Raw genomic sequence first — 144,179 nt, forward strand, 5'->3', positions numbered from 1 at the left:
CAAAACAGTATGTTACACATCTGAAACTAATATAGTATTGTATGTTATCTATACTTTAATTAAAAAGAGAAAAAAAGAAAGAAAAGAAGAAAAAAGAAAGAAAGAAAAAAGAAAGAAGGGAGGAAGGATCTTGCTTTGGCCCTAACTAGACTCCCTCAGGTCTTTTTCCCTGAGGTCTCTGTTTCCTCGTCTGCAAAATGAGAAGGTAGGAAAGACCAGGGATCATGTTGTGGTGCGATCAATTCTATGGAGCCAATTGAGATGAATTTTGAGCCTTTATTAGCCGGCCAGCGACTAACTCTCCACTACGCAGGGTCAGAGAATCACCCTTGAGCTCCCAAAAGAGGCAGCTTATAAAACCTAAAACCACATCAAACAAGCAAGCAGATTACAGAAGCGGAAGTTGGCCCTTAGCATATCTTTGCACAATATGACCCTTAGACTATACCCTGGTTAATATTAAATTGGCTTACTTGAAAATTTTCCACCCTTAACACGTCCCACTGGTTCTTAGGGGAATTCAAACCATTGATTCGTCAACCTGAAGCGGTGGGTAGTGAGTTCTGAGAACGAGTTTTACTGCCTGCACCCTTTTTTTGACATACGTAGTTAACCAATTAATTATACAAGGTCCAAATAATAACCTTAGAAATGCTAATATTAGGGGTCTTGTGATAGAGGAAAGCAGAGTAGTTAACCATGGGGACCAGCTAAACCTGTTCTCATACCAAGATCCTGTCCCCCGGCAGCATTCTTCTCTGTCGCTGAGCTGTTGTCTGACTAAAGCTAGACTATCTCTAATAATGCCTGAATGGTTAGCATAAAAACAGCAGGTTTCACCTAAAGCCATACAAAGACCACCTTGCTTTAGGAGCAGTAAGTCTAATCCTCTCCTATTCTGTAAGACAACTTCAGCTAATGAGTTTACAGAAGTTTCTAAGTGAGACATTGAAGTTTCAAGATCCTGTAAGTCTTTGTCTACTTGTTCACTGAGTGTCTGGTAGTTGGAATCTCCAGTGACTGGAGCTGTGGTCCCTACTGCAGTGGCAACTGCAGTGTCTATACCTACTATTAAGGGGACTAGTATGGGAGCTCTCTTAGCTCAGTGATCCATATACTGGAAATGTTCACGACTCCCTTCCCCAGAGTAGAAATATTCTTGGAGAACAACATGGACTAATACACAAAACCTCCAGTATCCTGAGACCAGTAGTTTGAGTTGATACAAGGGGTGAGTCCGGTGTTGCAGGCAAATCAAGTCCCCTGTGAGGCTACTAGGTAGTAATGGAAAGGAGTAGCTATGAGGGTAGTGAGAAGCAGGCCCCTGTTCCCATACCGCCGAACGTGCCCCCTCCTACAATGTTTGGTCCCCCCTTTGGGGAGAACTGTCCCTTGTATGGGTAGTTCTAATACTGCCCAAGGATGTCACATAAGTCTAGGTGATATGTTGGCTGTCCTGTAGTATTGATGATGGAAATGGGGACACCAGTTTCTGACCTAGTAAGCTCCCAGTTAACTGGCACAGGCTGATGAGGGTTACTGGGGTTACAATCAGAGGAGTGGAAGAGGAGAGATAGAATTAAGGGGGCCCAGACTAGACCCGTAATAGTCTTATCTTCAATGAGTCCTCCGTCTGGCGCAGGGTCCATTGTTTTGATGCCCGAGGAGGATGGGCCACCTTAATCCTAGTGTGGTGAATCCAGTGGCAGCGTCCTGCTACCTTAACAGAGGTGAAGGTGGCCAAGATGACAGAAAAAAGGTCTGTCCCAGCAAGACTCAAGTGAGGCAGGTTGTATTTTCTTCACACATATCCAGTCTCCCGGAGAGTAGTTGTGTGCCTGGACTAGGGGCTGAGCCGGGGCTCTGGTTGCAGAAACTAACTGGTGGGTCTTTTGCCACACCAGGTGGAGAGCCCGTAAGGACTTAAAAAGGGAGAAGTTACGGATTTCTGTAAGCCTATCTTTCCCTAACTTGGGGAGAAGTGGAGGGGGTCTTCCAAACATGATTTTATAGGGTGTCATTCCCTTACAGTAGGGGATGTACCGTGCCCTTAATAGGGGAAAGGGAAGGAGGCTTACCCAGTTTTCATCAGTTTCCAGCTTAAACTTAGTCAAAGTTTCTTTTAGGGTCCTATTCACCCTCTCTACCTGTCCTGAGCTCTGAGATCTATAGCTTCCAATTAATTCCTAGAACCTTGGCTAAAGATTGGCTGGTCTGGGTGATAAACGCTGGGTCATTGTCAGACCCCAGTGCTGTGGGCAGGCCAAATCAAGGTACTATCTCTGAGACTAACTTCTTTGTTACCACCTGAGCTGTCTCCTGTTTTGTAGGGAAGGCTTCAGTCCATCCTGAATAGGTGTCTATAAACACAAGTAGATACTCGAACCCATAGGCTTCCGGACTGACTTTAGTAAAATCTAACTCTCAAAGTTCTCCTGGTGCCTGTCCACAAAGCCTTACACTTTGTTGGATTTCCTTTGGTGGTCCTTGGTTGAACTGTGTGCAGGTATGGCACTGTGACAAAACCCGTTTGGCAGTCTGCTGTAATTTAGGGATGTAGTAGTCCCTTTTCAGGAGTTCAATTAACTTTGTTCCCCCTAAATGAGTACCTTAATGTATCTGTACAATGAGGTCCCGGCCTAGGGCCTCTGGAATGAAGATACGGCCATCCGGGAGCTCTATCCATCTGGAGGATCTCTCCTCATCCCCGAGCTTGCTGTAAAGTTCAACTTCTTCTTGGGTGTATACAGGAGAGTCCCTCAACACCCTTGGTGGTGGGGCGGCAAGACATTAATAGGCCCCACTTGTTTTCTGGCAGCCTTCTTGGCTGTTTGGTCTGTGAAGGCATTGCCCCTGGATACTTCGGAGCCCAAGGTTTGGTTGCCTGGGGCAGTGGATAATTGCTACCTTCTTTGGTAGCCAAATTGTTTTAAGAAGGGCCAGAATTTTCTCCCTGTTCTTAATTTCTTTTCCCCCGAAGTCAATGGTCCCCATTCCTTGTATAGGGCCCATGCATATGAGCCGTAGCAAAAGCATAACTGCTATCTGTGTATATATTCACAGTCTTCTCCTTACCCCACCGTAGAGCCTGAATCACTGCTATTAATTCAGCTCATTGGGCCAAAGTCCCGTGACTTAAAGCCTGTGCCCAAATGATAGTCTCAGTAGTTACTACAGCAGCCCCAGCATACCTGACTCCTTCTGAAATAAAACTGCTTCCATCTGTAAACAGAGTAGCATCTGGATTTGCCCAGGGGTTGTCTGTCAAGTCCAGTTGGGTGCAGGTGACATTCTGCAAAACCTCGAGACAGTCATATAAGGACGGGAGGGGGGATCTTCAGGTAGCAGGGTGGCCAGGTTGAGGAGCTGAATTTTCAAAAGATGAATGTAAAGCAGGTTTAAGGAGCAAGACCTGGTACTGAGTGATCCGCACGTTGGAGATCCAGCGATCTGGTGGGCTGCGGAGCAGTGATTCTACAGCATGCGGGGCAACAATCTGGAGGGTCTGTCCTAGCGTTAGCTTCACAGCTTCCCTAGTGAGGACTGCAGTGGCAGCGATTGCCCTCAAACAGTTGGGCCATCCTGCTGTCATATAGTCCAATCTTTTGGAGAGGTATGCAACTGATTGCTTCTAGGGTCCTAGGGTCTGTGTCAGGACCCCTTTCGTGATTCCCCACACCTAGGTAACAAAAAGCTGGAATGGCTTTTCCAGGTTGGGCTGGCTAATGCAGGGGCTGTGGTTAGGGCTGCCTTCAGGGCTTCAAATGCCTTCCTTTCTTCTTTTCCCCTCCTTTCTCTCTGGTATTAGTGTATAGAGGCTTAGCTATTTCTGCGAACCCTGGAACCCAAAGCCTGCAGTAACCTACTGCTCCCAGGAACTCTCGAACCTGTTGCTTGGTGTGCAGCTGGGGTATCCTTAGAATAGCCTCTATCCGACTAGAGGACAGGGTCCTTTTCCCTTTCTGTAGATTGTATCCTAGGTACGTTGCTTGGGGAGTGCAAAGTTGAGCCTTCTTAGCAAACACCTGATACCCATTCTTATCTAGCTCTAGGAGCAAATCCTCAGTTGCCTTCAAACCCTTTTATCTTTTGTAGCTTCCTTCTAATATCCGGGGCCAACTGACTAACAAAAGCAAGATTAAATGCTTGCCTATTGTTTGGGTCCTCTGGATCAATGGGGGTATACAACTGGTATGACTCTAAGAGCTGTTCCAAAAACACCACCAGTGACTCATCCTTGGTTTGGATGACTTAGCTTACCTTAGAGAGATTAGTAGATCTGGCAGCAGACTGGAAGCCCTGGAGCAGAAACTGGCGATACTGTTTGAGAGTCTCCTTACCTTGTTCGGTGTTGGAGTCCCAGGGTGGACGAGTATTCGGGAGGACATTATGGACATGGGTAGGATCAGTGCTGGGCTGCCTGTTAGGTTTGAACACAGCTTTGGCAGTTTCTCAGAGGATCCGCTCTCGTTCCTCTGAGGTAAAAAGGACCTGGAGGAGCTGCTGGCAGTCGTCCCAGGTTGACTGATGAGTAAAGAAGATAATCTCCAGGAGAGAGGTTAGTCTGAGAAAGAAGGGTTCTGATGTCTCCAGTTATACAGAACACTAGTAGGGAAAGGAACATAGACTACGAAAGATCTCTGAGGTTCAGCTCCTGCAGCGGGGTAGGATGATTTGGGGGAAGAAGCCTGACCCATGTTAGTAAACACAGGCAAGAAAAGAGAGAATCCCCACAAAAGCCAAATAAGCCAGGGCTAGGATCAGCCTCTGACCCAGAGTCTAGTCAAATGGGGCCACGAAGGCCAGACCTAAGGAAAGAATCAAAATAAGTAAACTTATGAAGACCAAGGCAATAGGATGGTAACAGAACATTTGACCAGTCCAGACAGACAGACAGACACAATACAGACAGATACGACAAACTACAGGTAACACAAAACGCTAGTGTACCCAAAAACCTGAATACCTGAAGTCAAGTCTGACATCTCAGACCTTGACTGAACTAGGGAAGTATTGCTGCGTCCAGCCTTCCACTAGTTTTCTTTAGGGCCCACCGACAGACAGATCCAAGTGCAGTCTGACTCACCAATGAAGCTGCTACAGATGGCTCGTGCCCAATTGTTACTGAATTGAACCTTTTGTCTACCTGCCCTCCTGGGAAAGCCTGCTTGGCATCCAGGGCTGAGGAACGTCTCTCAGCGGCTGTCCCCTGGATGGAGCAGGTCCTTGCCCAAGGTGGCCGGGGTCGCGGGTCTTAAGAGATCTCCCCCGCTGGAGAGATCTTGCTGGGGCCTCCAAATGTTGTGGCCCAATCAATTCTAAAACCCACGGAGCCAATTGAGATGAATTATGAGCCTTTATTAGTCGGCTGGCGACTGACTCTCCACCATGCAGGGTCAGAGAATCAGCCCTGAGCTCCCAAAAGAGGCAGCTTATAAAACCTAAAACCACATCAAATAAGCAAGCAGATTACAGAAGCAGAAGTTGGCCCTTAGCACATCTTTGCACAATATATCTCCTAGAAGCATACCCTGGTTAACATTAAACAAGCAAGCAGATTACAGAAGCAGAAGTTGGCTCACTTGAAAAATTTCCACCCTTAACAAGCAGTCACCCCTAGCTCCATGCTCCTGGCTCTGGTTCCACCCTGCCTTTATATCTGTACCTCCTACACAAGCAGGACTGGCTGCATAAATTGTGGGGCCAAAAGCAAAAGGAAAATGTAGGGCCTCTTATTCAAAAATAATTAAGAATTTCAAGATGGTGACAACAGGGCACTCAACCAAGAACAGGCGCTCCTGAGCATGGGCCCTTGTGACTACATGGTTCTTATTCCCATGAAGCTGGCCCTGGTTCAATGAAATCAGACAGAATTTGGCCACCCTAGTGAAGAGCCAGATGTCACCCATCAATGTCCTCAGTGTGGGGGCTTAATGCCTCATGCTCTAAGGAGTGTTGGAAGACACAAGAAGCTTTCTCTGTCTATAGGGGCCTGTGGCCAACACAGAGAGCAGCCAAGTCAAGAGCCATTCCTTGCTCCATACTTGCTAACAGGTGCCCAGACCCAGGAAAAGAATCAAAATTAGCCTGAGCCAATCATGAGACTCCCATTCCAGCCTCCTTTAAACTAGAGGAGGCCCTGTGTTCTGCTGGGTTTCATGGGAGAGATTTCACCTTCCCAAGCCTTGTACCCCTCTTAATACCACTGCAGGTTTCTCTGGTGTCTTCTGCTTTGCTCTATGTGAGATCTGGTGGCCCCTCCCTTCTCTAAACTGACACTGTGCTTGAGCAGTCAGCAAATCTTATGATCTGAAGACATTTTTAATTGAGGAAAGGGCAAGTTTAAAATTGATGTTAGAAAATGTCTGCATCGCTTACTAAAATATTTACACTTGACACCATGTACACAGTCCAACTTTGTGGAGGGTGTCACGCTGTGAGGAAGCCCAAGCTCACCCACCTGGCAGACCCTACAAGAGGCTGTGAAAGAACACGAGGAGAGAGAGTTGCCTGGCCACTCCCGCTCATACAACCATCTGACTGCAACCATATGAATGTCATCCAGCCAGAAACATCCAAGTTCCTGACCAAAGACCAAAATAAATTGAATGTTAGACCTTGAAGCCTCTTATGCCAGGCTAGGCACTCCCTGAGGAACCCCCGATGGCTGGATGTGGCAGGTTTTGTGAACTTAAACAATTTGGAGGGGGTTCTTTAAAGCAGAAGATATACAATGATTCGTCCAATATTAGGTTCGAATGTTAATATCTATCTAGAAGAGACTCATGCAAGTGAGAGGCCTTAAAGCATAAGCTTCACAGGCTTCCTTGTAAATATATCTCTGCTATCGGTCACACCATTTTAGATACAAGTGGCCATCTTGCAATTGCAGCATTTTGGTCCCTCAGAGGCAGAATGTGAGCTAGAGCAGGAGGGGTCAGGGAGTGACCCTTGGCTGAGAGAGCTAGGTCACCAGCACACAAGCAGCCACAGGGGTGGGAGGCTGGTCCTTGGCCTGGATTTGGGACACATTGCCACAGGAACATGGCACTTCAAAGACAGAGCAGGACCAGAAGCCAGGCTGCCTAGAGAGGAGTTTCCCTCTATCTCCTTGACAAGAAGTGGACATGACGCATGATTCTGGGTTTGGTCCTATGATGGGAGTAGTATGGGCCTAGCTTTGAAGATTAAAGGTCTTTGCAGACCAGCAGGCCAGCCAGCCATTGCAGGATCCCCTTCCTCACTTTCCCCGATCCCTTGCCCTTTCCTGATGTTTCTCTGATACTCTCCCTTGACTACCGCCCTCATATTGGAAGAGAAATGAACATACTTTCTGTCTGCAATAATTGTTTAGAATTTGAAGCATAAGCCCTTAAACTGAGCTTTAATGTTTAATGTATCTAGACTCCCCTGGAAGAATACATTAAAGAGGGTGACCAGTGCACTTGTGTCTCACTCTAACTAGAAGGTACCCAGGTCTCTTGAGAGTCTGGGTTCTGCTTTTCAAAAGAGGTAAATAATGGCTATTCTCGAGTTGCTCAAATCTTCCCAGCTCCCTAAAACCTCCCAAAAGAATTCTCCTAGGCCGAGTTTTCTCTTAGGCAGAAGGTTGTTTTAACATATTTTTTTGGGTTTGAGGGAATGCTCAGGAAGCAGTTCGAAGGCAGATGCTGCAGCCACTGGAGCCATAGGGAAGATTCTTCGAATATGGTACAATTCAGTACTGTGGCTGACCTAAAATGGAGCATGCCTGGAAAGACAGATGGACTCTTCTGAGAATCTTAAAGGATACTAAATAATTCCCTATCCCACGAAGAACTCATGGAGCACACTTCCAATCCTTTGGTCCCAAAATGTTCTGTTGACATAATAGAAAACTTCAATAAAGGCTTAATGCAATGTTTTGATTGAAAGTTCTTATCAGAGAATGGCGATTAGTTCCTGTCCAGAATCAGTGTGTTAACATGGTATTTGAGAGTAGTAAGAGAGGGCACAGTGTACATATATAATGCTCAGGACTGTCCTATTTGGATTATGCCCCCACCTCTCTGACTCACCACTTTGTCATCCTGGGATATGTGCCCGTTGCCATGGCCAGTGGGTGCATGCAATTCTGAGATTGTGGCTCCATTGGGATGGAGTGTCAAGGGCAATGGGAGAGGGCCAACCTCACCACAGAGAACTGGGCAGTGTTTTCAGGGGTATGTGTTAATGGGAGGCATGCTTTGGTAGGGGTATAAAACATTAATCCTTTGACTGTAATCCCAGGCAAATGCCAGCAGAGGGAGATGTTGTGATTTGCTGGGGTTTGTGGGTCCCTCAGACCATAGACAAGATTTGAGAAGCCAAATTGAATCCCAGATGGGACAGTTCTGTCGGTAGTGACCTAGAGTAGGCAGCAAGGGAGGGAAGAGACACAGAATGCTTCCTCTTTTGCTTCAAGCATAGTGCAGCCCAGTCAGCCTGCTTAAGGGGTATGGAGCAGGGAAGTCTGAGAGCCACAGATCCACAGGTATCCTATCCAGTCCAGTCTTTACTTACGTTTTCCCCAGAAGGAGGCATTTTCTGGTTCTCTGCTCACCACCTAAACAGCTGGGCATACAGGATAATCTATAGAAAATATCCGCAGTACATTTGTGAGACTCTTTAAAAACACAAGCCTTTACAGAGCACCCAGGATGTGAGCAGTTAGTCCAGGGTGTGGAGGTCATGCTGAGGTTCAGAGTGCTGGCCCTGAAGAAAGGCCTGGATTTGAACCCCTGAACTGCCATCACAGACAGTGTGTGCCTGGGTCAACAGTCTAACCTCTCTGTGTTTCTGTTTCTTTTCTCTAAATTGGAGTTAATAGTACCTGCCTAAAAAGGTTGATGTGAGAAATAAATGAAACAATACATTCTAGCATGCTTGGCATGGTATCTAGTACATAATACATGCTCAATAAATATTATTGTATTATTATGCTCCCTGTTAAAATAAAAGAAACAGCCAAAATGGAGTCACTTTTGCTAAGCCACGTCACCAAACCAAAATCTAATAACTAACCTAATATCAGTTTCAGCCTCTTCCAGGAGATGAAATTTAAATCAATCAGTCTGGAATTCCCTCGTCAGCACCAGTAAGTTAATCTGCCTGATAAGACCCTGAATTGCCCTAAAGGAAGGTGACCTTGCCTGAAATAGTCTATTCTTTTTACTTTCTCATTCTACCCTCTTTCTGCCTATAAAAATCTTATATTTTCTTTCTGCCTATAAAAACCCCTAGAGTGCTCCTCTAGTTGCTAAATGGGATGCTGCCCAATTAATGAATTGCTAAACAAAGCCAATTAAATCTTCCAATTTACTCTGTTGAATTTTGTTCTTTAACACCCCTAATGCAAACCCACACATTAATACCCTATTTATCTGACTGGACATAAACCAGTCTTTCAAATATTTGCGGTCGGCCCCTTCAGGCAGCAACACTCTATCAGTAGTGGTTAGAAACCTTTTAAGAGCCTTATGGGCTCCCTGTCTTAAGTGTGAGCAAACTTTTCTTATTGACCCGAGGTCATGGGAACATCAACCAGTGTAATAAGTTAATCCAATGACTTCAGGGACTCTGTTGAGGAACTTCTGGAGGACTCACTTCTTGGTTCTCACTTATGTTTGAGACATTTGAAATTGCCAAGTAAATGACCTGTGGATAAGCAAGTGTCAACTAATGAAACATCCAAAACTAGAAAATTTTAAGAGTTTTTGTGAGTCAAACAGATACACTTGGAAGATCAACAGACTGAGAAAATTCTTTCAAGAAATGACAGTTTGTAGCTTCTTTTATGCATTTGAAATTAAGGAGGGAACCTAAGGAAGATGACATGAAGCAGGGAGAAAGCAAGGTGGAGACTGGAGTACAGGACAGTTAACCAGATTCCTTGCTCTCTTCAGGGTGGTTTCACTTGAGGAGTCTGAAAAGAGGCATTTCAAAGGTGTGTGTTAGCCTAGATGCACAAAACAACCAACAGGGCTTGCTTAGGGCAAAGATAAGTCTTTTAGTCATGAAGTTATATGCTGGGGCGTGACTATCCACCATGACCCGCCCAATTAGGAATTTATGATCAGATCACCCTGTGAGGTTAATTCCCCTAGAACCCGTTTTTGATCCACAGGAGCAACCCCCACCCTCCACTTCTGAATCCACATTGCTCTCCCTGTGAGCAGTTGTAAGCAAACAAACAAAACTTCAAGGTCAAAACATCTGTGGGCCTAGAAGAGGGCAGGACAAAAAACTAAGGGAAGCAGAAAGCCTTTAGAGATTTTCAACCTCAACTGCTCTCTAAAATCACCTAGAGAGCTTTAAAAATGAACATTCATGGCTGTCCCACAGAGACAGCAAGTTCATTGGTCTGGTGTGGGGGGTGGGCCTTGATTGTTGTCTTAAAACCTTCCCAGGTGATTGTAATTAGGGTTGGCAATCCTGGCTTAGGGTCTGGTTTCAGCCTAAAACTGTTATGTTACTGTGCTTTTTCACAACTGCCAGATTGTCTTCAAATTAAAGATCTGTAACCGAAACTGTTATGGGTGCTTCAGTGTCTACAGTCCTTGGATACCCCCAGAAAGATTTGCGTGGAGGTCCTATGCACAAAGACAGAATGAACAAAACATAGAAAACAGCAATTTTATTAAGGTAGGCAGAGTAAAACACACTTGGCAGAAAGCCCAAGCAGGCGGTTTGATAAAAATCGAATGCTCTGAGAAATTGGGGTTTTGAGTTTTATGGGCCATAATTTCTCTGTTCTCCTTTTGTCACTTCTACCTCGAATGGTGGGCATCTCAGCATCTCCCTCTGAACCTCTTACTTCTGGCCCGGGCATGTGCAATGTGTTCCAGTAGATGGGAAGTCACGCGCCTGCTCCGTGGGAACTTTGAGGGTGGGAGGCATGCTTAGTTAACTAATCTCGCCCATACTATTTGAATGCTCCCCAGAGTAAGGTTATATAATGTCAGACTCCATCTGCAGTTAACTTACTACGGCTGGGGGTCGGGGGCAAGGAAGGTCCCAGGTGCCCCAGGTACCTGCCTGTCCATCTAATTTGGATGTATGTTTAATTATGGTATCCTGTTCTGTACATTCTTCTGCTGCGAGGTCTTGGGGCCTCCTTAACCCTTCATTGTCCTTCTCTCTCAGGCTCATATCTACATAATTACCTATCCTGTCAAAACCAGTATGTCTGTTAAAAGATTACTTCCTTGAGGGAAGTAGATTGACCATTTGCTGCTTAATGTTAACTAGTTCCTCACACCCAAGTGAGTGCCAAGTAAATGAAGGAAGGGAAGTTGGAGAAAGAGAAGTTGGAGAATTTGGGGGGAAGGTACCTGAGCTGGTCGTGCCCCAGTCACAACTCTAGAGTCTAGGATAGTGTTGTCAGCTGGCCAGCCTAGACCATTAAATCTGAACTTCCATTCGTTGAGCAGACAAGGTTGGGAACCACTGCTCTAGGGGGAGAAATCAGCATGGAGCAGATTTTACAAGAAGGTGGGAAAATATTGTTGGGGAGGAAAAACATTTTTCTACCCTCTAAGAGAGGGGTCCCCAACCATCAAGCCACAGACCAGTACCGGTCAGAGGCCTGTTAGGAACCAGGCTGCACAGCAGGAGGTGAGCAGTGGGCCAGTGAGTGAAGCTTCATCTGTATTTGCAGCTGCTCCCCAGTACTAGCATCACGGCCTCAGCTCCACCTCAATCATCAGGCATTAGATTCTCTTAGGAACAACGGGTCTCTGGTGCCAAAAAGATACGGGACAGCTGCTCTAAGATTAAGTGCTGGAGGGCTGCAAATTAAACCTACAAAAGACTGATTAGCAAGAGAAAAGACAGATTTTAATCCTGTACAAACAGAAGTTAAAAGAAAAATGAAACCCAAGGAAGTGGTTTAAATGGGGAGCTTATATCCTATCTTAATAGAGGAAGGAGTGGGGAAAAGGGTACTAACTAATGACTTTTTCGAAAAATAAGTCGGCTCTTAGAAGAGATGAGAGATAAGATAGTCCGTGTGGCAATCTGTGTTTAGGTGTAATACCATGGGGACTACTAGTCTCTGGTAATAGTCCATCTTTCCTGGTTGCTGCTGGGGAAGAGATTTATGACAACTGAGTTTGAAGTATAACAGAATACACCAAGCCCAAAATATGCCACTTTGTCATAAGGGTTATTTTGAGCTGAAGGCAAATGAAAAGATGCAGATCCAAGAAAAGCTTTCTGTCCTCTCCTTATTTCACCCAACAATAAGATATATATTTGTAAAGGTGTCCCTCTTCCCCTCTCTTCCAGGAAGGACAAAGATTAATCACCTGAGACAACTCTAGACCCCTATCAGCCCAGAGGAGGCACCTGAAGAATCTACTTAACAAACATGACTCACTAGCCCTCACCTTCCATTAGTTTCCCCCATATATTTATCTTCCCACAGTTTGCCACCCTAGGAATTCAGTCTTCTTCTTTTGTCTTATCACTTTTCTAAAAATGTATTGTTCTTTTGTTAAGATGCTATATAAGGCCAAGTTTTAACTATTCCTTTGAGTTACTAATCACTGTGTGATCCCTTATACGTGTGTGATGCACATGATAATAAACTTCTGTTTGTATCTTGTTAATTTATCTTCTATCAGTCTAATTTACAGGGCCCCAGCCAATGAACCAAAGATGGACAGATTTTCCTCCCCTACAAGTTCTTTTGGTAGGCTCTGAATTTAAGTAGACAAGAAAATTTAAAAAAAAAATCTATTCTCAAATGCCTTCCCCTCAAAATAACTTCTATGTTCCAGTGGTATATTCTGGGTCCCTTCAATGTGAACCCCTCACTTGTTTAAGACCTGAGCCCATGCACAAGGAAAATTATGGAAACTTTCTTCTTCACCTCATATACCACAGAATCCTCCAGGTCGGCAGCCCTGGGACTATAATACAGCTGTAGTGGGCCAAGCCTGTTTGCTTTGCCACCATGAATAACTGACTTCTTCTAACTTTCTTTCGAAGAAAGTTAAAAAAAAATTGGAACAACCTACACCCATGATTAGGCAAGACCACTTTGTACCTACATATAAAAATGTAAATGTATAATATACACATACATCATACTTTATAGTCGGAGTTCGGAAGCTGGAGTTTGGGGGCTCTCAGCCCCTACCATGTATATGTCACCTCACACCCTGCAGAGTGTAAGGTAAATGCGTGACACGCCGAGAGAAGTTTTAAAAGCAAGCCTTTATTGGGAGAGGGCTCCTGGGCAAGGTTCACGCCCTGGGAGAGGGGCAAGAGAACTCACGCCCTGGGATGGGAGAGCGTAGTTTTTATAGGGTTATGTGGGGGTAGGGTATAGAATGGGGAGTGTCCGTTGAGCATCTGGGTTGGGGTAGTGGCGCCAGGGCTTTAGGGTGGGCCCTTATAAGTTGGGTGTCCGGATTTCGATGTCAGGCTGGGAGGTCTCCAGGTAGGTCTCTGGCTGGCCCTCCCCCACCAACCTAACAAGAGTCAGTAGGTTAGACCTGTGGTTCCCAGTGTACGAACAGCAGAACTGGAGGAGTATTTTGCACAGAGTCTAGGAATCCACATAAAACATGTATTTTTCTCAATCAAGAAACTATGTATGATTCTGGAATTTTTTCAAATTTTAAAATGTCGTGTTTTAATCTGTTAAAAAACAAAATTTAACCTAGTAAATTGAAGCTCTGATTGGCTTTATGACGTGACTCATGAATTGGGCAGCATCCCATCTAGCAACTAGAAGGGCCCTCTGAGGGGTTGTACGAATGAAAGATTTTTATAGGAAAAAGGGTGGAACAAGAAAGCCATTAACAAAAGAAAAGAAAGGATTATTCTTGGGCCCTAGACCCTTTTTTTGGGGGGGGGGGAGGGCAGATAAGAACAGAAGGGGAAGGGTTTTTATTATGTAGATTGGTTCCTCTTCCTTTGGAAGGTTGGGGTGGGGCATGTGACACATTACCTTTCCAGTACTTGACCAGAAAATTTCATACTGGTTGATGAAGATTATGTTTCTGAGACTAAAACTTTAAATATCATTGACTGCCACCTGGAGATTTTGTTTATTGGAAAGGACATCAAATAAAAGACACTTTCCAATCTCACTGGAAAGGAACTTATCAGGCCTCCAACCACAAATGGACATCTACCCCTGTCTCTCACACCTGTCCTGTGACTCCCCACCTACAATGCACATCAAATACTCCCCAAAGATGAGAAACTGCTGACACCAGAGGTAGACAGCTATCCCAAAACATCGACAAGGCTTGTATACCTATGGATCGATATTGAATTCAGACTCTACTTTGATTGTCTTTACCTGTGTGCTGATGACATAAGTCATATGATAGTTATACTTGTTCTTCGAGTTTTTCTATATAGTCCAACTGTTTATGATTACTGAATGTGTATAAGAAAACTGTTAATACTCTTTATGACTGATATAAATGTTATATTAGATACCAAATACAGAAAAATGAGGCAGAAAGCAAAACTTGGAGCATGATAATTCACAGGATAGAAATGCTCCAGCTTTTTCTTTCTTTTCTTTCCTTTTTTTCCTTTTTTTTTTTTTTTTTTTTTTTGCAATAAAAGCCATAAGACCTGATGGCTTTGATGGCTTTCAATTTACATGCCCTTCCTTATTTGGAAAAAATTTAGCCTCAATTCAGATCACATGGTTATGGTACTGCCCCATGCCCAACAGTCAACAAGATGATGTTGATACTGAGACTTCCTAGGAATGAGCCTTCTTAGCACTGTGAGACCACACTATCTGACCAAAATGTTGGTCATCAATGCACACTTCAGACTGATTTATAGCCAGAAGGGGAAACTGTGGACAAAAAGGGGTTTATGGAAAGTAATCTCACAGGATGATCTGATTATAATTCCTAACTGGGCAGGTCATAGTGGGTAGTCATGCCTCAAGCATATAACTTTTTTAGTCTATCTTTGCCTTAAGCAAGCCCTGTCCATTGTTTCTGTGCATCTAGGTTAACACACCTTTGAAATAAACTTTACCCACCTTCAAAAGAGTACACAGTTTTGTTAACTATTCTGGTATCTGATCCCGGCCCTGCTTTCTCCCACCTGCACGTAAGCTTCTTTATAATCCCTCCTTAATTTCAGATACATAAAATAAACCGCAAAGTAGTTATTCTCCAAAGCATTTGAGATCTTGCTCCCTGGCACATGTCGTCAGTTTGTCTCAAATAAACTCTTATAAAAATTCTCAAAGAAAAATTATGTTTCTGGGAGAGGTTGAAACTGCAATTAGATTTGGTACAATAGGCTTTTAGCATGTGTGATGCCATTTTGGGTCTGTAGGTTTTTTTCTTTAACAATATACATCAAAATAGCAAATGTTAGCAAGGAGGATAAAATTAAATTTTGGCAAGGATTTTACGTGGAGACAGAAACTCTGATACTACTACTGGTGCTAGTATTTGCTGAGGAGTCATTTAGAGGAGCATAATGAATTCAAGTATATGCACAAGCCTCATGACCCAGCATCTTGGGAACAGGTACTGTGCATTTACTAGGTTGTTTGAGAACATTCAGTTCTGACAGACAAAAGGAAAGGGTGAAGGAGTGAAAGATATGTGAAGTATAGATAGAAAAGACAACATGCTGTGCGAATAAAGCTAGAAAGGGGTAGAAAGGCTGAAGATACTAACTATTCCTGATCCACTTAATTTTCATGAGGGAAAGATTATTTATAAAACACTACATATACGCAAAGCACACAACACACCTAATATTCATGATCTCAATGCAACTATCCATTGATGATACCTATTCTGCCCCAGAGGTGTTCTGCCAGATCAAGTCCAGAATTGTTCATCAGATTAATTGGTGAGTTATAGCTGTAACCAGGCCTACTAGTGCTTTTGTGCTGGGTGGGAAAATTATTGCTTGGCTATCGCCATGGGAACATAGGCTATTACCTATGGGAACATAACATTCTAACAATAAGCTTTCTGCTTCTGTACTCCCACTTGCACACCCAACAGGTAATGAATAGAAGAAAAATAGACTTTTATGTTTAGACAGAATGAAGAATGGGATTTGGGGCTTAAAAACCCTGTACCTCTACATTTCAGGGTTGCTTAATTTGGGGTCTGCATATCCCTGGCAGACCCAGCTGGCTGAATAAAGAGTGTGTTCCCTATAACTCACTGAGTTCTGGTGGTTCATGTGTCTTTTGGGGGCTGGCGGCTACAACATTTGGAGGCCTCAGTGAGATCTCAGGGAGTGGCCCTGAGATCTAAGACCGGACCAGCCTTCAAAGTGGTTGCTATCCCTGTTATAGATTCAAAGGGGTGGCCAACCTGAGATGTCCCAGGGACCTTGACTGCCATGACAATGTTAATGCAATTGTCGAGGACGCAACTTTCAGGACATGCTCTTTGTTCCTGGTCCCAACGGGAATTTGGAATCTCCTAGGCCTCAGCATCTGGATGAAAGGTACCTTTCTCTTCCTGTTGACCGATCATTGAGGGTTCATGGAGAAACTGGATGCAGTCATATCTCCTGGACTGTGGCCAGGCTGCAGGACACCACCTCCTGTGCCCTGTTGTCTGGTTCTGTTTATTGTCTCTGGTCCTGTCTAGGTTGTGGGTGGCAGACTTCTCTGAGTCCACCTACACACCAGTAATTGTTCTTGTCTGAGTGTCTGTTTTGTGTTTTCTGTGCAAGCGATGGGGGGAAGCCCGAGTTCACAGAAGATACCCTTAGGGTGTCTCCTGAAACATTTCAAAGAAGAGTTTGTAGAGGAAGCTAACTATGGCATAAAGTTTTCTCCAGGTAGACTAAGGATGTTGTGTGAAGTTGAGTGGCCATCTTTTGATGTAAACTGGCCTCTGGAGGGTTCTTTTGACAGGGGTTTAGTGAGGAATGTTTGGGACATCCTGATCAGTTTTCCTACATTGATCAATGGTTAAACCTTGTTCAGAACCCCCCTCCTTGGCTCCGCCAGTGCCCTTTCTCTAGGGGTGCAAGTCTTAGTTGTGGGCACCCTGAAACATACACCAACTGAATCTCCAAGACAGCCCAGTCTCTCAGTCCTCCAATCTCCACCAGAGGACAGTGACCTTCCCCCACCCTATAATCCAGGACAACAGAGGCCAAATAGCACCACCTCACCTCCTCAAAGGGCCAGAAAGTAATCTCTATGGGCCTCCTGCTCCCACTCCAGGAAGGGCACCAGCTGATATCACCACCCCGGCCATCCTCCCTTTGCGAGAAGCACCACCCCAGGGACAACACACAAACAGGCCCTTTATGGTTTATGTGCCTTTCTCGACTAATGACCTGTACAACTGGAAGGTACAAAATCCGCCTTTCTCTGAGAAACCCCAGGCATTAATGGGACTCTTAGAAAGTGTCTTTCAGACTCACTGCTCCACCTGGGACAATTGCCAACAGCTTTCAATTACCCCCCAAGAAACCAGATGCATTTGGACTGAAACACAAAAGATAGCTGCGGGAGGAAGGAGAGTTGAGGAAGCACGGGAACAGATTGAGGAGGAATTTCCCTTACTCATCCAGACTGGGACACAATTCTCAGGCAGGGAGAATGGCATTGGGTCAGTACCACCAGATTCTAATTGAGGGGATTAGGATGGCTGCTCGTCAGCCAATTAACCTTTCTAAGGTAATTGAAGTTATACAGGGAGGAACCCCAGGAATCCCCTGGAGTGTTTCTTGAACGAGATGTACCGGGTATACACCCCCACTGATCCTGAGGCCCCTGAGAACCAGTAGGAAATTAAAATAGCCTTTGCTACTCAGGCAGCCCCTGATATCTGGGAGAAATTGCAAAAATTAGAAGGTTTTGCAGGGATGAACCTGTCTCAACTTGAGATATCCTAGAAAGTGTTCAACAACAAGGAAGCACTGGATGACCCCAAACATATGGCTAAAATCCAAAGCTACTGTCATCGACCCAGCCAATCTGTTGCCAGACTCAGACCCCGAGACCTCCTCCATTCATGACTACACAGATTTCACTAATGCTGTCTGTTCCTTGCAGCCAGACCTCAAAGACTTCTCTCTGCCTGAGGCCGATGAAATTCTATTCACAGATGGGAGCAGCTTCATGCAGGAAGGAAGGAGGTATGCTGGGGCAGCGGTCAGTCGTCAGTCGTAACTCTAATTGGCACCATCTGGTCACAAGCTCTTTCCCATAGGATTTCAGCTCAAAAGGCTGAAGTCATCACCCTCACTGAGGCACTAAGATGGGGAAAGGTAAAAGGCAGTCACAACATACACTGACGCCTTTGCTGCTGCACATGTACATGGAGCCATCTACAAGGAAAGAGAGCTTTTGACTTCAGCTGGGAAGAACATTAAGAACAAGGAGGATATCTTAGCCTTACTTGAAGCCATATGGATGCCTAAGGCTCTCGCTATTGTTCTTTGTAAAGAGTATCAAAAAGGGAATAGTCCTGAGGCTGAGGGAAACCAACGAACCGATGCAGAGGCAAGAACAGTGGCCACAAGGCCAGTGGGGCCCCCACCACATCTACTGACTGTTGCTCCTTACCCAGAACTGCCTCCGTCTCTGACCTATATGGCAGAAGAGAACATATATTTTCAAGACAAGGGAGCCACTAGGAACCAACAGGGGTGGTGGACAATCCCAGATGGAAAAATTGGTCTCTCATGGGCCGTTAGAAGGACTCTCCTCCACCAACTACACCAGACCATACACCTAGGGTGAACTAAGATGCTCCAAACTTTAGACCTCTACTTTCACTTGTTAGAAGGGGGAAGAACTGCAGAGGAGATTGCCTCATGATGCCCAGCTTGTGCCCAAGTTAATCCAAAAAAGGGGAAAATAGAATAACCTAAGCATAGGGAAAGAGGAACTTATCTGAGGGACCACTGGGAAGTCGATTTCACTGAGGTAACCCTGACTGTGGGGGGCTACAAACGTTTACTTGTTTTTATAGACACCTTTTCAGGATAGGTAGAGGCCTTCCCCACCAGGAAAGAAACTGCCTTAGCAGTTACTAAAAAACTACTACAAGAAATCCTCCCTTGATTTGGTCTCCCTGGAACTTTAGGGTTGGATAACGGGCCAGCCTTCATAGCAAAGGTATCACAGCAATTGGCTAGCTACCTAAATTTGCGATGGAAACTTCACTGCGCCTACCAGTCCCAGAGTTCAAGCCAAGTAGAGTGAATGAATCAAACCCTAAAAGAGATATTAGTCAAGTCTAGATTAGAAACTGGTGGGACCTGGGTAGAACTTCTCCCTTTGCTCTTCTCCGAGCCAGGTGCACTTCATATATTAATGGATTCACCCCATTTGAAATTTTCTTTGGAAAACTCCCACCTTTAGTACCTAGAATAGAAGATGAGAAAAAGGCAGAAATGTGTAACCTTGTCTTACTTAAGTTTTTACAGGCCCTTCAAAGTGTACAGAAGGTTTGTGCTGTTCACTCAGCCCCAGGGGACAGATTTCCCCATCAGTTTCAGCCTGGGGACTCTGTGTGGATCTGGAAGTTCACTTCCAAAGGACTAGAACCCAAATGGAAAGGACCCTTCACTGTCTACCTGGTAACGCCCACTGCAGTTAGAGTAGATGGCATCCCATCATGGATTTATCACTCCTACATTAAGGCAACACGAAAGTGGACAGCTCAGGAAGACGGGCCCTTAAGACTAAGACTCAAGTGTACATAAGTATAACCCTCTGTTTCTTCCTTTTTTCCTCTTTAGCCCAGGCATTCAACCAACCACAACCAGAACCAGAAGGAACATTAATAACTTTGCTAACGACAATACACAAGGTCTTAAATAAGACCACCCAGACATAGGACAAGATTGCTTGTTGTGCCTAAACCCAAAACCCCCTTACTATGTCAGGGTAGGAACTTCCCTAAATTTAACTGAGCTCAGCAGGCTAACTTCAAGTCAATTTACTAGCAGAAGTAGTCCTTCAGAACAGAAGAGGTTTAAATTTATTATTCTTAGAACAAGATGGATTATGTACAGCTCCAGATGAAATCTGTTGCTTTTATGCCAATAACTCTGGAATAATTAGAGAAAGCTTCCGACTAGTACGGATAAGTTAGATGTCAGGGAAAGACAGAGACTAGAATCAAATAACTGGTTTCATAGGATGTTCAGTTGGTCACCATGGCTAACAATCTTTCTATTTTCTGTAGCTGGACCTTTAATCCTCCTCTTCCTCTTGTAACTTTTGGCCCATATTTTCTTAATTTCTTGTTTGCATATATAAGGAAGAGAATTAATTCTATTAGACTTTTAGTATTATGAAATAGAGGCTATGAGCAAATTCCGCATGAAGAATCAAAGGGTTTGATTTTCTGCTAAGGTCAGTGGGGAATGTGCTGGCTGGGAACATGATTGCTTGACTATCATCATGGGAACATAGGCTATTACCTATGGGAACATAACATTCTAACAATAAGCTTTCTGCTTCTGTACTCCCACTTGCACACCCAACCTGTGGGTTGACAGGTAATGAATAGAAGAAAAATAGAGCTTTGTGTTTAGACAGAATGAAGAATGAGATATGGGGCTTAAAAACCCTGTACCTCTACATTTCAGGGTTGCTTAATTTGGGGTCTGAATACCCCTGGCAGACCCAGCTGGCTGAATAAAGAGTGTGTTCCCTATAACTCACTGAGTTCTGGTGGTCCATGTGTCTTTCAGGGGCTAGCGGCTACAAAACTTTGACACTTGAAGTGTGTGTGTTTGCACTGGGGCACCTCTGTCAGTTGGGCCCCTTACTCAGACCTCATCTGGAGCCTTTACAACTTAGCTTCAGTGTAAAAAGCTAATTTCAGAGGGAGAGCAAAAGAGAGAGAGAAACAGATAGGACATGTGAGCATTGCATACCCAGTTACGCAGGACTCAGGTGATACATGCCTTCTAACCCTCTTGCACCCTATCCTAGGTATATGAATCCGCTCAGTCTCTCCCCTGTCTTCTCATTGTGTGCTTTAAATTGACGTAATAATTCATGTGTTTTGGCATCTCGAGTTGGTCTATGAGCCTGGATCAGCCTGCTTGGTAGTATATAGCACAAAAGTAATTCCCCACAGGGCAGGACATGGACCAAGATATTCATCAGTGTGGTGGTGAGGCTCTGAAGTGACCGATTGTTCATTACTAAGATGAACAAATTAAATGCGTGGATGAATAAGCAGAGCCATCAAAGAATGAACCAGACTCTCAAACTTGTCTTACTGGGACTCACAACAAGAAGAAATACTTTCACATTACAACCTGCATCCATACGTCTTCTACTTTTGAAAACAAATTTACGAAATGATATATACCCTGATTAGGTTTAAGGCACTCTGATCTTTTCTATTCCATCCAATTCATCTTTTATAAATTCTGCCTTTACCCTACCAAATTGGTTTCACTAGCCACTATTGGGACCTAACCTATTGTCAATATAAGAATGTCCAAACCTGTAGAGAATTTTTATGAGTTTATTTGAGCCAAACTGATGACACGTGCTTGGAAGCAAGATCTCAAATGCTCTGGAAAATAATAATTTCGTAGTTTCTTTTATGCTTTTGAAATTAAGGAGGGAACATATATGCAGGTGGGAGAAAGCAGGACAGGCATTGGATTCCAGGATAGTTAACAAGATTATGTGCTCTCCTGAGGGTGGTTAAAGATTATTTCAAAAGTGTGTTAACCTAGATGCACAGAAACAATGGGCAGGGCTTGCTTAAGGCAAAGATAAGCCTTTTACTAAAGAAGTTATAGGCCTGAGGCAAGACTACTACCATGACCTGCCTAGTTAGGAGTTAATGATCAGATCACCCTATGAGGTTACTTTCCACAGAACTCCCCCCCCCCGTGCCCCCCCCCCCCCCCGCTTTTAATCCACACTGTCATTTGTAAAACGCTAAATTAGGTGTATACATACATCAACAAGGATGGTCTTAAATTATTCTGTTGGGTAAGAAAAGTAGAAAATAGAACAAGATTTATAGCACAATGCCACTTAGGAAAGCAAACACACACACAGATACACACATAGTTAAGAATATATATCAAACACATAAGAAGGGATACCAATGGGGAAATGAACAAAAGAAAATAAACCCCAGGAGGATCTGGAGTACAAGGATCATGCCCACGTGCCAGGCTTAGAGAAGAATGGTTAACAGGGCCCTGAACCCACTAAACAAAAAGATGGGGCAGGGGTAGATCTCTTACTGGAAAAGTTTGAGAATCACATAAATATCTAAAAAATATGCAGAAGCTGGAGAATGGCACATTTAGAATTCTTGATATGTACTAATAGAATCAGTTCACGAGGATCTGAAGAGAGGAGGAAGGGTCCCCTCCTTGTCAGCAAGGTGATGCCAGCTAATAAGCGGGTGGTTGGCTTGGTAGCTTGAAAGAAGTTATGGAGTCATGGTTGTTCAGTACATTCTGTCATGCTTCAGGGCAAGAGGCTCAAGATTAGGGCCACCACGGCCCAAGAGAGGGGCTCTCTGTTGGGTGCATAGCCCCTGTCTCATTGCCATCTCTTTCTTGCCCATAGCATCTGTTGCCCAGGAGGCCATGTTTTATACTACATGACCCTGCCCCCAGCCCTTCGTCACCCCTTATCTGGATCCGGTTGGATCCACAGTCCCAAAGTAACCAGCATTCAGTCCATCTGGTCACCTTTAAATTAAGCGGCCTGGCTCATTTGATTCACTCTGGGGAAACTGAACCCAGAAGTGAGAGAGCATTGCCATATGGGTGAGGGCTGCAGCAGAACTGGCATGAGTCTGGGCAGGAGAGGCTGGGGTGGGTCTCCAGCAGGCCAGAGTTACACAGAACAAAAACTGGGCCAGGCTAAGGATGGTCACGGTGGTACAGTGAAAATATGCAGACACTGCAAGCATGGCTAGCTTCCTTTACTGGCACAATGCAGAGCTGGGCTTCCAAACTGAAATCCTTTTGAGGACCAGGAGGCAACACAGAGGTGTGCACAGAGCCAGGGTAAGACAGGGGGTCCCCGCAGAACACAGCATGTCCATGGGGCAGCCAGCCAAACAGGAAACAGGACCTTCTGAGTTCCTCAGTGTCTCATTTTCAGGAGAATCCAGAAATTCAGAATTTAGTATATAACCTCCTTACTTTTAAATGGACATTTCTTTCTTTTGATTAAAAACAATTTGTGGACAAAACAAAACATGTCTACAGACTGAGTGTGATAAGCAGCCAGTGCGCAAACTCCCAAACCCCACTGACTGAAAATGAAGGCCTGGAGGCTGCCCCATCCTCCTGGGGAGATCATTCTCCCATCAGTGACTCCCCCAGAGCAGTGGTCCACAACCTGTGTTCCTGTGAGAATCTAATGCCTAATGATCTGAGGTGGAGCTGAGGCAGTGATGCTAGCGCTAGAGAGCTGCTGCTGCAAAGACAGATGAAGCTTTGCTCACTTGCCTGCCGTTCATCTGCTGCTGTATGGCCGGGCTCCCAACAGGTCACAGACCAGTATGGTAGTGGTCCACAGCCCAGGGGTTTGGAACCCCTGCCCTAGAGATCTTCTCTTCCTTACCACTCCTCCAGATCTTTGGACATCAAATCTAATCATGTTGATGGTGGATTATTTCCTGGCTTTCCCAGAGCTGAGGCAAAGCCCTGTCTAAATTATTTAATTGCCCTTGTCATCATTCTATGCTCCACACTAATTCCTGGTGCCTGATTTTGTTTCCTGGGCCCTTTGATCCCAGTGAGGTGACCTGTTTAGGGAAGAGCAGAGACTTATTGGGGGTTAGGGTGGGGATGGGCTACTGGTCTACTCATCCTGGATGTGTTTGGTTAAGAAGGAATCATTCCCAAGAGACTGGGTGTCTCAGAGTATGCCAACAAATCCAGTACCATGCCTACAAAGAAGAAGGTGCTAGGAGTCTTCCTCATGCAATTTTAAGGTCTACCTGGAATCCCTCGGGTCCTGATGCCTTGGAGGGCTACTATCTCAAGGACCAAAGACTAGAAATTGGAGATCCCACTGAAAGGACACCCTCAGAAGTTTCATCTGCATCACTACCCATCACTTTCAAAAAATTTTGAGGGGAGTTTTGATATTTAGAGACATCCAGGAAAGGTAACTAGTTCCCACTCCATTCATTCATTGCTCCAACTGCAGCCAGTTCCCCTCCTTACCTCCCTCATCAGAAGCTGGTGCCTTGGGCTGGCTGAGGCAGATGTAGGGTAAACATTACACCTGAGACCTACTCAGAGGGAAGGCAGACAGAGGCAAGCCACAGAGTAGGGCAGGGAAAGCCCCTTGAGGGCCCCCACTCCCCAGTCCCACTAGAATGTGATAAACAAGATCTGTGTTGCAACACGGTGCCTCTGCGTAGAGGTTGGAATGCAGGGCTGGTGCTCAAGGCAGAAGGCAAAGGGCAGGAGACCTGGTGTGGAAGGGAATGGAACTGGCCTGTAATCACAAAATCATGAGGAGGGGGCTGGGAGAAGAGATAGAACCAGTGTGTGAAGGCAGAGCATCAGGCAGAAGAGGGGAGAGAGGGAGGAAGAGGCCACGGGGCTGGTGCTGCTCCCTCTCCAAGACCACAGAGGAGGCAGCAGTTGGAGAGATTGAAAAGCTGGCAAGGGGGCGGGCATGGTTAGTCAGCAGCACTGAGACTGTGCAGTGAACTTGGGGCGGGCTCCCAACACACTCCCTTGTTATTACCTCTGCATTTCCAGAGTGTGCCTGCCCCACCTTGCCCCTTAGACTAGGAGTCCCTGCCCTGTAACCTGCTCAAAGGAGAAAACTCCAGGGCAAGAATCTGCCTCTTTAGACTGAAGCTCCGTAACAGCAGAGATGGAGCCAGCCTCTTCCATCTAAGGTTTCCTGGGGTCAGGGACACTGGATGGTCAAGATCATAAGTTATTGAGCACTTATCACTCACTGCCTCATGGGAACCTTACAATACCAAGAGAAATATGTTTCCCCACCTGACAGAAAACCAAGGCTCACGGAAGGGAAGTAATTGTCCCGAATGCATTTGAAGCCTGGTTGGTTACTTAACAAACTATTGACCAGTCCCCATTCTTGGAACTGGGAGAGGGGAAGGGGGAGAGAGAGAGAGAGAGAGAGAGAGAGAGAGAGAGAGAGAGAGAGAGAGAGACACCTAGAGTATAGCATTTTAGAGAGGAAAACAGAAAATTCAGGAAACAGACAAATAGAGAAATTCAGCTAATGATCAAGAAAATACAAAGGTAATAGGGGCGAGTGCATGTGGGTGATACTCTGGCTGGGAAAGTCAAAGGAGGCTCCTGAAGAGGCAATAGCAGACCCCAGGGGAAGGCCTGCCACACAGAGAGAACACTGAGAACAGAAGTCCTAAGATTAGTTGGAACTTCCAGCCCAGGACCTAAGCTGAAAAGTGTGACTGGAGCTGAGGGTGTGAGAGGTGGTAGGGGCCAGATAACTCTATCCTCCTAAGCCTTGGGAAAGAAGGGATGGGAAGCTATGCAGGGATAGAAGGGGTGAGATGGAGGCAGGGAGGCCAGGCAGGAGGCTTTAGAGATGGGCATCCACTTTAGAGATGATGCAGCTAGAGTCATGGAGATGAGAATGCAGTGGACAAGGTGTATGAGGAAATAGAGAGATAGAAGATGTGGGCCTGAACTGGGCAGGTCAAGGAGGGAGCAGAAATAAAGTGGAGGAAGATTTTGACCCTAAAACTCAAGCTCTTTACCACTGACAGATATTTTGCCTTTATCTTCTTCATCTCTTATTGCCCAGGACAGTAGTAGATACCCCTTAGGTATGATGCAGGAAAGGGCAAATTCTCTGAAGTAGCCCTGCACCTAGCGGGTTCTTGATGAAACACAACAAAGAATTCAAATGCATACACGTTAGAATCAAAAGGAAATTTTATTAGAGAAGGAGTAATGCTCCATAGACAAAACATGGTCTCCTCTCAGAGCTAAGCAAGAACCTGCAAGAGACTCAGAGGGACAGAGAAAATATAGAGACGATGACGATGAGAGAGACAGAGGAAAAGACACTGAGAAGGACCCCAGAAGTTTGTGGAATTAGTTTATATATCATTCTTAGTTGATGAATTATAATTTAAAGACTTTGTTAACCCATTTTCCTTTGATGGTATGGGCATACAATGTGAAAAAATAAGAGTATGTAGCATGAAAAGGTAAGAATATGCAGTGTGAAAGGCATGCTGGCAGTTCCCAGACTTTGAGTCATAGGTTTTCTATGGTTTTAGCCATAGGGAATGAATGACTTTACTTTGCGTGGGGCACAACTTAAAGACTCTGTTTTCCTATTTTCCTTTCATGGTATGGGTAAATAGTTTGTTAGCAATCCCAGCAGAAATCTTCCTTTGTTCTGCAGGTTTCTTCCTGATCTGGACATAGGCCCAATTAGCATATTGCAGTCTCCGAATGTAGGTAGCTTTGTGTTCGGTTGCTCACAGGCGCCATTATGCTAGCAGGAAGGTGGCTCAATACCTAAGATGGCCAACGGCTCATGATCAAAGTTACAGCAGAGACTTCCCGGGCAGCAAGATCAGCCAAATAGAAAAGTCCCTGCCCTGTAACCCCACCGACATCCTGGGCCAAAATCTTTAAAAACCGCGCCTATACCCCAGGCACGCGGGACTTCTCTGGCCCCTTTCCTCAGGACCAGTGAACTTCGCCCGCGGACCCTAATAAAGCCTGTTTTATACTTCGCTTCGGCTCAATCTCACCCTCAGTTTCGTCTCCTCTGGCCGATCACTTTGATTTAACATTTTGATTTAACATTTTACTTCCCTTGTCTCCTCCTACATTAGGTATTCAATCAACTGATTCGTGCACTAGGGACATACCAGAGAACATCACAAAGTCCTTGGCCTCTTGAAACTTACACTATAGAGGGAAAGGGGATGTATGTGTGTGTGTGTGCGTGTGCACGTGTGCACGTGTGTGTGTGTGTGTGTGGTGATAAGGGGGGAAGGGAAAAGGAAAGGGTTATTTGAGATGTATATGGTGGTCATGGTAGGCCTTTCTGATAAGGTGACATCTGAGCCCAGACCTCAAAATAGTGAGGTGGTGAGTCTTAGATGTGAATGTCTTGAAGGAATACATTTCAGGCAGAGGAAGGAGCAAGTACAAAGGCCCAGAGGTAGGAGAGTGCTTGTTGACCAACCAATACATCTAGTCCTTATTGATTCATTTATCAGTACCTGTGTCTCTCTGCCTTGGAACTCTCTAAAAGCAATAAGTAGGTCCTTCTCATCAGACAAGAGTGTTCGGAGGTGTGGAGTGGGGGCTATATCCTTCTTTTCTTTATGCTATTCCTTGTTCCCCAACTTTGGCCAGGCCTAGAGATAGGGATGGGAGATGTACAGGTATTGAATCTGTCTCACTGTCTGGAGAAAAGGCAGAGAATGTCGGGAAAAAGGGCAGGTTTTGTGCTGTCCCAGGAGCCACCACTTACCCCATGCTATTTCTGGTTTTAACTCCAAGGGGTCCTTGTGGAGAGCTGATTGCAAGCTGACAAGGTCCTTGCAATCTGTGAGGTCAACCAAAGGTTGCCTCATCTCTATGAACCCTCCTAAGAATGGGGATAATCTATGGAAATGCAAACGATTATAGCAGAGTGTGTAAGTTGGGTGGGGACAATTTTATGTTAGTTAGCAATTGTATGCTCTTGTATAAAAAAAAGCAGCTTGCAAAAATAAAACTGGGTCAATACGCCAACATCAGTGGATAGTGCATCTGCTGATCCCAGCTTTGTCTTCTTTCTTTTCTTAATCTCCCACCGTTCCCACTCAGGTACATTCTCCAGAGCCATGCTGGATGTGACAGGATGTACCACTTGCTGCATACGGCAGGTCCTATCTATCATTCCATTACCACCTCTGCCCCTGCTGGATCCTCATGGCACTGGGGATCCCCCTCCCTTCCAGACAATCACTCTTGCTGAGTTATCTGCCTCTCTCACTATCTTACCAGCGGCTGGGAATATACTAAGGTAGTGCTTTGGAAGCTGCCACAGCCCACTGAGCCCCAAGCCCTGGGCACTGTGGTGATATGTAGGAGACTCTGGGATCCTACAATGGAGAGGGCCAGCCCTAGTGACCAACTCATAGGCGTGATGACTGGTCCTCAGCACATATTCCACCCAGATTCCCAGCTGTGTCCTTGGCCTTTTAATGACCATAAAATGCTTAGAACTGGACAGTCACTTCCTCATTATTCCTAAGTCATTTCTGCCTCTTCAGCTATCTTGCTGACAAGACATGTTGCTCTAAATTCTACTGATTCAAGACTTTCTATTCTTACCAGAAAAGCAATCATGCCTGACACAGAAATCTTAGAAGGCACAGGATGGGCATGGATTACCCAACTCGACAGTTCTGATTTTAATTCCAGGCACTTCCCTCCTAGTCACATAAAATTCTGCGGTCTCCAGTAACTGAAAAGTTCCCTCCCAAAGAGCAATCTAGACTCTGTAAAGGGTCCCCCAATAGGGCGAGGTTCTCCAATAGGACCAGGTCCTCCATTCCTGTGTCAGGCCCTTCTCCAGAGCCCAAGGCTGTGAAGGGAGGAGAACCTGGCTTCTGGGGCCCTTGTTTGGGGAGAAGGCAGGTGGAGGTCATGGAGGAAAGGCCCCCAGAAGAGAGGGGCTGAACTGGCTGGGCCTGGTTAGCTCCCCTTTGTCTTAGCTCAGTGATTCTCAAAGCAGGGCCCCTAGACCCACAGCAGTAGCAACACATTGTTAGAAATACACAAGACCCACTAGGTCAGAAATTCTGGGGTAGGGCCCTACAGTCTGTGTTTTAACAAGCCCTCCAGGTGATTTTGATGCAGGATTCTGGCAAGAACTCAGACCCAGACTTGTTCTGCCAGTTAAATCTAGCCCTGGTTTCCCATTGGTTGGAATGATGAGGGCATGGCCCTCAGGTGCCTGGGCCCTGAGGACTGGGTTTAAGGATTTTTTTCTCTGGAAGCGGAGGAAATCAGATAAACATCTAACTGGGAGATGCACAGACAACTGTAACTTTCCCCTCTTCTCACAGGGCTCTTGGGGGAAAAGAAGTAAGTGTAGTTGTTTTGAATGTTCTTGGGTAATGTCAGAGGTAGCTGCCTGCCTGCCTGCCTTGAATGAGCCAAATAATTTTACATTTAGTTAGGGAGAAAGGGGATCTTGCTTTACCTTAAGCAGGATCCCCGCTCCTTACCAACACACTTCCCTATAAGTGAGATGGGAAAGGTGGGTCTTAAGTGGAAACTTCTGCCCTTGAACCCTCAGCCTCGTCCCATCCCATTTTGGTGAGAACTCAGGCCCCATCAAAACTCCAGGAGGGATAATGACGTTTGTTTGGTCACATTTGCCTTTTTGATGGTCGCTGAGGAAGCTAGGAGGGCGACAGGTTTGTACATTCCCTTTTGAGGGAGAGAGAACTGATGAAAGGTGGATTGTCCCAGATAGTACCACTCCGTTTATTCTAACCGCGGCTTAGAAACATTAACCAAGCAGCCCAGGGTCACACAGCGCTGGCGATGAAAGCAGCAGAGCCCGGGTGTGAACCTCCTCTTTCACTACCCGACGGACGCTCGACTTAGCAAGCTTGGGCTGGAACCGAATTCTTGGGCCCTTCCGCCGGCGCCGTCCGGCCCTCGAGGAATCTGCGCCCCAGGCCAAGTAGTCTCCAAGGTTTGGGAACAAAGGAGTGAGTCCGAGCCTGACGTCGGCTGGGGCAGCCCCTCCCCTCGTGCCCCATCCTTCTCCCTCGGACTCGGGGAATCCTACCCCTGCGAGCCGGGTGCTCCCCGCCGTGTCCGCCCTACCCCCCTTCCTCCGCCCAACCGCCCCGCTGACTCAGCGAAAACCGAGCCGCAGAGGGCAGCGGGGCCGGCCGAGCCCGCCCCGGGGTTAATTGCTCCGCTTTGAACGCTGCCTCCCTCCCCGCCCTCCGCCCGCCCAGCAGCCGCCCCGCTCCGCCCCGCCCCCCAGGAGAGGTTCCAAGACGGGAGCCGGCGGCAGCAGCCCGGCGGCGGGAGGGAACGAGGCGGGAGTGCGGCAGGTCCCCGGTGCAGCATGACGGCCATCGCCGTGCAGGTAGTCCCAAGGCCCTCAGCCATCAGGGTCTGCCCCACCGTGGGGGAGGGACGAGGCTTCACACCCAGAGCGATCGCCGGCGGCGGGCCGTGGGTGGTGGGGTGGTGGACGAGAGTGCGTCGCCGTGCCCGCCCCCTGCTGCAAGCCTGCGGGGCTCGGAGGAAGGTGGGCGGGAAGCAACCTGGCGGCGCCCGCGCCCAAGTGTGCTCCTGCGGCGCCGACTGCTCCCGCCTCCGCTCGCGACCCTGCAAGCCCCCGAGGCTTCTAAACTTTTTCTGTTTCTCTTTGGGGTTACCAGTGCCAGTCGGTTAGGTTCACCAGAACGGCCTCTCCTTTTTAAAAAGGAGGTGCGTCTGGGGTGGAGGATGAGCAGAATCCACTTGCACAGTGAGTGGGGCTTGCCTTATGTAACCTGAAGATGCGTCTATGGAGAAGCTAGAACTTTACAGGTTGGGGACAAGAAAGACTCTCCCCTCCTCATAACTCCGTTTGAGGTGTTTGGACTCCCTAGTACTCACGGACGCCTCAGAGAAAAGGCTTCACTGAGGGGAGCGGCCGCATCCTCCAAGTTTTGCTTTTTCTTTGGGGTGGTGCAGGATGTTTGTGTTGGCCGAGAACTCACCCATTCCTACCCCCTCCCCTCGGGCGTGCTGCTCTCCCTGGTGAAGTTAGTGGCGGGACCGCTAAACTGCGGGCGAGCTTCCTTTACGCGCAGGCATCCCACCAGCTCTACGCCCCCAGACTCTGCCGACTAGATTGTCCTGACGATTAGATAGGCTTGCAAGTGCTCAGACCTCCGTAACACTGACTCCGGTAGATACTGCTTCGCCCATTTTATAGAGGTGATAATGAGTTCGGAGGTGAACGAACCTGTCCGCGGCAGCTCGCTAAGCTGTAGAATCGAGATTCAAAGCCAGGACTTCTTGCCTCCAAATCTCACTCTTTTTGCCTTTCCCAAACAGTAAGAACCCCACCCACAGGGCACCCCCACCCCAAAACCCCTTCTAGCCAGCCAGTACACAGCTGGGGTGGGCTGGGTGGGGGGCAGGGAAAGGGAGGCAGCAAGTTCCTCTTTGTTCTGGGGCAGAATCTTGAGTCATGACCGGCAGCCTCCTGAGACAGGCCTTGGGAAGACCAGGACAGGCAGTGTGGAGACTGGGACTGGGTCTGGTCTCTCCTCTGGAGGGGCTGACTGTCCAGTTGGGGAGAGGGACTTGTAAACAAGAATTTAGAAGAGGTAAGGGGAAGTGAGTGCCGAATTAAGAGGTGCAAAAAGGGCAGGCAAGATTGGGGGGGTTGCGGCCTTTGAGTTGGGCTAGGAGGAGCAGGTAGCAGGGAAGACCAATTTTTAGTGGAGGAAGGAGGAGGAGGCCCATGGGGGAGATGAAGTAAAGCCCAGTAGCTCTATGCTGAGGTGGGACAGCACAGGCTGCTGCCCTGTGAGGGAAGGTGCTATGCTTGCATGACAATAGTCACTGCTGCTTAGGAACGCTTAACTGAGGTGAGAGGGATTGTACTAAGCACTTGGGGTAATAACTTATTTCAGCTCCACAGCAACTACAGGAGGGTGGGTACTGTTATCTCCATTGAGAGGTGAGGAAAGGAGAGACAGAAAGAATAACTTACCAGAGGTCAAACAGTTAAAAAGCAGATTGGCTGGCTCCTGGGACTTTATAACCAGTGTGCTGGGGTCATGCAGGCAGGCCAGGCCACTCTCACAGGATAATGGCAGGCCAACTCTTTAGGAAGCTACTGAAGAAATTTCCTGCTAATTATAAGAGCCTGACTTGGGCCTGGGCAGAGCGGGCAGTGAGTGGAGATTCAGATCTTGGGACTGTGTTGGAAATGTGGAGAATAAATAGTGATCCACCAAAGTGCCTACTTAGGTGTTGATGGCAGCAGATGGGGTTCTGGGTTACAGAAGAAGATAAGACCTTGGCATGGACTCAGTGGCCCAGGAGTGTCAAGTGACACTGTTCCAGGGGTCACTAGAAATCATCTGGCTTACAGATGAAGAAAGGAAAACGTTTGCCCTTTTTTTAGTGGAGGCAGTTAAGGCCCTAAGAGATTAAAGTGACTTGCTCAAGATCACACAGCTCTGGGCTGGCAGGTTAGGGGCAAGACTCAACTGCCCTCATCCCCTCTTGTCCACTGGCCCTTCATTAACCACGCTGCTTCCTAGCTGCCCCTCCAGGAGAAGATTTCAGGCTCTGGATTGCTGAAAACTAGTGGAAGTACAGAAGCTGGGGTGTGGTGCCGGGTGGCTGGAAATAAAGATACCAATATACATTATCGAAGGTGCTAGTATTATTAATAACTCCAGGGAAGTGGGAGCTGCTCATGTGCTAAGCACTTGGGAGTTTTATTGGCAGTCAGAGAGTTTAAACGAAGTTTTGTTTTACAGTGGGAGGGGGAAGAAATGAACTGATATCAGGTGTCTTCTCTTTCTGATCCTGGTGTGATATTTGATGGCCTGGAGAGTAAAGTCCAGTCTGTGTTCAGGACAGTGAGGCTCAGGGAGGGACAGGACATACTTTGTTCTCCAGACAGTGATCTCTTGGGTCAGAAGGTTTCTGGTTCCTGTGCTCTTGTGACTTGCCCTCTGCATCTGGGGCTCTCCCATCCTAGGACCTTATCAACCTCTAAGGATGGTGTAACTCACCAGGTGCCTTTATGACTACGGCTTTCCTGCAGGAGTCACCAACTTTATTTTATAGGTGAGAAAACAAAGGCTAAAGAGGTTCAGAAACCACCCAAGGACAAAGACCTTCAATAGTTTGTAGACATAGGTTTGAAAGTTTCCTTGGTTTGTTTCTTAGCAGTAGAGCTATATTTTTCTAATGCTTTCTGTTGCGGACTCCTAAGAGTCCCACTGTCTCCAGCAGATAACAGGGATCTGCTGTAGTTGGAGTGAGGAAAGGACCCAGAGCTGGCCTGCTCAGTTTCCCTACTCCCCTGCTTCAGCAGCTGGAAGCTCCTCTGGGAAGCAAGGGGACGCAGTTTGAGAACCACCTCCCAGACTTCTGCCTGGGTGCTCTTTACAGTGCCTCAGTCTGCCTTTGTCTCCAGTTCTGAGTCAGGGTCTTGACCCCTTGGATATCCTGTGCTCTCTAATCCTTTTCTTCATCAGTAATATTGAGCCCCTAACACCAAGGCTCTGTACTTGGAAGGCTCCAGTTGGTGCTTATTGGCTGAATGCATTCCATGCTCTGTAATTATACGGTTGTCCTGGCAGCTGTAACAGGCTTTATTGTGATTTAGGTGAGTGATCTTGGGCGAGTCACCTGATCTCTGCATAACAGTTTGCCTCTTAGCATACCCCAACAGACTTTCCTACTCTGCCAACCTCACAGGTTTAAGAGTAAAGTAGGACCCTACCTATGCAGAAGTGCCAAAAGTAAATGAGATTCTTATTCATGTATCCCTGGCACTGAAATGAGCAGTAGCTTCTGCTCAGGTGGGCAGATTAGCAGCCATCCTGATGATCTTGCTAGGGCTATAACCACAGCACTCAACAAGGAGCGTGGCTTTGTTTTGTGTTCCTCACAAAAAGATGTGGCATGGACTTGTCTCTGGAATCCTCTATTTGCACATGGTATAGGGTGCACTCCATAGTCCCTGTTAAGTTTCACAGCATTGACTGCTACACATGAGCTGTCTTGGTTTGCTTGCCTTCCTAGATGGGGTGTAACCTAGGCTGCTTCTACACATACTATAAAGTGTGTGATTTAATTTATGACTGGGAGGGAGACCTGGTTTAAAGGAAGCTTCAGATGGAAATGACAGTAGTTGCAAACTTGACCGTTTATTTATACCATGGCTCTTCTTGAGTACGCATTGAATGCCCAGGTTAAGCACTATGCCACGTACTGAGGACACATCAAAGTCTAAATGGAAGGCCCTGTCCTCTTGGAAAGCACAGTTTCCAAGCGAGATAGACAATATATAACTATAAATTAGAAGGGAATGGTTATCTTGTGGTCAAAATGGTGAAGAGAACAAACAGGTGCCTGACGGAAAATGACAGGGAAGGACCCAGTTTGGGTTGGATAGGCAGAAAGATGGCTCTGAGGAGGTGACATTTCAGCTGATATGTGAAGAATGGAGAAAAGGAGGCACTGGGGAAGTCTTTTGGTTAAGAGGGGGCCAGTAGGTCTGAGGGAAGACAATTCTAGGCTTGTCCTAGGCTTGGAAAGAGGGCTGCTGTGCTTGAGTGAGGTGCCGAGGGGGATGCGCTTGGGGGTGAAGAGGGAGGCAGGGCAGATCTGCAGTGCTTTGGGGTTGGGCAAGGGGTTTTTACTCTGAATTGTTTCTTTTGCTTTCTGGGTTGGTGGTTGGGAATAGCGCCAGGGTAGTGTTCCAGTGCTGTGAGATAAGGGACAACTCACTGGACTCCTGGCTCAACTTGCCAGAAGAAAGGAGGGGGATTCCAGTGCTGAAAGCAGAGGCTGAAGGAGAACCTCAGTGGCCCTGTGCCAGCGCTCCCCCACCCCCACCCCCACCCCAAGCCCAAGAAGCTGCTAGGACAGGCAGTCTGGTTAGCAAGTTCTGGGATGGGCTAAGCAAGACTGAAGGGCAAGGTGCAAACATCACTATCAGTACCGAGGAAAACAAGTTAATAAAACAGAGGCCTGGACAGAATGTAGAATGTGCAGAACCAGCTGGGCAGGGATTAGAGAAAACTGGACATGTACTGGGTAAGTCCTAGGGAGAGAGGGAAACTTAACCGTCTATTATGTTCTGGTAATTTTTACAACCCTCATGGCCTTCCAGGCAGTTTTCTTGTTCTGCTTACAAAGAAACCCAGGCAAGCTGCAAGCTCAAGGTCACACTAGCGAGGCCAAACAGGTTTCTGAATTCAGAAGGGACTAGGATTTGCCAGTCATTAGAATTTGGATTTCACTCATTGTGAAGATCATTAAAGAAAGGTTAGGGAACTGTTCAGGCCTGGTGAATAACTGGACAGTCAACGCTTATAGGTCTTGAATGGAAGACGACAGGGAACAGGTAGAATGGGGGAAGGGTTCCCCAGATAAGGTGGGTCTGCTGAAAGGTAAGGAAGAGCTGGGGAGGAAGCTATGAGTGAAGGTGGCATGCCAGGTGTCACTGAAGACCAGAGTAGAGAGGAAGGCTGTGGGAAAGTGGAAGGCATGCTCAGGGCCTTTCTTAAAGAGGTTGGAACGGGTGTGGCAGGGCCCTCTCTGACAGGCTTCCTCTGTGATATTTTCCAGGCCCAGAGGCTACTGGGCCAAAAGAGGCCCCACTGGTACTTCTTTGAATCCTTCATCCGAACCCTCATCATCCTGTGTGCCGCCCTGGCTGTGGTACTCTCCTCTGTCTCCATCTGTGATGGCCACTGGCTCCTGGCTGAAGACCGCCTCTTTGGGCTGTGGCACTTCTGTACCACCGCCAACCAGACTGGGCCACACTGCCTCAGAGACCTGAGTCAGTCCCACGTGCCAGGGCTGGCTGTGGGCATGGGCCTGGCTCGCAGCGTGAGCACCTTGGCCGTTGTGGCTGCCATTTTTGGCCTGGAGCTCCTCATGGTATCCCAGGTGTGTGACGACCTCCACTCACGGCGCAAGTGGGCCCTGGGCTCTGTCCTTCTCCTCATCTCATTTGTCCTCTCGTCTGGTGGGCTCCTGAGCTTTGTGATCCTCCTCAGGAACCAGGTCACACTCATCGGCTTCACCCTGATGTTCTGGTGCCAGTTTACAGCCTCCTTCCTCTTCTTCTTGAATGCCATCAGCGGCCTGCACATCAACAGCATCACCCATCCCTGGGGCCAACTAAGGAAATTTTAGCCTTCCCCACCACTCCGAGGATGTCTGATTCTATAACAAAGTGTGCTCAAGATGGGACTTTTCCAACGTGTGACCTCTGGTGGGATAAAGGTGGGACAATAACCTTGAAACTGCTGCCTCTTGGCCAGTGACTTTTGGATGGTTAGACAGAAATGGCCCAGGGACCTTTGCAGTTGGTCTGCAGGGCCAGAAGCCAGGAGGGTGCCTTAGTGCCACCAGCTGCACAGGGTTAGCCATGTTATTAGAATGTAGATTTTAGAAGAACACATTTTAAAACCCTTTTCTTGAATCCTTCCTGGGACAGGTATAGATTTGGAAGCAGCTCTGGTAACTGGTGCCTGGGCTGGCTACACATTTTATGGCTCTGTACTGGGATATAAGCTATAGGATTCCTAGGGCCTCCCGGGATTGCTAAGAATGGGTCATTTTTGCCAGATAAGGGTGTTTAGTCAGTGCCTAGGACTTTTCTTTCACCAGGTCAAAGGTCCTTTGTATGCATTTCCCTGCCTTAGCTTTGGTCATGCTGGGGAGGCAGAGTTCAGGATTCCCTCAGAGTTTCTTGCACATGGTAGGTTTTCAAACTGTTTGACTTGATTTGATCCCTGCTCCTTGGGGAACCCAATAATTTCTGGATAATCCCAGCTTGCGCCAGCTGGCTGTCCCACTTTGAGAAAAATTCTGAGCAAGACCTCCAGGAAGGTCCACCTGATTTCTAATGCACAGCCGTTCCTGAGGTGAGTGTGTGTGTATATCTTTGCTGGGCACCAGACAGCCTCAGGGTGCCATATTTGATCCTAGAACATAACTCAAAGAACACGTGTCTGGACCTTGGGTCATAGTTAATAACCGTTCTAGGGATGAATGCAGGTGAAGGGGACCAGGAACCAGTGGAGATTTCCATCCCTGCCAGCAGCTCAGTGTTCGTGTGCCCTAACTTGCCCCCTTTCCAGTGTCTTTTGCCCTTGGCCCATTCCATTCTACACTATTCCCTTCCCGCTCCCCCACCTGATGAATTCTGGTCTACCCTGGTTCATTCTGGCCGCCACCACTAATCCCATAAGGTTTTGGTTTCTGCCCTGCCCTTGTCACAGCTGGTCCCTTTCCTAGGCTGGCCTGGGCACCTATACCTACCTCTTGTGATTTTTTAAAAAACTTTTATTCCAAAAAGTATATAGTCTGTGAAGATGCCTCAAGAAAGGTGTTGTGGAACAATTGGTATTTTGGAAAACAGAGCTCATCACTGTATAGGCTGAGTTTTTAGTCCTGGAAGTAGGCATCTGGCTTTCTTCCCAGAAGCAGTCTACAAGAATCAAAGGGTGACCACCTTGTCTCTGCAGGGGAGAGGTGTGGAGGTGGAGAGCCAGAGCAAGAGAAGAATAGCACCCATCCACGGTCATCCAAAGCCAGGCCTAGAGCTGGGCCCACCCACCAGCAAGATGCTCTTTACGCTAGGGGAAGAGTTCTCCACTCTGTCCAGAATGTGTTCCCCTGAGCACACATAGGTTTTATTTTGTAAAAGGGTTCAAATATAAAGTCATCTTTAATCCTCACAAGGCTGGCAGGGAGGGGAGGGAGTATTGACATTCGAGGGAACTGATACCCAGAGAGGAAAGGATAAGACTAAAATTGCCATTGGGGCAGGGAAACAAGCCGTGTAGAACACACAACTTTGGAGCAAGAGGATTTGAGACCAAAAACCTTGGACTGGACTTCTGCCACTCCCTTGCCCATAGCTTGGGAAAATTGTAGGCCCATGGTAAACCTGTTTCTGTTTCGTCAAGTGCGATCATGTCCATCTCTGGTACCTGCATGGGAGGGCTGTGAATAACTGACCGAAAGAGTAAGAATAGAGGGATACCCCTTATCATGCTAGGGTTACTAAAAGGGAGCTGGGGGTCTTGGGGCTCTCCCAGTCTCCACTGGGACTTGATCATATTAATTCAACTATTGTATTGAGGCTCTAGGATGAAAGCTGCTGGACAGGTGAGGGTCTTGTGAGGGTCCACCTAGGGCCAGGGGCCTCAATTGCTCATGTTTCCTGGGTTTCTAAGCTTGTCCCTGAAAACTAGAGCATGGATCAGGGAAGCCCCATTTTCTAGGAAGGGGTAGGGGCGTTGGCCAGAGCATCCTCCCTCACCTGTGTCTCAAAAGCAAAAAGATGGACAAATACAGACCAAATCTTGCCCCAGTAACCATTTATTTATTTTCCTGCTCCCTTCTGGGACCCCTGAACTACTGCTTCCAGAAGAACACAACAGACCCAAATCCCAGGCCCTCTCTCCCCACCCCCACTCCATGGTGATCTAAGCTCCATCAGTTCAGTTCTAAGGAATTCTCACTGTACCCACCATCCCCACACCAAGGCCTGGAGGAGACTGTTAGTAGTCACAGAAGAAAGCACACGACGTCTGCCAGGAAAACGGACTGTCCTGTAGCAGTGTCCTGCCCTCTTAGGCTCCAGCTTGCCCTCTGTCCATGGGTGGCCGGCCCTGTTCCATCCTCTCAGGTGCTGGTCCTGCAGGTGCACTGGCTAGGCCCTGAGAGGCTGCCCTTGGTGCTGTTTGTAAGGCTGCTGGTGCCATTGTTAAAGGAGGAGCTGAGGGCCACAGGACGCAGTGGGATCTCATGGAGGTGCCACTGCCGCCACTTCTTCTGTACCTCCAGCTGCACCTGGCCCCAGAAATCAGCCATTAGCCCAGGAGGGGAGAATGAAAAGGACCCGGTACCCAGAGTTCTGCTCACCCTGCTGGGGCCTCTGCACAGTCCTTGCCACTCTTGCCTAGTGGTCATACCTTGCCCTCTCTTGCAGGCCAGATTGACCAGTACCAGCCTGGATGTCACGGTATTGAGAGCTTCCTCTGGGCATAAATCAGCTGTAGTCTCACTACTGTGCTGGGAAGAAGGGGCTTATGGTTTCACAAATTCCAAAATGTCAACATCCACATCACCTGTGATAATTGGACACATTCCCATGAAGCCACCCTAGCTTAGAACTTATCTAGGGGCCAGGGAGCTGCTCTTCATAAATTTCCTTCACGATCTTCAGCCATAACAACAAAACCTTTTGAGGCTAGGCTTAATACCTGGTTTTTCTAAAATCGAGGCTATTCCCATTCACCATTCAAGTGCGGTGAACCAGATAGATGGTCAACAGTCACAGAAAGGCTGTGCTTATGTGCAATGCTATGTTCAACTAATGACTGCACAGCTTCTGTGTGCCTGGAACCTCGTGTCCTGACAAATACTCTGGGCAGGGGCAGAAGCTTCAAGGGGTCAATGCTCGTTTGGGGGTCTCTGAGAATTAATTTGGCAAACATGTCATCTGAGTCACTCATCTTAGAGATGGGGCCCAGAGAAGGGCAGTGACATCATCCAGCAAGCAGCAGAACAGTTGGGAGCCTGGGTTCTGGTTGGAGTACCTGCACTTTCCTCCATTTCCCCGAACTTCCCAAAGAATCACCTGGAGTCCTTGTTAAAAAACATTCGTAGGCTCCACTCCAGACCATTGTTTGCTGAATTAGAAATGGGGGTAGGATCCAGCAAGTTTACCAAGCTCTCTGGGTGATCTGTTGCTCCCATGAAGTGAGCTCAGGCTCCTAGAAGATGCCTAAGCCAGGAGGCCCTGGCCTCACCCATCCACACCCTCACTCCTCCCCACCCCTTTTCAGGGTAGTTCCCTTTGAAGCAGAATCCAGTGGCTAGGGAGCTCCTTCAGGCAACTGGTCCACCCAAGCACACTCACCTCTCTGTTGAGAAAGCAGTAGAGGACTGCCACCAGCAGGCCCTGCGGAGGGAGCAGAGGCAACAGGGGGTCAGTGTAGATGCTCCAGCACCAGCCTCCTTCCTCCAAACTCCTCCCCAGTTCTTCGATCACCAGGTTCAGGCTCACTCCCCCCAGCTTGGAAGTGTTCCAGAGCCTTCCCACACCTCTCTCACCTCGGGGTGTAGGGGGTCCTCTGTTGGGCCCTCCCAGTGTCCCTGGATGTGCTGGCATCATTCAGCACAGATGGCTCCTTGGGGTCTCTTTTCATCTGTCATTCCCAATGTCTAGCACAGACCTCGTACTCATATGGCAGTAACATTAAAGTAAGGGCTGCTGACTTGGGCTACGGGGAAGGCACGTCACCCGGACTGGTCAGGTGGGCCATTCTGGAGAAGCGAAGTGTTGGGGCCAGCTCATGCGAAACCCTGGCACCTAAGTGGGCTCATTTTCAAGATAAGCTGAAAATCTGGAGATGGTTAAAAATAGACAACTATTCATATTGAAAAAATATGTGAATATGTAATCAGAACAAAGCTTGCGTGCAGGTTCTGGCTAGCCAGCAGTGGGGCTTGACCTCTGTGCTTAATGGGCAGGCAGGTGAACGCCTCTCCCTGATGAGGTGAAAGCATTGAGGGCTACATCTGCCTTGTGTTTCCTGGCATGGTGGGGTTCTATGCCTATCAGGACCCTGCCTCCTTGATACCTCTTATTTTCTTGATGATGTCCACTGGGATTCTGGCATGGATCTCTGCCAGGGTAGGGATAACAGTCTGGTTGTAGGATTTGAACCTAAGAGGCCTGCATGGAACCATGAGCTGTAAGCAGGGTCTCTGCACTGCGAATATCCTGCTCACCTCTTCAGGGGCCTACCACAGGCCAGCCTGGTCTTCCTTATCGGCCTTGCCTTCAGGCTTCTGCATCTGGTGAACACCTTCTCCTTCAGAGGTCGGGGTGCCACAGCTCTGAATTCAGGTGGCCTAACCCTCCTCTCTACTCTCTGGGCCTGCCTTTACCACATTGGAAAGGATTCCAAAGAGCAAGGAACCAACCTGTCTGTGGTGAGCTTAAGATGTAGGACTGCTGAGGGGTATTGGCATTTAACAAGTCTTAGTGACGAAACGAAAAGGATTTGCTTTAGAATGTCAGGCATCCATGACTGCTGCCTAGAATGGGGTCAATTTGGAGTGTGGGGCAGCAAACACTAAGGCAGTGGTTTCCAAGTTATCCTGCATATTAGAATCACCTGGGAGCTTTTCTGAGGTTGCACTCTGTACCCCAAATCTAAATGTCTTAGAGTGGGAGCATAGTAGCTTTGAAAGATCCCCAAATGGTTCAAACAGGCATCACTTACTAGAAACCACTGTCAGAAGGCATGATAAGCAGGCTTTGAAATAAAACAGCTGAATCTGAGCATAGTTTGGCCTGCGTAATTGTGGACTTCCGGGTTCCAGGTGCTTCCTTTAATTCTTACCAAAGCCCTAGGAGGTAGGTGGGAGGATCCCCTCCACAGTGAGGGAACTGAGTCACAAGGGACTTAGGCAAGATTGGAGCTGTGTGTGCTTGGCCCAGAGCGGGCAGTCAGGCTGCCAGCCAAGGTTGTTGCCCATCTCACTGGGCTCAGGATTGCCTGGGCCTCACCAGTCTGGGCCATGAGAATCCAGGGACAGATTTGCACTGTTCAAGTGAGGGCTGAAGCCCTGGGTGAGGGAAAAGTAGCTGAGTCCCAGGTATGTATAGGACAGGCCTCACATAGCCAGCAACTTTAAGAAACTCCACAGTTCTTATACATTTATTAAAAATGAAGTCTTTAAAGAATTTTAATGAAAGGGAGAAAGTTCATAATTAAAGTCCAGAATTAAACAAGCAAGACACAAAACCGCACAGCATGATCCCAATTACATGTGTGTTTGGGTAGATCTGTGTGTGTCTTCCTGGGTGGAAAAGAGACTTTGAAGTAAATACTTCAACATCTTAACAGAAGTTATTATGGGTTATGAGATTACGGATAGATTTTTCTTTTAACTTTTCCTTATTTTCCAGAGGAATTCAATAAAAGAGTATTATTACTACAATCAGAAAGAGCTAATAAACTTTAGTTTTTAAAATCTATGACAGTGATAATGGTATCGTGGTTCTTTAAGCTTGTCTTTTAGAAACGTATACTAAAATATTTACATTTGAAATAAAATGATGTCTTGGATTTGCTTAAAATGATGGGCGATGGAGTGGAGGAATGGATGGGGATGGAGATGAAACAGGATAGGCCATTGGTAATGGCCACGCAGGGGTTCGCTCTACTATTTTCTTCACTTTTGTATATGGAAGAAATTTTCCATAATACAAATTTTAAAAATATGTATTATATATAATTTAAATGTATAATATATAATGATATAGTAACATAATATGTTTATATGTGAACAAAGGTTCTTCTTTAAAAAATCTTTTAAAGATCTTTTTTCTTTATAAACATTTCTATGGGAACATTAGGGAAGTGCTTTTGGTTTTCTTTCAATAAGCCATTCCCCAGAGAGAAGCCCATTGGCCTTTGCTTGGGTAGTCCACAGCCCCAACCACAAGCCCCAGCTCTGGGGGTAGGCAGTCCCCATCCAGGCAGGGAGGCAGACCTGGGTCTCTATGGTCTCTCAGAGGTCAGTACTCACTGTCAGCTGGGTCAAGGCCTTCCATCCATCTGGACCTGGAATCTTTTACCTGCCAAATGGGCCATTGTGAGCCCAGCCTCCACATGCATAAGAGCCATAGGCATGAAAGCTTTTTGGCCCAGAGAAGGAGAATCATGGGTTACACAAGAGGTCAGGTATTCTAGAGGTCTAGGGCGCTGCTGGGGGACTGGGCAGAAGAAAGCTCAGAGGAGGGGAAGAGGAGACAGCTCTGGGGTAGAGTCTGAAGGTGAAGGTTAGGGAAGACTCAATAATGTGCTCCTCCCTGGAACCTGAGAATGACAGATGACCCTGGTCACTCCCACCCTGAACAGAACTCTGGGAATGAGGGACATTCTGAGCAACCATCCTGAGGCCACGGCCAGCCTGGTGAGGAAGACTGCAAGATGATCAACCTGGCTGCTTTAGCAAAACCTATTGGGAAAAATTTCTCTCAGTCCCCAAAGCTTTTATCAGTAGGCTTTTCCTGGGACCTAGCTTGTTTTCATCTATGTACACTGTAAATTTTGAAACAGATTGTGTTTCTATCTTTGCTTTGGCTATTGGGAAACTCCAAATCAAATTTATGACCCACTTCTTTCACCTTTATAGACTTTATCAAATTCGTTTCTGTGTATGAACTCTTTTGACTTTTATTTTCTTTTTTCACTGATCACTCATCTACTTGTTTTCTGTCATCTGTATGTTTTTCCCAAAAGTGACATCACATTGTTTCTGAAAGGAGATAGCTCTGAGTAAATAAAGAACCTTTTGAAGTTTGGAATTCATGTTAAGAGTCCCTTCTGTTCAAACATCTTTTCTACCTTTTTTAACCTCATGACATCTTGTTAAATAAGTAGGTGGGTGCCTTTTACCCTTTTTTCTTTTCTTGTAAGTTGGTTTTTATTTTTAATAAGGTGTGTATGCACATGAGTCAAAGAGTCAAATGATTTTTGTCACAAAAAAACTGAAGTCTCCTGACACTCTCCCCACCCCCATTTCCTGTTCCTCAGAGGCAACTACTTGGAACTCTCTTAACAGATTCTAAATAATATGCTGATGCTGCTACTTCTGGATGTTTCAGTTTGGGGCATTTTTATGGACTTCCCAGAATGAACATGAGGATATTGTTGTTTGAAATACCCTCCCACAAAGTTCATCTCCCTGCCCCAGTTTTTGATGATTCGGCCGTAGCTGTCAGCGCTTACATTACTGTGACTGTGAAGATGCTGTTGAGAGTTGCACAATATAGCATGCTAGTGTTACTCTTCTCTTTTGTCTTTCTTGGAGTCAGTGTCTCTCTCCTTAGTTTTTTCTCTCACCCCCGTTTGACTGGTTGCCCTTCAGTCACACAGCACAGTGAGGTTCTGCCCCTGCCTCTCTTGGGTCTCTGCCAGATGAGACATCCATCTTCCCAAACCGCACAGCTAAACTCTTCTGGGAAGATCTGACTTGCTGTTTATATGGCCTCCAGGTTTCTCTAAGGAAAGAGAGAACGCCTCTTTCACCTTAAAGTCACAGTCCCCGAAACTTACCTGGAATGAGCCAAGGGCCAATTCAAAAAACAGCCGAATCTCCATGGCATCTTCTGGGGAGAGGGCAAAGACGATATAGTGGACTCCGAAGAGGGGGATCAGCAGGAGAGTGGACTTGGCTAGACGCCTGGGGACACAGAGACACAGAGACACGCTGCAGTCTCCCACCCTCTCCCCTACCGGTGGGCGCAGGCTCCACACACCTCCTCTCTTGCTTCATTGCAGGAGGCTTCACAGCAGTGTCCCCATACTTTTTTTTGTTTTTACTTTTTATTTTGTAAAATTTCTGACTTCCATAGACCCATCACCCAGTTACAATATTTATCAACCCATGGCCAGTCTCTAAACTTTCTAATCATGCATCCCACCGGTAAAAACATCTGAACTTGGACCAACCCAAATAGCTATTTATTAATTATATACATATATGACTGCCATTTTAGGTCTAATGTATTATTAGCAAAGCTAGCATCCTTATTTGATAATAAATAAAAAGTGTTTCCATTTTCTTCCGAGGTCAGAGTTGCCCAATTTAGCAAATAAAAATAGAGGATGCCCAGTTTAATTTGAATTTCAGAAAAACAATATATATATATTTTTTGGTGTAAGTACTAAAAAAAAACTATTGTTTATGCAAAATTCAAATTGAATAGGCATCCTGTATTTTATCTGGCAACTTTATCCTTATGCCCAACTCTCCCCTTCTTTGGAGCCCATTTCTCTAAAGACAGTCTAGGGAATCTGCCACCAAGAAATCCAGGCCACTGACAGATTCTCAAAACTCAACTTCACGGAGAAAGCTCTTGTCGTACACTGATTCATCTTTAACATCTGTCATGGGCTGAATTGTGTTCCTACTCAAATTTGCAAGTCGAAGCGCTCACCAGCAGGACCTGAGAATGTGGCTGTTTTTCAAAGTTAGGGCCTATGAATAAGTGGAAGTCATTGGGATGGGGTCTTAATCCAATCAACTGGTTGGATAAGAGGAGACACCAGGCATGAGCACACAGAGAAAAGGCCATGTGAGGACCCAGCAGGAAAGTGTCTGTTTACAAACCAAGCAGAGAGGCCTTGGGAGAAACCAACACTGCCAGCCTCCAGAACTGTGAGATAATTAATTTCTTTTGTTGAAGATACCCAGTCTGGGGTATTTTGTTATGGCAGCCATAGCGAACTAATATAGCATCTCTCTTTAACATCTTAAAGGTCTAAAAGTATTTTTGCATTACACATCTCCTTGAAAATCTGATGAAAGCTAATGTCACTCTTCCCTGAAAAATACAGCTACCTACACAAACTTATCTGAATTTGGGTCTCTGAAGTCCATTGCTGACCCCCTAGCCTTACTCTAGGGTGAGATCTCTGCCTCCTAGGATCCTGCTGAAGTTCCTTATCTTCCCACTCCCAATGTCTCAGGTTTCACAGTGAACCCAATCCCTCTCCCTGCATTTACACCATAAACTCTTTGGAGCAGGTTGTTTTCCTTTCTCCATCTCCTGTAGTGCCTAGCACCAGGTGGGTAAACGGTAGGTGCTCAGTAAATGTGTGCCGACTAAGTGTGTCTAGGTCTTTGCCTTCCACTTACTTATAATGATTCACTTCATTTCCTCTTGTTTCTTGGGTTCTAAGTTTTCTCATCAGAATTCTTAGAATGTTTATAAAAAGGATGAAATTAATCTGTAAAACACAAGGCAGAAGGGGCACTAAAGGTGATTTGCATGCCAACCCCCACCCCCCACCCCAGAAGTCACTGCAGACCACACCCGGGTTACATCCAAGATGGCACATCAGTGATTCCCCACCCTCACCCCTTGTCCTAGAAACAAGCTGTCTGTAAGCCTTAGAGGCACAACACGCCTCCTAGCACTGGGCTGTGGGAGCTTTAAATTGGCTCATCTGCAGCAGGATTCCTCACACTTGGAGTGCATTGGAACCCCCAGGGGATCTTGTTAAAATGCAAGTCTGGGTGGGCCTGAGATACTACGTTTCTAACCAGCTTCCAGGGAATGCCAGAGCTGGTCCTTGGACTACACTTTGAATAGCAAGGCTTTACAGAGATGTTCTTAAAATTTAGGGTGCAGATTGTTGGGTACCCTCCCCCCAGCTCAACCATCAGCTCTAGGAAGCCATCCTTGATTACCTCCCTTCCCTAATTCGTTGTAGTTAGGGGCGATGTTCCTGTGTAAGAGCACTGGAAATATTTGAGAGGAGCTAACACATGCATCTGTCAAACTTGTGTGTCTGTCCACTTGTCTGCCAATTCAATAACTTCCTAGAGGGCAGGAATGGAGTCTCTTCATTTCTTTTGTTGTCCCCTCCCCCAACCTAGTGCCAAATGTTATGAAGTTGCCCACATGGCGGCACCTCTTCTTCCTGCTCACCACTGGCTACAGCACCACTTACAGCAGCAGGGATGAGTGGAATCGCCCAGCTGGGCACCCTTATTGTTCACGTAAATAACCCGGGGCCTGGGGACGCTTGCCAAAAGACAAAGGATTAGTGGCCTGTCCAGGACTGCTAGCCCAGTGCTGCTTCTTCAGGAACACTGCTTCTTAGCTTGTTGTGCATCTCGCTCTGAGCTGGCTGTGCACAGGGTAAACTATTAAAGGCCATTAATCTTATTTTATTTTATGTTATTTTACTTTTTGTCCTAGAGTTGTATTTGATTTAATAGGGACCACTTAAAGGCAAAAGAGAAAAATCTTAAGTTCTCAAGAATGAGTCTTAAATAATGGAATTCTAGGCCTTGTGACAGGCTGGTAGGGAAATATTTTGCTTCCAAGTGACCATCCAACATCTTTCAATTATGAAAGAAAACAGTCCTGTGAAATCAACCTGGAGCACCTGGGGCTAGTCGTCCCTTCTCCGGGTCTCTCCAGGGCTGGGCTGTCAGAGTCTCAGAAAGGAAACTGTCTTTATCAAATGAAGATATAGTTTCCTGTGAGAATATTATGCAGTGATAGCATATCGGTGGGTCAAGTAACTTCAAATGACATAGGAGAGCTCACATCTATTGCTAAGTGAAGAAAAAAAAAACTAGGATACAAAACTATATTAAGCATTTTGAAAAAAAAGTATGTGTGCTCCAAGAAAAAGATAGGAAGCAAAAGCACATGTGTATTTACAATGAGGATCTAGGTGTAACTGGTGATTTGTGGGTGATTTTATTCCCTTTTAAAAAATATATTTTATATCTTCCAATTTTCTGTTACATGAATTCTATTTTAAAGGGAAGAAGGAGAAGGAAAAGATGGGGTAGGGGTACAGGAGGAAGGGGGGAGGGGAGGGGAGGGAATAGAGGGGGAGGAAGAGGAGAAAGAGGAGGGGAAGGAGATCATGGAATGATCACCTCCTTCCACCGGCCTCAGAGGTTACCCAGTCAGCCAGTGGAAGAGGAAGGGGCCGCTGCCCCATGCTGTACCCTTTCTTCACTCTAGCAAGGCCATGGAAGGTCTGTCAATTGATCCTGCAGCCATGGCATCCCTCCAAGCCCTGTGCATAGCTGAGGAGCTGATTCTATCCATGAGACAGCCCCACTGTGTCCCTTCCTCTGTCCCCTTATCCTCATTCATTCCCTAGGTTCAGCTGAAGCACCTGGGAACTTAAAGCTAAAGTGATCAACCAGGCCAAAGACCACAACCTTACTCATCTTTCCCCAGCCACAACCCACCCCCTCCCTCCATGATCCCAGATTAATGATTCTTCCCAGTTTAACAAGAGGTTGCCAAAAAAATGATCAAGACCCAGCAAGCTGACCAATGAAGGGGGAATTGAGGCCAGCATGGAGCCAGCCAGTTTAGAGCAAGAAGTTCTATTCACTATATTTTAGTGTCTACTCATAGATAAAAGCGAGTTATATAAGCGCTTGCCTCCTGCCTGCCCCTCACCCCATTGCCATCCACCTTTCTCTAGGGGTGGAGCTTCTAGCTCCTCATGCTTCTGCACAACCTCTGGAAGCTCTGAGGTTTAACCCTCCTGAACCTAGAGGAAGGGGTGCTAGCCCTGTCTCCTCTGTCCCTACAAGCCAGTCACTATTCTTTCTCTCTCACTGGAGCTCAGCTTAGGGGAGGATGGCCACTTACCAGGATAGAGAGGATCACAGGCCCTCGAATGACCCACCAGACAGATAAATTGGCATTGATGTCCCAGCACCTATGGAGAGACAGCCAGGGATCATTAGGAGTGGGAAGCTGGTTGACCAGAAAAGACTGACGCCCTGAGGTGCCCTTTGTATGAAGGACACACGCTGGTGGTCCTGAACCTTGTGTCTGTGTGCTCAGCACCATGAGAACGGCCTCTTCCTGCTGCTGCCCAGGAGCACTGCTGGGGCCGAGGGAGCAGCACCCTTTCTCCATGCACGTTCAGTGAGTGTCTAGGGGAGCAGATATGTGAAATCTAACAGCCAAAAGATCCCGGATCTTAAAGCTAGCAAAATGGCACACTCAAGTGCGAACAAAGGCCAGGCAGGTGACATCAGTGAGTAAAGTGGCTGGGTGACTGACATGACCTCAGGACCCCAGGACATCAGGTGTGGGTGGTACTTGGCAAACTGGACAGCATGTGCTTGGTCTAAGGCAGCCACAGCTTTGCTCTCGTTGATTTTTCCCACAAGAGAACATGGGAAATGCTAGCAGAACTTTTGATTTTTTTTTCTAGAGAAGCTGAAAATCCAGATTTTTTTTTAAAGTGAATTTACCAAATTAAAAAAAATATTTTGAAACAATTATTTTGGGCTGATTTTGGACTGCAAGATCCTTATAAGCCTCATCTGACCTACTGCACTTTCTGGCCTGGCTGTGTTATTCTGCCAATGAGACCCTGACTCCTGCTCTGTCATACTGCCTCACTTCTTCTCTGGTTCCTTTCAAGCTTTCTTTCCATGTACCTATTCCCAGAAGGTCCCCTAGGCTCACCTCTGTCCCCAGTGCTTCACATCTTCAGAGAACAAGACTAGATCTCTATATCCCCAGTAGGAGTTGTTGAGAATGCAGCTGCCACTCTCCAGGCCTGACTCTGCAGGACTCTCCAACATCCAGATATAGGGAAGAGCAGAGGAGGAAGATCCCAGAAGGACGGAAAAGCTAGTTTAGCCCTTAGAACTTCTTCCCTGAGGAGCACCTGCCTGGGGTTTCACAGCTCCTCTCTGGCACTTGACCTAACCAGAGCTGTCAGGGCAGGCAAAAAGGGAGAGAGGCCTGAGAAGGTGCAAGTGTGGTGTCAGCAAGTTCCCACCCCGGGGGAGCTGGGCACTCAGTAGCCTGGCACCCCAGAGAACTCTCCTCTGGCTCCCAGGATGAGAAATAGGCCTCTCCTAGACAGCTCCAAAGAAGTGTCTGTACTGTTTGAAGAACTAGACACTCTTGTTATCTGTCCTTCAAATAGCTTACCCAACATCTTCCATAAAGTGTTTGGTGATAGCCCATGAAACAGCAAAGATGGCTGGAGAACCTGAGGATAAAAAATAAAGGGAGGGGCAGAAGTTTTCAATACTTATACAAAGAACAAGACAGGTAGGAGCCAGGTGCCATGGAAACCCCTTTGTAAATAAATTCTATGTGAGTGTGTAGCCTTGGACTTCAGGGGTGCAGGTATATCCTGGTAACTGAGGCAGGATCAGATAGATCCTAAAGGTCACTAGCGGTTTGGGGTCTCCTAGGAACCTGGGCCAGACTCTGGAAGACCTCTGCAGAGAAGAGAAGGGATGGAGTGATAGTCTAAGACAGTGGCCATGTGCTACATTAACTATTGAGTACTTGACATGTGGCTGGTTCCAATGGAGGTGTGCTGAAAATTTAAGATAGATATCAGATTTTGAAGATTTAGTATGAATAAAAGAATGTGAAATGTGTTATAAAAATTTTTATATTAACTAATGTCAAAATGATAGTATTTTGGTTATATTGGGTTAAGTAAAGCATTATTGAAATTAAGTTCACCTGTTTCTTTTTACTGTTTTACTGTATTCACTAGAGAATTAAGTTACATGTGCGGCTCAGATTCTATTTCTAATGGACGTGACAGTCTATATGCTGAATGGGAACTATCCTGTACCTGGGCTGCTCAATTTTCAGACCTCTAGCAGCCAGGTCTCTTCCCTGCTCCAACCTTCCACACACACTCCACCCCAGGCAGGAGATTAAAGGATATTTCTCTGGAGGAACCAAACAGCCCCAGACAAAGGGCCTACAGATAGTGATGCTGGAGACTCCGCATCACAGTGGCCACTTCCAGCTTGGTCTCCCTTGAGACACATCCCCCACACACAGGGCCTTCAGTCGATTGTGAAGTGACATGCTTAAATATGAACAGTCAAGGCCACTGACATCTGAGGATAGCTGATTACATAAAAGACAAGGACCAAAACAATCAGAGAAAAGGAACTCAGAGGAAATAGACCATACAGACTGCAGGAGGAACTTGAACAAAACAACTCTAAGGGATATCATCAGAAAGGTAGAAGATTACATCTGCAAGATAAACAGGATGCTGAAAACAGGGAGCATTCAGAGTTCAAGGAAAAAGGCTTAGAAATTGAGTGTAGGATAACCACGATAAAAAAAAAAAAAAATTCCGTAGGTGGTTTGGAAGACAAAGACTTGGAATCACCCAGAAAGCACAACACAAAGAGTGGAGGGGGCAGAAAGAATGAGAAAATTAGAGGTCTATTCTCATCTACTCTACTATCTGTACTATCTGATTAAAAGTTTCAGAAAAAGGATTAAAAACCAGATGGGGAAAAATGATCAAATGGATAATGTAAGAATATTGTCCAAGAAATGAAGAATGTGAATTTCCAGATGAAAGGGCCACCAGATGCCAGCAAAAAGGATGAAAACAGACTTCCATGGGGGCATATCTCTATGACATTTCAAAACAGAACAGAGAGAAGACCCTGCATCTTATATTTAGAGAGATGAGTAAAAGGGCTCAAGAAACAGAATGATATGGCACGTCCCATACCGCCAGATGCCAAAAGAGAAGGCCTTGAAAACTCTGGGGAAAATGATCTTTCAACCTAATTTTCATGTCTAGAAAATTACAAATTAGGTGTGAAAATTGAACAAAGGTATTTTCAGATATGCAGTGAAAAAAATGTACCTTCCACGCTCTCTTTGTTAGATACTGGGGGATGTGCTCCAATGTAACTAGAGAGTAAACCGAAATTCTCAGCATAAAGGTTAAAGAAGTTGAGCAAGTTTCAAAAACAACCAGCACAAATAGAACAGGAAGACAGAAGCCTCTAGAAAGAAGCCTCTAAAAAGAAACAAGAGACCTAAAATGTAGTCATTTTTGCTAAGCCCTACCAAGACTTAATTCCTAACCTGATTGCAATTTCAGCCTCTCCCAGGAGTTGAATTTTAAACCAGTCAGTCTGGAATTCCCTGGTCAGCACTAGTGGGGTAATCTGCTTGATAAAACACCTCCACCCCCACACCTTCCTTCCCCTAAGGGAAGATGACCTGACTGAAATAATCCATTATTTTAATTTCTTGCCCACCCTCTTTCTTCCTATAAAACCTCCCATTTTGAATTACTTAATAAAGCCAGTTAAATCTTCATATTTATTCCACTGAATTTTGTTCTTTAACAATGAATATATGGTTGAATAGTATGTCCCCAAAATTCACATCTACCCAGAACCTCAGAATGTGACCTTATTTAGAAACAGGGTCTTTGCAGGCGTAATTAATTAAAATGAGGTGATACTTACAAGAATGCCACTCATACTGGGACCCTAATCTAATATGACTGGCATCCTTACATGAGGGCCATAAGAGACACAGAGAGGAGACATAGAGGGAAGAAGGCCACGTAAAGATAGAGGTAGAAACTGGAGTGATGCACAAGCCAAAGAACGCCAAGAATGCCAACAACCGCCGGAAGCTAGCAGAGAGGCATGGAATAGATTGTCCCTCAGAGATCACAGGAGTCTACCCGACAGAAACCTTGGTCTTGAACTTCTGGTCTTCAGAACTGTGAGAGAATACATTTCGGTTGTTTTAAGTCACTAGGTTTGTGGCAATTTGTTACAACAACCCTAGGAAACTAATACAGCAGGGGGAAAAAAACCGACTAGGGATTAATAGATTTTATGTTGTATTTGATGATTTGGAAAATAGCATTGGAGGGTTTCCAGTTCTGTTGGAGAATTTGGGAGAATTAATGACAATATAAAACAATAAGTAAATTTAAAATGACTCCATGAAAAATAAAAAGTTAAATATTAGAAAATCATTGTAAAGCATCTGGCTCAATAATAAACAACATTTACACAGTGAGAATGATGATTTGGATATGATTTAACCAAAAACCGTGAAAAGGTCTAATGGGAGCATGAAGGTAGTGGATGAAGAATTTTTTATCCTTATTCTTCTCCATGATCAGGAATCAACAAATGATGCCACAGATGGGAAAATCAAGAAATAGTAGAATATCATTTAGAAACATGAGAGTACATTTTAGGAGGAATAGCTAAAGTTGAAGGGCATTACCTCTGAGGAGCAGAAGTGTGGTCAGGTGACTGCTTTTTGTATAATAAGCCTTATAGTTCTATTACTTCTTTAAACCAAATATTTGCATGACTTTGATAAAAATAATAATTATAAAAATCCCTGCCTCAATTTTGGGGGCTCGGGGCAAAGACCAGGGATTCTGAAGGCTACATAGTCATTCATTGTCTTACACCTTTAACAGAGAGTTAGTGAGAAAGTGAAAAACTGATAATGGCCTGAGTCAGGATTCCCAGTGTGGTCCCTGTAATGTAGGGCAGAGAGAAGAAAACTGAAATGTTAAATCAGCTATATTCAGACTGCAATATGCTGATCAGCCCTGCAGCCAGACCAGGAGGAAACCTGCAGAACAAAGGAAGATTTCTGCTGGGATTGCTAGCAACTCATTTCCCCACACCCTGAAAGAGAAACAAGAAAAATAATCTTTAAGTGGCACTCTATGCAAAATAGAATTGTTCATTCCCTAAGGCTAAAATCATAGGGAACCTATGAATCAAAGGCTAGGAACTACCAGCAGGCCTTTCACACTACATATTCTAACCTTCTCACGCTACATACTCTTATCCTTCCTCACTGTTTGTCCATGTCAAAGGAAAAAAGGTAAACAAAGTCTTTAAACTGTAACTCATAGGAACTAAAGAATGATATATAAGCCACATTCCCAAAACATTCTGGGTCCCTCTCAGTGTCTTTACTCTGTCTCACTGTTCTCTCTCTATTGTTTCTGTTCTCTCACTCTGTTTCTGAGAGGAGACCACACTCTATGGAATGTTACCCCTTCTCTAATAAACATTCCTTTTGACTCTAACTTTGGTGTGTGTTTAAATGGTTTCTTACACACCACCAAGAACTCTCTTTCTCTCTCAGTTCAGGGTTTGAGTTTCCCGTGACTCAGAGAATTTGCCCTGTTCTGCATCACCCGGACTAGCAGCATTGGGATTACTTGGGGCCTTGTTAGAAATGCAGAATCTCAGGTGCCACCCCTGTCCCAGAGACTGGCTCAGAGACTCTGGGGGTGGGCCCAGCCACCTGGGTTTGACATTGTGAAAGAGAAAGAAATTTTCCTCTATCCTTCTTGGTTCTTTTGGCTAGTCTAATAATCAAATCAGCATGGGAGAGATTAACAAGAGAAAATACCAAATTTAATTACTTACATGAGAAGTTCAGATACAGAAAGGGAGAATGAGGTATATGACCTTTTGAGCTCAGGATGAGGCAAGTTGTCTTAAAGCTTCGGAGGGGCTTCTTAGCATTTTCAGGGTGATAAGAGCAGATGTTCAGTAATTAGAAGTTTGCCTTGCCCTATAGATAGGTCATAAAAAGTTATTTCTGATAATAACTCTTATTATGGACAAGGCCCCAAATTTAAATTCTTTAAGTGAGAAGTAAAAATTTCGTGTGAGCCCACAGGATCTCAGTTGCTTTCAGATCAAAAAAATCCACATGCCAAAGTGGCACTTCTTGGGGAGACCTGTTCTGAACCCCTTCAACATGCCCTCCATGTGATGACGATACCGGCTACAGCTGGAGAGCCACCAGTTTAAGTTCACTGGTGAGTGGGAGCTTGGTTCATCCCCATAAAAGCCAGTGGCATCACCCTTTTCTGGGTACAGACTGACACCTCTGCCACCTTGTAAAAGCTTTGGATAATTATTAAAAACCTTAAAAGTGTTCACTCCTTCTGACTCAACGATCCCTATTCCAGGATTCTGTATTACACGTGGAATTAACTTTTCCCCTAAAAGTATTCATCACTATGTTATTTATAATAGTGAAAAAATTAGAAACAACTTAAGTGTCTAAATAATAGGTATTTGTCTAAATGCAATCACAGAGTAGTTAAAAATGTTTACAGAAGAGTTGAAAGAACACAGCATGTTTGTGTGTTAATGGAAAGAAGCAAGATCCAAAATTCTACATACAGAATAGTCACAACTATGTGGGGAAAACTGAGTAGGGAAAAAAGTCTGCACAGAAACTCCAGAAAATGTTCAATAAGTGGGATTAGGATAATTTTTTCTACTTACAAAAAATATATCTCTCTTGCCAAGTTTTACAGTGGGCGCAATAGTTAAGCAACCTAACTCTGTAGAAACAAGTTGGGTACAAATTGAGGAGGGGCCACTGCTTTTGCAGGAGAACGGCAGCTCACAGGTTGAGAACTTTAGACCTTCCTGAGCCCTTTCAAGGTCTCCTTGGGGCTGTGTGTCAGAGAGGCCCACACAGAGAGGAACTGCTGCCATTTTATACACTGTTCTCTTCCTAAGGCCTGACCTATAGCAGATGCTCAAAAAATATTTGAGAAAGAAAGGTTCTTGTTATCTCATTTAAACTTTCTAAAAACCTGTGACAGAAGTATCACAATGCAATTTTGTTTCCCCACTAAATGACAAACACTTTAAGTGATGGAACTAGTTTTGTTTTCATAATCTCTATAAGCCCCTCTGAGCACAAAGAAGTGCTTGAAGCAAGTTGAATAAATTATGATCCTTATATTATAGATTATAAATCTGTCCATATTCATATAGCAAAATCCTGGCACATCTGGGAGTCAAGGCTCAGTGAATTGGGCTCCACACTGGGTGCTTTTTTGGCATAGTCAGCTGCCAAATTAATTTATTTTATGTTTAAAGGTGAGTCCCTGGTCACCTGGCACTCTGGGACTACTGGCCTATGTAGAGCTCCAGAGATCTTTAGAGCCCTACAACTCCTGCTGGCCTAGGATCATGTGCTAATCAAGCTGCCAAGAGTTCAGAAGCAGGAGGGCTCAGTGAGCTCTGCCAGGTCAGGTGACTTCCCTAATGGTCTGATGAGGAGATGGGGCACTTACATGTAGGATTTAGATAACCAGAAAAAGAGTGGAGGGCATTCCTGCAGGGGCATTTCTTAATTAAAAGCACCATGAAGAAAGCAAATGAAGCTAATGGTTGGTACACATGACCATCCCCGTAAGCCTGTGAGTCACCCCCAGGAATCTGGTTCTTTGTCCAGAATCCAGTGGGTGACTTACATGTGTTTATCAAACAAACGACTAACTGATGGATGGATGGATGGGCAGACAGACGGATAAATGTATATTTGTTAACAGCAAAATAGGAGTTGAGGGGCTTTAGAAAGAGGCTTTAGTTTGAATCCTGGATCTGTCCTTGTTCGCAGTGTGAGTTGAGTATATTATGTCATGTTTCTCAGCCAAGGTTTCTCTGTGGGGGTTCTGAAGGTTGTGATGATTAAATAATGCATGTAAAGTGCTGAGCTCCATGTCTGGCACATAGTAAGTGCTCAAGAAATGGGAGTCGTTATCATACTCATCAACCAGAACGGAAAGGGGAAAGAGATGTAATGCGGCCTGCAGTTGGCTGTTCTACTACCAGTTCCCCTCCTTCCTAGAAACTGAATCCTGATTTCCTTTGGAAAGCCATGTGGTTTGAGTAGCTTAAGCCAACTGGTATGTTCCATTCCCTCAGACATCTGTGATTGGTTCAAGGATGTGTATGAGACTTAAGCTGGCCTAATCAGAGTGAATGTCAGAATATTTGCTGGGAATGCTGGGACATAGCCTCTTTTTCTCATTAGATATGACAAGGAAGCCAGTGGCCCAGAAGCTGCTGGCAGTTACACTGGGAGCATCAACAGAAAGCAAAGTAAAAATACAGAAAGAAACATTGAACTGCTGGATTCAGCCTCGCTTGAAGTTGGTGATCCCTGGACTTTTCAGTTATGTAAGCCAATTAATTTTTTTTATGTTTAAAGCCTATCTAAGCCAGACTTTCTGATGCCTACAGTCGAGAGAACCTTAACTAATACAGAAAGGAAGAAGAAAATGAGGACATATAAAAAGAATGTCTAAGGAAGATGAGGCAATGAATGTTGGGTGGTATTGAATTGTAAAAGGCTTTGAATACCAGAAATTGGGGCTAAATTTTAGTTATTATTTCCCAGTTGAAAGATAAATAAACTAAGACAAGGTGGTTAAATATCAAGTAACTTATCTAAGATTATACAAGTTAACTAACTTTAAGTGTGAAGCTGGAACTAGAAACTAAATCTTTCTGATACCTTTCCCACATACCACTCAGCCGCTACACCCATGGAGAAACATACCCCATCCGAGGGCAATACATCTCTGAAGGCACTTCCTTTCTGAGAAGAAGGAGATGACAAGGAGTGTGTGAAGGTAGAGGCCTTCCACCAGCAGCCAGGCGTAGTTGGCCATGATGCAGTACTGGAAGAAGACCATGACCAGCTTACAGCCCACCTGGACAAAGAGAGTCAGGTGAGCCCCAGGATGGATAACTGTAGGCTTCCCTCTGGTGGCCAGCCCCAAAGGAAGTGGTAGATTCAAGGGCTAGGCAACAGAGTAAGGCTCTGGGACTCATGGCTATTCCTATGGCCTTCCACTCTGAGAAGACTAGGCCCACAGAGTTCCCTAGAGAGCGGAAGTCCACAATCCAGCAGACTAATGGGGCTTCTAAGCCATTGCAGAAACAAGAACTGACTGCCAGTTATAAAATTGTGTCAGATATTGCTCAACTCCCAACTCCCTCATTTTTCAGCTTAAGAAATTGAGGCCTAGGGAGGAAAAGGAATATCTGAGCAAAGGGTTAAAATCCTTTCCAAGCTCAGTGTCCTCGGGAACAGATGAAGAGGGGACATATCAACTACGTTAGGAGGGAACACTGATTATAATAAAAATGGCCTCTGACTGGTACACTGCATCTGGACTGGAGACCTCTAAATACCTGATGGGGATGTTATATTGTTGGCCTTGCCTGATGAAGTGACTCTTATAACAGGCATGCCCCTTATAGGGATCCCTGAAAGCTATGGACAACTGTAGGATAGTGGGACTTCTATGCCAGCACGGCTCCCATACTTGCACCATGAAGATCTCTTTTCTTCTCACTGAACTGTCCCTTGGGGAGAAGATAGCTCCTGGGATGGCCTAAGGGCTGCTTCATCGACTGCTGTGCGGTCATGTCCGCAGAGGAAGAGAACCCACTACTGCTCTGTTGGCCAGCTGTTGTTCCGACTCTATGACCTCCCATAGACTCTGATTCCACGCATCATCCATGGTTGGCTCATAAGTCTGATGTTAATAAAATCCGAGAAGGTTCCTTGTTGGATACTGCTGGACTTCTCCACTGCTGCTCAGTGATGGGGTAGAGCCTGAATTTCAGTCTCCTGACTCCTAGTCTGGAGATCGCCATGAGAATCATGGGCCCTACTTTAGGGACCTCTCAGTTCCAGTCAGAACACACACAAACACACACACACACACACACACACACACACACACTCACACATGTGCACATGCACACACAAGTGAAAAGCTATAAACAATACACACTTAATAGATCTATAAGAAATCACAGATTTGAGTGGCATAAAGTGGCAGGCAGATTGACTGAACCAATTTCAATTTCCAATTCCCTTCTCCTTCATTTGCCTCTGCTTTGGAGCCTCTAATAGTAAGAAACTCAATCTCCCAGCTTCCTTTGCAGTTGGGTATGGTCACATGACCCAGTCCTAGCCAATAAGAGGTAGATCGGAGTCTTGGGGGAGGGTGTTATTTCCCAAATGAAAAGGCAAAGTCTCCCAAAGAGAGAAAAAGTTAAAGCTTTGACTTCACTTCTTCTTGTTTGGAATGTGGATGTGAGGCCTGGGATTGCAGCAACCATATTATAAATGTGTGTTTTAAAGCATGGGATCAAAAATGGCAGAGCAGAAAGAGGAAAGACGACTGCGTCCTTCATGACATTGTGGAGCTACTGCATCGCCTCTGGATAGCCCATCTGTGGACTGCTTATGTAGGAAATCAGCTCCATCTGTTTAAGCCACTGATGTACAGTTTTCTGTGGTATGCACCAAAAGGGAATCCCAACTGACAGAGTGTTATTACAATGAATTAAGATTTGTCTGAGCATTCAGAAGGAGTAAGAGGGTTAGATTTAACAAAACATGACTGTTTTACTGAAGAGCTATGTGTGTAGGTATACAGGCACATGCCCACTCTTTTCCTTCTATAACCTATCCCAACCCTCTCTAGATTTGGCCATCTGTCTACAGCTGAGACTTGGCAGAAGCAGGGAAAAGAGGAACCTTGCTATGAATCTAAATCCCAGAGTGCCTAATCCACTATGGAACACTGGGAGTTGAACAGCAGCCCCTATGGCTTCCCAAAAAATTGATCTCGTACATGACTCAGACTGTGCATGTAGGCACATGAGACTCTCACTGAACCTCCTGGCCCAGCCCCCATGCTAGCTCCTTTAACCTAGGTATTAAACACTGCCTCAGCAGAGACTCCAGGGAAGGATACCCACTCCAAAGTTAGGCCAAGGAAGACAGATAGGCCTACCCTCACCCTGGGACACACAGGCATGTTACCCTGTGGGTATTGCAGTGGACATCATCTGAGGAGAAGAGCACAGCATCCTTGATGAAGTTGGATAGGGCACGCAGGATGAAGGATACAAACAGGTGCATGTGGATATAATTTCTGGTGCAGTGCAGCCTCCTGGAGGGAGAGAAAGCAGGGCCAAAGGGGCCTGGGCTGGGAGGGGCTAGGGCTCAGCCAGGCCCGCCCTCCCCCAAAGTACAGGGGCAACCCAGGCCCTGGTCATCAGCTCTTTCCAGATGATACACCTCTCTATAGCTCTCTATTAGTAGAATCTAAATAAGAATCCAGGCCCCTAGAAACCCAGTCTATAGTGTATGATGTAATTAAAACAAGAAAAAGAAAAAGCTGGGGTCATAGGGGCAACATTATATTCTGCCCTGACCTACTATCATCTCCAGCTCCCAGACTTGTTTAGAAGGAGTGTGGGGTGCCGGAGGAAGGGAAACAGAATGAGAGGGGGCAAGCAGCATAGAAAAAACACAGGCTAGAGGGAGAAATGAAAATGTACCCCTGCAGCTGCTGGTGGCTGTCTCTGCCTCCTCTGCAGAAAGCTTACCTGAGGATGAAGCCAATGCATAGTAGAGAAATGGAGGGAGACAGACCTAGTTCTACTGATACGTTTGAGCACCTAGATGCAGCCGTGCCTAATGCCAGATGCCTTTGAACTTATTAATTAGGTGAATTAGGTTGCCTTTTTTTTTTTCCTAAGCCATTTTAAGGTGGATTTCTGTTTCTTACAACCAAGAGTCTGGCTAATACACCCGTAAAATGGGGAAAATTGTACCTATCTCATAGCATTGTGTGAAATTAGAAATAACACATGCAACTGGTGCAGTAAGTTCTTAGTAATGCTCAGTAGGTATTGAATGAATAAAGGAATGAAGAAACTTTTGCCTCAGGTAAGCTTTAGATCAAGGGATAACAAAGTAGCCCACCCAGACCTTCCTCTCTGACCGGGCAGTTAAAAGAGATGCAAAGTCTATGTACTGGGAAGCCTGAGGAGAAGAAGAGCTGGAAGTGTGTTCTCACCGGAAAGCACAGAGGATGCTGAGGGCAACCAGGAGCATCACCAGGGAGGAGCTATAGCCCACAGTGTACATGACCTTCAGCTTCAGCAGGTACTTGTGCTGCAGAGAGAGGCATGTGTCAGCCCCACCTGCCCACCTGGCTGACTCTGCCCTTTTCTGCCTCAGAGTATACCTGCTTCAGGCTGTTTGAACCCCTTGAACTTGAGCTGCTATGCTGTTCATACCCCAGAGACATCAGTTCATAGACTTTAACATCTTGGCTTTGGAAAAGATTTCAGGGATTATGTGATACCAATTCAAACTTCGGTTCCATATATAAGGCCTCTTACATCGCCCTGAATTCAAGCTGTTGTTTGAATACCACCCGGCACGAAGTGCTCATTGCTTTTCAAGGAATTCATTCAGTATATAGCAGTGCAAAATATGACAAAATTTTTTCTCATGGGAAGCTAAAATCTATTATCTTTGCTTTTTTATTTTTTATTTTTTTTATTACCTTTTAAATTACATGTTTGGTCCTTTTTATTTCTGGAAGTACTTAAAATAAACTAAATTTATCTTATATCCAAGGCCTGTCTTTATTTTAAAATTAAACTTTTCATTTTAAAATAGTTTTAGGCTTACAGAAAAGTTACGAAGTTCTTACCGAGAGGCTGGTCATTTTTTAATAAAGCTATTCTGTCCATCCATCACTCACTTATCTTCCCAGCACTAACCGTTCCCTGTGTCATTAATCGCTTTCCACAATCCTTCACCATTTCGCTCAGTGAATACACTCCAGCTTGTCAAAGTCCTTAAGTAAGACAACCAGAACTGGATAGCTGAAAAGTTTCATGAGTACCCTCAGACTAGGAAGAACTGGAGAGAGACCATCACCTCCCCTGATCTACACACTGCACTCCTGTCAATGCAGCCAAGCAGACATTTACTTGTTCAGCAGTCACTCCACAGTACTGGCTCATCTTTGATTCAAAAAGATCTCAGTGGAATAGAATAATGTGACATACAGAAACAAATGTAAAGACCTGCATTTAGGTTCAAAAAACAAATTGTAAAATGTTCAAAAAGAATCAAGGATATGAAAATTAAAACAATAAAGCCACACCATTTTTTAACAACCAAATTAACAAATATTTGAAACTAATAATATTCTACACAGGTAAAGGTATAGTGTGTGTGAAAATTGGTTCAAACTCCCTGGAAAGTAACATGTATCAAGAGCCTTTGAAACAGGCATTCTTTTTGACCTCCCTTCTACCTCTAGGAATTAATTCTAAGAAATAATTAGATATATATAAAAGCATATTTATATACGAAGATGTTTATCACAGAACTATTGTGATGAAAAACACTCAAATGTCTAACAATAAAAGAATCGTTAATTATATTATTTAAAATCCAAATTATTTTAATGTTATGCCACCATTAAAATGCCACTATCAAGAATTTTAAAAGATTTCAGGGCATGCTAAGAAGTAACGTTAAGTAAAAAGCAGAATACAAATTTTACATGTACAGTGTGATTCCTAATATATGTAAAAAAAAAAAGTGTTAGGTTGAATATATAAAATCTCCCTTTTTTGTGGATCAAAAATGATTGAATATAGGCCATTTTATGTGATTCAATCTCATACATGCATAGAAATAAGATTGTAAAGAGATATGTTAGATGTTAACACTGGTTAACTTTGGATAATAAGTTTATGGATAGAGTTATTTTCATTTGCATTTTTTCTACACTTTTAATTTTTCTACAGAAGAAAAGGGTAATTAATTTAAAAAGAAAACAGGCACATAAATAGTACTGGGGAGACTTGAATGACAGCTGTTCGTATGGAAATGACCTTGAGGTTCGAATGGCTAAAGCTTTATAGTTTCAAGGAAGTGTATTACAGAAAAAGAACATAGGCTTCAGAGCCAAAAGGTAAGGGTTCCAAACCCAGGACTGTTACTCACCAGCTGTGTGACCTTGGGCAAATTACTTAACTTCTCTGAGCCTCAGATTCCTCATCTGCAAAATGAGGACAATATCTACCTTGCAGGCTTGTTGGAAGAACAAATAAGGTATCAGGTAGGGTATCTAGACAAAGCCTAGTACTTAGAAGACACTCATTGCATGTTAATTTTTCCTACACCTCCACCTTCCAACCCCAACCTCCACCCATCAACATGAGTCAGTGGTATGAAATTGCTGTGTGAGATTATGGTATGAAGTATGAAGTATGGAGTAGCTGCTAGAAAAATTTGGCCTATTCTCAGTTACATAAATGGAGTGCTATAGAGTAGCTGGGCATGTTGGGATGTTTGGAGTATTTTGCCCGGCTCTAAGCATGTTATTTTAAGGGACATGTTTATCAACCAGAGCATTTCTGGAAGAGGGTGATAGTGTCATCTGAGGAGTGCATGGAAAACTGGGTACATCACTCCTGGAGGAAAACACACACACACACACACACACACACACACACACACACACACACACACACACAGAGAAACAAACGTAGAATGTTTGACATATAGAAAAAAGAAAGACCTAGTGTGTGATCTTCAGTGGGAAGAAGTTACTGCAAAGGAGATTTGATTCAGACTGACCCAAAATTTTCTGATAACAAGAGGTGACTTTCGACAGGATGGTTGCTCTGTGATATTGAGCTTCCCCACTAATGTGACTATAGCTCCAGAAGCCAGGAGCCACCTTATAGGGACCCGAAGGAGAGCCAAAAGGGCAGTAGGTGGTATTAGATTAATGGTTCCTAGACTTGAAAGCATCAAAGAGCAGTGAAATGTCAAAAACTGACAAAAAAAATTTGGAGGACCAACATATCAACTTAAAATCTTGCCATGTTCAGCATAAGCTCCATAGCTGGGGGTGCTGATCACATTCCTGGGGATGCCTGGTTTTGCAGCTGCCATTTCAAGAGCAGTTTGGGTCAGCCTATGGCAGCATGAGGAGGTACAGGTGACAAGTATGGAGTTGTCAGGCTGAATATTCTGTACCGTCCTGTGGCTGTGCTCATTGTCTGCCAGGTGACTCTCATGTAGACCTGATCCTGCTTTGTGCCTTTAAGGTATGATCCAGAAAGAACTCTGTTCCCAGGAGGCCTGATGCAACCTCAGTGCCCCAGTGTTTGACATCTGCAACTGTGTACTACCCTCCAGAGAACTTGGGGGCCTGAAGCCTCACTGCTGTTTGTCCTGAATCAAGTTACCTATTTGCTATGTTACTGACTGGGCCACATTCCTTCTGTAACTTCTAGATCGGGGTCACCAGACTTTTTCCATAAAGGGAGAGATGGTAAATATTTTAGGCTTTGGATGCCATACCATCTCTTTGGTAACTACTTCATTCTGTCCTTGTAGCATAAATGGGCATGGCCGTGTTTGAATAAAACTTTATTTGCAAAAGCAGACAGTGGGCTAGATTTAGCACAAGGACCAACTTCTGCTCTAGGTAAGCAAACCCCATTTTATTTACTTAAGTGGCGTCTTTGCCTAGTTTTCTGCTGATCTGAGTCTACTATTGGCATTTGTCAATAATAGAGTGGTGTGTGCCAAGTAAGGAAGTTGAAAGAAAACCAACAAATTCACTTTCACCAGCATTTGATTAAAAGAAAAAAAAAAGACATTTAGATTATAAGAAATAGAGTAATTCAAATCTCAGAATAAAAGGCAAAATTTGTGGCTGTTTATGGACCAGCACTTAGGGATCATTGAATCATATGGTCTGAAACTCTTCTAATCTTAGGGATTTAAATTTTTTTTTTTTTTTTTTAATGTGAGCTGAAGTCAGCGTAGGTCTCCTTTCCACTGTTTCTGGACAATTAATTTTATGAGTTAAGTCCAAATTTTGCATTTATCTTAGTTAAGTTTCAGCTCCTTGTTTCAGGATTTTATAGTTTTGACCCTGCCACGAATATCACAGTAAGGGCTCTGGGCTCATTTTTTCACAGCTGATTAGTCTAAGTTAAAAGTTCTCATGTGTGGTTTTGATAGATGTAATTTACTCATATACACAAAATTCTTCAGAGTCCTCAATAATTCTTAAAAGTATAAAAGTGTCCCAAAGCTAAAAAGTTTGAGAACCACTGGTGTAAGCCAATTATGTACCTCAGGCCTCTGCTGAAGATGATCCAATAGTGGGTGGGCTCAAGTCACTTTGGGCCAATGAGATGTTTAGACAGGCTGGCTTGCTGGGGGTTGGGGTAAAGACGCTTTCTTGCTCTTAGGAAGGAGCTGTAGGAAGTCAGGCTGTCAGTGCTCCTGGGCAAGTAGGCATAGGGCAGTCTGTGGCTAAAGTCGACAATGACTGTCATCTTACAACAGAGCCTTGGGAAGCAGCCATCAGGATAGCAAGAGGAGAAACAAAAACAACCTGGTCCTTGGCAGCTTTGCAGTGTGGTTCATCAGAGTCCTGACACTGTTTTCTGCACCTCTAGGTCCCTGAGCCATATTCACTTATTAAGCTACTTGGAAATTTCTGTTATTTGCAGCCCAAAGCATCCTTTTGAATCTCTATCCTGCCACCCATCATAAGAATGTTCCCTCTTAGATGTAGAATGTAGCATGGGGAAGGTGGTTAATAATGTTGCAATAAATATATAAGGGAAAAGAGGGGTACTAGATTTAGTAAGGTGATCACTTTGCAAGTTATGTGGATCTCTGATCACTATACTGTACAACTGAAACTGCTATATTATTGTATGCCAACTATAACTGAAAAAACTCATTGAATTGCACAATGTAAGTACAAGTGACTAATTATTATATTTCAATAAAGATGGGAAAAAGAGAATGCTCTCTCTTAATTTTATGAATTTTACAAATGTGATATAGGCAAGTCCCCTGTCTTCATGTAAGTCAATGATAGAAATGGTATCCTGCAGAGGTCAGAGCCCACCCACCAGCCCTCCAAGACCATGTGTACCCATTGGTCAATTCTTGTTAAATCTCATTATTAAATTATTCCAATCTGGACAGCTTTGAAGACCTCATGTGTTTTCCCCAACAGGAGAGCAAGCCTTGGGAAGAAACCCCATCTACCATATCGATCTTCCAGTAAGCCTACTTCATATAGAGCAAGATTGATTGGCTGTAGAGAGAAGAGTCCTAGAAAAACTCAGAAGTGGGTGTGGTCTGCCTCCCAGCTGTATCCTTTCTCCCTTAATTCTGCTGCTTTCCCCTCCAGGCTTCTCTAACATGACCCCACCCTATCCTCTAAGGGAGAGGCAGCTTGTACATCATATTCCCACTGGGACTATTAAACTTATGGAACTGCTTTAGAAAAGTGCATCTCCAAGGTGCACCCAACTTCATGGGTAGCGGCAGGAGATAGAGGGAGAACACTGGCTCTTTCTGTAGCTACACTTGGTTTGAATCCTTCTTCCACTACTTGCTTTTTTTTTATTTCCCCTTGATATTTTCCACCAGTTTTATTGAGATACAGTTGGCATAACTGTGTAAGTTTAAGGTGTATAATATAATCACTTGACTTACATATATTATGAAATAATACCACAGTAAGTTAACATCCATCATCTCATATAGATAACAAAAAAAATTTTTTTTCCTTGTGATGAGAACTCTTAGGATTTACGGTCTTAGCCACTTTAATACATACTGTACAGCGGTGTTAAGTATTAGTCATCACGTTGTACGTTACATTCCTAGTACTCGTATATCTTAAAACTGAAATTTTGTGCCTTTTGACTACCTTCATCCAATACTGCCTCTGATAACCATTAATCTGACCTCTTTTACTTTGAGTTTGATGGTTTTTTGTTGTTTGTTTTTTAAGATTCCACCTATAAGTGAGTTCATGCAGTATTTGTCTTACTCCTGTCTGACTTATTTCACGGAGCACAATGCCCTTAAGGTCCATCCATGTTGTTGCAAACATCGGGATTTCTTTCTTTTTTGTGGCTAATATTCCACTGTATAAATATAACACAATTTCTTTATCCATTCATCTATCAATTGACACCTAGGTCGTTGCTGTGTCTTGGCTATTACTAGTACGGCTGCAATGATAGCAGAGGTGTAGATACCTCTCTGACATCTGCCTCTATTATTTCCTTCCTTCCTTCCTTCCTTCCTTCCTTCCTTCCTTCCTTCCTTCCTTCCTTCCTTCCTTCCTTCCTTCCTTTCTCTCTCTCTCTCCCTCCCTCCCTCTTTCTTTCTTTCTTTCTTTCTTTCTTTCTTTCTTTCTTTCTTTCTTTCTTTCTTTCTTTCTTTCTTTCTTTCTTTCTTTCTTTTTTTTATTGCCTACAGCATCTGGTCTTCCTAGGTGGTCTCTCATCCAAGTACTAACCAGGCCTGACCCTGTTTAGCTTCTGAGATCAGATGGGATCGGGCTTGTTCAGGGTAGACTCACACCTCCATTATTTTCTAAGCATTTTCCTTAACCCCTCTGAGCCTCAGTTTCCTCATCTGCAAAATGGAGAAAATAATGAACTTACAATGAGTATTTTTGAAGATTTACTATAATTTTTCATTAAGCAACTGGCATGTGGTTCATGTTCAGTACAACAACAAACATTTATCGGGTACTTTATAGGTACTAGTCATTGTGCTGGGCAGTGGGAGGCTTGGAAATAAAGAGGACTTTCTTCTATCTGTCACTGCTGTATCCCCATGCTTAGACCCATGCTTTGCCCATAGTAAATGTTCAATAAATGTACGTTCAATGAATGAATGACTTTGGGAGCTCATATTTTAGTGAGAGAGATACACATGACACATGTTGATGGTTTAATATAATATGGTAGATAATAACTGGAGGCCAACACAGTGCATATATTAATGGAGCCCTTCCTGGACTACAAGAAAGAGCTTTCTGGATTTGATGGGCTGGAGTGGAGTTTTGAAGTATGTGTATGAATCAGTCAGGAAAAGCAAGGAGTGAAAGGTTTCTGAAACTATGGTCACTTTAGGGAGGACCTCTAGAGGCACCCACAAAAATGCCTCCCATGGCTCACAGAGGCCTCTCTCAAACCAGGACGTCCCTGTGCTTGGGCTTTCTCCTTCCTATCAGAACCTGAGACTCCTTTGAGAGCAAGCATTTATTGAGCACTTACTATGGCCAGGCTCCCTTGTCAACGCGTCCACAGTTCAACTCATTTAGTTCTCTTGACAAGCCTGTGAGGGCAGAACTATCATTAACTCCATGTGCTTGATGAAGAAACTGAGGCTCAGAGAAGTGAAGTCCTCCCCACCCTTACCAAGATCACAGGTCAGGATTGACACTCACTAGCCTGGCTTCAAGTACTTAGCTACTACATTGCTTCTCTTTTGGTTTCATGACTAAATAACTCAAGTCTCATGTTGACATACAGCAGTTCTCAATGTGCCGTGGTTTTCATGACTATTGTCTCTGGACTGATAGACCGGGGCAGTGAAGCAGGCCCACGAGAGGGGTAAGTGCAAGGAACAGTCCCCAGGTCATCTGACCTTGGCCCTGGGCTGGCCCCACTCTGTCCTCTCCCAGGGACTTTGCACCCTGTGAGCCCCATCCGAAGAGGAAGGAGAGTTGACAAGCTTACCCGCTTCTCGTTGATCTCGTTGGACGAGTTGTTCACATTAACCCCACAGGCCACATCAGGCCTGGGGAAGGTTTCTGACCAGCCATTCTGTGTGCAGTTTCGAAACATGGAACCTGTGGGTGCCAAGCGTCCTGTGGGTGAGCCGTGGGGACTGAAGAAAGATGGCAGGGTCTCCTGGGTGCCCTTGGCCATGCCTTAGGGGCAGCCTGGAGCTTCCTTCTGACACTCTGTCCCCATCCGCCTTTCTCTGAACCACACAGTTAACTCCCAATGGGCCCAGCTGATCTCTGAAGAATATATAAGTCAGCCAGTCAGAAAATATGATGAGAAAGGTATGTAGGCAGGTGGGCCTAGAAGGGGCAAAGACTGGCCTTGAACAAACACCCTGTCCCAGCCCCCAATCACTGCTTACCTTGCTCCCACTGCCTCAGCAACACTCCCATATCCTGCTGTGACAAGCACCAGGGCTCCATAGCCAACGGAGGCTGGTTGACTCATGTCGCAGTATTCAATAGTCCTCAAACCTCTTCTCAACCAGACCCCAGGCCCCAAATAGCTAGGCCACTGCAGAACTTCCAGTGTCACTGCTCCCCACTTCAGCTTGCTGCCCTCGGGGGGCCAGCCCCACTCCGGGGCTCTGTTAGACACTTGTGCCACTGCAACTTCATCCTGGGCCTGACCACTCCCACCATACCTCTTGCCCTTCCCTCCCAGGCTCCAAACTCAGCTCCAAAGTCCCTCAGTGCTCTGAGAGGGACTTCCCCTCCCCAAGCTCCACCTCCACTGGCTGACGTGCCACTTCAGGTACCTTCAGCACAGGGCTGTATCCTGTGCCTTCACATGGGGCCAATGTCTTCCCTCCCTCCCCCAGCAGATGACGAATTCCCGAGGGCTCCCCAGGGCCTGCCCAGAGACCTTGCTCATCAAACATTTGCTGACTGGCTAGTTGGCTAGAAAAGCAAAGGAATAGAGATAAAGAGTCCATCCTAAGTTCTTCTATGGAGAAGAGTGGGGAGCCTGATCACAGGGAGATTTTAGAGCAGGAGACCGAAGACTGGGGAAGTGGAGCCACCAGCCAACAAGGGAGTCTTGAAAAGCCACCAAGAGGAGATTCCCTCCTTGGAATGACTTGCCTAGTTGCATCCTCTACTCTGGGCTGCCAAGGAGGGAGAAATTCTGGTGCGGGTGCTGCAAGGGTGAGGGAGCTGATTACAGCCCTGTAATAAGAGCCCTGCCACTGCTTTTGCTCTAATCTGCACCCTGTCCAGGGGCCCTTCACCTCCCTATCTGGGCTGGCATGCTTATCCTAATAGGCCCCAGGGTCTGGGCCACTGGCTCAAACAGGTTCCACTGAGCTGGAAAAATACGGGTGGCATTTCTAGAATCAGCCACTATGCTAATGTACAGATTCTGATCTAATCCTCAGAGCATCCAAGTGAAGGTGGTGCTGCTGGCCTATTTTACAGACATGAAAACCAAGGCTCAGAACTGAGCAACAGTGCCAGTGAGACCATGTTCCATACGGTACCACCCTCCTGCCTGACCGTCTCCCTGCAGACCCAGAGGCAGCTTCTAGCAACAGGAGACCATGGCTTTGGGCTCTGAGCATGCCAGGCCTATGAAGGCTCATGAGGCTTAGAAGCAGCCAGATCTGCGTTTGAAACACAGCACCGCCTCTTGGTTGCCGTGTGCCCTTAGGTGTACCGCTTTCCTGTACCAAATGGGAATAATTACCCACACTGCAGGACTGAGCAAGTAATGTGATGGCACGCGGAAATTGCCCAGGCTGGTGCCACATACAGAACAGATACCCAGTGTTCCTCCCTGCTGCGTTTGGTCTTTCTGAAATAGACCAGAAGTGATAGGACTCGAAGTCTTGGAAATTAGGGGTGGAAGATTTCTGTCATCAAGCCAAGGGTGGTAGGCTGTCAGATATGAAAGAATGGTGGTCAAATTTACGCTTCTACAGGAAGGTGAGCTAAGAGAATACGAACGCCCTGGATCCCAGAACAGATTTTCAGACAGCACATGTCCACAGGCCGAGCTGTCGGTTTAGGACCTTGTGACCCAGCAGGATTCCCAAGACAGATGCTGCGTATGATCTGGGCCAGGTGCCTAGGGCAGCTAACGAGACAGTACCCGGTCTGCTGACCGGGCCCTCAGCAGAGCTTCAGAGGAGAGATGGTTGGGCTCTCTCTGAAGTTCATTCAACCCCACTCACTTCCCCAGGTTTAATGCCTAATAGTTAAGGGGTCCTTACCCAAGTTCAGGCCAATGCACACCTCAAAGGCCCCTGAAAGAATGGTCAGTATTTTTGTGTGCATACACGTGTGCAGTTTGAGGAAGTTCTAGTCGAAGGCTTTCATCTGATTCTCAAAAGGCTCCAGGACCTTAATCAGGTTAGAGACCTCTACTACTTTAAGGTTCCAAACCCTACTGAGAGAGAAAGGAAAGGGGGGCAATGTCTGACCCTGCCTGGGTAGTATGTTTTTAAATAAGGAATTCTGGAAGATCAGTGCCCTTCCAAGATTCAAAGGAATGCATGCTAGAGGGAACATTCTAGGCCCTGGCACACGCAAACAGAGAAATATCTGGTGCAGAATCAAGCCTGTAGTTTCTCCAGTCACCCGGACACCCATCTGGTTTGGGCCCATGTAGTGTGCACCCTGCGACAGAATTAATTTATTGTTTTCTTCTTTCTAAAAGAAGGCTCCAGAACACCAGCTTGTCCTCACTGGGCACTCCTTCCTGGATTGGGGTGGAAAGCGCTAGAATCCTGTGGGACACCACTGAGGGAAGTCTTATCTCCGGAGAGGAGACAAGGGGGCTGGGATTTAACCAGATGCCAGGTGGGTCTTCAGAGAGCAATGGGAGGATGGCTCTAGATCAGAGGACTCGTCCAGTGCTCCTCGTCGTGACCTATGCTCCAGGGCCCGCCTGTCCCTGGACCTGGGGCTGGGTAAGAGCAGAGTGTCTCCCACCCCCTCTACCCGCCAGGGTAAGATGATCCCCACCTCCACCTCCTAGGGGCAGTGCATAGCACTCAGCAGGCAGGGCCTCAGTGTAGACATGCAGGCAGGTCCTGCGGCTTCACAGCGACACCATGTGGCGCCAAAAGAAAATGCAGCAGAGTTAGGTGTAGGACCCAGGCTTCTTTCCCCATGGCATGCAGGCGGAGTGGGTCTTGAGCAATTAAAGGGTTAGGGAGCTTCAAGAAGGAAGCTCTAGTTAATGAGGCAAGCAGAGGTTCAAGCAATTGATTGGGGTGGGATGTGGCCATCAGCACAGCTCTGCCCCTCTGTGGGGGGAGGTGGAGGCACTGTGGCTCTGGGAAGGCTGTGAGGGGAGGGATGGGAAAGGAGGAGGGCTGCTAGGCCCTTCAACAGGAGAACTGGGCTAGTCAGGGAGGAGCACTGGACAGGGAGTCAGAGACCAGGGTCTCGTCCTGGCCTTGCACCTGACCAGCAAGTTACTCAAGGTCAACCATGTCTGGATTAGTTTCCTGTGTTCCGGCCTCCACGGACCTCAGAGACAGACATGGAGGGATCATGCCAGGAGATAAAGACCGTTGGTAAGTTTGCTAGTGTGTGTGAGCATGTGGGGGGATTTTTGGGGGGAGAAAATGAAGGACAAGAAGAGAGATGAGGAGGAGAGAAGAGACAAAGAAAGATATTTAAAATTTATTTCCAAGCACAGCCTTACAAGACTTGTGGTGTCATTTATTCTCCCCATTTTACAGGTGATAAAATTGAAACTCAGAGACCATTTGAGTAACTTGGGCCCGGTGACTGAGACTAGCACCTGCCTGGACCCCATATTCCCCTGTCCCTTGCAGTTAGGTGTCACCGTATGACTGAGTTCTGACAGAGGCAATGTGGGCAGAAGTGGTATCACCTTCAGGCCTGGTCCTTCAAAATCTCCCTTGGCTGATCCTTTGAGTCCCTTCCCTTTGCCAGTCAGCCTGAAAGCTGCGTGCTGACACCACAAGCAAGAAGCTGCTAGGATGTCAGAATTGCCGTGGAGAGAAGCGCTTCCTGCTCGTCAAGAACACCTGTTTCGGACTCTCAGCGTGCAGACGCTGGTGACGGCTTTCAGACGGGGGTTAGTCTGTTTCGGCAGCTGGCATTACCCAAGCAGTAAACAGAGTGGTGGGATTCAAAATGGACTCCCTGGCCCCCCTCCAATTCCTGTATCATCAGGTGCCAAGTGAGGCTGAGAGGGACAGTGAGCTACAGCAGTATGTTCCACAAATCTGTGTGTGTGTGTGTATGCACTTGCATGTGCACATACATGTGCCCATGTGTACTAGAGAATTATGGTATGAAGAATTTACAGTCCTCACCCACGCTGGTCTCATCTTTTTTGGTTCATGCTTGTTCAAGGCCTCATTGGGTAGCTTTTCCTGCCCAGCATGGATGAAGGAAAAGGGGCAGGGCCAGGCCAGGCTTTAGCCTTCAAATGACCCCACTAAGGGCAGGGGCTTCAAAGGCCATGAAATCACCTTGCCTTCATCCATGGTCACCCCTACTGTAGGGCTGTAGGACCACTTTGACCATGGCCTATAAAACAGGGCACCAGTTTCGAAGTCAGAGAAATTTGGGTTTGAGTCTTTTTTTTCTCCATCTCCTAGCTGTGAACCTTAGGCAAACTGCTGAACCCTTCTTGGTCCCCATTGTCATTACTTTTTACTGGGTCAAATGTAGAGAGAAAAGGTCTGTGATTTCCAGGGGGTTTGTGATGACTAAATGCCTGGCACATAATGGAGCTTTAGCCAATGTTAGTTCCTGAGCACCTGTCTGAGATGGCCTCCTCACTTCTCTGCCTGAATTTAAAAAGTCCTTGTATACTGTAGCCTTCTTCAGGCATGAGATCCCCCGGGAAGCCAGGGGGTTCTGGGGAGGGCACAGTTATCAGAAGTGCCTGGCAGAACATGCACAGAGGAAGTAAGTGTTCTAAGGCCAGGCTGTGCCATGGTGGGACCCAGACACGGGGGCTTGGAGCAACCACTTTGGTTGCTTATAGGGCAGAAACATGGAAGGAAGGAGGGGAGGCCCTGAGTAGGAGCATGGGGCAGAGAAGCAAGCCTGGCCTCCCAGTACATTGCCTCCTGCCCCCTTGCATGGGACACTAAGGACTGGGCCCACCCCCACCCCCACCCCCCCCAAAGCAAGGTTTCCAGTCCCTAAGCAGGATCCCGCCTCCATCATCCCCTAGAGAAGTTTGCTTGGACTAATGGCTCCAGGCCAAGGCCCCACCCAGAGGCCACCCACGGCCTCTCAGCCAGGCCCGCTGGTCTGGACAGTTACCGTTTCTGCCTGTGAGGATCTGGAAGAATCGTGGGCACTCCACTTCCACAGTCTGTCCCAGAGCAGACGAGGGCCAGCAGCTCATGTTGTCCCAGAGCCCCTCGCAGCCTGCCAAGAAGAGCATGAGCATCAGACAAGGATAGAGCATAGACCAAGGGCCATCCCCACCACCCTGTCACCATCCCCACCACCCTTGCTTGCCAGGGGTTCCCATTAGGTCCTGACTACTTGAGATCAGGAACCAATGGTGTCCAATGTGCCTTTTCATCTTTGGGACCTTGGACTCTGTCATCTTCATAGTAAGTAAGTGCTCGATATTCAAGACAAGGGAGGAAGGCAGGCAGGCAGACACATTATGTCATGTAAGCCTCACAAGCACAGGTCTGGAATTTTCTAGAGCAGAAGATGGACCATCCCTTGCCCTCAGCTTGTATTAAATGACTTGATGGCAGTGGGCCTCCATTCTGGCTGCACAGTATAACCATCTGGAGAGCTTTAAAAACATATATAGTCTACAGCCATGCTACCCTGAACAAGACCAACCCCATCTGATCTTGGAAGCTAAGCAAGGTCAGGCCTGGTTAGTACTTGGATGGGAGCCCACCTAGGAAGACCAAGTGCTATAGGCGTAAAAAAATAGAATAAAAAAATAAAGGATTGTAAACTGACAAGGTCCTTGCAATCTGTGAAGTCAACCAAGGGTTGCCTTGCCTAAAATAAAATAAAATAAAATAAAATAAAATAAAATAAAATAAAATAAAATAAAATAAAATAAAATGTAATAAAAACATATATAACTGGGTCCTACATTCAAGGATCCTGATTTAATTGGTCTTGGGTGGGGCCCAGGCATGATATTGTGTCAAAGCTTTCCAGGTAATTCTAATGTAATGACAAGGTTGACAACCCTTGCCCCATGATTCTCAAACTTCAGTTTGCGTTGGAATCATCCAGAAGACGTGTTGAAACAGATATCTGGGCCACACCCCCAGAGTCTCAGTGGAGCCTGAAAATTTGTATTTCTGACAAGTTCCCAGGTAAGGCTGATGCTCTTGGTCTGGAACCATGCTTTGAGAGCCACTGTTCGAGCTTTTGGAAGTAGCTACACTAGACTGGTTACTGCATTTGTAAGAGGAATGTTGTTGAGGACATTGCTTCCCAGCTCACTGGGTTTCTTTCACAAGGCCCCTCCCAGAAGGAGAACATGGTCTCAATGCAACAAGAAGCTGAACATATGGTGAACAACTACTACATATCTGTCTTTAGAGACACTAAATATGAGGCTGTTCCCTCTTTGAGTTGGCTGCTAGGAAGCCCAGAGGCAGACTTGTGGTCCATTTCTTATAACTGAAAGAGTTGGAAATGAATAAAAAAGATTACCGGTGTCATCAATGAAAAACGAGGGGCTGTCTAACCCCAACTTTCTGGGTTATCTGATTCTAGGGTCTCTGAACTTTTTTATTGTCTTTGGAGACTTTTCTTATCTTTGAGCTACTATGCATCTCTGTAAGTTGTAGGTAACTGGTAGCAATGCCAATAATTCTTGTCCATAAGCACACAAATGAATTTTGTCCAATTGTATTTCAACTGGACCAAATTGTATTCAGCCAGTTTTGAATCTATTTGTAAATTCATTTTACCATTTCGCCTTATATGTCAAGTACTTTGAATTCTCTTATGAACTAGCAGTAACATCTTACTGGTTCTCTCATGAATTAAATATAATACTTGACAAGTATTCACTTTTCATTTGTATGCAAATTATGATTATACTCTCTTTTAAAATTTATCACTTAACATAATCAGCCACCAGTTCTTCCAAAGTTGATCCCAGGAGAAGAAACCCAGGGAAATTGGTCCCTGTGACAGGCTTCTGCAGACCCATACCACCTGGGATGATATCGCTGTGGGCTCGTTTGGCGGGGGCTAGAAATAGAGCTGAGGTGCCGCTCATGAGATTAGCAGAGTCACCCCTCATCCATTATGGGGAACAGAGCACAGACTCCCCACCACAGAGCTCATGACCCCCAGAAAGAGCCAAGACTCTGGAGTCCCACGGGCCTGGGTTCCTGTCTGCCTCACCGCCCATCAATTGCCCTCGCCTATGTCTTCTCTTCCAGGGGAAACAAATGCCTTCCTCTTGAGGTTTTGAAGAGGAAGAGATGAACCTTCACAGGAAGGGTGCGGGTGAAAGGAAGCTCCCACCTGACCGGCAAGGGAGGTGGTGAGGAATGGAGGAGAGAGACGTGGAGACAGAGGGCAGGGTTTGGATGAGGCTCCCAAAAGGATAGTTAAAGCATCTATGAGGAATGTGGGAGATGAACATTTACCCAGCTCTCACAGTGAGCCCTGAAATAGGAAGAGCTTAAGCTTATCTCTATCTTAACTCCCCCAGAGTGCCCAGGCAGGGTTCCACCACTGTTGGGGCCGGTCGGTCCTCCAGACTCCAGCCGTGGACGCTGTTCACCAGACCTGAGCAGGGTATCCTGGAGCTCACAGGCCCTTGGGTGCCTCTGGTCTTCCCAGCTGCCCTTGGAATAGTGACAGGTCCTGGAAGGGACTTTTACAGATGACCCACAGTGTCTGTCCACTCAGAGCTATTCCAACGTCTGCAGCCTGGAGGATGAGGCTGGTCCCCTTGTCCTTTCTCCTTCTGCAGAGATCTCCGTGCAGCTGTAGGTACCTCGTTCACAGTGCAGCCTCTCCGCCAGCTCAGCCACATCTCTTGTACTGGAAGCAGTGGGGGCCCTTCCGACTCTGGGGAAATTCAGGGGCTTCTTTCCTCACTTTTGGAGAAATGGATTCAGGGCTGGGGCTGACCAGGTCGCCAGGACACTGGCTTTGGGCTCTAGTTCATGAGGCTAGACAGCCCATGTCCAGCTGGCCAGACAGATGGGGAGGGTGCCAGGGCATCTGGCAGGCTTCCTGACCTGTGTCATGTCAGGCAAGGCCCATAGGGACACTGGCCTGGTGATGCCAGAGGACTGGGTGGGAGTGGCTGGTGGCTGGTGGTTGGTGGTGAGAGGTGAGGGAGAGAGAGGAGCAGACTCCCCTAATGGTAAGTGCGGTTCCCCTGCCAGCTGGTTCACTGCCATGCCCTTCATGTCAACCATGTAGAGAGAAAAGACAGTAGACATCTAAGCCTGTTCTGGACATGCATTAAACATTGTGGAGCGCATAGGGGTCGGGCAGAGTTACTGCCCCGGTACTGAGGAACCCAGGCTCCAAGAGGTGAAGTGACTTGTGCAGGGTGACAGAGCTGACCCTGGTGGAGCTGAGATCCTACCTGCCAGACTGACCCTTGGTGGCAGCAGACCAGGATGCTAACTCCACACAGTCTTGTTCACTGTGACATGGTCACTCTCCCTCCCAGCCTTGGCTTCACTGTCTGGTCATGGAAGGCATAAGAATAGACCCAGGGTGTGCAAGGAGCACACCCTGGGTGGTGTGTACTTTTAGCTGGTAGTACATGGTGGAATACTTTTAATCTTAATAGACAAACATTTTTAAAGAGAATTTTATAGGTATTAAAAAGTTAAAGAGCTAGCATATCACATTTGTGATTTTATAGCTACTATTGTTTAGGATGGGGCTTAGTTTTAAAAAAAGAAAAGAAGAAAAGTCAGTTGGAGAAAAGAGACTTGTGCACTGTTGGTGGGAATGTAAGCTGGTACAGCCGCTATGGAAAAAGTACTGAGGTTTCTCAAAAAGTTAAAAGTAGAACTATCACATGACCCATCAATTCCACTTCTGGGTATTTATCCAAAGGAAATGAAATCAGTATCTCGAAGAGATATCTGCACCTCCATGTGCATTGCAGCATTATTTACAACAACCACGATATGGAAATAACCTAAGTAAGTGTCCATTGAAGGAAAAATGGATAAAGAAAATTTCAATAATAAAGCATCATTCAGCCTTAGAAAAAGAAGAAAATTTTGCCATTTGTGACAACATAGATGAACCTGGAGGACATTGTGCTAAATGAAATAAGCCAGACACAGAAAGACAAATACTGCACGATCTCACTCATACATGGAATCCAAAAAAATTAAAACTCATGGAAGCAGAGAGTAGAATCGTGGTTCCTGGGGGCTGGGAGAGGGGGCAGACAAAGTTGCAGTTATGTGGGATGAATGTCTAAAATCTAATACATAGCATGATGAAAAAATTCAATTGTTTTAAAGGAAAAATTATTAAGGGTATATGAGTGCAGGTGGATTGTGGCTGCTGCTGGGGCGGGGGTACTATGACTGGGGGAGCAGGGGTGGTCCGTGTGGCCTTCTGGCTGCTTTCAGGGACCTCCTTTGCTTCAGAGTGTGAGTGGAGGACCTCAGACCCCACTCCCCATCAGGTTCCTGCTCTGAGTTGGGGGAAGGAGGGAGGATATCATGTCCTGCCCTGCCTCACCCAGGGAGCTCTGGCAGGGGAGGGACAAAGCACAGGACTCGGATCACCATGAGAACCTGGTAGTTTTAGGTCTAGAGCAGCAAAGCTCGCCACCTGAGTTAGGGATGTGGACGATCCCATGAGATAAGGGATGGGGGAGCTTCGTAAACAGGGCCACTGCTACTGAGTCACTAGGGAGGAAAGGCAGGGCTGAAATAAAGATAAACTAGCTGCTTCGTGGGTGAGCAGGGCCCAGGATAGGTGAGGGCCATGCCTCCCACACCTCCACCATCTCTAATGGGCACCTGTTGCCACTGACTGCCTGGCTGGAGGGCATGAGATGAAAGGCTGGGGAAGTTTAAGTGAGGAAACAAGAAAAGGCAACATTAGACCACAAATGCGATCTGAGAGAGCAGGGGTGCCTGTCGAGTGCCTGTGGCCCAAGTGGACAGCATGGGATACTGGCTTGAGGCAGGAGATGTGGTGGAGATAGGATAAGCTTTGGACCTAAATCTACCATGGGCCTGCCACTTACCTCTATGAACCTCAGTTCCCTCCTCTATAAAATGGGCATAGTAATATTCCCAGGACTTTAGTGGGAATTAGATGATTTGTGTGTGCAGTGCCATATTTTCTCATCTATTAACCTTTGCTCCTTTTTTAACTCCTGGTATTTTTTTCCCTTTCTCTGTCCTTCCTCCTCAGATTACTGATTCACAGTCTCAGAGGAGGAAAGGAAAAACCTAAAAGCCCCTGGGGGTTACAGAGAAATTCTAGCATAATCAGAATGCTTGGGAAGAAACAGAAAAGGAGCAAGACTTCCCTCAGACTGGGAATAAAGGGAGGGGAAGTGATGAGCAGGACATAGAAGGTTCCAGAATGAGACACTAGCGTCCTGCTGCCTGTCAGCTCCGACGGTGGGATAGACCAGAAGAGAGATGGCTGTGCGGTCATGTCTAGATGGGCAGGACACGGACAGCCTGGCAGAGCCCATGCCTCCAGTGAAGCACAGAAGGGATCATGAGGACTGAAACAGGATCTGTCGGCCACCACTCCGTGGAGCAAAGCCCAAGACCAGATGGGCTCCCTCAGACACCATGGCGCCATGTGAATCTCCGAACCCTTGGGCACATTGTGGGGAAGACCCAGAAAGGACCAAGGCTTAGGTTTCTGCCATCCCAAAAGAATTCAGTCAGAATTAAAGTTATAGAAAATGGAGCAAGTTCTATTTTTACCTACCCTGGAGTTTATAGACAAAGATTGATTTCCTTCATGCTGTGAAATTCCCTGGCACAGGGCTCACCCAGGGTGGACACTCAGTAATATCAGCTCCCTCTGTCCTGCTACTACCCTGGGATAGAGAAGTGTCTCCAGAGGCAGGTCTGGCAATGGGGAAACGGTGATCCGAGAGGGCAGGATAGTGCCTTGGCAATGCCTAGATCCTGCACCCAGCTGGGTGCCTGGAGACCAGCCTGCCGGCCCTCTGCTCGCTGCAGCCTGCCCTGCGCTCACACACTGAGGAGTGTCCATCTTGCAGCCCTTGATTTATTTATAAATGAGCTCAGATGGCCTGATGATAACCTGAGACTATTTTTAGAGCAATGTGTCAGGCTGAAGTGACATGGGGCCACGATCAAGCCAGGCCTCCCAGGGCCAAGTTGGATTGGTCAGTGGGTCTTCCATCCCTCCACGCCCCCTCCATGCTCCCTGATGCTCACCATGCCTGCTAATGGAGGTCATCGGTGAGTCCAAACTCCTCCTGCCGTGCCCCCAAAATGTCTGCCTCTAGCTTTTGCTTTTGTCAGTGTTAACTCTTTGCTCCTTCCTGGAGTTGCTGTATCTGCCTCCCTGGAGCTTCCATGATCCCGCTCACATCCTTTCACCCTTTCTCCTCCCCAGGACCCCATGGTGGTTCAGAAGCACCCAATTTATAGCTTCATCATGTCTCCCTTTGCTTTTCTCAGCTTACCCGTAGCCCTATCTCTAGACCATCCAAATGGCAACCTGGTGAGGTTTCCTTGGCTTTGCTAATGACTTGACAGACAGTATTTAGGTCAGGAAAGGTACTGCCTCCTGATGATGGCTGGACCTCATGCAGCAGTGGTTGGGATGGGGTTGGACGAACTAAAGTTTCAGGATGGCAAAGTTTAAAAGCACAGCACAGGAGGAAGAGCTAAAGAGCCTAGGATGTTTCTCTTTAAACCAAGAAGCACAACCCTTTCCAAGAGATAAACTGCCGTGGAAGTAGTGAGTTCCCCACCACTGAAAGTATTCAAGTGGAGAGCGTCATGGAATTAGGAGGCTGGGTAATGCTTGAGCCACTGAATGGAGGCTGCACTAGATGAGATAAAGGACCCTCCAGACCTGAGGCTGAGGCTGCTTCCTTGGAGGAGCTGCCACATCTCCCTGAAGGAGGCCAGCTTGAGGCAAGCTTCCGAGCACTGTATGCTGAGCCCTCCCACTCCCGGGGACTGCACACACTGTACCCTGCCCTGAAGAATCCTTCTCATCCTCCCCAAGAACGCTTCTTCACCTGGTCTAAAGCTCTTAGTTTCACACCACCTCTCGCACAGATTAAAGGTTAATTGGCATGGACAGTCTCTAACTAGAAAACCCTCAGAATTTAGCATCAAAAGACTTGGGCTGAGAGTCCTGTTTCTGCTCTGGGTGATCTTGGGCCTTTCAGAGCCTCGGTTTTAGGACCTCGTGGCGCCATGGTAGCACATCTAACTCCAGAGCCTTGATTTCCTCATCTGTGAAATGGGCACAATGATATTTACTGCACAGGTTGCTATGAGAAGTAAAAAAAAATATCTAAAATGTTAGAAAACATAAGCTACTTGTTTCTGAAAACTGAATCGTGTCAAGGAAAGGACAGGGAGAGGTAAGCTGTGAGTGGGGGAGGTGTTTGGCTGTCAAAGGCCATCAGGAGCCAGAAGGGAAACCCAGAAAAGGACCTGGGAATGTTTGTTAGAAAAAACACATTAAAAGCCAGCACGTATGAAATACTGACACGTGCTTCAATGTAGGTGAACCTCAAAAAAACATTATGTTCCATGGAAGAAGGCAGACATGAAACGTCACATATTGTATGATTTCATTCACATCAAATGTTCAGAGTCAGCAAATCCATAGGGACAGAAAGTAGATTAGTGGCTGCCAAAGGCAGGGGTGAGGGGAGGGTGAGGAGTGATTACTTTGTGAGAAGGGGTTTTATTTTGGGTGAGGAAAATGTTTTGGAACTAGATAGAGGTGGTTGTACAGCACTGCGAATGTTCGTTCCAACTTTATTAACAATTAACTAATGCCATTGAACTTCTCACTCTAAAATTACATGCATTTCACCTCAATAAAAAAGCACCCCTGACCCCCCAAAAAGTAGCCAGCCCATTCCTTCCTGCTCATGTTCTTTGGGAGTGGGCAACCAGCTGGCTGAGACAAGAAGAAAAAGAAGGCATGTCCCCATCTTGAAGGTGAGGACACTAAGGCCCAGAGAGGATCAGTGCTCAAGGTCACATAGCCCCTACGTGACAGTAGCACATATGCCCAGGTCTGTCTGACTGCCAAGCCCACACCTTTCCTGCCACCACGCTGCCTCTCTGGAACATTCTCCCCAGGGAGCGCCAAAGCCCTTGTACCAGCCAGCTCTGAGGGGGTGTTGGCTTCTGTAAACAGAGCAATAAATAGCCCGGTAGAGCAGGCCATGCAGCTAATAGGGTGACCCTGAAACATGCCCGCAAAATTCTGGGGAGGCCTTGGCTATGTAACCCGGAATAGCTGAAGAGTTAATTTTTTATTTGTGATAAATGTGCAGGGCTTGGTGACCACTCCGTTGAGTGGTGTTTCCTGTGATTTGTCTGGAGTTCAAATATTAACCTCCTCCCCAGGGAGGACCAAGCAGCTTAATCATTAACCCTATGCTCCCAAAGGAGAGTCCCGCCAGCCCCTCCCTGCCTTGGGTGTCAGGACAGATCCTTCTTGGGGATGGAGGTCCTGTGAACCATGGGCCTCTATGGCCAGGGGACTTTCGGAGTCATGCTCTTCAGGGGAGCTGCTATGGCCAGCAAGGCTTCGGTTACAGGGCTAGGCTGAAACCTGGGTGACCTCAGCCTCAGCCCTGCCACCCACCTGGCTCTGACGTGGATACGATGTACTGTGCCCAACCCCAATGGCTCTACCCTTTGTCATTTCTCCTCCCTTCTTAGTCTTTGCGGGAATTTTCCCCTCGTCCACCACATCTGTTCTAAACTCCAAAATGGATCTTTGGCTCTGCTTATGAACCTCTCAGTGGAGCAGGGCTGAAGATTTTCCCAGCAGGCCAGGGCATTGGACATCCTCTGTCTTGGGGGCTTTCAAAGCAATAGACCTCTTTCCCTGAATGAAAACTGCAGAAAGCCAACATGCAGAAGGCTGAGCCATGTGTGGCAGGGTGGGGCCAGCGTGGCTGCCCTTTCACCTACTGCCCTTGGCCTTGCCAAACACAATCTCAAATATTGCAAATCCAGCACAGTGCTTGTCTCATGTAAGGAGAGTGAGATTCAGAAGAGAAAGACGTGGTTTGGACCTTACCCACGTCTCCAGAGGGAGTTAGAAGCGGAACCAGTGTGGGGGTCCCTAACAAGCTTTCTCAGCCCTGGATGCATAATTAGGACCACATGAGAACCTTAGGGAAAAGAAATGACCAGACATTCTCCAGATCAGTCCACCTGGGCATGGGCATGCTTACAGTTTCCCCAAGGACTGTAAATGTGAGGTTACCATCCTTTGGATAACTGGGCAAGAGGTTCATGTGTAGGTGGGCAGAGGGCTCAGGTGGACCCCACTCATCCATGGCAGAGGTCGGCCTGTCTGCAACAAAGCACTGGGGCAGAGAGGCCATCGGGGAAGCTCTCTGGTGAGATGAGATGTCCTGCCTTCATGTGTTCTCAACAGCATCGTGAGGTCATGAGGTTGTTATCCCCATTATAAAATGGGCAAGTTTGGAGCAGAAGAGTGAAGTCTCTCTCCCAAAATGGCAGAGAGGAAGCAGTAGTGCTGAGATTTTGGCTGGCTCCATCTGTCCCATAGCCTTATGCTCAGTTCACCAGATCCAGCCAGTCAGTGGACTTGCAGCTGACTACCTTCTCCCACAGTTGGAAGAGTGACTCTACCCTTTCACTAGAGGAGCCCAAAAGGAGCATCGGTGCACCCAGAAGGTTGAGCAGGAGGCCCGACCCAATGGAGTCACTTGGGGCCTGAGTAGGATAAGCAGTCACTCAATGTTCTTTACAGGAGGACCTAGGAGGACTAGGGACTTGCCTTTCTGCTCCTAGGTTAGGCTCTGGAGAGCATCTCTTCATGGGTGACGTGGGTTACACTGCTCACTTCAATTAATTTGTGACAAGTTGGACAAGCTGGAGGTCATTCACATCCTCTGTGGGGTCCTCACTCCCTTAAAAGCTCTGCCTTATCTCTTACTCTCTCTTTAGGGGCAGGTCTTTTTTGTTTTCTCCTCTCTCGCTGCTCCCAGTCAAGTATCTGCACCCACTCATTCAGTCCACAAACACACACTGAGTACCTGGTTTTGCAGGCCCTGTACCATGCACTGAGGAAGAAGAGGAGAAAAACACAGTTTCTGCTTTCAGGCTGAAGCAGGGAAAGTCCAGCAAACACATCTCCATAATGGAGTGTAGAGAAACAGAGGCTCCTGCAGGAGCCAGGTGGCTGGCTAGATCAGTGGAGCTGAGGGTATTCAGGAAGTAATTCCTGGAGAATTTTAAAAAGGAGAGTGGTTAGTAGAGTGAAGAAGAGAGAATGGTGGTGTAGCAGAGGGATCAGCATGTACAAAGGCCCAGAGGCATGAAAGGAACTGACAGAGTCAGGAAATTGCGAGCAATTTGGTTGAGGCATGAGGGCATGTTTGGGCTGGCCAGAGGCATGGACAAGGGCGAAGTTAGGAGCTAGATCTCATCCTGGAACCACTAGAGAACAATGGGACATTTGAAACATATCAGGTGCTAAACTTTGACATAACTGCTCCTTACTTCTCAGTATGAACTGAAGTCAACATTGTCTGTCCCAGAGGCTCGGTGTTCCAAGCCTTAGCTCTCAGGGACGTGTGAGAGCTCCATGCCCAGTCACTGGAATTTTAGGCGTTTACCTTAGGAACATGCGGACAAAGGGCAGCTGCTAACTCTGCTGCACTCAAGGCTTGTTTTGGCAGTGCCTTACTCTCTGCTGTTCCAGACAGTTTCTGGGGTAGGAGGGCCCAGGAAATCAGGAGGCTTTGTCTCAATCATGTCCCCACAGGCAGTTCTCATAGAGAGGAAGGAAATGCTTGAACTCTGAGAGAAAGTTATCCTGTCCTTGTCCCTAAAGCAGTGGATGGCTGAATTAGCTAAAGCATACTGCACATGAAATAGCTTGGCCTCTGCCACTCTGACACCCTGATTTTTCTCCTGCCTCTGGCTGCTCCTGAGGATGAGTGCCCACTCCTGGGCACTTCCTCTTCCCCCTCTCACACTCTCACCTGGGGCAACCACAGCCTAATTGCCACCTGTACAGAAGAATCCCCAGCCCTGATCTCTTAGAAAGGCTCAGTTTCACATGTCTAAAACCTAACTCATGGTCTTCTCCCGAAAAATAGCTGGTCTCCCTTCTCCCCTTTCTGCAGTTGCGCAAGTCAAACAGTTGGGGGTCATCCTGGACATCCTCGCTCCTGAGCCAACCCATCACCACGTCCTGCCAATGTTACCACGAAGTAACCCTTACCTGTGTCCACTCCTCTCCACCTCCGCCCCCTGGAGCAGACCCTGTCCATCTCCTTTGTCTTTACCTTTTCTGCACACATCAACCCACTTTCAGATGCTAGCCCTCAAATTCCTTTGTCTGAGGGCTTTCTCTAGCCATTGGCACACACTTTGCTCCCAAGCACAGCAGGAAATTTATGCTCCCTCCCCAGAAGCAGTCCCTGGCTCTGACTGATAGGGAGCCAGGGGACAAATACACCAGCACCTTTTTCACTCCCAGGCTTGTGTTCCGTGTTGGCTCCTGAAGTGCTCCAGGGAAATTAAGCTCCTGTTGCCCCACAGCTATAATGCAAAGTTTTCCAGACGCCTTCCCTTCTCTGTCTGGTTCCCCACTCCCCTACTGGTCTTTCCTGGAATCACCTGCCAAGCTGCTTTCATTTGAATATTTGTCCCAGGGCCTGATTTTGGGGAACCCAAATGAAGATATGCTATCTAGTCCCAATAACTATTATCTCTTGTGTAGACCTCCAACCTCGCAATGCGTCTCTCTGAACTTACTTCTGTCTTTCTCCAATGCACCTTCCACACTGCATCAAAGATGATTTTTTCATAATGCAGATGATCACATCACTCCATTTTAAGACTCTCCTGGGCTTTCCATCACTCTTAGGATCAGGATGAAAATTCTCCACGTGGTCAATAAGGCCCTGGGTGCTGTGGCCCTGGAACTTCTCAAGTTCATGTTGTAGCAGGCTTCCTCTCAATCTAAGGCTGCATTCCAGCCACAGTGGTCTTCCTCAAACATACCGTGCTCCCTCCCACCACAGGGGTCCTCCCCTATTCTCTCTGCCTGCATGCTCTTTCTCCTTCTCTTTGCCTAATAATTATTATGCATCCTTAGGTACCAGCCAGACATCACTTCCTCAGGAAAGCCTTCCTGGAGTTGCAGACCAAGGCAATTTGTCATTATTCAACTGACAGCGCCTGCACCAGACAGAGTCATAATGGCTGTGGCAGAGACCCTCCATTGCCCATTCTCCTTTCTCACTAACAAAATATAACCTTGTTCAAGGCAGCCACATGCACAGCTAAAAATCTCAATCTCCAGCCTTAGTTACAGCCAGGTCTGGCCACCCAGTCCAGTCCTGGCTCATGCAGTGTAAGCAAAAGTCACCTGGAGAGTTTAAGAAAGGTTTGACTTTCCAGCATATCTTACCCTCCCTTCTTGTGACTTTCTTCTCCTTCCTGCCAGAAACACAGGTGCACTCCTCTCCTCTCTGGAGGCATAGCAACTATCTTTTGACAATGAGGCATATGCTGCACATTAAGCAGAAAGATGGAATTTGGGAGCTGATGACATCCTGGAACTTTGCACCAGTTCTGGTCTTTTATTGTATGCAAAAAACCAACTCCTGTTTAATGTTAGTCACTGTGTGCAGCAAAATACATTTCTAAGTGATAAGAGAGGAGACTATGTACCTTTTTCCTTCCCATTATGTCTCTTATTCTCACCATTCTCACCTAATTACAGTAAATGTTAAGTATTTTGTGAATGAATGCTTATAAATTTACACCAGCTCCATAAAGTAGATGTGAAAACTGAGGCTCTAAGACATTAAGTACTTTTTCAAGATCATATAGGTTTGTCTAATTTTAAAGGATGGGGCCCTCCCCTGTTGTCTTTTTCCTTTTCTTTTAAAAATGGAGGTAAAATTCACACAATGGAGATCAGGGCTGTTTTCCTTCTTGAGCCCAAAACACGTTTTGTTGTCATTGCCACATCTGTTCAGGCAGTAGTCTTCCCCTGAGCTGCTGAAGGCCAGGCAGGGAGAGGAGAAGGCCTCAGCAGAGACAGGCGAAAGACTGAAGGAGGCAGCAGCACAGCAGGTGGAGTGGCTTAGGCAGCGGCAGAGTTCCTGAGAGCCTGAGAGCACAGCAGTGGTGGGGGTAGGAGAAGGAGTCACTAGCTTTGCCTTGCTGGACAAGAAACCGGACAACCAACAGCTCGAGAATTTCAAGAACAAAGGCCATAGCTTAGAGAAAAGAATATTAGAAAAGGGTATGTATAGTCTATAAGCCAACAAACGGGATAACCTAGATGGAATGGATAAATTCCTAAAGACAAACAACCGCCAAGACAGAAGCATGAACGAATAGAAAATCTGAGCAGACCTCTAACTAGTAAGGAGATCGAAACTGTAATAATAATAATAATAATAATAATAATTAATAAATAAAAATCTCCCAACTAAAAAAGCCCAGATGGCTTCCTTGATAAATTCTGTCAAACATTTAAGAAAGAATAAATACAATCCTCTCCAAAATCTTCCAAAAAAACCCTGAAAAGTTGGAAACACTTTCAAAATCATTCTGTGACTGATACTATCCTGATACCAAAGCCACGCAAAGACTCTACAAGAAAAGAAAACTACAGATTAATATCCCTGATAAACACTGATGCAAAAATCCTCAACAAAATACTAACAAACTGAATTGAATAGCAAATTAAAATGATTATAAACCATGACCAAGTGAGATCTATTCCTGCAACACAAGCATAATTCAACATATTAAAATTGATCAATGTAATACACCATATTAATAGAATGAAAGACAAAAACAATATAATCATCTAAATTGATACAGAAAAAGCATTTGACAAGATTCAATTCCCTTTCATGATTAAAAAAAAACTTATGCTATGAATAAAAGAAAACTATCTCAACAAAATAAAAGCAATGTATGAAAATCCCACAGCAAATATCATACTCTATTGTGTAAGAGTGAAAGCTTTTCCTGTAAAAGCAGGAACAAGACAAAGATGCTCAGTTTTGCCACTTGAATTCAGAATAGTACTGGAAGTTCTAACTATAGTAATTAGGCAAGAAAAAGAAATAAAAGTCACTCAAATTGGAAGGAAAACAAGTAAAATTATCTCTGCTCACAGATGACATGTTCTTATATGTAGAAAACCCTCAAGAGTCCAAAAAACTGTTAGAACTAATAAATGGATTCAGTAAAGTTGCAGGACATACACAAAATCAACACAAAAATCAGTTGTATTCCTATATACTAATGAGAAATTCTGAAAAGAAAATTAAGAGACAAGTCCATTTATAATAGCATCAAAAAATACTTAGTAATAAACTAACCAATGAAGTGAAAGATTCGCAAACTGAAAACTACAAAATGTTGCTGAAAGAAATTAAAGAAGACACAAATAAATGGAAAGACATCTTATATTCATGAATTTGATAACTTGATAGTGTTAAGATGTCAATATTATCTAAAGTGATCTATGGATTTAGCAATCTCTATCAAAATCTCAATGACAAAAACATTTTGTTTAATATTTATTTAGTATTTATTTCACATTATTTGCATAAATAGAAAAATCCATCCTAACATTTTTAATTAAATCCCAAGGGACCTGGAATAGCCGAAACAAATTTAGGGATCTCGCATTTTCTGATTTCAAATCTTACTACAAAGCTACAGTAATCAAAACATGTGTTATTGGCATAGAGACTGACATATAGACCAATAGAATAGAATGGAAAGATGAGAAATAAACCTTAACATAATGTTCAAATGAATTTTGTGCCAAAACTATTTAATGGAAAAGGATAATCTTTCAAGAAGTTGTACCTGGAAAAATGGATATCCACATGCAAAAGAACGAAGTTGGAATCTTGCCTTACACGACATACAAAAATTAACACAGAATGGACCAAGAACCTGAATATAAGAGCTAAATCTACACAATTCTTAGAAGAAAACACAGGGGAAAATCTTCATAAGATTGGGTTTAGCAATGATTTCTTGGATATGATATCACTAAAAAGAACAGATAACAATTGTAAAAATAAATACATCAGACTGTATCAAACTTAAAAACTTCTGTGCATCAAAAGATACAATCAACAGAGTGAAAGGGCAATCTATACACTATAAAAAATTATTTGTAAATCATATATCTGATAAGAAGTTAATAACCAGAATATACAAAGAATTCCTACAACTCAACAACAAAACAAACAACCCTATTTAAAAATTGGCAAAGGACTTCAAAAGAGTTTTCTTTAAAGAAGACATATAAATGTCCAGCACGTGAAAAAATGCTCAACATCACTGACCACTAGGGAAATATAGATCAAAACCACAATGAGATACCACCTCACACACATTAAAATGAGTACCATCAAAAAACAAAGAGAAAATAACAAGTGTTGATAAAGATCTGGAGAAATTAGAATCTTTACACACTGTTGGTGAGAATGTAAAATGGTGCAGCCACTACTGAGAACAATACAGTGCTTCCTTCAAAACCTAAAAATAGAATTAAAATATGGTCCAGAAATTCTACTTCTGGGTATATACCTAAAAGAAATGAAAGCAGAGATTTAGAGATATTTCCACACTCATGTTCATAGTACCATTATTCACAGTAGCTAAAGCTAGAAGCAACCCAAATATCCTTCAGTGGAGGAATGGATAAATAAAACATGGAATCTTATTCTGCCCTACAATAGAAGCAAATTCTGGTATATGCTACAACATTGATGAACTTTGAGAACATTGTGCTAAATGAAATAAGTCAATCACAAAAAGACAAATATTATGTGATTCCACTTATATGAAGTACATAGAACAGCCGAATTCATAGAAACAGAAAGTAGAATGGTTTCCAGGGGATAACAGAAGGCGGAAAAGGGAGTTGTTGTTAAATGGGTGTAGAGTTTCAGCTTTGCAAGATGAAAAGAGTTTTGGAGATTGAATGCACAACAGTGTGAGTATACTTAACACTATTGTACATTTAAAAATAGTTAAGATAGTAAATTTATGTATGTGTTTTTATTACACTTACATTTTTTAATTTTAAAATTATTAAGATAGTAAACTTTATGTTATATATATTTTACCACATTTAAAAAAAACTGACAATACCAAATGCTGACAAGGATGTGGAGCAACAGGTGCTATCATTCCTTGCTTGTAGGAATGCAAAATAGTACAGTTACTTTGCAAGACAGTTTAGCAGTTTCTTAGAAAACTGAAAATACTCTTACCATATGATCAAGAAATTATGGTTTTTCGTACTTATCCAAATGAGTTGAAAATTTATGTCCACACAGAGCACCTTTATTTATAATTGACCAAACTTGGAAGTCACCAAGATGTCCTTCAGTAGGTGAATGGATAAACTGTAGTACACCCAGACAATGGAATATTATTCAACTTTGAAAAGAAATGAACTATTCAGCCATGAAAAGACATGGGGAAGACCTTAAATGTATATCGCTAAGTGAAAGAAATTAAGCTAAAAAGGATACATACTATATGGCTCCAACTATATGACATTCTGGAAAAGGCAAAACTATGGAGACAGTAAAAAGATCAGTGGTTGCTAGGAGTTAGAGAAGAGGGAGGTATGAATAGGGAGAGCACAGAGGATTATTGGGGTAGAAAAATTACTCTATATGATATTATAATAGTAGATAAATGTCATTATGCACTTGCTAAAACCCACAAAATGTACAATACTAAAAGTGATGCTATTGTAAACTATGGATTATGTGTCCATGTAGGTTCATCAATTATAATAAATGTGCCACTCCGTACAGGATGTTAATGGCTCCCCTACCTACCTCGCTGTGTGTTGGGGTGGATGAGAACTGGGAGTATATGGAAACTCTCAGTACTTTCTGCTCAATTTGGCAGTGAATTACTCTAAAACAATTGTGTTTTTAAAAAATTACATAACGTTAAATTAACCATTAGCCATTTTTAAGTGTACAATTCTGTAGCATTTAGTACACTCACAGTATTGTGCAACCATCTCTATCTAGTTCTAAGACCTTTTCACCATCACTGAGAGGAAACCCCTAAGCAGTAACTCTCCATTCCTCCTCTCATCAGTGCCTGACAAGCACTAATCTAATTTTTGTCTTTATAGATTTACCTAATGTAGGCATTTCATATAAATAAAGTCATATAAGGTAAATGCTGTGCTCACCTCCTCCCATGACCACATATAAAGTTACAACTAAACTACAGAACAACCATCACTGAGTATCTCCTGAAGTCTAGCTAAACAGAAGTCCTATAATGAAGAACATACAGGAAAAGCCACAATGAGACTGGTAGGAGTGGCAAAGATGAAAGATGGGCTGGTCACACACCCATGTATGGCAGTTAAAAATTGGGAGAAATATCTCAGCTATGGAGGTTCCCCTCTGAGGAGTGAAGGGTCTCAGCCTCATACCAGGCTCCCAAGCCCAGTGTTCCAATGCCAGGGAAAGAAGGCCCCATAACTTCTGGCTGTGAAAACCAGCAGAGATTGTGGCTGAATGAGACAGAGGGCTGCTGGAATTCCCAGTGTTTCTCTTAAAGGGTTGGTGCACGGATTTACTCGCTGATAGACTCACTCCTTTGAGCTCTAGTGCTGGGGCAGCAGTGCCAAAGGCACCAGGAACATATGCGGAGGACCTGAATTGTCTAGCTTCAGGTCAAGGGCTGGAGGGGGAGCTTTATCCCAGACAGAAGTGCTCATAGAAGCCATTATTTCTTTATTGAGCCCTCACTTCCACCCAGCCTGCACACACAGGGAGGCACCACATCTGAATCTCCATCAATCCGGCTAACATTATTCACCATCCCCCACTCCCTCCCCCCACCCCGTGATTACCTGAGACTCTGCCCCACCCAACTTGCAGGCTCACCCAAGCCACTTCCAGTGGCTTTTCCATATAAATGGCCTGTCTTGGCTCATGCTGTGGACTTTATAAAATCTCTCAAAGGTTCACAAACCCCAAATAAACAGCATCTGGCCTCAGCATGCCCTGTACTTCTTGCTAAGCAGCCCCAAGCTTGGCACTAGGGAAGCCGCTCTCATTTCACAGCTTAGCCTTTCCCAGACACCTTCTAGCGCAGTACAAGTGGCAGCCATCTACAGATCATTTTGTAGCTCATACCAGATGTCCCTGGGCAGGGCACAGACAGTGGCTAACCTTGGTCTGCAACTGACTCCATTCCAAGAGGCCCCAGAGCCAACATACCCAGTGGCCAGCTTTAGAACACACCAGAACACCACCAAACCACCTTCATAAATGACACACCCAAATGGCAGACTCAGCAGACACCAGAGCCCTGCTAAAGTGAATCCTGCTCCATAGGGCCAGTCCCTGCACAACATCTCCTCTGCTGTAGTCACAGCCAGTCCTCACAACTGATCAACTTGAATGTAAATCCCTCCTATTGATGTGCCAACAGCAATCAAGGCTCAGTTACAATAGGAGGGCATATGCAAGCCACACAAGGGACACACCTGGAGCACCCAGCTCAGATGACCAGGGAGACTGCATCACTGGGCCCCACAGGACACCTACTATATAAAACCACTTTACCAAGACTGGGAGACATATCAGTTTTACCTAATACATAGAAACAACCATAGGGAGGCAGCCAAAATGAGGAGACAAGAAACATGTCTCGAATGAAAAAATAGAACAACACTCCAGAAAAAGAACTAAACAAAATGGAGACAAGCAACCGCCAGATGCAGAATTCAAAACACTGGTTATAAGAATGCTCGATGATCTCAGTGAGAACTTCAACAAAGAGATAGGAAACATAAAGATGGAAATAGAGAACACATAATCAGTCAGAAATGAAGAATGCACTAGAAGGAATCGACAGTAGATTAGATGAAGCAGAGCATCAAAGCAGCAATTTGAAAGATAAGGTACGAGAAAACACCCAATTGGAACAGAAAAAAAAGAATCCAAAAAGAATGAGGAATGTTTAAGGGGCCTCTGGGACATCAAGTGTACTGACATTATCATCCTGGGGGTAGAAAAAGGAGAAGAGAGAGCGCAAGAAATTGAAAACCTATTTGAAAAAAGGATAGAAAACTCCCCTACCCAGGCAAAGGAAATAGATACACAAGCCCAGGAAACACAGAGAGATCCAAACAAGATGAACACAAAAAGGCTCACACATCATAATTAAAAGGCTTAAGGTTAAAATGAAATAAGAAGCCTTAAAGCAGCAAGAAAAAAGCAGGTAGTTACCTACAGGGGAGCTTCCATAAGACTGTCAGCTGATTTCTCAACAGAAGCTTTGCAGACAGAAGGGACTGGCACAAAATATTCAAAGTGATGAAAAGAAGGACCCACAATCAAGATTACTCTACTCAGCAAAGCTATTACTTAGAATAAAAAAAAAAAAATTACAGGAGTTCATTACCACAAAACCAGTATTACAAGAAATAGTAAAAGGGGTTCTTTAAGAAGAAGAAGAAACAAGGATCAAAAATGTGAATAATAAAATGACAATAGCTACATGTCTATCAACAATTACTTTAAATGTAAATGGATTAAATGCTCCAATCAAAAATAATAGGGTAGCTAAATGGATAAGAAAGCAAGACCTTTATATATGTTGCCTATAAGAGACTCACTTCAGATCAAAAGATATGCACAGACTTGAAAACAAAGGAATGGAAAAGGTATTTCATGAAAACGGAAATTAAAAAAATATGCGATGGTAGCAATACTTATACTGGATAAAACAGACTTTAAAATAAAAGCAATAACAAAAAACAAAGAAGGACCCAGGAATTCCACTTCTGGGTTATTTCCAAAGAAACCTAGAACACAATTCAAAAGACATACGCATCTATATGTTCATTGCAGCATTGTTTACATGGCTAAGATATGGATGCAATATAGGTGTCCATCGATAGATGAATGAAGAAGAAGAGGTGCATACATATAATGGAATATTACCCAGTCATAAGAAGAATGACATCTTGTCATCTGCAATAACTCGGATGGACCTAGAAGGTATTATGCTGAGAGAAATAAGTCAGAGAGAGATAGACAAATATATGATTTCACTTACATGTGGGATTAAAAGAGAAAGCAAATAACAATATCAACAAAAACAAAAAAACCAGAAACAAACTAATCAGAGAACATTTTGATGGTTGTCAGATGGGAAGGGGGTTGGAGGGAATGGGTGAAGAAAGGGAAAGGATTAAGAAGTACAAATTGGATTCAGAAGCATAGCAGAGTGAGAGATGTCCCCAGATCTCTCCCCTTGAAACAACAATAAGGTGAACATCTAAAATTTAAAAACACCCAAACTGCACATCAGCACATCTGAGTGTGGGATCTGCGAATAAGAGCTACCAAGGTCAGACCCCCGGGGGTCGGGGGGTTGGCTGGTAGACTGGGAGGAACAAAGCCTCTCTGAGCTTCCTGCAGGAGAAATGGGAAGGGAGAAGGTGCAGCAGGTTCCCTGAACAGCACTGCCTGAGAGAACTGTGAGCTCCACACAGTGGCAGTGCCCAGAGATCAGGACAGAAAGCAGAGAAGTGGGAACAGCAGAGGAGTTTATCAGCCAGGATGCAAAACAGGAGGCTGAGCAACAGCCCCCATCCCCCAACCCAAAGGGCCCCTCCCCCCATATCCTCCAAGACCAAATACAGCAGAGCCCCAGGGGAACTGAGCAAATGCGACTGAAATTATTGCTAACACTGACAGGGAATGACACTGAGGATAGTGAGTATGATTGAATATCTATAAGAAAAAAGGCATTATTAAAATATTATATAAAGCAGGGATCCAAGAGACTTAGATGCCACCTACTGGAAATTAAAAGAAAAACACCTTCTTTGCAACAGGCTAAAGAGAAACATTTATATAATCAATCTTCCTTCTGGGGAAAAAAATAATAATAAAAAAAACAGAATACACTTCTATTAATGCCCAAGTGGAGAAATAGTTCATTAAACACCATGAACAACCACGGTGACAAGGCAGCTCAGAAAGAAAGAGAAAAATCTCCAGAAAATCAGCTTAAAGACATAGAAATATGCAACTTTAATGACAGATAATTCAGGATGGTACTTCTGAAAAAACTCGATGAGATCCAAAACAATTCATATCAACAATTTCAGGAACTGAAAAGACAACTAGATGAGCAGAATGAGTTCTTTAGCAAAGAGATTGAAACCCTCAAAAAGAACCAAATAGAACTTCTGGATATGAAGAACACACTTAAAAAGATGAAAAATGAAATAGCAAGCTTGAGAAATAGAGTCAACCAAATGGAGAAAAGGATCAGTGATATTGAAGACAGAAATTTAGAAATAAATCAGAAGGAAGAAGAGAGAAACCAAAGAATGAAAAAGAATGAAAGAAAAATACAATGACTACCTGATACCATAAGGAGAAGAAACATAAAAATAATAGGCATTCTCAAAGGGGAGAAAAAAGAGCAGGGATTAGAAAGCATTTTCAGACAAATAGTTGATGAGAATTTCCCAAATCTCAGGAATGAGCTGGAGCTTGGAATTCAAGAAGTTAACAGAACACCCAATTATCTCAACCCAAAAAGGCCTTCTCTAGGATATATTGTATTAAAATTATCGAAAATCAATGATAAAGAAAGAATTCTCAGGGCAGCCAGGGAAAAGAAGATGATAACATATTAAAGAAAACCTATTAGATTATCATCGGACTTCTCAGCACAAATCTTACAATCCAGAAAGGAGTAGAAACAAATATTCAAACTATTAAATGAAAGGAACTACCAGCCAAGAATAATGTATCCAGAAAAACTCTCCTTTATTTTTATTTTTTTTTATTATTTAATGCCTACAGCACCTGGTCTTCTTAGGTGGTCTCCTATCCAAGTACTAACCAGGCCTGACCCTGCTTAACTTCTGAGATCAGACATCAGGCTTGTTCAGGTTGGTATGGCTATAGACTATAGACCATGGCTCCACTGAGGTGTGAACCCAAGACCTTCTGCACGTAAAGCAGACGTGCTAACTGCTACACAATGGAACCACGTCCAAAACTCTCCTCTAGATATGAAGGAGAAATAAAGATGTTTCCAGACATACAAACATTGAGGGAATTCTCTACTACAAAGCCTGCACTACAGGAAATTCTGAAAGGGATCAGCTCGCCTAACACAAAATGACAAAAAAACAAAAACAAAAACAAAAACAAAACAAACATAACTAAGAAGGCTGCTAGCAGGCAGTTAGATGCAGAGGAGTGCAACCCTTACTAAGAACAGGGCGTTATAAGCTTAAAATAAGAAGAGATTTGCTATAGCAAGATAGTAATGAACGTTCAGCATACATAGGGACAAATTGAGACAACAATGACTGAAAAGAGGAGGATTCAAAGATCCAAATTCGCAAAGGGGAATGGAAATAAGGCACATGCAGAAGAAAAGGGATGACTGTAAATACACAACTATTCTTTTCATACTTGTAATGGTAACCACAGGCCAAAGATTTATAACTGAAGTACATAACATAAAATAAGAAGGACCAGAGGGAAAACCCACAAAAGCCAACCAAAATAAAGAAAACAGAAACACAAGAACAAGGAAGCAATAGAAACACCAAGCTACCAGAAAGCAAAACATAAAATGGCTATAAGAAGACCTCATATTTCAATAATCACCCTAAATGTAAATGGATTGAACTCACCAGTAAAAAGACACAGAGTTGCAAATTGAATCAAAAAACAAAACCCAACCATACGCTGCCTTCAGGAGACACATCTCAGCTCCAAAGACAAATATAGACTCCAAGTGAAAGGGTGGAAAATGGTATTTCAAGCAAATGGCATTGAGAGAAAAGCGAGAGTAGCAGTACTAATGTCAGACGAAATAAACTTCAAAATAAAAAAAAGGTAAAGGAAGACACTGAGAGACACTTAATAATGACAAAGGGAATCATGCACCAAGAAGACATAACACATTAATATCTATGCTCCCAATCAGCGCCTTCCGAAATATGTAAAGCAATTACTAACAGAACTAAAGGGAGAAACAGACCAAAACACTATTGTAGCAGGGGACCTAAATATCTCACTGTTGAATGTGGACAGATCATCCAAACAGAAAATCAATAAGGAAATAACACCTTTAAATGACACATTAGACCAACTGAACATAAGTGACATTTATAGAGCCTTCTATTCCAAAACAGCTGCTTATACATTCTTCCCTAGTGCATAGGGAACATTTTCAAGGATTGAGCACATCCTGGAACAGAGATAGCTTCAACAAATATAAGAGGGTTGCAATCATACCAAACATATTCTCTGATTATAATGCTTTGAAGTTGGAGATCAACTGTAAAATTAAGTGGGAAGAACTACAAATACATGGAGATTAAACAACATACTACTGAAGAATGACTAGGTCAGAGAAGAAATAAAAAGACAGATCAAGAGATACATAGAAACGAATGATAATAATAGTACAACATATCAAAACTTTTTGGACACAGCAAAAATGGTAATAAGAGGAAGGTTCATGTCATCATAGGCCTATTTCAAAAACAAGAATAAGCCCAAATAAATAATCTAATACTTCATTTAAAAATCTAGAAAAAGGAAGAACAAATGAAGCCAAAAGTCAGCAAAAGGAAAGGAATAATCAAAATTAGAGCAACTAAGAATTGATCTACCATATGATCCAGCAATCCTTCTACTGGGTATTTACCCCAAAGACTTGGAAACTCATATCTGAAAAGATATTTGCACACTGATGTTCATAGTAGCATTACTCACAGTGGCCAGGACATGGAAGCAACCGAAAATGCAATTAAAATCTCCTTTAAGTCCAAGGTACATGAGTTTCATTGCTATGTTTTCTTCAATATAATTTACTGTTTCAGGTCTTATATTTGGGTCCTTAATCCATTTGGATTAATTTTGGTGTGTGGTGATAGACAACGGTCTAGTTTCATTGTTTTGCAGGTGGCTTTCCAGGTTTCCTAGCACCATTTATTGAAGAGGCTTTCCTTTCTCCACTGTGTCCTATGATAGATGATTGATTAAAGAAACTGTGGTACATATATACAATGGAGTATTACTCAGCCATCAGAAGAGATTATATACTGTCATTTTCGACAACATGGATGGATCTCGGAATAATCATCCTAAGCGAAATAAGCCAGACAGAAAAGTTGAAAATCACATGATATCACTTACATGTGGAATATAAACCTAAAAGCAACAAATGAACAGCACAAACAGAGACTCATGAACAAGGACAATAGATTAGTGGTTACCAGAGGGTAGGGGGAAGAGGAGGTGGGGGGTGTGAAAGGAGTTAAATATGTGGTGACAGAAAGAAATCTGACTATGGGTGGTGAACACACAATGTGATATGTGTATGCCTTACTGTTGAATTGTACACTTGAAACTTTACTAGATTTCATTAAAATGTCACCATAATAAAAATTTAAAAAATTTAAAAAGATATACAAATTGGTAGTTACAAAATAGTCATGGGATATGTAAAGTATATTATATTGCAATATTATAGTCCATAATATTGTAATAACTATGTTTGTTGTCAGATGAGTACTAGATTTATCAGGGTGATCACTTCATAAGTTATATAAATGTCTAATCACAAAGTTGTACACCTGAAACTAATATAATATTGTATATCAACTGTGATTTAAAAATGAAAAATTATTTAAAATTTAAAATAAATGGAATTATACAATACATGGTATTTTATAACTGTCTTCTTTCACTTAATATCTTTTAAGATTTATCCACATTGTAGCATACATCAATACTTCACTCATTTCTGATGTGAAAAATATTCCATTGTATGTACACACCACATTTTGTTTATCCAATCATCAGTTGACAGACACTTAGGTTGTTTTCACCTCTTGGCTATTGTAACTAGTGCTACTATTATGTGTACGAGTCATTATTTGAGCACTTGTAATTGATCCTTTTCTTAATGCAACCCATCCTTGCCCTTAGATAAGGGAAAACAAAGAAGATAAGTTAAGGAAGGGACTAGAAATAAAATTAGCATTTAAATATCAAATTAGTACCATTTAAAGTTTTGATTAGTAACAACTACATTTAAATTAATAATGTTCAAGAAACACCTATATTTAACATACTTGATTTCAGTTTCATTATAATTCTGAAGTAGACATTATCATCTCCATTTTATAGATCAGGAAACCAAGGTTCAGAAGGTTAAGTAATTTGTAATTCATTGCACAGCCAGTGAGTGTCAGCCAGTATGGGGGTCCTAGTTTTATTTTTAATTTTTTTGAACTCGGTCTGCCTTTCAGACTACCTCACTCATTAAACTATCAGTGGAGGTGAGGGAATGGATGGGAGTTACACTACTTTGACAAGTAATTCTTACCAAACTTTTACTTTGGCGAAGCATCATGCAGAGGCTAATGGTACAAAAACACTGGCTGTGTGCACAAGTCCAGGGAAAGAAAGAGTGATGATGAGCTGGCTTTTGGAGATGTGCATAGACTGATCACCAAGATCACTCTAGACCCTTCCCTCCAGCAGGTTATCTGAATGAATAAAATGTGTCCAGCCCCTTATATCCCCAACCTGGCCCAGAGGACAAGCTTCCCCTGACCCAGTGGGACTGGACACAATCCACATCAAGAGTGGACTAAGGTGGGCTATGTACCTGGGGATGGCTGCTCCATGCTCAAGTCTCCTGTCTTCTCTTTGGAGAGTTCCTGCAGGCACTGGTCCTGTTCCTCCCACAGCACCTGTAGCACATCGCACAGTCGAGGGAAGGCTCCGACCTGCAAATCCAAAATCAAGAATGCTCATTGTTGCTACTAAGTTGATTTTGCCACATAAGGACTTCCTGTGATCCAGAATGGGGCTGGACAAGCGGGATTCAACATCAGGGAGACAAAGCCCCTGCCTGCAAGGACCTCCTAGTCTACAGTGAAGTGCAGGCAGCCAGCTCTGGGAGAGAGTTTAGAACAACAATCTGTAGCTTGTCCAGTGCAAGTCTTGCCTTAAAGTTTACAAGTCCAACAAGCTATTTGCTTTCTGGGTAACTTACTATTAGTCTATAGGTCTTCGTATATTCCACTCTACCTGTGTTTATTTTCTGAGGTTTTGAAAGCTCAGTTTGGTTTAGACAAGGTCTTTGAAACCTACACATAACCATCTCCCTGTTCCACAGAGGAGAATGTATGTCCAACTCAGACCAACAGCAACTGCAGAGAGTAGTTTGACAGGAGGGCCGAGGAAGGACTGACACACAGTCTTGGTTTCCTAGCTCTTTCTAGAGTAGATTTCTAAAGCACAGATAGCATCATTCTTTCATTTGTGCCTGAGACTTGATAATTTTGTAAATGAATGAATAAACAACTGAAAAGGTCAATAAATTTAACTACTTTACTTTTTTAAAAAATTATTTATTTTCATTAGTTTCAAATATACAGTACGTTGGTTAGACATCTATATAGTTCATACAACGATCCCTCCAATTGCTCCCTCCCTCCCCTGACCCTCCACCTAGCCAATGTATTAATGCTAACTACATTCTCTATGCCATGTTCCCCATTCCCATGACCATCCATCAGCTACTAATTTGTACTTCTTTAACCTTTCACCCCATTCTCCTAGGCCCCCAAACACCAATCTCATCTGTCCATCACCAAATTGTCTACTATATTTGTAAGTCTGTTTTTGATTAGTTTGTTCTTTTTGTTCCTTAGATTCCACATATAAGTGAAATCATATAGTGTTTATCTTTCTCTATCTGACTTACATACCATCAAGGTCCCATCTCCTTCCTTTTAGTCTGTGTGTGTCTTTTAATCTGAAGTAAATCTCTTGTGGGCAGCATATCCTTTCAGCCACTCTATTTTTTTATTGGAACACTTAATTCTTTTCCATTTAAGGTACTTATTGATAGGAATATAGTTGTTACCATTCCTGTTTTTGATAAATGCTTTTTCTTCTTAAAGAAGTCCCTCCAACATTTCCTGTAATACTGGTTTGATGGTGATAAATTCCTTTAGCTTATTTTTGTCTGGGAAGCTCTTGTTCTGTCCTTCAACTCTAAATGATAGCTTTGCTGGATAAATTATTCTTGATTGTATATCCTGGGTCTTCATCCTGTCGAATATTTTTTTCCAAGTTCTTCTGTCCTGCATAGTTTATTTTGAGAAATCAGCTGCCAGTCTTATGGGCTTTCTCTTATAAGTAACTATCTGTTTTTCTCTTGCTGCTTTTAATATTTTTCTTTGTATTTAACCTTTGACATTTTAATTATAATGTGTCTTGGTGTGGGCCTCTTTGGATCCTTGATTCTTGGAATTCTCTGAGCTTCCTGGGGTTTTATGTCCATTTCCTTCACCAGATTAGGCAAGTTTTCCATCATTATTTCTTCAAACAGCTGTTCAACATCTTGATTTTCTTCAGGTACTCCATTCAGATAGATATTTATTTGGAAACTTAGTAGCGTCCTATATGCTCCTTAAATTATTTTTGTAGTCTTGGCATCTTACGTCTTTCTATTCTGATTGAGTGTCCCTGGCTTTCCCATCCTCTAGATAGGCATTTTATCCTTTTCTTTATTCACTTTGTTTATTCCTTTGTTTATTCCATTTAATATCCTTCTCATCTCCAATAATGTTTTCTTCATTTCAGACTGGTTCCCTTTTTATAATTTCCATTTCCATTTTTATGTTTTTTATCTCTTTGTTGAAGTTCTCACTGAATTTATCTACATTTCCCAAAGTTCATTGAGCATCTTTATAACCAGTGTTTTGAATTCTGCATCTGTTAGATTACTTGACTCCATTACATCTAGATCTCTGTTCTGTTCTTTCATACAGTTTTTGCTTCTTTGTCTTCCTATTTTGGCTACTCTTCTATGTCTGTTTCCATGTAGTAAGCAAAGCTCCTAAGTTTCCTGGTCTTATTAGTTTGGATTTGTGAAGTAGGTTTCCAGTGGCACAGTCCTGAGAGGGGTTCAGCTACAGGCCAAATTTAGCCCAAGCCTCTGCCCCTCTGGGGCCACCTGTTAAGACTCAGCAAGCAATCTGCAGATGCTGTGCTTATAGTTGCCTCAAAAGGCCACATCAGAAACTGAGGCCAGCTGCCTCCAGTGTGAGTCTAGGCACTGCTCAGCGAGGAGCACCTGACTTATTGAGGATATACCTGGATGTGGCTTAGGAGGGGGCCCGAGTTGGAAGAGGCAGGGTTTCAGGGAATGCTCTGGACAGAGCAACCTCTGTTATCTAGTTTGATGAGTCTTGGCTATGGCAGCACTGTGTCTGTGCACTGGGAGGGAGGAGGGCTCAACAGGGAACAATGGATACTGCTGGCACTTTTGTACCCAGCGAGTCTCAGCTCAGCTCTCACTCCAACAATGTCTCCCTGTAAGTCCCTGGTGCTCTCTGTGTGCAGCCGAATTGGCACTGGTGCTCAGAATGAGCAGGTCCTTCATCTCGAAAATCCACTTGCAGTCGCAGCCCCTTTAAGAGGCATCTGCCACTGCTGCTGCCACAGCCTCTGTCTCACTCAGCCGCTAGAGACCAGGCAGCCCCACGTCCTCACCTGGTCCTACCTTCTGCCTTTGCAGGGTGATTTCTTGGATTTCTCTCTAGTTGTATGGTTTGTTATCCCAGGTGATTTTTCCTTGCTGCTGCTCCTTGTTTTCGTCACAACTTTGATTTGGTCGCCAGAGGGATGAACAGAGCCTCTATCATCTCACCATTTTTTTCCTCCTCTAACTACTTTACTTTTTACAGAGTATGGAATTTTAATATTACAGATTATTTTCACATACACTGATTTGTTCAATTCTCAATTGAATTCTTTATAACCCTACAAAAAGAAATGGAAAGGAAAATAAAGGTCCACAGTGGTTAGGGAATATGATCAAGGTTGTACACTCAGGGATCTTGATTTTAGAAACAAGCTTTCCAAAAGGTCAAGAACCAGGTGTTATACCTCTGTGTCAATGCTATATTAATGCTCTGTAGATGTAAATCCATCTGACACTCATATTAGTTTCAGAAGGAGAATAGAGAGTGGAGCTGAAATCTCCCCAAATTTGACATGATACATAAACTTATGGATCCAAGGAGCTGAACGAATTATTGATACATGCACCAACCTAGATGAATCTCCAGAGAAGTATGCTGAATGAAAAAAAGCCAACCCCAAAAGGTCACATACTATATGATTTCATTTATGTAACATTCTTAAAATGATAAAATTATTAATGGTTGTCACAATAGTGGTTGTCAGGAGTTAAGGAAGGGGTGGGAGTGGGAAGGAAGTGGTTATGATTATAACAGGGCACTATCAAGGATCCCTGGGTATTAGAAATGTTCTGTATCTTGACTATATCACTGTCAATACTGTAGTTGATCAATTAAATCCTAGCTCACTTGAAAATACTAAGAGAGAAATGAACATTTATTTCTGTATGCCACTGAGATGTTTGTGATTGTTATGCAGCATAGCTGATGGACACAGAGTGGAAAATAGGTTCTAGAGTGGCATCAATGTGTGTAGATAAGGAGTGCAGTTTCCCAAAGTGGGTGTCAATTTGCACTGTTGGGGATTGAAGAAAAGGGTATTCCAGCAAAGAGGACTCTGTAGAGCAATGAAACAAGATAAGAAATGAGAACACTTATAATGAGAACCCCATCCAAGAAAAGTTCAACTTCCTTGGTATTTTTCTCTGGGACTACAGGAAAAATAATAATCAGAGGAATGTTTAACTCTTTCTTCTCTTCCTACATTTTTTTAAAATTTATAAAATACACAAATTTATAAAATACAATTTTAAATATGTTTAAGTATACAATTCAGTGGCATAAAGTACATTTACATGTTGCGCAGCTATCGCCACTATCCATCTCCAGAACTTTTTCAACATCACAGCAAAAAATCTGTCCCCATTAAACATTGACGACCCATTGACCCCGCCCTCCCACCCCCTGATGACCTCTGTTCTACTTTCTGACTCTATGGACTTGCCTATGCTATGTAGTTCATATAAGTGGAATCATACAATCTTTATTCATTTGTGTCTGGCTTATTTCACATTCATGTTGTAGCACCTATCAAAATTTCATCCCTTTTTAAGGCTGAGTAACATTCCATTGCATGTACACATCACATTTTGTTCATCCATTTATCTGCTGATGGACACCTGGATTGTTTCTGCCTGTTGCCTCTTGCAAATAATGCTGCTATAAACATGAGTGTACAAATATCTCTTTGAGTCCCTACTTTTTATTCTTTTGTGTATATACTCAGAATTGAAATTGCTGGATCATATGGTAATACTGTGTTTACTTTTCCAAGGAACCCAAACTATTGTCCACAGTAACTACACCAATTTACATTCTCACCAGCAATACACAAAGGTTCCAAATTTCTTCACATCTTCATCAATCCTTATTATTTTTCTGTGTTAATAATAGCCATCCTAATGAGTGTGAGGTGGATCATCCCACATTTCTTTTATCCTTGATCTTTCCATTAAAATTTAATAAACCAAGATAATTTTGTGTGGTAGTGGTATGCCAACAAAAGAAGTGTGGGACAGTGACAGTATTCTGTGGAAAGGATTGAGTCTATGGCTTCTGATGGTGACCAGTAGCAAAGGAGGTGGGCCCCCAGGGTTGCTGGGAGTGGCTGGGAAGATTGTGTGTTCAATAGAGCAACCATTTGGTAGATGCAGGTAGGCAAATGCATGGAAAACGAGCCCTTTTATTATCTAAATTAACCTTGAGAAAGGGAGGAAAGGCTGATATTTAGTAGCTATATGTACATATATATATTTCTATATATTAAATATTAATATTTAATTTTATATTAAATTTAACAGTATTAAATATAATTTTACTTAAAACTCACATGAGAAAGAGACAAGGGAAGATGAAAGAACTGCTAAAAATTTACATAATGTTTTCCTCAAAACGAAAGCTATTAGTCCTTAAAAGTTCCCTTTGAAGTTTTTTAATAAAAAATATTGAGTTTGTATAAATATATTTAAAATTTTTTTACTTGTAATAGTACCAAAGTATTTACAATGCAAAATAGCTGTTCTCTTAACTAACCTTTACCTGCTCTCCGGAGGGAATCACTTTCAATTCCTTTTAGCTGTTTATTCTCATTTGTATCTCTATATTTCAAAATTAAGTTTCTATACAGCTATTTCTTGGTTTATTAATTTGAGACATTGTCCAAAACTGTCTATTATGAAAAATAAAGACTTAGATCCTTTTAGATCTCCCCACATTTACTCCCACCCTCATATATTATATATTCTTCTCTCAGTTTAATTTTTAAATGCATGGTTTATATTTATAATGACTTCTTTTGACTATGAAATATCATTTACTGCTGTGTCTAGTCATGTAAAATGATTATGTCTCTTGTATATTTCGTTTTTTCTTGAGGTCGATAATTAGTTTTTTCCTGAGGTCAATAATTAGTTTTTTCCTGAGGTCGATAATTAGTTTTACCTTTTGTGTAGCTAAATTTTCCAAGTATGCCAACAGCTCCGTTAAGACGTCTATCAACAGATTTTTGTTTTACCTCTGGAGACCTCTCTCTTCACTTTTCTCTACTCTTCTACCTTTTCGTCTATGTGATCATCATTCTGGCATATTTCCTCGAAGTTACTTGTTGTTTCCTAATGAATATTTCATCATCATATTTTTAATTTCCAAACGGTGTTTCTTGGTCTCTGATGATTCCCTTTCCATAACATCCTCTTTTCTATACTTCCTCTTCTTTACTCCAGCATCTTTTTAAAATAACTGTATTTCAGGATATTCGTTTTGTCACGTGTTTTAAGTTTTTCCTCCTCTCCGCATGGTCTCTGTTTCCTCTAAGTTTCTTTCTCCTGTTTGTTCACTTCCACATTGGAGGCCTTCCTCAATGTCATATTTAAGCTTGAAGCAATAATGTGGCCCTTGGAACCGCTGTGGACCTGAACCATTTGTTGATTGGTAGCCTTCACTGTAAAATAATCCAGCCACGAGGGACCCACAGTCAGGATCTGCAGGGCGTTTCTCCTCTGTGTCTGGGGCCTTTCCATGGTGCTGCAGACCAGCTAGACAGTTTCTCATGAATGTCCCCTCTACCCACTGCAGGCATTTGAGTTATTCTTTTTTCCCACACGGCTACCACTATTTCATTCACTTTCCATTTCCCAAAGATTTCTTGAAATCTCTCTTTTCTTGTCATTTCTTGTCTTGTTCTCTTTGACTTTGTGGGTTTATACTCTTGATTCCTTTACTATAATTTTAAGAGCATTCTCAGGGGAAAAATATATGGCTAATCTGCCAATTTAAACTGTAAGTCCTAATGTGATATTGTGATATTGTAAGAAATATATATTTGGTCTTTGTCTCTGGTTCCTTGGCACAGTGTTCCTAAACTCTTGTAATTTCATTAGTAATGGGGCGAGAGGATAATCTTTCATTGTAATATTTGGTCTTAGTCCCAAGTTCCTCATACAAGAGCTTCTAAGGCCCTTGGAATCTCCAAAGTGATTAAGTGATGAATGACTTTTCCTATGCTAATAAGATGATTGGTGGCTGAGGACCTCTATATGACTTCAGGTTGGGGGCTGGTCACCAGAAAGACCAACCATGTGGTTAGAGGGTTGAAACTTTCAGCTCTACCCTTCAGACCACAGGCTTGAAACTGAGTAAATCAACCACAGGAGATGATTTCATCAATCATGCCTGTGTAATGAAACCTCCATAAATACCCTAAACAAAAGAGTTCAAAGAGTTTCCCAGTTGGTGAATACGAGGGAAAGTGGTGCATCCAGAAAAGGGCATAGGAAATCCGTGTGCCCCCTTCCTTGCCCTATGCATCTCTTTCATTTGGCTGTCCCTGAGTTGTAACCTTTAAAAGAAACCAGTGATAGTAAGTAAACTGTTTTCCTAAATTCTGTGAGCCATTCTAGCAAATTATCAAACCCAAAAGGGGTTGTTGGAACCTCCAATTTATAGCCAGTCAGTCAGAAGTCTGGGTGGCCCAGACTTGCAATGGATGTCTGAAGTAGAAGCAGTCTTATGGGATTGTTGGGTCTGTGCTAACTCCAGGTAGTTAGTGTCAGAACTGAGTTGAATTTAGGGCACCCAGCAAGTGTATGGAGATTGAAGAACTGGTTGTCAATACGAGGAAACCCCATATTTGGTGTCATAAATGAAGTGTTTTGAGCAGAAAATACCAAAGCAGGTGGTACCAAGAGTGGGGTACTGTTTGGTAGTAAAAACAGCACTTTAGACTTAAGTACACTTAAAAATATGTATTCCCCATGCAGTTAGCATTGATATGTTGGTAGGTGGAAAACCAGAGGAGAGAAGGAGCAATTAGGGTGATCATCTTATAAACTAAATAAATGTCTAACCAATGTACTATATACTTAAAACTAATAAAAAATATGTATTCCCCTCATAAATTTAATAAGAGAGTGGCAGAAAAAATTTACTAAATGGTGCTTTTCTTTATTATTTAAATGAACCAAACAAAAACATGCATTATACATCCTTTCCTCATTAGTTTCAGAGTTTTTAGTCCAAGCAATCTTTACATCTAGAGTGTTTAAAATATTGCTAAAATTATGTCAAAGTTTGGTTTTTAAAATACATGGGCCACAAATTTTTTCATATAACTTTTGTCTTTTCCAGGAATTTTAAGTTGATTTTCTTCTTTCTTGTTGATCACAAAATTCATAGACCTTCACCACATCGATTATATATCATAGTTGTACTCCCAGGTTCTGAATAGAACAATGCTATGAAATATCAAAAACTAGCTTCTCTGGGCCTTGCCTCAAGGAGCCCTTTGACTTTCTGAACTAAATTCTTTTTGGTCTGTTGTGGAACTATGGAGTTGATATCTGCCTATGGCCATCCTGGATGAATTCCACTTTTTTGAATCCCATCTTTAAGATTCAATTTTGGCTTTGCTAGGATATTAAAAAACAAACAAACAAACAGTAATTTCTCTCTCTTTCTTTTTTCTTTTTAGAAAAAGCACTTAAGTTGTAAACTTTATGAGATTTTGCACATCTATTATGTCCCTGTAGGGAGTGTTACCCTTTGTTTCTCGCTCAGCACCCAGTCGTGGCTGGCCCACTAGAGCGAACAAGTTCACACCTGTTTAATGATTATGACTAGCCTGAATCTCCCCTTTCTTTGGGAAATTTTTTTCAGATAGTAGACATATTTTGAAGTATCTGCTTAGCCTATCAGCTATCGATTTCATCTTTAGGAGGACCCTTTCATCATTAGGTATGTTGGTTTATGTTATGATGTCCCATCTCACTAGTGGGGCCAAGGGAAGAAACCTTATCCAATTTGAAACACTCCTCTTTCTTCTCTTGGATATTTGGTTTTGATATAGGAAGTAAAGTCAATCTCTTCTAGTTCTAGAACATGTAAACTTAGAAGCTATGAGGCAGTTATATTCTATCCTTCGAGAAGCAACAGAAAAATCCAGTCTGCAGAGAGACAGAATAATGAAGTAAACCCAAAAATAAGAGAAGAAAGATGTCAAAAGAGAGTTCTATAACCTATGTTAGAGTTTGATTTTAGACTTTTAAATCTGAAAAGGTAAAATCTTGGAGAAGATATAAGAACCCATTTAATTCTGAAGAAGGTCAAGAGATTCAGCATCACTTTGCTGATCACACTTTATATAATATAATTACTTGCCTGCCAGCTCGAGACTGGAAAGAAATAGTTTTGAGGAGGAAAAAAAAAGGAAATACTAGTCTAGTTTATATAATAAAAAATAAGAAGAGGGAACTCATTGTATACAACCCGTTCAAAACACATTTCAGCAAACTTTTATCGGGCACCTACGATACGTCTAGCAAACTGCTCACCACAAGGAATACAAAGCTGAAAGGGGAGTAGCTCCTGCCCTTGAAGCTCATAGTATCTAAGGGGGTCCAGGCAGGCCCATGGCCAGAATGCATGGCAAAAGCAATGGCCAGAACATGGTGGGCCAAAGTTAGCAGCAGGAGACTCCAGGAGGTAGCTCTGCCTTTTAGATAAAAAGTGAGAAAAGATTGTTGTACCCAATGCAGCGACACCCAATAAAGAATAGAGCCCAAGCATGACAGTATGTAGGCAGATTCTGAAAAAACAGGCGGTGGATTGAGTGTGAGGTGAGGACATGGGACAGTGTGGCTCCCATGAGTCTGGTTTGGTTGCCTCAATAGTTTGAAGAATAGGGAAAACAAAGAAAAGATAGATAGGCTTGGGAGTTGTGGTAAGATGACTTGGTTAAGGAAGTTTAGATTTATGACAAGGTAGGACAGCCAAGGAAGATTGCATGGTAAGAGTAAGGACAGGAAGGGCCAAAGACAGAGCCTGGGGAGTGATTCTTACAGGCTGAAAAGATGGAGCCCCAGGAGGAACAGTATGAGAGGTGGGATGGAAAGCAGGAGACTGCAAAAGGAAGCCAAGGCGGGGCGAGAAGAAAGAAGGGTGTCCTGGCACCAAATGTTCCTGAGAGGCCCAGTCCCATATTCACTTTGCCCAGGACAGTTCAGGTATATGCCTGCTGTCTCAATGTCATTACTCATCTCTCTCATAAATCATGTTGTCACCATAGGCAGGACCATGACTGAAAAGGGTGTAATGAATGTGGCAAAATGAAGGCCACTGGTGAGACTGATTTCAGTGAATGGTGTGGTGGGAGCCAGGTTGCAGTGGGCTGAGAAAGGAGTGGAAGTAGGGGCGATGGTCGTGGATGCTTCTTTCAAGGAGCTAGCTATCCGGGGGTGGAAGTGGAACTGTGCCAAGAATGTTCTTCATTGCTTAGGCTGGGCATACTTGGACAAGCTGAGGGAACTTAAAGAGTGCAGAGGAAAGGTTCTTTACCAATTAAGCTAGACATACTTGAGCAAACTGACCAGCTGATGGAAAAAGCCAGTCAAAAGGAAGATGGTGAAGATTGAACACCATGGTTGCATTTGCATTGTGTCCTCTCAGGACAGAAGTCTCTAAGGATGATTGTGGCAGGGATCAGGAGGACAGGTATAGGGGCCGGCTGTGGGCAGGAGTACAGCCTTTATTTCACTCGAATGGTATTATGGACCAAATGTTTATGTCTCCCCAAAATTTGTATATTGAAGCCCCAATATATTTGGAGTTGAGACCTATAGGAGGTAATTAACCCATTTCCTACTTGGAAAAAAGAGTACAGTCTACTGCCAGGGTTAATTTAATTTAATATAAACACACTTTGAGGCTGAAGCAAATCTGACTGGTTTTCAATGCAAAAATAAAATATAAAAACTGTTCTTGGAGCTGTTTATAAACAGAATTTATCTCTAATCCTAATGTAACAGAAATGTATATGTAAATTGGATTCATCAAATGAATCTTCGGGTAACAACTGTTCAAAACAGTGTTAACTTCACTCATAAGAATGTTACATTTTCTAGGATTTGACATTTTCAGCGATCAAGAATTACTCTATTTTGTAAATGGAAATACCACTGCAAAAAACCAGAATGCTATAAATAGAATGATGTCATTTGTTTTCAAAGACTATCGATATATTAGAACAATGTGAAAATAATAATAAAAGCGAGATATTTTGTGGCAAACTTTGGAGGTAAGGTTAGGACTGTAATCCACAAGTTATCTTGGGGTAAACACTACAGCCAATGGCAAGTACTCTCAGGGCAAACAGGAAATGGGTTAAGGTTAAATGAGGTAATAAGGGTGGGGCCCCGATTGGATAAGATTAGTATCCTTATAAGAAAAGACATTAGAGAGCTCGTTCTCCGCACCTGCTCAGAGGAAAGGAGGCCATCTGGAAGCCAGGAAGAGGACTCCACCAGACTCCAACCCTGATGGCCTTTATCTGGGCTTCCAATCTCCAGAACTGCGAGAAAATAAATGTCTGCTGTTTCAGCCCCCCAGTCTGTGGTGTTTTGTTATGGCAGCCCAACCCGACTGAGACAGAAGGGAAAAGAACAGGAGGGTATAATTTAGACAAACATATAAGATATTGGTCAGAAGAAGTTCATCCATGTAGTCTTGACCCTCAGGAAATGGGAATGATTTCCATGCATTGAAAATGAAAGGGGAGGTAGTAAAGCCAGGAATTTGAGAAGTCACATAAATATCGGGGAGAGGCTCTGAGAGCCAGGGGTGAGAGAACTGATGTTGGACATGTGGGGACTCTGGAGAAGACACTGGAAAACTTAGGATTCTGGCAGCATGATGGGCTGGGTCCAGAGGAGATGATCAACCAGGGACACCCCTTTCTTAAATGTCCTTTGGAATCTGTCAGACACAGAATAGTGAGGCTGGGTGAGTCCCAGGACATTCTTATTGTCTGGAGCTCATAGAACACTGTGCTCTCTGTTTGTAATGTAAGCAAGTAGATAGGATCTGAGTGTTGTGGGTTTTACCTTGGGCTTCACGTTGTCCCAGAGCCTGAGTGAAGGTCAGTAGAGAGACACTTCAGTTACCTAAGAGCAGGGAAGCAGGGACTAAATCAGGGGCCACTGGATAAGGCCACTTTGGTGGTAGAACTCTAATCTTGGATATTAAAACTGGGCTTTCAACAGGAGTGTCAGGAAGAGAGTTAAGCCCTCCCTTGGCATGGGATGTAATGATGGGGTGGGGATAACGGGGATTGAAGGGACTGGAAATCAGAGCAGGCCTCTCTATGGGAGCAGATGCATGCACTGGTAAAAATTGCATGTGTTTGAGTCCTCACGCCACTGTGACCAGCTGGGTGACCTAAGCAAATGGCTTCAGTGTTCTCACCTGCACAATGGGGGTACTGATTATTGATGTGAGAATATAATCAGATAGTGCTGTGAAGGACTTAGTAGACTGCTTGGTGTGAAGTAAATACTCAAAAGGGGAAAACTTTATAATCATCATAATTCACATTAATTTTAGGGATAGAAAAAATTTTAAAGAAATCCATAAATACTTTCTCAGAAAATTAGAAAGTGATTTCTTCTGAAGTTATCAATAGCCAGCTCCTCGGGTGGCCTTTGAAGGCCTTCCCAAAATTCTGCTCACAGAGCCACCATAGAGCCTTTCAGCCTCTGGATCCGGATGCACTACAGGGAGGCGCAGAACCACCACATGCTGGAGGCTTCCAAGTGCCAGACCCCATACATAAAGTTTTTGTATTTCTGAGCTATTAACTGGGGAGGGACGGAGAGGGGAGGGGTAAAGTGGGAAGGGAGGGTGAAAAAGACTAAGGAAGCTGTTCCCCATGGAAGTCTTTTTATCTGGTTTGGAAATGAGTTTCATCAGGTACATCTGATTCCATCCTCCGACTCAGATTCCCTGTCACCAACCCTGCTGCCCTGAGTCCAAGAAACAACCCTGATTATTAGCCCTATTAATGCATCTCCCCTGAAACATGACAATCTTTAAGGCAATCATTCTTAACCAGGGACAATTTTGCTCTCTCTGCCTCTTAGAGGACATTTGGTAATGTCTGAAGATGTTCTGTTGTCAGAACTTTGGAGAGATGTTTCTAATGAGTAGAAGCCAGGGATGCTGCTGGACATCATACAATGCACAGGATACACAACAAAAAATTATTCAGCTCCCCTCTCTTCACCCTGTCCCTATTATCCCTATCGCATTATTTCTTCCCATGCCAAAGGCGGGCATAGCTCTTGTTAAAAGGGCTTAGCTCATGGTGCCCCTTGTTGAAAGCCCAGATTTAATACCCAGGATTATAGTGTCAAAGTTAAGAAATTATGATTGAAGGAAAAGCAATCCCATACACCTCCACTGAACTCACTAAGGTCATCAAGTTGGCAGTTTGCCAGAAGCTTAAAAAGTCCTACCTTGAATAACTAATTCTCCTTTGCTTGACCCATTTATGTACAATTTTGTAAGCAACGATTGCTTTCAAGATGTCATTCTTTATTACTTGTTGCTATATGAAACTGCCACAACTTAAGACAGTCCTTATGGGTATCATCATCATTTCATTCATTCATTTATTCATTCATTCAACCAGTACATACTCATTGAGTTCCCTCTTATACCGTGATGGGCTCTAGGGATAAAGGATGAAGAAGATTAAAACTCAATGCTCAAGCTTGAAGTGTATGTATTGGGGTACAGGGGAGGACAGATGTGCAAGTGAATAATTACAATACTGTTCCAAGTAAAAGTCCTCATGAGATACACGGGAGTGAAGGTGACAAGGGAAGGTGTGGTCAGCACTTCCTATGGCAGCCTCAGAAAACTGCCCCATCAGCCATCATCAGTTTTGGGTTTCCATTTGCAAGGTACCCTCCTACCACCTTCCTGTATGGAAAGGCAAGGGGCAGGTAGTAACAGCCAATTTGGCCTTAATGACCCCCCATTTAAAAGATGCCTATGATCTTCCTCAAGAGAGAGCCACAAATGAATAAAAAATTGTTTGAATACCCTTAATTTCAAAATCAAATGTCTGACCACTCAGTCACATAGAAGGAAAACAGGGTATCATAGGTTGGGAAAAATGTCAATCAAAGTAGATCAAATCCACTCCTAGTTATTAAAGGAGTTTTCTGCCAAGAAGTGGGTCTGAATAAGCCCATAACATAACCAAAAGACCAAGACTTACACACAGGAAACTATCTTGTAATAATACAAGGCAATATGTGAGTGTATGAAAATGACATGTAAAGACAGGGATGTAATTGACATAGCCCCGGGTGACTGGGAATCAAGAGATCTGGGTTCTAGTCCCAGCTCTACCACTTACTTGCAGATTTGAGGCAGGTCCCTTCTCCCTGTGGCCTCAGTTTGCTCATATGTAAAAAGAGGAAATTGGACCAGAGCATAATGCAGCATCCTTCCAAGGCACACTGAAGATATCAACCAAGTGAAGGCTATTATTTTCCCCTCTGCTTATTCCTGAGATAACACGAGATTTCCCTTGAGATTAAAATGTAGGTTGAATCTTAGTCCTGAAGCCATCCACCTGTTGATTTCTTCCAACAACCTCAGGGTTACAGCAAATATTTAAGAAGGAGGCTGGGAGGGTAACAAAGAGGGAACTATTGCCTCTTTCATTCCTGGGCACTGACTAATAACACATATCTAGGCTATGTTTGGATTTGAATTTTTCCCAATGATCCAAGAGGCTTTCCTCCAAATTGGGAGTTCAAACTAATGAGTAGGTGCTGTTGCTCCAGCACCTTTAACACCAGCACTAAGAGGCTCCAAGTTTACAAGGGAGCTGGGAACAAGATCCCTAATTTCCATTCTTTCAAACTACTGCTGCTGGCATGTCATAGACTTGCTAGAAAGATGGGCCTCTCCAAAGTGTCAATACTCTCATCAGCTGGGGGAGCAGAGGTTTTTCTTATGCTCAAACAAGAGAGGACTACAGGAAGGCAAAGGCATTGGACACTGGGAAGGACTTTCCCAGGGTAGAGATTGGAGACTCAAAATTGAGTCCCCAAATGCTTTCCCTGGGGAATTTCTTGGGACAGAGTCCTTGGGGGGTGGGGGAAGCAGTCTGGAATATAAGTGGAAAGAAACAGTTATGCAATCTGCACCTCTCCCCACCCCATCCCTGCAACCCCTCGCCATTCCTTCCATCCAGCCTGTCTAAGTGCAGCTACTCTTTCCCTGGACCTGGTTTGTGGAGACAGGCTTCTCCCAGGAGTTCCCAGGCATGCAGACTTTAGGGAGCCAAATCCCACAGGAGAGAGTGGGGAGGGGACTGCAAACGGTCCCATCACAGACGTGGAAGCTATGGGCTGAGCTTTCTTTCTGTGGTTTACCCATCTGCAGCCAGGTGTGTGTGAATGTCAAGGCTTTGGGGCAGACGGATTTGGGTTCCAATCCTCTTTTCTTGGGGCAAGAGTTTTGGTCTTTCCGAGTCTCGGTTCCCTTGTCTATAAAGTGAGGGCGAAAATACCAACCTCGTAAAGAGATTATGAGGTTTCAGAGGAGTAATGGAGGCAAGGTGTCCAGCACATAATAGGCACTGCCAGGGCAGACTCCAGAATTTTTGTCTACGAGGGCCTTAGAGGCGCCGCGCGGAGGAAGGAGTCGAATGGAGCGCAGAGGATTCATCTGACAGCCGCCTTCGCTTGGAGCACACATTTTTATTTTGAGGGGAGGGAACCCTTTGGAAAGAGAGATTTTTGATGTAGAAGACTGGAGTAAGGGTTTCCACACCTCAGTGGAAGGTCTGGGGATCTTCCGCCACCCTTATCCCGCGTGGACCTGAAGGAGGCCCCCTGACTGCGGAGGGGTGCGGTACTCACCGTGTGCGCGGCGCGGGTGAGCAGCAGCAGCAACAGCAGCAGCACCAGCAGCCGCCGCAGGCACGGAGGTGGCGAGCAGAGGCGCATGGTCCCAGGTGCGCTCCCAGCCGGAACCCCGACGGCGGGCCAACCCAGCTCACCCCGCGCTGGGATACTCAGTGTCCCCCCCAGGGTCCCCGGCTCCAGCCAGCCCCTGTGCCCTGAAGAGCCATTGCTGGTTCTGCAACCCGCGGCAGCCTCGAGACTGCGCCACCTCGCCTCCCCAGACGAGGTGGCCGCACTCTAAGTCTCCCGGTTTATTGATAAGGACGCGGCGCTGCGGGCGCTCCTCCACCTAGCCTGACTGGCTGGCTGGGAGCTGGCGTGCAGGCTGACAAGGGAGGAAGCGGAGGGAGGGCGCAGGGGGCCTGGCGCCGGCTCCTGCAGGCTCGGCCCGGGGGTGGAGGAGACCGGAAGAGGGCACGCTTCTTTAGCTTTTGACGCTGCAACACCCCCAAGTCCGGAAAGAGCACTCAGCCCTGTCACAACCTTGTTGCGCGCGGATGGGCAACTTATGACACCTTTTAAACCTCATCGTTTTCAACCCTAACAATACATCTAATAACACCCACCTTCGGGATGAAAGAAGGTTGTGCCGGTGCCCTGTGACATAGCGGATGCTCAGTCAATGCCTGTTGCCTCTAGTCTGTGGGTGGGGCAGCTTACCTTGGACTTTATTTCCGATTTTCAACCTTCCTACCTGAAGAGGCGAAGTTTGTAAATTACAGCAGAAATTAAAGGGAGAAAAATGTTTTCAGCTCTCAGGTCCACAGTCAATACTCAGTACATGTCAATTTAAAGTTAGCATAACCACGAACTCACTTTAAGGGACTTTCACTATAGAAATGCTCACCCAAGGACCAATGAAAGATGTACAAGAATGTCTGTGGAAGCACTATCATGGTAGTAGAAAATGGGAGATAATGTATATGGAGGAAGAACACTTAGCCCCATTCTTGATGTTACCTTCTTTGTGGAATGCAACCATGAATATAATCCTCCTGGCCTCTCTCTAACCCCCTCAGTAATGCCTCTCCCTTCAACACACACACACACACATACACACAAACACACACAGATGAGGTGAGCTCTACATGATTAATGTGTTTGGGGTACAAACTGGCATGAGGTTTTGCCTCCCAATCCTCCCCCTCCTTTGTCAGCACCTCGACCTGCAGAGAGCCTGTAATTGAGTTGCTCTGGGTCAGGCTGTTAATGGTGGACAAGGCTCTGACTATGCTGATTGACTATCATCACTGACAGGGTCTATGTAGTTTTGGGGTTCACTGGTAGAAAACCCACTTGCCCACAAGTATAAACCACATTCTCCAAGACCAAAATTACCACTAATAAAAGTGACATTAGCCACATCTATTTTAATTTTATTTCTCAATTGATTTGAGATTTGGACTGGAAAGAAAAAATTTTACTTGTTGGGCTTTGCTTAAACTCCGGCATCCTAAATGCGCATCAGAAAGTACATGAGGTAAGGACTTGAAATTTTTATTGTATAGATGTCCCTGTTGCTTGAATATTTTCTGTAACTGTTGTATGTATTGTTTTTTTTTCTTTTTATGGAAAGAAATATAAAGAAAACAACACAAAAATAAAATCTGTGTTTTATGCCAGAACCTCATGATCTCCACTGAAAAAGCAAAATGTTCTGGGCAATTCAATAAATTTCAAGCCTGTGGCAGGCCATTCATTCTTCCTTAAATGGGAGGCTCTGCCTCTCAGAGTGTTGAGAAAAAGGTCTGAAGTACTCTGTGAGAAGCCCTTTAACAAGCCGTAGATGCATTACTAGCTTTGCAAAACCCACCTGAGAAAACAATTTCATAATAGGGGAAGAGGGAAGAAATAGGGAGCTAATAACATATTTAATACTTGCCATGTGTGAGGGTGTCTTGTAGGAATTTGGGATGCACTGTCACATCTGATCCTCCAAGACCACATGAGAGATAATTCTTTTCCTTGACTAATCCAGAGCTTGAGGCTTGACGAAGATAAGTGCTAGCTGCCAACAACAGAGTTCACAAAGAACAGGGCCAGGATTTGAACCCGGAACTGAATCCAAAGCCCATGCCATTTGCACTGTACTAGGTAGGATTCTTCTCAGTCATGAAGATGACTTCCTTAGCTCTGAGGCTGCCATAGTTCTTTTGCACACATCATCTCATTTGATCCTCAAAACAAGTCTGTGGGATATAGGACCAGTGATCAGGGACCAGCAGGAGAGAGAAGAACCATCACTCAAATAAATTAATTGAAGAAAGTTTAATGAAAGAGTACTTTGATCTAGGTGCAGAGGCGTGGGATGGGTTAAGGGAACCAATAAGGGACTGTGAGGTGCCACTGATTAGCAACAAAGGGTCCAAAGGGTGACAAGACTCTCTTGACCAAACTTTAGTCAGGTCCTCTTCTAAACCAGGCCTCCACCTTGGCCCCTTCTGCCTTTGGCCTGCCTAACCCACTCTCAGCAACAATTCTGCCATCAGTGTTTTTGAGAATACCTCTACTTCTGTTATCTGATCACCCTTGATATCTGACTAAGCTCCTCATCTCTCACCCTTGATTTCTAAATCCTGTTGGTTTAGCAAGAATCCCCCATCCTTGATGTCTCCTCTTAGTAATCTTCCATCCACTTATCCCTCACCCTACTCCTTGGCTAAAAATCCCCACTGTCCTTGTTGTAGTCCAAGTTGAGTTTGATCTACAGTATTGAGTAAAGTCTTCCTTACCATTTTAACAAGTGTCAGAATAATTTTTTCTTTAACAAGGGGCAATGATAGAAAGAAATGTTTGCAGAAGCTAGCTAGAGCTGTCTTCAAAAGAGAAGCCACTAATAGGATCTTAACCAGAAAAGACTGCGGCCACTCTCAAAACTGTGGGATAAATACTTTGACCTCTCTCTTGTCCACTGACCTCCTGACAATGTCTCGCATTGGCTGAACCCAACCCAAAGCCAGAGACAAGGCAGGGAGATGGGGGCCAGGGTCAGGTAACTGTCCATAGAATTGAATCTCCTGGATGGAGAAGATAGAAAATGGCTTTGGAAGGGATGAAGGAAAAAGAGAATAACCCCACTTGGAAGTATTACTAAACTTATTTAACCGATGAAGAAATTGTGACTTGATGAGGTTGTAATTCAAGATCACACATCTGGGAGGTAGGATTGCTCATACTAAAACTCTGGTCTTCTGACTCCCAGGCCTGTGTTGTTTCCATTGCACTTATGCCCATGACCCCTAAATCTATCAAGGGAAAACTAGCAATTATTTATTATCATTTCACAGTTCTGGGGGTTGGCATGGCTCAGCCAAGTAGTTCTCATTTAGAGTCTCTCACAGGGTTGCAATCAGACAGTGACTGGTACCAGAGTCACCCCAAGATATGCTCACTCAAATGTTTGAGGCCAGAGCAGCTAGGGGTCTTCCTCTAGCTCTTTGTGAGAATTTACAACCCCTCACCCCTACAGGGAAGAAGTAGAGGAAAAAAAATTTTTCCTCCCCTACAATACAAATCCCCTCAAAAATTAAATTTAAACATTTTCCTGGTGCCAAAATGGAAAATGATCTTTTTCTCCTCTCCCTTTTCTTTCAGCATTTCCTTTAGAAAACTTATCATTGTAAATCATTTCCCTTTCTCTTTGAGACACAGCTAAATCATTTTAAAAGCTAATTAAGCCTCTTGCTAGATTTGTATCCCAAGAATGTCTTTCTTGAAGGCCTTGAACATCAAGCAAGATGGTGCTCTGTCTCCCTGACACTATGAAAGTTTAACCTAGAGGCTTGGCTCCAAGTTGTAATTTCTCACTTGCAGAAAATATACGAGAAGTTCTATTTTTCCTTTGGATAAAGGCAATTAGCATGTGTGTGATGTATTGTATCTGGCTGGCTATCTAAAAGGGTAAGATTTCTATTTGTCTATGCAATCTCTCTGTGGATTGCTGGTGATGTGTCTAGTTTAATGTTCATTCAATAATAAAACTGGTTCACTCCTTTTGGCATTTTGTGGAGAGGGTTCATTTGGTTAGCAGGAAATTTTATTTTAATTACTTTTCCAACAAGAAATCATGCCTCTTTTTTTTTTTTTGCATTTTTCCAACAGCAATAGCAATAGACACTTTTGGAAAACTAATTAAGCATATTCATTCAATGAATATTTATGGAGTACCTACTCTGTTACAGGTGCTGTGTACTAGAATGATAGAGGCCTGGGGAAATTGTCCTTGGTAATTTCTGCTCCATGCACAAAGCCAAGGTGCTGTGATAGCTCCCTCTCCCAGGAAACCCACAAAGATGACTTAGGCTGGTAGTTAAGACTTCAGAGGCTTTCATAATCACACATTTAACAAATCTATTGGTTGGCTGGGGTAAGCAACTACAGAATGTATAGTGGATGATATTGCAAATTGGTACAGTCTATGGGAACATATACAAAGGGACCAGACCAAGACTGGTGGGTTAACACATTAGGTTGAGTCATACTAGTCACCATTGTAGGTAAAATACATTTGAATACTGGCGATTTTATAAGGTTCAACCTAATAGATGTCTGTTGGTTGCATCAGGTCAGACTTTATGCCTTCTTCTTCCAATATGAGAACCCCCTTGCCCTCCTCCACTCTCAGACCACATGGCTTGGGTGGGGCTTTCACCAACAGCAGCCTAGGAGTGAACACATGACCCGGACCTGGGTGAGGAGAGTCACGCCCACCAACTAACCACAATGATAGATTCAGGGATGGGCACATGACTTAAGCTGGGCCAATAAGAATGGCACAAACAAAACCGATGTGTTGGCACTATGCTCATTAGGAGCAAGATGGCAGCCTTTCCACAGCATAGAGAGATCCTGGCTGAGAATGAAGTTGACATGGAGTAAAGAGAATCAAGAAACAAAAAAAGAAACAAAAGCTTGACATTATCATCTGTCACCCAGATGCACCTGTGACTGAAGTCTCTCTAGATAGAGGTGATAGATAGATAGATAGATAAATAGATAGATAGATAGATAGATAGATAGATAAATAGATAGATAGATAGATAGATAGATAGATAGATAGATAGATAGATGATAGATAATTTTAAGAAAAGTTTTTTTCACTTTTGAATCCACTTCTGTCACTTGTAACAGAAAGAACCCTGACATACATTTAAAGAAGGCTTCCTGGGAAAGTTACATTTGAGCCAAAGGGGTTGGTTTGGAGGTGAGAGGTGAGAACACTAAGGAAGGAGTAAGAAGTTGGGTGTCCAGGTCTAAGGCCTTCGATAAATGACTCTGCCAATGAAATGAACTTTCTCTGCCCCTTCAGTTGTTCAATAAAACAAACAGAAAGGTCTGTCCTCTCCTAAATGTGAACTTTCTGGGCTCCAAGCTAAAGTATTATTGATGAGCCATAAATAATGGGGCAAGTATGATTTCCTATTCAGTGCTGAAGTACAAAGGCACGACACTGACATCGTAATGAGGTTTTTATGGCCCAGGCTTACTGTTTACAATCTGGAAATGTGGGCTGGCTTTCTCAGGAAAGCAGATTATCTTTTACTTTTCTTATTTTCCATCTCTATTTGTCAGTATCCTTTTGAATATTTGTATTAAACATTATGGTTAAAACAGGTCAAACAAAAGAGAACAAATACAACCATATCAGAAAAACAATGTTGCTGGTGCTCTCATGGCCTTGTCTTCACTGGGTAAAGCAAAGAAGTTCATATGCACCCCAACCTCTCAGGGGCTCCCTACATTTCTGCTCCATAAGTAAGTTTGGCCTGGCATACAAAAAACAATGTTCACAAGAAACAAAATGAGGTTCACATCCTGATCTAGTCATCAATCAGCCATGTGACCTTGGGCAAGTTACTTTAGCCCTCTAGGCCCCAATTTCTTCATCCATATAATGGGAGGAGTAATATCCATCTTTCAGCTTGCTATAGGTTGAAAATAATTCAGTACAATTATATTTTCTGGATATATAAATTAAGATGCATTTGGCTGCAGAAAATAGACAAACCAACACAAACTGGCTGAAACAGCAATAAGAATAAATATTGGCTCACATGACCATGAGTCCAGACATAGCACATGCTTTAGGGTCAACTAGTGTGTGGCTCATGCTCTGTTAGCCATGACTCTCTTGGCTCTACACTCCTCTGAGTTGGATGACCTCAGGCTAATCTTGCTGTAAGCACGATGTCTATAGCAGTTCTGTAGCCTCACATCTACAATCAATGCCAGAGGAACAGAGAGTGTGGTACTCTCTTAAGATGTTGACTCTCCTCCATCAAAAGGTGGAGTTTATGTTCCTGGTGGATCTTTGTAACAGTCTCAATTGATAAAATGAGGTAGAAGTGATGCTGCACAAGTTTCAAAGCTAGGTCATAAAAGGAAATACAGCTTAAGCCTGGCTCTCTTCTGGAACCCAGTGATCATGTTGTGAGGAAGTCCAGGGTGTATGTAGATGTTTTTGTCAAGAGCTTCATCTAGACTCCCAGCTGGCAGCTTTAACACCATCCACCAGATGACGCCTTCAGACTATTCCACTTCCCAGCTTTTGGGTCTTCCACCTGGAGAAGAAACAAGCCATCTCTGCTGTGCCCTGTGTGAATTCCTGTCCCACAGGAACTGTGACAGATAGTAAATGATTATAGTTGTTTTAAGTCACCAAATTTGAGAGCAGTTTGTTATGGAGCAATAAATAATGAATATGACTTAAAATGAAAAAAAAAATCTGCAAGGCAAAAACTGTCAACAGCAAATGACAAACTGGGGGAAAATTTTGCAACTCTTATTGCAGAACACAAGACTAATGTCCCTAATATATAGAGAGCTCCAAAAACTCACTAAGAAAAAGATCAATAACCCAATGGAAAGATGGGTCAGGGACATGGATTTACAGAAAAGGAAACATAATGTCTCCTAAACATATGAAAACATGCTTACCTTCACTTATCATTAAAGAAATAAAAAGTAAGACCATACTGAAATACTAATCTTTACACATCGGATTGGTAAAAATAGAACATTTTTAAAATATATTCTGTTAATGAGGCTGTAAGAAAACAAGTGTGCCCATGCATTACAGGTAGGAGGGGAAAAAAAATAATAATGCAAAGCCTGCAGAGGGCAACTCGACAATAGTTATCAATATTACAAATGCGCAGACCCTCTGACCTAGTACTTTCAGTTTAGGGACTTTTCCTACAGATATACTCACATGCATATAAATGGATGTATGTACAATTTGTAGAAATGATGTATTTATTTGCATAAATCATTACAACATAGTTTATAATAGCAAAAAGTCAGAAACAACCTATATATCTAATAATAGGGGACTGATTACATAAATCATAAAATATTTGTAGCCATAAAAAAAAGGAGGTATTCATGAACAGTTACAGAATCACCTAGAAGAAGTCAGAAGAGTAAACTATTTGGGTTTTTAAACAGGGTGTCAACTTTTCACACATGTGAGCATGTGTATATAATTGCATCTATATGTGTAACATATCCCTTGGAAGATAAATAAGAATCTGGTAACATGAGTTACCTCTGGGAAAGGGAACGTAGTGGCTTAAGGACAAGAGTAGGAAGGAGATTTTTATTTCTTGAATGTCGAACAATATTAATATATTGACCATATTCCAAGTACATATTTAGAATTCAGTAAGCATAACTCATTAATGACTTAATTCTACAAATATTTTGGAGGTCTCACCATGTGCCAGGCAGTGTGCAAAGTGATGAGTATACAGTGGTGAATAAGTCAGACTTCATTGAACGTATCGTCTAGGAGGAGAGACATCAAAGAAGGAAATTCATCAATATAGAGTCACACACTGAGTTAAGGGCATTGAAGGGAGAGATCGCAGCGCTGGGAGAGAATAATGGGGTGGGACCTGATTTAAAAGTATTCATTGTAAAATAAAAGTTGTCTAGGTGCTCCATCACCAAAAAGGGAAAAAGAAAGGATTGCAATCCTATAACTGCAGCCAAGGCAAACTACACAGTTCTACCTGAAGACAGAGGATGCATTTTACAGAAGGGACGTTAAACTGTTCCAACTATAGAGCTATGTTGTAAACCTAGAGTTCTTCTTGTAGGACTCTCTTGATGACATAGAGTGTGACAGTTTCTCCTTCAGGCCCTAGCTCCTCCTGATTTCTGTGCAAATTAAGGTCTCTCGTGAATTTTAAGAAAAGTGAAGCCAGGGCAAGTGAAGCCTTTTGGAGAAAGGGATCTTAAGGCTCAGTAGGAGTTAGCCAGGTTCCTGGTTATTTATTGCTGTAGCTTTCCCCAACTTACAAACTTGTAACGACAATCATTTTCTTATTTCTCATGAATTTTGGGGCCAGAAATTTAGACAGAACTGGACCCAGCTTCAAGGGGAGGGCACAGGGACCAACCTGTCCATGGGAGGAGTGTCAAAGAATTTTCAGCCAGCTTTGACTCACCACACCAGGCGAAGGGGTTGTGGCGGGACCACGGCGAAGTGGGTTGAGGAGAAGGTGGAGTGAAGGGTCAGCAGTCAGGTCCTGCAGAGCCTTGATAGTTGTGTTAAGTATTTTGAATTTTATTTTCTGTACGATGTGAAGCCACTCAGTAGTTTTACGCAAGGAAATGAACGGTTCCTCCCATGCTATGGAATGTATAGCTTACAGCTTCCACACTTATTATCACACTCATCTCACTGCGTTAGTCTGCAGGAGGCTGGGATACCTTTCTATTCTGCTCATGGCAAACCCTAAGCAAAATACATAAATGAATTGATTAAATAATTCATGATCTGAATCAGCTGCAATTGTAGAGCATCAGTTCAGTGATTCCCAAACTTTAATGCGTCAATGGGAGATCTCACTAAAACTGGCAAACTCTAAGTTTTATGACATTTATAACACAATTGAGTACTGGATATTTCATGATGTTAAGAAATTATTGTAATTTTGTAGGCACTGGAATTGTGGTTATGTTTTTTTTAACAAGAATCTGTGTCTTTTGGAGGGATATTCTGAAAAATTTTGGATGAAACGACTTCTGGAATTTCTTCAAAATAATACAGGGAGTAGGGGGAAGGTATAGAGAAAACATGATTGGCCATGGTTTGATAATTGTTGCAGTGGGTGTTGAAGGTTCCTTATACTACTCTAACTACTTTTGTATATGTTTGAACTTCATCATAACAGAAAACATAAAACAACCTATATTAAAGTTGGGCGTCCATAAATGATCCTCTGTCAGGGAAACTCCACCCACTGAGCCTGGGAGCCCCGCCCTTCTCGGCCCGCCGCTCTCCAGCGACCTGCAGTCCCAGGTTCGGGGTTCGTGGTGTTTCCCGACTTCCTCATTTCCCCTCGGGAGTCCGTTGGCCTCGCACTTCATAAGTTGCGCTCTCTGTTCTTCCCCACTCCCCACAGGCTGCTCCGAGTGCCCAGAAGTCGCCCACGGCCTCTGGACCTCGCGCTGCGACGGCCCGGTTCTGCCCGCCCCCGTGTTCGGGGAGTTTGGTAGCGTCCGGGCGCTGACCCTGGGAGCGCGTCCGCGTCGTCAAGGCGACGCTCGGAGCTGGTGCGGGCGCCGGCCGAGTGCCGCCCCGGAACTATCTCCAGTGTGAGCGGCCTGGGACCCGGAGCCCGGGTGGCACCTTTGGCCGCCGCCAAGCTGTTGAAGCAGCTTGAACCCCGGGCGGGTGTCCTGCCGCAAGTCAGCATGGGCCGGGGTCGGAGGAGAGGTCGGGCCTAAAGGATTAATTGGGAGGCGGTTGGTGCGTGGGTCTGCGGTCGACCCCCTCCCTTAGCAGGGGATGGATAAAGAAGCGCTCAAGCAGCAGGGGTTTGGCAAGGATGGGAGGGCCTGCTCCGTAGAGGATGGGGCTAGGGGTCCGAGGATGTGGGATGTGTGAAAGAGACAAGTTTACCTTGGGGGTGAGTGAACTGAAAGAGGCGCCTGTTTGAGAATGGTTTAGCCTCTGAACCTACCTGAGGAAGGGCGGGGAATTTCGAGGGAAAGGGGGCTGGAGAGGTTAATTTGGAGAAGGTGTTGAGGGGATGGAGGTATGAACTAGGTAAGGTAGAGGCTGCTCGGAGAAGTGGGGTATCTTCAGCGATGCTAGTGAGAGAGATGGAAGGTGAGGGGAAAGGAGAAACTTCTTTCAGAAAGTGATTAAGCACCTTCTTTAGCATAGTCATTGTATCTTGCTTGACGCTGTAGACATTTTTTTTGGAATCTAAAGCTATGAGACTTCTCAAAAAACAAACAAACAAAACCAAGCACATAAAGATTCACACATGGTATTACATCAAATTTCAAGGTCTTCACAGAGTAGATCCCCAGTCCCTACAAGTGCTCTAAGTTAAGACCAAGTTATGAGACTGACCTGTGGAAGATAGAAAGATGTGTGAGATTTGTAAAGTGCCATTACACGTCAATAAATTGTTAATGGCAAATGAGTTGGAGAGGCAGTAATTGCTAAAGAATGTTAAAGGGTGTTGGGATCAGTGTGGGTTTATAAAGAAGGTGGAACTTAAAATGACTGTGTTAGGGGAAGGCCAGTCTGACAAAGGGTATGACATGAGCTGGGACACTTGGTCCTAGCACAGAGATCCTAGGAAAGGCCCGGTGGCAGTGGAAGAAGTTCATAGCTTCTTTACCTCCTCATTGCCCCACAGAGGGGTCAGGGAAGGTGGCTCACAAATGCCAGTGCCCTTTAAACAGTGTCTCCAAATATTAAAGGGTTTCATGGTCACATCTAAGAAACTGATTTGCAGAGATCTCAGAATGAAGATGCCTGTTTAAATTGTTCATTTCAACATTTTCCAAACTTATTCTGTTGTGAAAGCCTTTACTTTTTTCCCTTCTGTGCCCCTACTAATAGCTCAAGAAGCATCTTAGGACTATATTTTGGGAAAAGCTCTTGAGGAAGACCACAGAAGGGTTTTGAACAATGGCATGATATTGGGTTGTGATATGTGATGTAAGAAGATTAATGGGACAGCTATGAGTGGGCATGGAGTGGCCAGCAGAGAGACTGGAGGGAGGGCCTGAACCACAGTAAACTACACAATGACAAGAGGTACATTTGTCAAAGACTTGAAAAAAAAAAAAAAGGTGTGTGATTTCTCGTGGATGATTAAACTGCTACTGTTTTCTTTGCAGGAAATGACCTTTGGCTCTAAACAGAAAACTCCATTTTTCATGATAAAATGGCAGCAGTGAAAACCCCTAGCAGAGAACTGAAGAATGCTGAAGAACCATTTAATAATGTTTCACCCCTCCTTTTGAGGAGCCTAGTGGATGAGCTCAAGAAAAGAAGAGAAGTGTCTAATCACCTCTTAGAATCAAGTAAGTGGTTAGAAACAGATTTTCTTTACAAGTCACATCTTCCCAGAGGATCCAATGTCCAGAATGCCTAGTGGAACTTTTGGTAGTGATTTATCTATATTTTTATATAGGATCATAATAGTTTTTATTAAGAATAATGGTTCTAGGGGTGGTTCTGTAGTGTAGTCCTTAGCACGTCTACTTTACATGCAGAAGGTCCTGGGTTCGTGTCCCAGTGGAGCCACAGTCCATACCCCGGGCGTGCCAGGCTCCACAGGTGTGCCAGGCCCCACAGGTGTGCCAGGCCCCACAGGTGCACCAAGCCCCGGGTTCGCCAAGCCTCGGGCGTGCACCAGTAGAGGTGGGAGGAGACTCTCCATCTTCAGAGATCTAGTTCTTAAGGGGAGATGGCGCCTCTGTAGGTCAGAGGTGGAAGTAGGGGGGAGGGTTAAAAATCAAACAAATAAACAAACCAACAAACAATGGTTCTATTTAGATCCATCCTGAAGATTTTTGAGGTGTGAATTAGTTACCAAGTTCTTTTGCTCCCACATGTTCAAATATCTTTCCAGTATGTCCCCACTGCCTTATCCTCAGCAGGTCACCAGAACTGTTGTAGTGCTTTCTACCCTAAACACACTCAGTTTCTTTTGTAGAATCCTGGCTGGCCCCCATCCCTATCCTGCTGAAATAATCTCAGTGGTTTCCCCTTACACACAAAATAAAATTACAACTTTCACTTGGCATTTGGCCTCACTTGCTGTTGATTCAAACGTGCCCACCCAGTGTCATACCCATGTCGGACACATCTCATCCCAACTCCAGCCCCACCATGTTGCTCCCGCTCCTTCAAGGCCATGTGCATTTTATACCTTCTTGCCTTTTCCCATGCCCATCCCTAGCCTGAAACACCTGGTAAATCCTATAGCTATTATGTAAAAAGCTAATCATTTTGCCTTTATTATTTTTTCTTAATTCGCACAACATTAACATTCTATTTCCATATTGCTGTTGGAGAAGCTGAGACAGAGTGGCCAAATGAATTCCCCAAGGTGGCACAAATAAGTGGAGAGTTGGTGTTCAGCTTCTGCAGCCCATGTCCAGTTCTCTACCATCACACTAGTTTGCTGTCCATTCATATTTTAAGGCCTATCGCAAATCTGGAAATGTATTTTAGTGTGACACTTTGGTCACAGTAGAGCTTGTTGAGGGCAAATTAGTATACTTGACTGTTTCTGGGCATTAGCAGAAAAGTGCTTGTTTACATTTATTTTGTGATCCTGAAAATAAAAAAAAAAAACCTTCAGCATTAAAAAAAATTACCAAGTAATGTTAATTTCAATGCTTGAGAAATTGCCAGATGACCACAAAGATGGTCAGTCCTCCTGAAGCACCACCCGAACTCCATTCCAGCTCTTCAGTTTGTCTCAAAGCTGATAATGGCAACAGCTCACCTGGTGAGGAGCAATAACAAAATGTTTCACACCCACTTCAGATGTACACTAGAATCACAATGGGCTAAGGGAATGGTAAGGGTGTCTGTGGCTCACAGGACTGGGGTATAGCCAAAGTTGAAAGGTGATCATTTGTAAGGAACTGGACAATGCATTCATGTTGAGGAAGGCAGTCTGATGGTTGGAATCAGGTACGGCGGGGCTTGATTTTTAACTATCAGCCGTGGGCAAGTTGCTTGATTTCACTGAGTCTCAGCTCCCTCATCTGCAAAATAAAAATAATACCTACCTCGGAGAGTGGGAGTGAGGATTACAAACGTATGCCTGACGTGAAGCAGGGGACGTGGAAACAATCATGTAGTGGGTTCTCAGTGTCTTCTCCCCACATCTCAGCTTCTGCCTACATGAAGAACTGAGAAATTTTGTAGACCTGGACATTTTTGTGAACTGAGCTATTTTAACCTTGTTCTCAAGACCAAAAAAAAAAAAGATGTTTATATCACAACAATAAAAGTTTGAGACTTTCCTGTCCGGAGTGATCGTTATTTAGAACTTTAAGATTGCTCTATGTCACATTGTAATTCTAGTCAAAGGAAATCAAATAATAACAGTTAAATACACAGTAATAAAATTCAACAGTGTTTAGAATCTTTGAACTGGGCATTCATTACATAATAAGTAAGCACAGTATTATACAGAGCAAAGACAGGGTATGTGTGCTTTATGAACTTGTGTTTTATTATGAAGACTTGTACAAAATGTGAAGAGCAAATTATTTTAATAGGTAATAACAACTATACTTGAAATCATACTGTGATATCTCCCAAATGTAACAGTAGAGGGAGAGGCAGTACAGTTCATTTGGAACAGACCATTGATCCTGTCGCAGGTATATCCTCTGTCTGAAACTCTCATATGCTTAGAATATCCTAAATTAAAGAGAGCCCAAGTTAATAAGATTATTTCATTTAATATATTTTTTTATGTCTCATCTCATGGTGTACTTATCTACATTGTTTTTGTATAGGTTTATGCAAAACTTCTGAATAATAAGGTCATACAAGCAAAACCCGGCATACTGCATTTTGGAGGCTATCGAGTAGAAAAACAGCATCAGCAGATTCTGGTAAGTACTTTTTTAAGTGAGATAATTCATCATAATAGTGAAAGACATGAATTTTCTGCATTTATATTACTCATTTATCTAAAGAGCAGCAGAAGTGCAGATATAAACTAGGCCAGAAAGGTAGTTCAAGGATGAGAAATTTTAAAGTTGCATCGGTGTCTTGGACAAGTTACTTCCCCATGCCAGAGGCTCCTCCCAGCACTCCTTCCAAAATGGCGTCATTGTTGAATGACTCTTCCGGGCTCAGAAGTGTGCTTGTGTCTTACATAATTCGGTTTAGTCCTATGCTAGCTCTGTAGACATTGCAATATTACTTTCATTATATAGATGTGGAAACTGAGATTCCAAAAGGTGAATAGTTGGCTCAAGAACACATAGCTGCCAAGCAGTGGAATCAGACTGAGTCTTAGGCTGTCTTCCTCCAAGCCAGTGCACTCTTGCTCCCTGCCAACACCGCCAGGGAAAGGGGTGTCCCTTTCCTAAGAGGGTCCAGTGACGGTTTCATTTCACCTGCCTGGGTCAGATGCCCATGCCTAAATCAATGATCCTGGCCAGACCTGAAACGGAAGAGACCTGGAACTGAACAGGCTTCAGAAGAGACAGATGAAAGAATGGACTGCAACGTAGCTGAAGCCTACAGTGACTGCAGCCTGCAGCAGAGCTACACCGAGGTTCAGTCCTTGTGGGTTCCCTTCACTGACCTGGATGTTCAGACTGGAGTGAGTTGTGTGTGACTGCAGTACACGTAATTTCCATGCATTCCCTGCTCTATAACCTCAGTTATAGCACAACCCCTCAGTTATAGCACACTGAGAAGGTCATCAGAATTACTCCAACTGGGCTCTAGATCTCAGCCAAACTGGCCTCTGAGCATGTGTGAGAGCAGGCAGAGGTGAGTCTTCCTTCATATGCGCTTGTTGTCATGATGTCACCCTCTGGCTCTGTCCCCAGCCACCAAAAGAGTCTCTACTTTTAGATGTGGTGCACTTTTACAAGCCGTGTCTCACGGTGGATCATTTTAAATAGAGTTCCGACTGTTGTGTTAGACTGTTCAGAGTGAAGAGAACCACTGGAAGAAACTGATACATGGTGAAGATTCTCAGAAAGTGAGGTTAGGTTTTATCAGTCAATATCCAATGAATGGATTACACAGTTTCCATGAGTCCATATGCCTTGAAGTGGGTAAAATGAGGGTAAATAAAAAGGAACCTTAGGTGCTAAGTGTTTCCTCTAAGAAAAAGGGTTAGGATTTACAACTGTGACTAGGAACTTCACCCATGAATCTACAAGGATGCAGTACTTAGAACATAGCATCAAAGACTAAGGTTGATGATACATTTTAGAGCTTACTTTTCATGGTTATTAGATATACTGTCTAGATTATAGTGGGATAGATCTAGAATAAGTATCATTCATAAATATTCATTGTTTAAAATAAATAAATAAACAGTTCACTACCCATCCCCTGTCCCCTCACTCACCTCATTCCCCCACCTACTCCCTAGGCAACCACAGTGTGCTTTTTGTTGGTATAAATTTGCCTTCATTTCATATAAATAGAATCATAGGACATGTGGTCTTTTGTGACTAGCTTTTTTCATTTAACATGTTTTCCAGGCTCATTCAACTTGCCACATATATCAGTACTTTATACCTTTTTACAGCTGAATAATATTCCATTGTATGGATGTACCACCATTTGTTTATCTATTTATTTGTTCATTGATGGACATTTGAGTTTCCACTGTGGTGTTTTGAACATTCATGGACATATTTTCGTATATTCTCTAGGGTATATATCAAGCAGTGGAATTGTTGGGTTGTATGGTATATTAGTTTTCTGTGGCTGCTTTATAATTTATCACAATTTTAACAGCTTTAAAAAATGGAAAATTATTCTGGAGACCAGAGTCCAAAATCAAGGAGTCAGTAGGGCGGGGCTCCCTCCAAAGCCCTTGAGAAGAATCTTTCCTTGCCTCTTCCAGCTTATGCTGGCTCCAGGTGGTCTTCGTTTTGTGGCTGCATGACTCCAACCTCTACGTCCATCTTCATATCGCTTCCTCCTCTGATTCCTTGTGTCTTCTCTTCCATTTCTTAAAAGGATAGTTGTTAATAGATTTAGGGCCCATCCGGGTAATCCAGAATGATCCCTTCTCAAGGTCCTTGATAACATCTGCAGTGACCCTTTTCTTAAATAAGGTCACATTCACAGGTTTCAGGTATTAGGGTATGGACATATCTTTTTGAAGCCACCGTTCAACTCATTATTGTTTTATTTGCATTTCCTTAATGACTAATATTATTGAGCATCTTTTCTTTTAATCAATTAATTTATTTCATTGTGGTGACATTGGTTTATGAATTCCAGTAAGTTTCAGGTATACAATTCAACAGTAAGGCATTGGGTATTCACTCCCCATAGTTAGATTTCATTCTGTCACTGCATATTTGACCCTCTTTACCTCCTCTACCTCCCCTTTTCCCTCTCCCCCCCTACCATCTGGTAATCACTAGTCTATTGTTCATGTCCATGAGTTTCCCTTTGTTTGTCCTGTTCATTTGTTGCTTTTAGGTTTATAGCCCACATATAAGTGATATCATGTGGTTTTCAACTTTTTCTGTCCAGCTTATTTTGCTTAACATGATTATCTCGAGGTCCATCCATGTTGTAGCAAATGGTAGTATTTCATCTTTTCTTATGACTGAGTGATATTCCATTGTATATATGTACCACAGCTTCTTTATCCAATTATCTATAATAGGACACTTTGTTTGCTTCCATGTCCTGGCCACTGTGAATAATGCTGCTATGAACATCAGTGTGCAATTATCTTTTCGGATATGGGTTTTCAAGTCTCTTCGGATACGGATTTTCAAGTCTCTGGGGTAAATAAATACCCAGTAGAGGGATTGTTGGATCATATATGGTAAATCAATTCTTAGTTTTTTTGAGGAAACTCCATACTGTTTTCCATAGTAGCTGTACCAATTTTCAGTCCCACTAGCAGTATAGGAGGATTTCTTTTTCTCCACATGCCCTCCAACACTTGTTATTATTTGTCTTGTTGATTACAGCTATTCTAAGCGGTGTATCTCGGTGGTATCTCACTGTGGTTTTGATTTGCATTTCCCTAATACCTAGCGTTGTTGAACATCTTTTCATGTGTTTGTTGATCATTTGTATGTCCTCTAGGGAGATGTGTGTGTTCAAGTCCTCTGCCCATTTTTCGATGGGATTGTTTGTTTTTTGTTGTTGTTATTGAGTTGTATGAGTTCTTTGTATGTTTTGGATATTAGGCCCTTATTGGAGGTGTTGCTTATAAATATATTGAATATCTTTTCATTACCTTACCAGTCATGATTTAAAAAAGGCTGTGGAGGAGAAGCCATTTGAGATAGTCCAAAAGCAAAGCGAGAAGTGGGGAGAAGATGTTCTGGGCATAGAGGAAGTTGTGGAGAGAGGTTCAGGGTAAGCAAGGATGCAGCATATTTGGAGACTGGGGTACAATGTAGTTTATCTGGATTGTAGGGTTTTGAAGAGGTAAAAGTTTCATTCTACTGGAGAACAGAGGCCATCTGTCTTTTGTATAGCAAGTACCTAACACAGAGAAGGCACTCAATAAACACTTGTAAAGATATTGAACTCACTTTATTGGTAGAGAGCGACTTGGTAGAGACTTAGTATTTCCAAATAAATACAGGATAAAGCCCAAATAATCATACTGCTTCTATCAGACATTAAAACAAACAGAAATACATAAAAGTACAGAATGATTTCATCTTAATAACATTCTGGAAGATCTCGGGAGAGCCAATCTCCAGTTTCCATCATTAAAGTTAAATAGAAGCCTAAGGCAAATACCTTGAGATTCTTGCCAAACAAGTGGAGAAATCCAACTCTACTTTTATCTTGGTTTTGCTACAGGAAACTAAGCAAATGGCCCAAGAATGGAATGATCGAATGTGGGTTTAAAATGACGATGAATTGTTCACTAGCATTTGAGAATGATCCAGATCTGGTTAAAAGATTGGAAGCCTTTACTTGGATTCATATTAAATTCAATGTTTTGATTTAGTTTAAAATTTGAAATAATGATGTCTAGTTCTCTCAAAACCAAAACTTCTTAAATTCTTTTTCCATATGTCACAAGGTTTTATCTGGGAAGTTATATTAGGTAAATAATCAATCTCCCCAAGAGACAACCCATGTTGCTGTTTCCAGCTCAAAGTGAAGTTGTTACCTATACAGCCTTGAACATGAATTAACAGTTCCTTCAGGCTTTCTGAAATAATACTATTAGTTTTCAGTTCCTTAGTACAGCCCTTAGAGAGCCCTCTGCTCCACCAAGATCTTGGATCTCAGAGTTGGGGCCATGGATCTTAGCAGCCTCTCCTCAGTGTGTGAGGGTCAGGAGAGGTAAAGCCACAGTGTAAACACAGTGCACCTTTCTGAAGCATCAGTTTTACTCTCCTATTTTGGAGAAATGTATTATAGAGCAAAATTTTAGAGTAAAATGAATGACCAACATGGATTTTAAGATAAAAATACTTTAAAGAACTTAAAAGGCCACTTGAATTTTGTTCCTAGGTCTCTGAGGTTAAGCATTAACATTCTCTGAGAAACTGTGTCACTGAAGGGAGGTGTATTAAAAGACCCCAGCTTAGAATCTGAAATGTGGTGTTTGGGAAAACACCATAAGTGCCTGAGGTTAAAGGTTAGCCCCTACCCCAAGCCAACACTTCACTGAGGGCAGGTTTTGCTCTGCCCTGTAGAGCAGACTAGAATCTCCTGAGGGAACGCAGAAGGGAGCCTGTGAGGAACAGGGATGGGAGGGGGAGTGAAGAAAGCTGTGGGCAATACTTGTGAAATCCCTAGAAATCTTGAGTAAAAGCTGCTAAACCCAGTGGTTATGTGAGTTTTTGTTTGTTAGGGGGGACAGTTTTGAAAAACTGAAGCAGGGGCCGAATTTCATGTGGTGCCTTATGGAGGAAGCATCAAGGTCATGAGGAACCACGGGGCCAGGATAAAGTCGATCTCCAGGGAGAGAGATCTTGGAGGGATTGGGGACATCTACTGACCCCCAGATTGGAAGAGAGAGTAGGATTTTAGGCAATCCTCAAGGGTAACACAGCGCACGGGGTTAAGTGGTGGAGCTAGGTCTAGAACTTGTCTCCAGCTCTGGTCTATGGCTCTTTCTACTGCATCCCATGATCTCCTAGCTCAGCATGTCTCAGTGTCTGAATGTGTTTCCAATTTTTCTTTATGTACTTTACCAGCAGGTCAGTTTTATGTTCTAAATTGTTAAAAATAATATCCTTTCAGGACTAAAACAGCGTTCCTGCTTTTCCATTTGTAACTAAAACTGGGAAAAAATAATAGTCATTTAAGGAAAAAAACCTTGAGAAGCTGAAGGAAGTATTTAGAAAGTCTTTTTTAAATTAATAATAAAAGTTTACTTGAAAATATAATAAACATGCATCTTGGATGTTGAATTTGTTTTCTAAAATGTAGAGAACAGGTTCATTTTTTGCTTTAATTTGTTAGGTTTTGTTGTTGTTTTAAGTTTATTAAAATGAAACTCATTGGCAAACGTGTTCTCTGGAATTGTCTTCAGCATCATTTGGTTTAAATGTCCCTGTGAGAAGGGTTCCCCGCATCACTAGGATCTCTTGACTGCCTTTAGACCTCTGCCATCTACCACGTGGAATGTAGGCCCAGCCCTTCAGGCCCAGTGAGTCTCCTTTTCACTTTGGATGTCGAGTAAAAGCTGAACATTTTCTTTCTCTTTCTACACTCCCTATTTAAGTAAACCTAAGTATCTAAATTTTTGTTTGAGTCTCTTATTTCTTCTTTATTGCTCCAAGTGTATAATTCCAGATCAAGAATCATTCGAAGATGAATATGGGAAGTTGTAGCCAAATAATATTTCTTTTATTAGCATGCATGAGATTTATATTGCTTTATTCTCTATAGCAATCTTTCAATCTTTCTTATTGCCAGTTTTTTACTCATTTGACAATACAGACATAATTTCCTAAATTGCAGCGGGCAGCCTTCACATGCAGATGGGTAGTGGGCTTGTTGAATTTGCCCTGCCACACTCAGGCTACAGGAGGCATCAGGTTTCTCTATTTCAGTCATAATCTGGCTCAGCTCCTCACCCACAGGTGCTAGCTGGATCTCCAGTCTCAGGAGTTCCAGCTCCTGTTTCCCTTGGGAGTATTCAAGAATATTGAGACACCTGAGCCAGCCCAGTGGCTTTGAAGACCGACGTCTGGTCTTCAGCCTGTGATGCCGCTTGTTGCAAACTGACCTAAACCAGTGAAGTTGTTTCTAATTGTCAGATATTGATCATATAACCCTGATGGGAGGTGGGAACCATAGGTCCCCCCCCCCAACAGTCCCGCCACCAGATAGTCTGCTGCAATGAAAATGAGTCCCAGAGAAATTTTGCTATGCATATAAACACTTATTAGCAAGCAGGCAAACAAGAATAATCATACTCGTAATGTCCAAGAAGTCTAAGCCATAGCTCCTTGTAGGAAAGGTCTGCAGGCAGCAATCCTGTTGGTAGGGTTGGCTGACCTTCCAACTGTCTGACAGAATTTTTTTGTAACGTGCAAAACATAGGACATAAGGGAGTTCTGGGCCTTTGACTGTCATTCCAAGGATATTGAGCTCAGCTCACCAAATTCTCATAACCCTTTTGTTCAAAAGTAGAAGTGCCTGTATAATATTTCCGTACATCTATCCTAAGCATTCCTTATGCTCATGTAGAAGACCCTTTAGTGTCAGTTCGGGTGAGCATAACTGAAACACTTGCAGTGGCTGCCTGTGGAGTGTGGACTCTGGTGTGGGATCTTCCAGTGCACACTCTGCTCTCCTGGAACGTGGATTACTAATTTCTTCTAAGGTCATGGGATGCATGTTAAAATTAGTTCACACACCCTTGTTCGTTGCACCATCCTTACTGAATTAAAGTACATGACAGACAATATAACCACTTCCGCTCCTATTTTTCCTGGACTCCAACTCAAGGCCTTCACAGCCCTCCCTCCATGACAGGCATGGGGACAGAGTTCTTTGTGAAGTCTTCCAGGACCTGAGGTTGAGTGGCTACCTCTCTATCTCCAGGCAGGTCCCACCACCCCAGGGCTCAGAGTGTGTCGGGCAAAGGCTCCAAGCATCCTGGGTCCTAGAAAACCTGTCGTCCCAGACTCTCCTGGAAGGACCGCTCTCATGGGTAGGGCCCCAGGAGTGGACACCTTCACCAAGACTGCCCCTACGCAGTGCGCCTTGGAAGTCAAGAAAAGTCTCGGCAATATTTTTTGTTGTTGTTGTTAAGGCTTTTAATATATTTTTAACAAGAGAAGATATGGCAAAACAAGTTCACAAAAATTGGAATAGTTCTAGAATGTTCACAGATGAAAAATGACAACTTTTGAAAAATGCAAACACAAGTATAACCTCATCAGTATAAAATTTGCTTAAAGTCTAATTTAGGACTTCGATGAATGTGAGGCCTTGGGCAGTGGTCCCTGTGACAGGCCCAGCCTCTGGCCTAGACTTGGAAGTCAAAGGCCTCTTAACTATCCCTTGGCCCAGGTGAAGCCCAGATCCCAGAACGCAAAATTCTGACTCCTCTCTCAAGCAGAGGAAGGAAAAATACCTCTACTCAGAGACCAGTTAATTTATCCAGCAGGTTATCCTGCCTCACAGGTTTGGCCTCCTACTGCCATCAGAGAACTCTCAACCTTGAGTTCTTTTTCATTGACCCAGGGATGAATTAGAGGCTGTCCTAGTCATATTCTTTTTCCTGATTTTTTGACCACCTAAGTGTCACAGGGTGCCCAGGACCAGTGGCATGTAATTAGAGAAACTAGGAGTTATTGGGTGGCTGACCTCTTAGTTCAGTTGAATCACAGGACTAAGTTGAGTTCAACAAGAAGACACACAGTAACTGGTCAAGACTAGGGAGAAGGGTACATGCTGGTGGAGACCCTCAGTGGCGGGGAGCACACTCTGACAAAGTTCTTCATCTGGGCCAAAAACAATGGGGCATATTTTACTATTATTTAAATGGTGTTTGTTGTGTTTATTTTATTATACCTTAAATGGCATATGATGGATTTCAAATCTTTTCAAAATTAAAAAAAAACACATTGTATCTTCTTGAATTCCTTTAGGAGTAAGATGAGTTATAAATAAATGAGGAAATGAATATGTAAATGGTTAAAACTGTTTATTCTAAATGCTTCTTTTTTTCTCCCAGCATCTGGTCAACATTTCTGATGAAGACATACATGTTCACATTTTACCCCCACAAACCAAATACTTTCAGATCAAGTATGTGAAAAAGGTAAACATCGTTTGATGGCCTGTTCTCCCCCAGTGTTCTTTGTTGGGCTGTGGTTTTCTGTGTCATGGTCAGATTGGAGCGGGTGTGTAGAGTGCTGTCCCGCAGTCCTGCACACTGTATGCTGTGAGGCCATCTCAAAGAGTGCCCACTTTTCTTCTAGGAATGCCGCCTTGTCCCTGGCTTGTCCTTCAAGGTCACCATTACATTTTCTCCAGATGAGTGGCGATACTATTATGATTGCATTCGTGTTCACTATAAGGTAAGTTTCTTAAAACCAGGTTTTTGAGGGTGGGTGCGTGATGTCAAAACTAATATCCACAAGGGAAGAATAAAGAGAGACAGAATGACAAGAAGTTTCTCGGCCCAATGTTTGGTGTTCCTTGGTTATCCATTCTGAGTGGCTATGACGGGCCAGCCGCCACAAGTCGATCAGTACCTGAAAGGGGGAGTGGGAATGAATAAAGAGACACTCTCACAACTGCTGATGCAGCCGGTCTTCAGTGATGCTGAAGCCCCGAGTTTATTTTCCATCACCAATATATGCAGTTTGAGTACGTGCGGTTTAACAATGAAAAATATGCGTTACCTTAGTGAAAGTAAATTTTTAACTTGTACATAGAAACTACAAAATCACTGAAACTCCCAAAAGTAATTGTCCCATGACAGAATCTATCAATTACCCCAATAGTCATCAATCCTCTGTGTCCGAGAACTGGCCGTTCTCACCACATACCTCAGCAACTTGTAAGCACCCTCCAGGTGCAGGCAAAGACAATGCCTTAGGAGCAGAAACAGGTTAAGCAATAACCGAGCCAGTCTGTAAGGCTCTGAATTACCTGTAACCATGGCTCCCCACAAGTGGCATGAGGGTCCTTGTCCAGTGACATGGGTCCCAGCTGGGAACACGTTAGGCAGCTGAGAACTGGGACAGAGCCACAAGTCACTTTTTGCTGCAGGTTTCCCACCTGCCCGGGCCTAAAAACCTCATTTATCATGTGCTGCCAGGAGTTGATGAAGGCTTTTTCAAATAGCAAACACATTCCTTTAATTGCTAGGTTAAAAAAAAAACTAGCAACAACCCAGAGCTGTGTTTATAAACGCTGAAGAGTAGACTACAGTATCTTGTGTAGGAATGTCCTCAGAGGCAGCCTTGGGGATCTGCAGGAAGGTGGGAGAACGTGTGGCCTAACCCCAGATGGCCAAGCTGTGTGAGTTCTTTTCTAGGCCACCTAATTCATCCTTTGGCCTCCAGCCAGAGCCATCTCCACATGCTGTCAATTCTCTTAAAACTGTCACTTCTACACTTGCTTCTGCCCTATATTCCAGTCCCAACTCTTGTAAAAGTTGAGAAGCCTTAAGGTTAACTAAATTTAATTTTTCAAAACCAAAATGGGAGAGTATGCTTTAATAAATGAGTTTTGATTTTTAAAAAGGAAAAATAAAAAAACCCAAAACTAAAACATATGGCTTTCAGGGGGATTATTCTGTACCAAGAACAAAAATCCCTAGGCCAGGCATTATATAGAATGTCCCAGCATGTTTCCTTCTACTTAATAGCAATGCTAAGAATATCTTGCATTTCTGTAGTCCTTTCCACTTTTAAGGCCATCATTGCTTTCATTCTCAAAAGCACCTTTAAGAAAAGGCAGAATTATCTCCATTCTGCAAAGGAAGAAACAAGGCCTGGAGCAGTTAAAAGTCATGCTTACGGTCGCACATTATGTGAACTAGAAGCAGGCCTCTGCCCCTCTTCCATTCACTGTTCACTACTCAGCACCCTCTGGATCAGCTGACTCTGTGCTGGCTTCTCTTTCTCTCAGGTCACTAAAGACTGCTTTCCTGTAACTTTCTGAAATCGAAGCAGGCAGACTACTGTGACGGCATCATTAGCTTTCCTGGATCATAGTGAATATTATTTCAATGAAATATATTTTAAAAATTTTATACTTTGTTTATAGCTAAGAAAACTCAATATTTTAAATGTTGTATTTAAGCATTCAGGTTTCTTAGGAAATATTTCTCTGGAAATATTTCTTAGTAATAAAAAACAAAATAAGAAATTAAGTATGGAGCTTATCTTTAAAAATTATAGTCTTCAGTATGGTAAACTTGATCCTTTCCCATTGATTTTAGGGCAATGACACTTTGCTTGTTCCCATCCATGCCTACCCTGTCATGAACACTCTGGACTTTCCCTCATTTATAAATCTATCAAATGTTCTACTTGGTGAAAGGTGAGTTACCAAAACGAACTACCAAAATGTCATAGGGTGTGAAAAGTTAAGAGGTACTCGCATATATAAAAACTTAGATGTGTCTTTTTCGTAATGTAAGGTTATCTTTTGAGCTGAGTTAGGCTAGGCTTGTAGTTGCAAAGGGGTGGGGGGGACCACCAAAAAACCCAAGTCAAAATATCATAAGCAAGAAAGAAAATTTGTTGGGTCATTTAACTGAAAGGTACAAGGTGGATGTTCAGAAATGGCTGAGTCTAAGAGTTTAAATCAGGTTGCAGGAACCTGACTCTCCCTATATCTTGGTTTTCTGCAGGCTTCTTTCTCCTCTTCTTGGGGGCAAGACAGCTGCCAGAAGCTCTCAATACTGTTGGCAATAGGGGTGGTTGGAGGGGCTAGAGAGGTCAGGGGTATTTAAGCAAAAGTCTCAAGATTGAGTCTTACTGGACCAACTTGGATCTTCTGTCCATCCATTAACCAATCTCTGTGTTTAGATGAAAGGGGAAATAAATGAATGCAGGGAAGACAAAGACAGTAGACAGTCATGGTAGGAGCCAAATCTCAGATTCCTCCTCCTTTTTGTTGGGAAAATAGTTGATGGTTCCAGTTGGAATTTAAGATATGGCTTGTTTTTCTTCAGTAAATATTTATTAAATACCTACTACTAGGCGTAGTGCTATTTATTTCTAAGGATATAAAAAAGATGCATATTGAGCTGTTAGCTATCAAGATATAATGGTTATGCCAGTTGTTAAAATACTGAAATATTTCTCTACTGGTTGGGAAATACACACTATCCTGAGCCCTCCCCCCACCCCTCTATCCCAGTGGCTTGACCCCTCTCCTGCCCTCTCCTTGCCCCCCAATGATTCAGCAACTGAGTTGTTAAATACCTAGCAATTTGGGGGTGGAGAGGAACTTGCAGGGCCTGGTTCCAGCCTTATATTTGTTCTAATTGAGTACTGCCTATAAGGTCCTGATTGACTAATATTTCGAATATCACCCATGGTAAAAAAAAAAAAGAATAGACACGAAAAGCCAAAGTTTCTGATTCTGAAGGTCTTGAGTCTAATGGGGATAGAACCATATCAATAATTAATTACATCAATTGCTAATTGCTATGATAGAGGCCCAGAACAGGTTGCACACAACCGACTGGAAGGATGAAGAATGTCCTCATTCATGGGGGTGACGTCTGGTTATCTTAAGAGGATGCAATGGGGTGGGGTGTGAGGATGATATTCCAAGCAGAGAAATAGCATGTACAAAGGCACAGTGCAGTAGAGAGCATTCACTACACGTGGTAGGTGCTGAAGGGTCACCGAAGGATTTTAATATACCCAGTAGCTGACAAATACCAGCTGCCTCTTGGTATAGGCTCAGGTGGTGAGCGAAGACAGTGGGCAGCGTGCCATGTGGGCAAAGGCAAGTTCAAATGCTTGCTGGCTGCACCGAGCAGGGAGGGGGTACAAATTTCTAGAGTCAGAAAGAGGAGCAACTGAACCCTTTTGGTGGTGGTGGGGACCAATGTATACGAGTTTCAGGACACTTCCTCTTTAGTACCATCTCTTGTTCTTGAGTGAAACCCCCAAATTTAGATCTGGAATAGTTACCTTGGTTCAGCCGATGTGTGACCTCCTTCTCCCACCCCCCACACCTTCCCATGAGCTTCTGACTCACCATCTCTTTGTGCTCTATTTTTTAAACAACTCTTTAAGAATTATAAATAAATAATACATATAAAAGAATATATTATAATCTCTACAGAATAAAGAATAATGAAAATAATAAACAATGGTTTTAAGACATAAAAAATTACCAATAACATTGCATCCACCATTCTGAATTTTATGATAATTATTTCTTTGATTCATTTTAATAGTTTTGACGTATACACATGCATCCCTAAATAACACATTGTTTAATTTTGCCAGCATTTGATATTTATGTAAATGGAATCATACTGCATGTAAACTCTTTTGGAACTTGCTTTTTTTCATTCAATATTATGTTTTTGTGGTTGAGCCATGTTAATGCATATAGCTATTTGGATATACTACAATTATTTTACCTGTTCTACTGCTAAGAGACCTATGACTTGTTTCATATATACAAATATATATATATAAACACATATACAGACATACAAACATACATATATGTATACACACATACACACATAAACACATATATACATATATATACACACACACACATTTATCTATCTATCTATCTATTTATTTATTTATTTACTTACTTACTTAGCTATGCCCAACACTGTCATTGTATATCCTGTACATGCCCTGGGATGCATGTCCTAGAGTTTCTCCTAGGTATATACCTAGAAGTGGAATTGCAGGTTCAACACAAGTTCATTGTTACTATGTAATGTCAAATAGTTCTCCAAAATGGTTGTGCTCATTTACATATCCACCTGCAGTACATGAAAATTTGTATTCCTACATCACTGCCAACAATGGGTATTGTCAGACTTTTATATTTTGGGTGACATGCACTCTTGGCTCCTTGTTCTTTCATTCTGCTTATTTTCCCCAAAACATTGTGCCAGAATTCTATCCCAGTGCTTTCTTCCTATCCCTCATCAACCCTTTCTGTCTTCGCCTGTCCTTCCTAGTATTAAGTGGTCCGTACAGAGACCCCAAGATTCACCTAACAGAAGTAAACCCCTCCTGGTGGAAACCACTCACTCTGTGCATTCTGAGGCCGAACATAGCTGTGTCCTTTAAATGAGTGAATATAGCAATTTTTACAAAAATCGAAGTGGCAGGAAACAACTAACTTTTTAGTCCTCCCTTCTTTCTTTCCTTCCTTCCTCCTTCCCTCCCTTTCTTCTTTTTACTTCTTTCCTATATACCTCTTTCTCTCCCTCTCCCTCTACTCTCTCTTCTTCCCTCCCTCCCTTCCTTTCTTTCTTTTCTGTATTTATTTCTTTCCCTCCACAAATTACTTTTTGTTTAGACCATAAACCAGGCTTAGGAGAATAATGTTTTATTAAACTGGTGAAAAGTATATGCTTTATAATGCAGGCATCAGTCTTGGTTCTTAAAACACAAATCTACCAACTTCTCTAGAAGCTCTTCTGGAGCTATTTTGTACATAGTGCCCTTCATTTGTAATCAGAATGAACATTTCAGCTAAACAGTTTATTAAACTGAGTTATTGTGTATAATAATGTGATATTTTTAAAAACCTTTCCAAAGATAAACATGCTATTTTCTTCTAGCAAACATTCTGGCAACGGGTAGTGCCTTTCTTTAATGGTTCCTTATTAGCTATTAACTATCCAAACCATTTTAGGCTGCATTCAATCCAGAATGTTTGGTAGCAGGGAAAGGATAAATATATGAGTGGATTTTCACATAAAATGTTCTCCATTAATCCTAGGCTACCTTGGTGATTGAAGGCATAATTTGGGTAGATTCTTTAACATTTATTCATTTAACAAATCTTTATGAATGCCTACTATGTATCAAGCACAATGTTTGGTACTGAGGATGCAGAGATTAAGACCCGATATCATCGTTAAACAGACAATTGTAATTTCTAAATCAGTGTATTCTGAAGAAGGACACCTAATTCAGCTCAGTGTGAGGAGAGTTAGGGATAGGTGGGATAGGGATGCTCAAACAAGACTTCATAGAGGAGAACATGTTTGAACTGAGCTTTGAAGGATGACTAGAAATCAGCCAGCAGAAGGGAGCAGAGTAGGAGAGAACAGGGCTGTTTCAGGTAGTGCAGTAGCTTGGGCACAGTCAGAGACGTGAAACAGCACAGATGTGTGGGCCTGTCTACGACATCTGTGTGACTGGGCATGGGTTACAAGAACTGTGTCAGGGGAAGTAGGGAGAGGGCAGAGGAAGTTAGTCTTTGCTGGGGAAATGTAGATTTTACCCTGAGGCCAAAACTGAAAGACTTAAGCAGAGAGAGAGAGAGCACAGTCGTGTCTATTTTTCAGAAACCTCACTTTGGTGCCCCATGCAAAGAAGAGGTGGGGCATGGCCAGGACTGCTCTGGTGAGCCACACACGAGAGCACAGGGCCTGGAGCATTTCATGAACAGGCGATGATTGCAAATATTTAAATGTAGCAGTAGAGTTTTAGGTCAGGTTCCTTAGAAGCAGAAACATGTATTGACTGTACATGATTTATTAAGGCATAAGCCATAATAGAGTGAAGGATGGGGATGGAGCGTCCAGCCCCACAATCAAGGGCACTTATCTGGAGAAGGTCAAGGTGAGAATCATCAGCCACAGCTGCCCCCGAGCTGGGTGATGGGTGCACAAGCTGGTGAAGGAGAGTGCCAACAGCATCCACTACAAATCTGTGACAAGCAAACTGGTCTTTGATTTACACATCGACTTGTTGGCACTCCATCTGGCTTCATCTGACTCTGGAATTGTACTTATATGGAGTGCTGGAATGGATTCCATGAGTGGCTGAACCGATATGAGCTGTCGCCTGGAAGAGGTGATAATCTCCTGGTGGATTGTGTTGTTACTGAATAGTGAGTGCAGGGCTGATGTACGCTAGGTGGACCGTCGCCAAGATGCTTCCCTCCCCAGGACAGGGAAAAGCCAAAACCCGAGGACGGTTTTCTAAGGAATTTTTAGATTGTTGGAAGAGAGTGAAAAAAGTGGTCCATCAATCCTCAAATCTTGTCTATTGAAGGCTGCTTTTTAATCCTCAGCTTGTCATTGCTTCATTATTCATGAATTCATTCTGATTTGGGCCTGCTGGCCCCCAGTTTGTGGCTTCTGATTTAATTAAACTTTTTACCTACTTGGTTCGGTCCACATGGATGTGGCCCACACAGTTTATTTATTTATTTTTTTAATATTTGAATAGCTGCCAACATTTAAACATCAGAAGATTTCTCATAGAAATTTAGATTTCCAGTTTATTTTATTTTATTTTTTAAAGGAAGACCCAGCAACCCTGAGCTCACATTCTTGGATGGTCACAATCAATTCAGCTGGGATGGAATAGAAGCGCCTCTCTAGAAAGCAGTGCTTTGGCCAGCTCGCCTCAGTCCCCACCACTCTCTGTTACCTCACACTCAGCCCTCTTCACTCATTTTTGTTACCTGCCTGACCCATAAGGACTTCCAATAAAGAAACCGAAAAGGAGACAAGGGAGTGTTGTGTTTAACAGCATAGACCCATAATGCTCTGGAGCCAGTGTGCCTGAATTCCAGTGCAGGCTCTACTGCATGATGGCTGTGTGACCCTGAAAAATGATAAACTCTCTATGCCTTTCAGAATCGTCATCTGTAAAGTGTAGTTCATAAGAATAGTATCTTGTAGAATTATTCTAAGGGTTAAATGAATTAAAATAGAACTTAATAGTTAGCCATAATAGTTAAAAGTTTTTAGTACTTAGTAGTAAGAACAGCTTTATATATAGTGATTTATATTAGCTAGCAGCAGCAGCAGCAGCAGCAGCAGCGGCAAAGAGATTTTTATCTAAAGAATGCATAAATGGGCCCCAGCCAGTTGGTTCACAACATATAAAGGTAGCCAACATACAGAAAAATTGCAGTGAGAGGCTGAGTGTGGGAAGGCTAGTGGACAGGTTGGAGGTGGGCTTCCAACACTGAGGACTAGGCTGGTGGCAGGGGGCATGTGGGGTCTCCAAAAGAGCCTGCCAGAAACTGTGCACAAGCTCGGGAGAGTGGCTCAGTGGTAGTTCTACAGAGAGGTAGAGCACGGATGGAGATGAGGATGTGGCTGCAGGTCTAGGATGAAGAACTTCTTTCTCTTGACATTTA

The 144,179-nt window shown here is 43.8% G+C and overlaps 3 protein-coding genes and 2 pseudogenes across 13 annotated transcripts in view; 3 read left to right on the forward strand and 2 right to left on the reverse strand.

Annotated features, from left to right (window-relative positions):
• The first annotated feature begins 29,980 nt into the window (after window positions 1-29,980).
• Window positions 29,981-37,681, forward strand: TMEM37 (transmembrane protein 37). 2 transcript variants are annotated; one of them, XM_016151416.2, is made up of 2 exons: window positions 29,981-30,094; window positions 35,326-37,681. In XM_016151416.2, the coding sequence occupies exons 1-2, from the start codon at window positions 30,074-30,076 to the stop codon at window positions 35,896-35,898; spliced, it is 594 nt and encodes a 197-aa protein (XP_016006902.2). In that variant the 5' UTR covers window positions 29,981-30,073; the 3' UTR covers window positions 35,899-37,681. The 2 variants fall into 2 exon arrangements, with proteins under 2 accessions (XP_016006902.2, XP_016006903.2); XM_016151417.2 differs by lacking the exon at window positions 29,981-30,094 and adding an exon at window positions 34,621-34,791.
• A 691-nt stretch (window positions 37,682-38,372) lies between these two features.
• Window positions 38,373-114,277, reverse strand: SCTR (secretin receptor). 6 transcript variants are annotated; one of them, XM_016151411.2, is made up of 14 exons: window positions 113,864-114,275; window positions 113,516-113,722; window positions 98,264-98,384; window positions 72,639-72,746; window positions 67,333-67,445; window positions 59,796-59,893; window positions 58,754-58,919; window positions 56,468-56,621; window positions 49,244-49,304; window positions 47,939-48,008; window positions 45,442-45,533; window positions 43,857-43,983; window positions 39,641-39,682; window positions 38,373-38,568 (listed from the first exon to the last, which is right to left on the reverse strand). In XM_016151411.2, exons 3-14 carry the CDS (start codon window positions 98,280-98,282, stop codon window positions 38,401-38,403), a joined length of 1,218 nt encoding a protein of 405 aa, XP_016006897.1. In that variant the 5' UTR covers window positions 98,283-98,384; window positions 113,516-113,722; window positions 113,864-114,275; the 3' UTR covers window positions 38,373-38,400. The 6 variants fall into 6 exon arrangements, with proteins under 6 accessions (XP_016006897.1, XP_016006894.1, XP_016006896.1 ...); XM_016151408.2 differs by lacking the exon at window positions 113,516-113,722 and having other exon boundaries at window positions 113,864-114,277; XM_016151410.2 differs by lacking the exon at window positions 113,516-113,722 and having other exon boundaries at window positions 58,754-58,883.
• LOC118613915 lies at window positions 73,149-73,267 on the forward strand (annotated as a pseudogene).
• LOC118614007 lies at window positions 94,417-94,532 on the reverse strand (annotated as a pseudogene).
• Window positions 114,278-123,314: 9,037 nt separating the features above from the next.
• The window catches only part of CFAP221 (cilia and flagella associated protein 221), a 39,610-nt gene continuing 18,745 nt past the window's right edge, over window positions 123,315-144,179 (forward strand). For 2 of the 5 annotated variants that reach the window (XR_004955715.1, XM_036236950.1), the window contains exons 1-6: window positions 123,315-123,632; window positions 125,057-125,242; window positions 127,701-127,801; window positions 136,075-136,161; window positions 136,322-136,420; window positions 138,295-138,395. Coding sequence is in view for 4 of the 5 variants with exons in the window: in XM_036236950.1 (XP_036092843.1) it covers window positions 125,104-125,242; window positions 127,701-127,801; window positions 136,075-136,161; window positions 136,322-136,420; window positions 138,295-138,395 (527 nt within the window). In the remaining variant the exon portion in view is untranslated. Of the gene's footprint in view, window positions 123,633-125,014; window positions 125,243-127,700; window positions 127,802-136,074; window positions 136,162-136,321; window positions 136,421-138,294; window positions 138,396-144,179 lie in introns of those variants that run through there. The other 3 variants (XM_036236947.1, XM_036236948.1, XM_036236949.1) reach the window with 3 other exon arrangements.

The sequence above is a fragment of the Rousettus aegyptiacus genome, unplaced genomic scaffold, assembly GCF_014176215.1.
Source record: "Rousettus aegyptiacus isolate mRouAeg1 unplaced genomic scaffold, mRouAeg1.p scaffold_m13_p_2, whole genome shotgun sequence".
In the NCBI taxonomy this organism is placed as follows: Eukaryota; Metazoa; Chordata; class Mammalia; order Chiroptera; family Pteropodidae; genus Rousettus; species Rousettus aegyptiacus.

Excerpts from the sequence above, each read along its gene's own strand:
- SCTR (XM_016151408.2), bottom strand. The coding sequence starts at position 113,950 with ATGCGCCTCTGCTCGCCACCTCCGTGCCTGCGGCGGCTGCTGGTGCTG. Across the intron at positions 59,894-67,332 it reads ACGAGATCAACGAGAAGCGG|CACAAGTACCTGCTGAAGCT; the intron begins GTAAGCTTGTCA and ends CTCTCTCTGCAG. Across the intron at positions 49,305-56,467 it reads ATGTATTGCCCTCGGATGGG|GTTCTCCAGCCATCTTTGCT; the intron begins GTATGTTTCTCC and ends TTTTATCCTCAG.
- TMEM37 (XM_016151416.2), top strand. The coding sequence starts at position 30,074 with ATGACGGCCATCGCCGTGCAG. Across the intron at positions 30,095-35,325 it reads TGACGGCCATCGCCGTGCAG|GCCCAGAGGCTACTGGGCCA; the intron begins GTAGTCCCAAGG and ends GATATTTTCCAG.